Source organism: Triticum urartu, chromosome 7A (assembly GCF_056163025.1).
Source record: "Triticum urartu cultivar PI428250 chromosome 7A, HENAU_Tu73, whole genome shotgun sequence".
Lineage (NCBI taxonomy): Eukaryota > Viridiplantae > Streptophyta > Magnoliopsida > Poales > Poaceae > Triticum > Triticum urartu.
Window position 1 is genome coordinate 105,977,807 of NC_141879.1, and position 144,179 is coordinate 106,121,985.

The 144,179-nt window shown below is 46.7% G+C and overlaps 3 protein-coding genes and 4 non-coding genes across 9 annotated transcripts; 3 read left to right on the forward strand and 4 right to left on the reverse strand.

Moving 5' to 3' along the window:
• The first annotated feature begins 41,471 nt into the window (after positions 1-41,471).
• LOC125519862 (exocyst complex component EXO70B1-like) lies at positions 41,472-43,887 on the forward strand. Its single transcript, XM_048684639.2, has one exon. It carries the CDS (start codon positions 41,640-41,642, stop codon positions 43,662-43,664), a length of 2,025 nt encoding a protein of 674 aa, XP_048540596.1. The 5' UTR covers positions 41,472-41,639; the 3' UTR covers positions 43,665-43,887.
• A 1,628-nt stretch (positions 43,888-45,515) lies between these two features.
• Positions 45,516-45,711, reverse strand: LOC125526228 (U2 spliceosomal RNA). The gene has a single exon (XR_007291637.2). It is a non-coding gene; the product is annotated as a U2 spliceosomal RNA (small nuclear RNA).
• A 15,972-nt stretch (positions 45,712-61,683) lies between these two features.
• Positions 61,684-61,879, reverse strand: LOC147958322 (U2 spliceosomal RNA). The gene has a single exon (XR_015612454.1). It is a non-coding gene; the product is annotated as a U2 spliceosomal RNA (small nuclear RNA).
• Positions 61,880-63,138: 1,259 nt separating this feature from the next.
• On the reverse strand, positions 63,139-63,335 carry LOC147958323 (U2 spliceosomal RNA). Its single transcript, XR_015612452.1, has one exon. It is a non-coding gene; the product is annotated as a U2 spliceosomal RNA (small nuclear RNA).
• Positions 63,336-66,667: 3,332 nt separating this feature from the next.
• LOC125532146 (uncharacterized) lies at positions 66,668-99,293 on the forward strand. Of its 3 annotated transcripts, XM_087536972.1 has the most exons (22): positions 66,668-67,004; positions 85,688-85,756; positions 85,851-85,988; positions 86,252-86,369; positions 86,939-87,021; positions 92,533-92,628; positions 92,853-93,021; positions 93,104-93,243; positions 93,332-93,418; positions 93,516-93,701; positions 94,174-94,341; positions 94,820-94,940; positions 95,368-95,437; positions 95,680-95,767; positions 95,855-95,975; positions 96,272-96,465; positions 96,547-96,655; positions 96,759-96,914; positions 97,670-97,772; positions 97,906-98,082; positions 98,607-98,752; positions 98,894-99,293. In XM_087536972.1, the coding sequence occupies exons 1-22, from the start codon at positions 66,786-66,788 to the stop codon at positions 99,082-99,084; spliced, it is 2,949 nt and encodes a 982-aa protein (XP_087393098.1). In that variant the 5' UTR covers positions 66,668-66,785; the 3' UTR covers positions 99,085-99,293. The 3 variants fall into 3 exon arrangements, with proteins under 3 accessions (XP_087393098.1, XP_087393099.1, XP_087393100.1); XM_087536973.1 differs by lacking the exons at positions 86,252-86,369; positions 86,939-87,021; XM_087536974.1 differs by lacking the exons at positions 66,668-67,004; positions 85,688-85,756; positions 86,252-86,369 and having other exon boundaries at positions 85,853-85,988.
• Positions 99,294-99,457: 164 nt separating this feature from the next.
• On the reverse strand, positions 99,458-99,653 carry LOC125532147 (U2 spliceosomal RNA). Its single transcript, XR_007293784.2, has one exon. It is a non-coding gene; the product is annotated as a U2 spliceosomal RNA (small nuclear RNA).
• Positions 99,654-104,372: 4,719 nt separating this feature from the next.
• On the forward strand, positions 104,373-105,497 carry LOC147958324 (uncharacterized). Its single transcript, XM_087532051.1, has one exon. It carries the CDS (start codon positions 104,373-104,375, stop codon positions 105,495-105,497), a length of 1,125 nt encoding a protein of 374 aa, XP_087388177.1.
• Positions 105,498-144,179: the final 38,682 nt, after the last annotated feature.

Consider the following 144,179-nt stretch of genomic DNA (forward strand, 5'->3'; position numbering starts at 1 on the left):
ACTAGCGGCAGTATCGCTCTGCAGTGGTAGTACCGTCGGTGACTCCGCAGCTGTACTACCGCTGGCTTGTCAGGTTCCTACCGCCTCGACTCGAGGGCTCTTTTTCTCGTGTCGGGTTTTTCGGCACTAGTTGCGGCAGTAGTGGCGGTAGTACCGCTTCTCAGCGGTAGTACCGCCCCTACTACCGCGGTAGTACCGCTCTAGGTCTAGGTCCCTGCTTCTCTCCTTTGCGCGGCAGTACCGCTAGGTGGATCGGCAGTACCGCTGGCTCAGCGGTAGTACCGCCCACCCAAGCGGTACTACCGCCCTTTGCGGGGCTGTTTAGTGGGGCAACAGTTGGATTGTTGCCCCCACTATAAAAGGGGGTCCCCTTCTTCCCCATTGACCTAACTCTTCCTCCTCAAGCTCCATTAATGCTCCAAGCTCCATTTTCGCCCGATCTATCTCTCTAGCCAATCAAACTTGTTGATTTGCTCGGGAGTGGTTGAGAAGGCCCCGATCTACACTTCCACCAAGAGATTTTCGATTCCCCCACCTATCCCTAGCGGATCTTGTTACTCTTGGGTATTTGAGCACCCTAGACGGTTGAGGTCACCACGGAGCCATAGTCCATTGTGGTGAAGCTTCGTGGTATTGTTGGGAGCCTCCAATTAAGTTGTGGAGATTGCCCCAACCTTATTTGTAAAGGTCCGGTCACCGCCTTCAAGGGCACCAATAGTGGAATCACGACATCTCGCATTGTGTGAGGGCGTGAGGAGAATACGGTGGCCCTAGTGGCTTCTTGGGGAGCATTGTGCCTCCACACCGCTCTAATGGAGACGTACTTCCCCTCAAAAGGAAGGAACTTCAGTAACACATCCTCGTCTTCATCGGATCCACTCTTGGTTATTTCTTACCTTTACTTGTGCAAGCTCTTTAGTGTTACTTCTCTTGCTTGCTTGTTTGTTTGTTGTTATTGCATCATATAGGTTGCTCACCTAGTTGCACATCTAGACAACGTACTTTGATGCAAAGTTTAATTTGGTAAAGAAAAGTAAAAAATTGATAGTTGCCTATTCACCCCCCTCTAGTCAACCATATCGATATTTTAAATTGGTATCAGAGCCTCGTCTCTTTATTAAGGACTTTACCGTCCGAAGAGTATGGTTGATACCGTAGACGGTGTGGAGGAACACTCCGGTGTGAATCCGATCTCATCTACAGGCGATGGGGAAACCTCCGTCTCTCGTGAGGAGTTCAATGTGGCCTTGGAGACATTGAAAACCTCCATGACGACCGAGGTTGAAAGCATGTTTACTAAATTCCTTGAAGGGCTTAAACTATCCACCGCACCGTTGAAAGTGGGTAATCCCACCGACAAGGTGACGGATGCTACCTCCGATAAGGGGGAAGCTAGTAGTGAAAAGGCTCCTTCTTCTAGTGGTAAGAATGGCACCGGCATCTTTGCTCATGTGGAACCACCACTTGTTTATGGTGGACCGGTTCCTTCCACTCATTTGAATCATGTTGGTCCTCCCCCTAAGATTGTGAAAAATGAGGACTTTGATTCTTGGGTTTATCGCTTTAAGCGTCATTTAAATCATGTGAACACTAATCTTTGGAGAATCATTGAAGAAGGTTTTCATTCGCACGATCCAAGCAACTTCACTCCTCGAGAAGCCGCGGATAATCAATTCAATGAGAATGCTCTCTTCATCATTCAAGACGCAATTCCACCCAAAGATCTACCTCATCTTCGGCCCTTCGCCTTGGCCAAAGACGCATGGCTTTGTGTTGTCTCACTCTACTGGGGAAGCGCAAGCATTCAATGCTCCAACTATGAAGTGGTGCAAGATGAGGCCGATGAGTTTGCAATGAAAGAAGATGAAGAACCTCGTGAGCTTTATCGGAGAGTAACCAAACTCGCGGTCTCACTCTGAGATCACGGGAGCAAGGACATAGATGACAATTGGATCAAGCGCAAATTCCTCAAGGCAATGATGCCCTACCACAAGGCCATGTCCTCCGTCATTCGTCAAAGGCCGGACTTCCACACTTTGACCTCAAGCGAAGTGTTGGATGAGTTTGTGGCCATGAACATTTTGGACAAGACCGCCGACAATGCGGTGCTTCATTCTCAAAGGGCAAAGAAGCCCAACCTTGCATTGAAGGCCAAGGTCTGCGTTGAAGAAGAAGAACAGGAAGAAGAGGAGAGAAACCCCGAAGATACAAAGTATGCATATCATGAACACATGGCACTTGCTTCAAGGCAATTTTGGAGCAAGAAAAACTCAAGGCCAAACTTTAACAAAAACAACTCAAGTGGCACGAAGAGCAAGCAACGTGTAAGGACTTGCTACAATTGTGGCAATGTGAGTCATTTTGTTGCGGAGTGCCCGTATGAGAAGAGGGAAGACAATGGTGGCAAGCTCATCCGAAAGGACAAGGCCAAGTCGTTCCCCAACAAGAGCAACTTCACCAAGAAGACTCCTTCCAAGGCATTGGTGGTACAAGAAGAGTACAATGAGGATTATGACGATGATGAAGATGGTGAGTCTGTTGCCATGGCCTCAGTTGCCATTGCGACGACTCCACGGATGTCTCTCTTCGACTCACCCAATGAGAGCATCACCGCCAAGTGCCTCATGGCTAAAGCCACCAACAAGGTAACCTCCAACATCAAAACTACCATCATTAATCATCCTTCTTCGACGGATAGCATTGATGAACATGAGGGAGCTAATGTGGAGGTGAATGAGTTTGAGGCCTTTATGGTCAAACTTAAGGGTAAATCCAAGAAGCACTTTGTTGCTCTCTTGGAACAACTTGGTGAAGCCAATGACATGATCGAGGCTCACGAAGATACCATCTCTAAGATGGAAGGGCATAGTCGTGACTATGCCGATGAGGTCTCGGATCTTTCCAATGCTCTTGAGGAAGAGCGTGGTCTTCGTTTGACTCTTGAGGAGTCACACAACGTTGATCATGCTAAGTTAAAGAAAGATTTTGATCATGTTCTCATTGGTTCTCGTGTGCTAAACTCCGAGAAGGCCGAACTTGAGGTTGATCTTGCTAGACTCAAAGAGGAGTTTGATCTACTTGACAAGGATCACAAAGTCTTGAAGGGTGCTCATGCTAGCCTCAAAGAGTCTCATGATCAACTTCAAGTAAAGCTAACCAAGGAAAGAGCCACTTTTCCTCGTATGGTGTTAATTGAGAATGCAAATGCTACTAACCCGTGTTGTGAGCATGTGCATCTTGTTGAGGAGAACGCTAAGCTAAAGGTGCAACTTGAGAAAGGTCTTGCGTCTTGCATACAAGGCAAGAAGAACCTGAACGACCTCTTGACCAACCAAAAGGGAGTTGTGGCCAAGGAAGGGATTGGGTACGTGCCCTAGTCCAAGAACAAGAAGAAAAATGACAAGGCCAAACGACCTCCTCCTCTCATGCAAACCTTTGTGAAGGAGGGAGAGAGTGCTTCCAAGGAGAAGAAGAACAATGCGAAGGGTGGCGGTGTCAAAAAGGGCAATGCCACCCCTTCCATCAAAGCCGACTACTTTAATCCCTCTTATGTGTTATGTCGTGCTAGTGATGGGCATGTCTATGCCAAATTTGTTGGTTCTCCTCATGAGTACATTGAATGGTCTATTTGGGTTCCAAAGACCCTTGTTACTAACATTAAAGGACCCACTACAAAATGGGTACCTAAAACCAAGCATTGATCTCTTGTAGGTGTTTGCTTCCGGTGGGGGATCATGGTTGCTCGATAGCGGAGCTACAAATCATATGACCGGAAGCAAGAACTTGGTGGTGGGCGTGCACAAGATTCCATCTATGCCCACCAATGTCGAGTGGGCTGACGCCTCATATTCTAAGGTATTGGGACTTGGCAAGGTAGTCATCTCTCATGATCTCACGATCGAGAAGGTCATGCTTGTTGAGTCCCTTGCATACAATTTACTTTCCGTTCGTAAACTTGCAATCATGGGCTTTGCCACTTTCTTTGATATTGACACCGTGGCCCTCTTGTGGAGCAAGACTCTTAAAGTAGCCTTTGTTGGGCATGTCGAGAACGGTCTATATGTGATTAACTTCTCGGAGCGACCCACTAAGACCGCGACATGCCTAATGGCTAAAGTTGATGTGGGATGGCTTTGGCATCGCCGTTTAGCCCATGTCAATATGAGATATTTGCAAAGTCTTCTCAAGGGGGACCATGTCCATGGACTAACGAATGTTAGTTTTGCTAAAGATCGTGCTTGCAGTGCTTGTATCGAAGGAAAGCTACATGAGAAGGCGCACCCTCCCACGACTATCATTTACTCAAAGAGGCCTTTGGAGCTCCTTCACTTGGATCTCTTTGGGTCTCCATCCTTCGATAGTCTTGGGGGTAGGAAGTATTGCTTGGTGATTGTGGATGACTACTCAAGATACACTTGGGTGTATTTCTTCAAGAGGAAGAGCGAGACCCAACAAACCATCATTGACTTTGCAAATGAAGAACAACGTCAACACAATGCAAAGATCTTGACAATAAGAAGTGACAACGGCACCGAGTTCAAGAACTACACCTTGGATGAGTTTCTTAGTGATGAGGGGATCAAGCATCAATATTCCGCACCTTACACCCCTCAAGAAAATGGTGTTGCGGAGAGGAAGAACTGGACGTTGATGGATGCGGCAAGGACCATGATGGCGGAGTTCAAGTCTCCATACAACTTTTAGGCCGAAGCCATCAACACCGCGTGTCATGCATCCAATCGGCTGTTCCTCCACAAGGGCTTGAACAAGACTCCATATGAGATACTCACCGGCAACAAGCCCAACCTCAAGTACTTTTGGGTGTTCGGGTGTAAGTGTTTCATTCTCAAGAAAGGTGTCCGGTTGTCTAAATTTGAGGCTAGAGCTTATGAGGGCATATTTGTTGGTTATGCTACAAACTTTCATGCTTACCGTGTCCTCAATAAATCCACGGGACTTATTGAGGATACGTGTAACGTGGAGTTTGATGAGAATAACGGCTCCCAAGTGGAGCAAAGTGGCACTTGTGATGCAGGTGATGAAATTCGTCCTCAAGCCATAAGAAGAATGGGTGTTGGTTTTATCCTACCCATTGAGGAACCCCTTGTGGCCGAAGGAGAAGGACAATGCTCCACTCAAGTGGATCCATCACCAACCCAAGGCCCACACGCTTTCGAAGAACAATGTGAAGGCCCTCATCCTCAAGAACAAGACCAAGGGCAAGATCATGCTCAAGACGGTGTTGACACACCAAGTGATGCCCAAGGTCAAGTTCTCTCCTCCGAGCAAGTTCAAGAATAAGAACAAGCTCAAGACGACGCTCAAGATGATCAAGTGACCACTCCTCGTCTCACTCCCGAGGAGGAATTGGAGCATCGTGCCGCCAAGGTTGCTTCCAAGCTCTCCACCAAGGATGATCTCATGACGAATGTGCTTGGAAGCTTAAGAAAGGGGGTAAGAACTCGTAGACAATTAGCAAACTATTGTGAACATCACGCGTTTGTCTCCTGTGTCAAACCCCACAAGGTCTATGAGGCGCTCAAAGATCCGGATTGGCTCAATGCCATGCATGAAGAACTCAACAACTTCGAGCGCAACAAAGTGTGGAGATTGGTGCCAAGACCGACCAGGAACCACAATGTCATTGGAACCAAGTGGATATTTAAGAACAAGCAAGATGCCCATGGGATTATCATTCGCAACAAGGCTCGTTTGGTAGCACAAGGCTACTCCCAAGTCGAGGGTATCGACTACGTTGAAACCTTTGCTCCTGTTGCTCGTCTTGAATCCATTCGCATGTTGATTGCATATGCTTCTCATCATAACTTTAAGTTACAACAAATGGATGTGAAGAGTGCTTTTCTTAATGGTCCTATTAATGAATTGGTTTATGTCAAGCAGCCCCCCGGGTTCGAGGATCCCTACTTTCCCGATCATGTGTATCAACTCGATAAGTCACTCTATGGCCTTAAACAAGCCCCACGTGTGTGGTATGACCACCTTACCGAGTTGTTACAAGACCGTGGTTTTGAAGTTGGGCTAATCGACCCCACTCTTTTTACTAAGAAGGTCAAAGGGGAGTTGTTTGTGTGCCAATTATATGTTGATGATATTATCTTTGGTTCCCCTAACAAAGCTTTCAATGAGGAATTTGCCGCTCTCATGACCTCAAAGTTCGAGATGTCTTCCATGGGAGAGTTGAAGTTCTTTCTAGGGTTCGAAGTGAAGCAAAGAAGAGAAGGAACCTTCATCAACCAAGCCAAATACACTCAATACATGCTCAAGAGATTCAAGCTAAGTGATGTAAAGTCGGCTTCCACTCCAATGCCCACCAAGTGCCAACTTGACATTGATCCCAGTGGTAAAGCGGTGGATCAAAAGGTATATCGCTCCATAATTGGATCCTTGCTTTACCTTTGTGCATCTAGACCGGATATCATGTTGAGTGTGGGAATTTGTGCATGGTTTCAAGCCGCACCTAAGGAAAGTCACTATGTGGCGGTCAAACGAATCTTTCGATATTTGGCTCATACCCCAAACTTTGGCTTATGGTACCCAAGAGGAGCAAACTTCAAGCTTGTAGGGTATTCGGATTCCGATTGGGCGGGAGACAAAGTGGATAGGAAGTCCACTTCCGGAGGGTGCCAATTCCTTGGTTGCTCTTTGGTAAGTTGGTCTTCCAAAAAGCAAAGTTGTGTGTCTCTCTCGTCCACCGAAGCGGAGTATGTAGCGGCTGGTAGTTGTTGTGCACAACTCTTATGGATGAGGCAAACTTTAAAGGATTACGGTGTCATTTGTGACAAAGTGCCTCTTTGGTGTGACAATGAAAGTGCCATCAAGATCTCTCTCAACCCGGTGCAACACTTCAAGACAAAGCATATTGAGATTCGGTATCACTTCATCCGGGATCACATTAGGCGAGGAGAGATCGAGCTCAACTATGTCAACACTCATGATAACCTTGCAGATATTTTCACGAAGCCCTTGGATGAAGCAAGATTTCGCGAGTTAAGGCATGAGCTAAATATCATTGATTCGAGCAATGTGACTTGAACCCTTGCACACCCCACCACACTCAAATTTGTTGTCTAGTTTAGATGTAGGCATGGATATAGGGGGGTGTTGTTCCCCCAATAAACTCTCCCTCCCCCCCATTATGCATAAATTGATCAAGTCTTTCACATTAGCCATTGTTGATGGTACTTGTGCTTCAAAGACGAGTTTTGGTCATGGGCCCAAGGTTAAAATCTTCACGGCGCCATACCTCTTGACTCAAATATAGGTGGCCTCGGCCACTGCCCTCTCTTGAAGAGTTGTGTCTTGGCCTCTTGCTGGTGTGTTCTCTCTTCTTCTTGCCTTTTGTTCTCTCTTTTTCGAGCTAAGCCGTGTTGTTTAGTTGCCGTGGCGTGCTGAGCGATACTACCACTGGTGGTGCGCGGTACTACCGCTCATAAGCGGTACTACCGCCCCCAGCGCGGTACTACCGCTGCGGGACGGGACCAGGGGGTTATATCGGGGCAGGGGGAGGTTTCTTCTCCCCCATACCCATTCGCTTCGCCCCCTCATTCCTCTTCCTCTCTCCAACCACGCATCACCATGGGAGGGCTCCAGCGGATCTTCGTCTCCGGGGCGTCCCTCACCATTTCCTTCGGTGGAGTCGATCCCCACCTCGTTCTCTTGCCATGGATGCCGGTATTGCCCCCGTTCCTTCTCTCCTTTTGTCTCGTTTTCAGATCTTGCGTCTTAGGGACAATGGTGGTTGCATCTCTAGATTTTTTGGCTAAATCTAGGCTTGAGTAGGTTGGAGAAGGCAATTAGACTATCTAGATTAGAGTTTGGTAGGAATATTTTTGAATTTGGCAGGCCGGTGGTGCCGGATCTGACCACGGTAGTAGGGAATTGTTGTTTCCCCGCCTCGAGCGGTACTACCACTCTCTTTGGAGCGGTACTACCGCTTGGGTGGTACTACCGCGTGCATGTCGCGGTACTACCGCTGCCTGCCAAGTTCCATCATGTTCCTGCCATACCTTGATCCTTTTGTTGTGTTTGTTGGCTTATGCTCGTTCTTTCTGGTTGTTTTGCGTGTTCTTGTGTTTGGTTCCAGGTGATGAACATCCTGAGCCTCAAGCTCGCCGTGTCAACCCCGGGCGTGCAACGTCAAAGCGCTACCGCACCTCTGAGCCAGCAGGTGGTTCCTCTAGCACTCAACTGCCACCACCAGCAGGTGCTCCTCCACCACCTCAGCAGTCGAAGAGATCCGCCAACAAGCCAAAGGGAAAGACTGTGACTGAGATGACTGCCAAGGAGTTTTGGGAAAAGCGTCGCCGCAACCCCTATGAGGCGGACCAAGATCCCACTTTGGTCAACCGCCCGTTCTGGAACCGCTTTCAGTTTGCCATCTATTTTGATGTGATCAAGGCCAAGAAGAATCTCTATGTTGATGTTCGCTCCATCGACACTGATGCCATGGAGAAGGACCCTGAGTACTTTGGCGAAGCCCTTCAGATGTGTTCTCAGCTGAACATTCTCAGGATCATGCAGTTCAACAAGGATTTCGATGCAGATTTGGTGGCTCAATTCTTTGCTACCGTTCATCTTGGAACTGATGCCGACAGGACTCTGACTTGGATGACCAATGGCAATTTGCTTTTCGTCAAGTGGAAGGCCTTCATGGAGTTACTTGATGTGGAAGATAACGGGCTTGAGACTCCAGTAGGCTTCCGCCCTCACCGCAATGCTACATCCACTCACAAGCAAGCTCTTTGGCCCTACTGCACTGTGAAGGTTCACCCAGTGACCAAGAAGGAAACCTATGAGCTGTCTACGTATTTGGACATTCTTCATCGTGTATTCCGTGAGACTCTCTTCCCTCGCATCGGGAATCTGGATATGGTCCACTCCTATCTCGTGAACATGCTTCTTTTCTGCCAGCATGTGAAGGAAGCAAACACTGGAGAGAGCCTGGACATTTCTCATGTTATGTGGTCTGAACTTCTCTCTACCGTTTCTGAGCGCAAGTGCCAGATATATGGTCCATTCGTCATGAGGCTCATTGAGAAGGCCTGGGCACGTGTCTATCCCAGAGTGCTGTTGGAAACTGGAGACTTGGTTTCTCATGAGATCAAGCGTCTGAGGAAGAAGGACAATTGGGGCACCCCAGCGCCTAAACCCAGGGGTCCATCTACTGCTGCTGCTGCCATGGAGACTGAGGGTGAGGCTGCAACTGATGATCACGAGGAGGACTTTGGGCCCACTAGTGCAGAACCTTCTTGGGAAAAGAAGCTTAAACGCAAGATGAAGAAGCTTTTCTGCATGGAATCTCATGGTCAGTACATGACTCATGTGGCTGAGAAGCAGGCCAGGGTGCACCATAAGGAGCTCATGCGTCACCTGGGTGCGACCGTTGCCAGCGGTTCTGAGGGACAGATCATTGAAGAGGAGGAATTGATTCACCAGCATTGCCCTTGGACCAATTCAGACGCCGAGCAGTTTCCGACCAACGATGGAGATGCAGAGGATCACACTGAGATGTGATGTTCGAGATCCTCAGCTTGCCATCACCTGGAGTCGTAGCGTCTCTCTTTGCCCTTTTGGTGTCTCAATGCCAAAGGGGGAGAGAGTTTAGGGATTTGTGTTGTTGCCGAGTGTGTCTTTGTGTCTTGTGTTTTCTTGTGTGTTTTCTCTTTGTTTGGTTTGGTTTGGTGCCTGTGAGACCTAAGTTCTAGACATATGGTGTGAGACATATGCTCCCTATCGCTACCTTATTACTTATGTCTATTCAGTACTATAGTATCTTATGAGTTGCATGCTTATCCTATTTTATACCCTACTCTCATATATCCTGTATTAGAATTGTTGGACTATAAAATATAGGGGGAGTGTTGATCCGAATGTGTGTGTCTTGCATTCCAAAGGCTCCACTAACTAAGTGCACACATTCAGGGGGAGCCCGTCTATATTTTGTAGTTCGAAGTATCCTTACTTTTATATATTTTCTTTGTGCAAATCCCTAGTTGTCATCAATCCACCAAAAAGGGGGAGATTGTTGAGGCATATCTCTCTCGATGTAGTTTTGGTGATTGATGACAACGTGTTTGTGGACTAATCGCATGCTTTGAACATTTCAGAGATTCATCCTTGGCACGAGACGATTTCTTCCCCTCGAAGTGTCACTCAAGACGGTGTAGCTCTTTCGTTTCTCTTTCGGTGGACTAGTTGCGTAGAGGGCACCGTACTATCAAGAGGGGGTCCGCTGTGGTATTGCTTGGGTGGAATCAACACGTACACATTTGCTTCTCACCCTCCGAGCCCTTCCGCTTCGATAGAGAGATCTTTTCTCTACTTGTGTGTCTTGTCTGGGTCCCAGCGGTAGTACCGTGCTACCCAGCAGTAGTACCGCTAAGGGGTCACAAGTGGCAGTACCGCTCTGCAGCGGTAGTACCGCCGGTGACTCCGTAGTTGTACTACCGCTGGCTTGTCAGGTTCCTACCGCCTCGACTCAAGGGCTCTTTTTCTCGTGTTGGGTTTTGCGGCACTAGTTGCGGCACTAGTTGCGGCAGTAGTGGCGGTAGTACCGCTTCTCAGCGGTAGTACCTCCCCTACCACCGTGGTAGTACCGCTCTGGGTCCAGGTCCATGCTTCTCTCCTTTGCGCGGCAGTACCACTAGGTGGCTCAGCGGTAGTACCGCCCACCCAAGCGGTACTACCGCCCTTTGCGGGGTTGTTTAGTGGGGCAACGGTTGGATTGTTGCCCCCACTATAAAAGGGGGTCCCCTTCTTCCCCGTTGACCTAACTCTTCCCCCTCAAGCTCCATTAATGCTCCAAGCTCCATTTTCGCCTGATCTATCTCTCTAGCCAATCAAACTTGTTGATTTGCTCGGGAGTGGTTGAGAAGGCCCCAATCTACACTTCCACCAAGAGATTTTCGATTCCCCCACCTATCCCTAGCGGATCTTGTTACTCTTGGGTGTTTGAGCACCCTAGACGGTTGAGGTCACCACAGAGCCATAGTCCATTGTGGTGAAGCTTCGTGGTATTGTTGGGAGCCTCCGATTAAGTTGTGGAGATTGCCCCAACCTTGTTTGTAAAGGTCCGGTCGCCGCCTTCAAGGGCACAAATAGTGGAATCACAGCATCTCGCATTGTGTGAGGGCGTGAGGAGAATACGGTGGCCCTAGTGGCTTCTTGGGGAGCATTGTGCCTCCACACCGCTCTAACGGAGACGTACTTCCCCTCAAAAGGAAGGAACTTCGGTAACACATCCTCATCTTCACCAGATCCACTCTTGGTTATTTCTTACCTTTACTTGTGCAAGCCTTTAGTGTTACTTCTCTTGCTTGCTTGTTTGTTTGTTGTTATTGCATCATATAGGTTGCTCACCTAGTTGCACATCTAGACAACCTACTTTGATGCAAAGTTTAATTTGGTAAAGAAAATTTAAAAATTGTTAGTTGCCTATTCACCCCCCCTCTAGTCAACCATATCGATCCTTTCACATGGCCAAATAAAGTTATCCCTACAAAATCATATAGTCTGCCTATGCTCTATCTTCACCACACAAAATATTTAAATCATGCACAACCCCGATGACAAGCCAAGCAATTGTTTCATACTTTTGATGTTCTCAAACTTTTTCAATCTTCACGCAATATATGAGCGTGAGCCATGGATATAGCACTATGGTGGAATAGAATGGTGGTTGTGGAGAAGACAAGAAAGGAGAAGATAGTCTCACATCGACTAGGCGTATCAACGGGCTATGGAGATGCCCATCAATAGATATCAATGTGAGTGAGTAGGGATTGCCATGCAACGGATGCACTAGAGCTATAAGTATATGAAAGCTCAACAAAAGAAACTAAGTGGGTGTGCATCCAACTTGCTTGCTCACGAAGACCTAGGGCATTTTGAGGAAGCCCATCATTGGAATATACAAGCCAAGTTCTATAATGAAAAATTCCCACTAGTATATGAAAGTGATATCATAGGAGACTCTCTATATGAATAACATGGTGCTACTTTGAAGCACAAGTGTGGAAAAAGGATAGTAAATTGTCCCTTCTCTCTTTTTCTCTCATTTTTTTATTTGGGCCTTCTTTTTTTGGCCTCTTTTTTCGTCCGGAGTCTCATCCCGACTTGTGGGGGAATCATAGTCTCCATCATCCTTTCCTCACTGGGACTATGCTCTAATAATGATGATCATCACACTTTATTTACTTACAACTCAATGCTTAGAACAAAATATGACTCTATGTGAATGCCTCCGGCGGTGTACCGGGATGTGCAATGATGCATGAGTGACATGTATGAAAGAATTATGAATGGTGGCTTTGACACAAATACGATGTCAACTACATGATCATGCAAGCAATATGACAATGATGAAGCATGTCATAATAACGGAACGGTGGAAAGTTGCCTGGCAATATATATTGGAATGGCTATGGAAATACCATAATAGGTAGGTATGGTGGCTGTTTTGAGGAATGTATATGGTGGGTTTATGGTACCGGTGAAAGTTGCGCGATACTAGAGAGGCTAGCAATGGTGGAAGGGTGAGAGTGTGTATAATACATGGACTCAACATTAGTCATAAAGAACTCACATACTTATTGCAAAAATCTACAAGTTATCAAAGCAAAGTATTACGCGCATGCTCCTAGGGGGATAGATTGGTAGGAGAAGACCATCGCTCGTCCCCGACCGCCACTCGTAAGGAAGACAATCAATAAATAAATCATGCTCCGACTTCATCACATAACGGTTCACCGTACATGCATGCTACGGGAATCACAAACTTCAACACAAGTATTTCTCAAATTCACAACTACTCAACTAGCATGACTCTAATATCACCATCTCCATATCTCAAAACAATTATCAAGTATCAAACTTCTCATAGTATTCAATGCACTTATATGAAAGTTTTTATTATTGCCATGTTGTTCTAAAGGACTCTCAAAATAATATAAGTGAAGCATGAGAGAACAATAGTTTCTATAAAACAAATCCACCACCGTTCTCTAAAAGATATAAGTGAAGCACTAGAGCAAAAACTATATAGCTCAAAAGATATAGGTGAAGCACATAGAGTATTCTAATAAATTTCAAATCATGTGAGTCTCTCTCAAAAGGTATGTACAGCAAGGATGATTGTGGTAAACTAAAAAGAAAAGACTCAATTCATACAAGACACTCCAAGCAAAACACATATCATGTGGTGAATAAAAATATAGCTCCAAGTAAAGTTACCGATAGACGAAGACGAAAGAGGGGATGCCTTCCGGGGCATCCCCAAGCTTAGGCTTTTTGGTGTCATTGAATTTTACCTTGGGGTGCCATGGGCATCCCCAAGATTAGGCTCTTTCCACTCTTTGTTCCATAATCCATCAAATCTTTACCCAAAACATGAAAACTTCACAACACAAAACTCAAAATAGAAAATCTCGTGAACTTTGTTAGTGAAAGAAAAGAAAACACCACTTCAAGGTACTGTAATGAACTCATTATTTACTTATATTGGTGTTAAACCTACTCTATTCCAACTTCTATATGGTTTATAAACTCTTTTACTAGCCATAGATTCATCAAAATAAGCAAACAACACAAGAAAAATAGAATCTGTCAAAAACAGAACAGTCTGTAGTAATCTGTAGCTAACGCAAGTTCTGGAACCCAAAAAATTCTAAAATAAATTGCTGGACTTGAGTAATTTATCTATTAATCATCTTAAAAAATAATTAACTAAATAGAACCTTCCAAATAAAAATGAAAGTAATTCTCGTGAGCGCTAAAGTTTCTGTTTTCTACAGCAAGATCAAAAAGACTTTCCCCAAGTCTTCCCAACGGTTCTACTTGGCACAAACACTAATTAAACACAAAAAACACAACCAAAACAGAGGATAGATAAATTATTTATTACTAAACAGGATCAAAAAGCAAAGAATAAAAATAAAATTGGGTTGCCTCCCAACAAGCGCTATCGTTTCACGCCCCTAGCTAGGCATAAAAGCTAAGATAGATCTAGGTATTGCCATCTTTGGTAGGCAATCCATAAGTGGCTCTCATAATAGATTCTTAAGGTAATTTAATTTTCTTTCTATGGAAGTATTCCATGCCTTCCCTTAATGGAAATTGGAATCTAATATTCCCTTCCTTCATATCAATAATTGCACCAATCGTTCTAAGGAAAGGTCTACCAAGAATAATAGGACATGAAGGATTGCAATCTATATCAAGAACAATGAAATCTACGGGCACATAGTTCCTATTTTCAACAATAAGAACATCATTAATTCTTCCCATAGGTTTCTTAATAGTGGAATCCGCAAGGTGCAAGTTTAAAGAACGATCATCAAAATCACGGAAACCTAGCAAATCACATAAAGTTTTCGGTATCGTGGAAACACTAGCACCCAAATCACACAAAGCATAACACTCATGATATTTAATTTTAATTTTTATTATAGGTTCCCACTCATCATAAAGTTTTCTAGGGATAGAAACTTTCAACTCAAGTTTTTCTTCATAAGATTGCATCAAAGCATCAACGATATGTTTAGTAAAAGCTTTATTTTGACTATAAGCATGAGGAGAATTTAGTATGGATTGCAACAAGGAAATACAATCTATCAAAGAGAAATTATCATAATTAAATCCCTTGAAATCCAAGATATTGGGTTCATTACTATTTAAGGTCTTGACCTCTTCAATCCCACTTTTAACAATTTTAGCATCAAGATCTAAAGACTCCGAATTTTTGGAACGCCTTCTAGGTAAAGGTGGCTCATCTTCAGCCCCATCATTATCAAGATTAATATTGCAAAACAAAGATTTAATAGGGGACACATCAATAACTTTTATATCTTCATCCTTATTATCATGAAACTAGAAGAACACGCTTTTATAAAGCAATCTTTCTTAGCACGCATCCTAGCAGTTCTTTCTTTGCACTCATCAATGGAAATTCTCATAGCTTTGAGAGACTCATTGATATCATGCTTAGGTGGAATAGATCTAAGTTTCAAAGAATCAACATCAAGAGAAATTCTATCAGCGTTCCTAGCCAACTCATCAATCTTAAGCAATTTTTCTTCAATCAAAGCATTGAAACTCTTTTTTGCAAAGTGATGAATTATTTAATATTAGATTCAAATTCAGAGGGCATATTATTATAATTTCCATAGGAATTGTTGTAGGAATTACAATAATTATTAGAGGAATTACTAGGAAACGGCCTAGAATTCAAATTACCTCTATACGCGTTATTACCAAAATTGTTCCTACCAAAAAAATTCACATCCATAGATTCATTATTATTCTCAATCAAGGTAGACAAAGGCATATCATTAGGATCAGTAGGAGCACTCTTATTACCAAACAATTTCATAAGTTCATCCATCTTTCCACTCAAAACATTAATCTCTTCAATTGCATGCACTTTTTTATTAGTAGATCTTTCGGTGTGCCATTGAGAATAATTAACCATAATACTATCTAGGAGTTTGGTAGCTTCTCCTAAAGTGATTTCCATAAAAGTGCCTCCCACGGCCGAATCTAAAAGATTTCTAGAAGCAAAATTCAATCCGGCATAAAAGTTTTGTATAATCATCCAAAGATTCAAACCATGTGATGGGCAATTACGTATCATTGATTTCATACTCTCCCAAGATTGTTCAACATGTTCATGATCAAGTTGCTTAAAATTCGTAATATCGTTTCTAAGAGTGATGATCTTAGCGGGAGGAAAATACTTAGAGATAAAAGCATCTTTGCACTTATTCCATGAATCAGTACTATTTTTAGGCAAAGACGAAAACCAAGCTTTAGCACGATCTCTAAGCGAAAACGGAAATAGCTTCAATTTAACAATATCATTATCCACATCTTTCTTCTTTTGTATATCACACAAATCAACAAAGTTTTTAGATGGGCGGCGGCATCTTCACTAGGAAGGCTAGAAAACGGATCTTTCATGACAAGATTCAGCAAAGCAATATTAATTTCGCAAGATTCAGCATCGGTAAGAGGAGAAATCGGAGTGCTAATAAAATCGTTATTGTTGGTATTGGCAAAGTCACACAATTTAGTATTATCTTGAGCCATCGTGACAAGCAAGCAATCCAACACACAAGCTAATAAGAAACGGGCAAAAGAGGCTAATAGAAAAAAAGAGAAGGGGAACGAAAAGAGAGGGAGCGAATAAAATGGCAAGGGTGAAGTGGGGGAGAGGAAAACGAGAGGCAAATGGCAAATAATGTAATCCGAGGGATAAGAGTTTGTGATGGGTACTTGGTATATTTTGACTTCGTAATGGCGCCAGAAATGACTCGTTGTGGAAGTCAAATCTTGACTTGGCTTGGTGCGAATCTCCCTGGCAACGACGCCAGAAATCCTTCTTGCTACCTCTTGAGCACTGCGTTGGTTTTCCCTTGAAGAGGGAAGGGTGATGCAGTAAAGCAGCGTAAGTATTTCCCTCAGTTTTTGAGAACCAAGGTATCAATCCAGTAGGAGATCACGCTCAAGTCCCACGCACCTACACAAACAAATAAGAACCTCGCAACCAACGCGATAAAGGGGTTGTCAAGCCCTTCTCGGTCACTTACGAGAGTGAGATATGATAGATATGATAAGATAATATTTTTGGTATTTTTATGATAAAGAGAAATAAAGATGCAAAGTAAAATAAACGGCAAAGGAAATAACTAAGTATTGGAAGATTAATATGATGGAAGATAGACCCGGGGGCATAGGTTTCACTAGTGGCTTCTCTCAAGAGCATAAGTATTACGGTGGGTAAACGAATTACTGTCGAGCAATTGATAGAATTGAGCATAGTTATGAGAATATCTAGGTATGATCATGTATATAGGCATCACGTCCGAGAAAAGTAGACTGACTCCTGCCTGCATCTACTACTATTACTCCACACATCGACCGCTATCCAGCATGCATCTAGAGTATTAAGTTCAAGAGAACAGAGTAATGCTTTAAGGAAGATGACATGATGTAGAGGGATAAACTCATGCAATATGATATAAACCCCATCTTTTTATCCTCGATGGCAACAATACAATACGTATCGGTTCCCTTTCTGTCACTGGGATCGAACACCGCAAGATTGAACCCAAAGCTAAGCACTTCTCCCATTGCAAGAAAGATCAATCTAGTAGGCCAAACCAAACTGATAATTTGAAGAGACTTGCAAAGATAAACCAATCATACATAAAAGAATTCAGAGGAGAATCAAATATTGTTTATAGATAATCTGGATCATAAACCCACAATTCATCAGATCTCGACAAACACACCGCAAAAGAAGATTACACCGAATAGATCTCCAAGAAAACCGAGGAGAACTTGGTATTTAGATCCAAAGAGAGAGAAGAAGACATATAGCTAATAACTATGGACCCGAAGGTCTAAAGTAAACTACTCACACATCACCGGAGAGGCCATGGAGTTGATGTAGAGGCCCTCCATGATCAATGCCCCCTCAGGTGGAGCTCTGGAAAAGGCCCCGAGATGGGATCTCTCGAGTACAGAAGGTTGCGGCGGTGGAATTAGGTTTTCGTGGTGCTCCTGGATGTTTGGGGGTACGTGGATATATATAGGAGGAAGAAGTACATCGGCGGAGCAACGGAGGGGCCACGAGGGTGGAGGGCGCGCCCAGGGGGTAGGCGCGCCCACTGCCTCGTGTCTTCCTCCCTTGTTTCTTGACGGCCACTCCAAGTCTCCTGGATCACGTTTTTTGAGAAAATCATGTTCCCAAAGGTTTCATTCCGTTTGGACTCCGTTTGATATTCCTTTTCTTCGAAACCCTAAAATAGGCAAAAAAACAACAATTTGGGTTGGGTCTCCGGTTAGTAGGTTAGTCCCAAAAATGATATAAAAGTGTAAAATAAAGCCCATTAACATCCAAAATAGACAATATAATAGCATGGATCAATCAAAAATTATAGATACGTTGGAGGCGTATCACTACCGACGCAGGGCTTCGCCTAAGCACCGCTACGATATGATCTCGGTGGATTATGGTGGAGGGGGGCACCGCACACGGCTAAGAGATCAATGATAAATTGTTGTGTCTATGGGGTGCCCCCTGCCCCCGTATATAAAGGAGCAAGGGGAGGAGGCGGCCGGCCAGGGAGAGGCGCGCCAAGAGGGGGAGTCCTACTCCCACTAGGAGTAGGACTCCTCCTTTTTCTGGTAGGAGTAGGAGAGGGGGAAGGAAAGGGAGAGGAGGAGAAGGAAAGAGGGGGCCGGCCCCCCTTGCCCAAAACCAATTCGGTTTGGGCCTTGGGGGGGGCGCCCCACACTCACCTTGCTGCCCTCTATTTCCACTAAGGCCCATGTAGGCCCATTAAGCCCCTCGGGGGGTTCCGGTAACCCCCCGGTACTCCGGTATATGTCTGAAACCTTTCGGAACCTTTCCGGTGTCCGAACATAGTCGTCCAATATATCGATATTTACGTCTCGACCATTTCGAGACTCCTCGTCATGTCCATGATCATATCCGGGACTTCGAACTACGTTCGGTACATCAAAACACAAAAACTCATAATACCGATCGTCACCGAACTTTAAGCATGCGGACCCTACGGGTTCGAGAACTATGTAGACATGACCGACACACGTCTCCGGTAAATAACCAATAGAGGAACCTGGATGCTCACATTGGCTCCCACATATTCTACGAAGATCTTTATCGGTCAAACCGCATAACAACATACGTTGTTCCCTTTGTCATCGGTATGTTACTTGCCCGAGATTCGATCGTCGGTATCTCAATTCCTAGCTCAATCTCATTACCGGCAAGTCTCTTTACTCGTTCCGTAATGTATCATCCCGCAACTAACTCATTAGTTACAATGCTTGCAAGGCTTATAGTGATCTGCATTACCGAGTGGGCCCAGAGATACCTCTCCGACAACCGGAGTGACAAATCCTAATCTCGAAATACGCCAACTCAACAAGTAACTTTGGAGACACCTGCAGAGCACCTTTATAATCACCCAGTTACGTTGTGACGTTTGGTAGCACACAAAGTGTTCCTCCGGTAAACGGGAGTTGCATAATCTCATAGTCATAGGAACATGTATAAGTCATGAAGAAAGCAATAGCAGCATACTAAACGATCAAGTGCTTAAGCTAACGGAATGGGTCAAGTCAATCACATCATTCTTCTAATGATGTGATCCCGTTAATCAAATGACAACTCATGTCTATGGCTAGGAAACATAACCATCTTTGATTAATGAGCTAGTCAAGTAGAGGCATACTAGTGACACTCTGTTTGTCTATGTATTCGCACATGTATCATATTTAGGGTTAATACAATTCTAGCATGAATAATAAACATTTATCATGATATAAGGAAATAAATAATAACTTTATTATTGCCTCTAGGGCATATTTCCTTCAATTTTTACACTCATCTACCCTTTGTTTAAACTGAGATATTTGCTCCGATATTGCTACTAATGACTAGATTCCATGAATCCTCTCTTTATCATGTTTCCAGAGGAAACAGGCTAAATATGGACGATATCAAGTGAGAACATGGAAAGAAGTGAAGGAGGAGAAAGAAGAAATCAGGAGGAGGCACACTAGAAGAAACAATGCAAAAGACGACGTTCCATACGACCGTTACCGCTCACATGAGAAGTTGTATGGCATGAAAACCAAGGCCTCTCGTCCACTTGAACAACTTTTATAAAGGGGTCGAGGCCGAAATGTCAACAGAAGATCCGGGAGCTAAGCCAGAACAGAGTCATCCTCATCCATGTTTGATACATCTCCAACGTATCTATAATTTTTGATTGCTCCATGCTATATTATCTTCTGTTTTGGATGTTTATGGGCTTTATTATACACTTTTATATCATTTTTGGGACTAACCTATTAACCCAGAGCCCAGTGCCAGTTTCTATTTTTTCCTTGTTTTAGAGTATGCAGAAAAGGAAAATCAAATGGAGTCCAATTGACCTGAAACTTCACGGAACTTATTTTGGAAGGAAAGCAACCCGGGAGACTTGGAGTCCACGTAAGGGAAGCAACAAGGAAGCCACGAGGCAGGGGGCGCGCCCACCCCCCTAGGCGCGCCCTCCACCCTCGTGGGCCCCTCGTGGCTCGCCTGACGTACCTCTTCCTCCTATATATACCCATATACCCTAAAACGATCAAGGAGCACAATAGATCGGGAGTTCTGCCGCCAGAAGCCTCTGTAGCCACCAAAAGCCAATCTAGACCTGTTCCGGCACCCTGTCGGAGGGGGCAATCCCTCTCCGGTGGCCATCTTCATCATCCCGGTGCTCTCCATGACGAGGAGGGAGTAGTTCTCCCTCGGGGCTGAGGGTATGTACCAGTAGCTATGTGTTTGATCTCTCTCTCTCTCTCTGTCTCTCGTGTTCTTGATTTGGCACGATCTTGATGTATCGCGAGCTTTGCTATTATATTTGGATCCTATGATGTTTTCTCCCCCCTCTACTCTCTTGTAATGAATTGAGTTTCCCCTTTGAAGTTATCTTATCGGATTGAGTCTTTAAAGATTTGAGAACACTTGATGTATGTCTTGCCGTGCGTATCTGTGGTGACAATGGGATACCATGTGATTCACTTGATGTATGTTTTGGTGATCAACTTGCGGGTTCCGCCCATGAACCTATGCATAGGGGTTGGCACATGTTTTCATCGTGATTCTCCGGTAGAAACTTTGGGGCACTCTTTGAGGTTCTATGTGTTGGTTGAATAGATGAATCTGAGATTGTGTGATGCATATTGTATAATCATACCCACGGATACTTTAGGTGACATTGGAGTATCTAGGTGACATTAGGGTTTTGGTTGATTTGTGTCCTAAGGTGTTATTCTAGTACGAACTCTAGGGCTATTTGTGACACTTATAGGAATAGCCCAACGAATTGATTGGAAAGAATAACTTTGAGGTGGTTTCGTACCCTACCATAATCTCTTCGTTTGTTCTCCGCTATTAGTGACTTTGGAGTGACTCTTTGTTGCATGTTGAGGGATAGTTATATGATCCATTTATGTTATTATTGTTGAGAGAACTTGCACTGGTGAAAGTATGTACCCTAGGCCTTGTTTCAACACATTGCAATACCGTTTACGTTCACTTTTATCATTAGTTACCTTGCTGTTTTATATTTTCAGATTACAAAAACCTTTATCTACCATCCATATACCACTTGTATCACCATCTCTTCGCCGAACTAGTGGACCTATACAATTTACCATTGTATTGGGTGTGTTGGGGACACAAGAGACTCTTTGTTATTTTGTTGTAGGGTTGCTTGAGAGAGACCATCTTCATCCTACGCCTCCTACGGATTGATAAACCTTAGGTCATCCACTTGAGGGAAATTTGCTATTGTCCTACAAACCTATACACTTGGAGGCCCAACAACGTCTACAAGAAGAAGGTTGTGTAGTAGACATCAAGCTCTTTTCTGGCGCCGTTTCCGGGGAGGTGAGTGCTTGAAGGTATATATTTAGATCTTGCAATCGAGTCTTTTAGTTTCTTGTTTTATCAGTAGTTTAGTTTATAAAAAAAATTATTACAAAAAAATGGAATTAAGTTTGCCTCATACGCTTCATCTTTTTAATATCTTTCGTGAGTATGAGGGAAAGGATAATTGTGCTCAAGTGCTAGAATAAGAATGCATTAGAATATTTGGCACTAAATATTTGAATGATGAGCATGATTGCAATGTTGTTACTATAAATTCCTTGAATATCCATGATGCTAATGATATGCAAAGCCACAAGCTTGGGGAAGCTATGTTTGATGAAGATGATATTTTTTATCCCCCAAGTTGTGATGAGAAAATTTATTATGATGAAATCATGCCTCCTATTTATGATGATTATATTGATGAAAGTGGATTTGGAGAGGTCATGACTTTATTTAGTAATGATTCCACTATTTCGGAAGAGGTTCCAATTGATTATGAGAACAAAGCTGCTATCTATGATGATTATTCTGATGACTTGTATGCTGTTAAGAATAATGATAAGCATGAAACTTGTCATCATGATTTTAGTTTTCAATTGGATTATGCTTCATATGGTAATTATTTTGTTGATTTTGCTCCCACTATTATTCATGAGAAGAAATTTGCTTATGTGGAGAGTAGAAAATTTTCTATGCTTGTAGATCATGAAAAGAATGCTTTAGGTGCTGGTTATATTGTTGAATTCATTCATGATGCTACTGAAAATTATTATGAGGGAGTAATATATGCTTGTAGGAATTGCAATAATATCAAGTTTCCTCTCTATGTGCTTAAAATTTTGAAGTTATGCTTGTTTTACCATCCTATGCAAGTTGATTCTTGTTCCCACAAGTTGTTTTCTCACAAAACCCCTATGCATAGGAAGTGGGTTAGACTTAAATGTGCTAGTCATATTCTTCATGATTCTCTCTTTATGTTTCAATTCTTATCCTTTATGTGAGCATCATTGAAATCATCATGCCTAGCTAGGGGCGTTAAACGATAGCGCTTGTTGGGAGGAAACCCAACTTCATTTTTGTTCATTGCTTTTTGCTCATGTTTAGTAATAAATAATTTATCTATCCTCTGTTATTATTGAGTTTTTATGTTTTAATTAGTGTTTTTGCCAAGTAGAACTGTTGGGAAGACTTGGGGAAAGTCTTGTTGATCTTGCTGTAAAAAACAGAAACTTTAGCGCTCACGAGAATTGCTGCCATTTTTATTGGAGAGTGCTATTTAGTTAATTATTTTTGCAGATGATTAGTAGATAAATTCCTCAGGTCCAGATATTTATTTTAGAATTTTTGGGGTTCCAGAAGTATACGTTTGATCCAGATTACTACAGACTGTTCTGTTTTTGACAGATTCTGTTTTTCGTGTGTTGTTTTCTTATTTTGATGAATCTATGGCTAGTAAAATAGTTTATAAACCATAGATAAGTTTGAATACAGTAGGTTTAACACCAATATAAATAAAAAATGAGTTCATTACAGTACCTTGAAGTGGTGTTTTGTTTTCTTTCGCTAATGGAGCTTACGAGTTTTCTGTTAAGTTTTGTGTTGTGAAGTTTTCAAGTTTTGGGTGAAGACTCGGTGGACTATGGAATAAGGAGTGGCAAGAGCCTAAGCTTGGGGATTCTCAAAGCACCCCAAGTAAATATTCAAGGACAACCAAGAGCCTAAGCTTGGGGATGCCCCGGAAGGCATCCCCTCTTTCGTCTTCGTTCATCGGTAACTTTACTTGGAGCTATATTTTTATTCGCCACATGATATGTGTTTTGCTTGGAGCTTCATTTTATTTTCTTTTGTTTTGTTTTGCTTGATGTTTGAATAAAATACCAAGATCTGAAATTCTTAAATGTTAGAGAGTCTTCACATAGTTGCATAATCATTCGACTACTCATTGATCTTCACTTATATCTTTCGGAGTAGTTTGTCATTTGCTCTAGTGCTTCTCTTATATATTTTTAGAGCACGGTGGTGGTTTAATTTTGAAGAAATATATGAATTCTCGTGCTTCACTTATATTATTTTGAGAGTCTTAAATAGCATGGTAATTTTCTTAAATAATCCTAATATGCTAGGCATCCAAGAATAGTAAAAACTTTCATATAGAGTATTGAATACTAAGAGAAGTTTGATGCTTGATGATTGTTTTGAGATATGGAGGTAATAATATCAAAGTCGTGCTAGTTGAGTAGTTGTGAATTTGGTAAATGCTTGTGTTGAAGTTTGCAAGTCCCGTAGCATGCACGTATGGTAAACGTTGTGTAACAAATTTGATACATGAGGTGTTATTTGATTGTCCTCCTTATGAGTGGCGGTCGGGGACGAGCGATGGTCTTTTCCTACCAATCTATCCCCCTAGGAGCATGCGCGTAGTGCCGAGGTTTTTATGACTTGTAGATTTTTGCAATAAGTATGTGAGTTCTTTATGACTAATGTTGAGTCCATGGATTATACACACTCTCACCCTTCCATCATCGCTAGCCTCTTCGGTACCATGCATTGCCCTTTCTCACATTGAGAGTTGGTGCAAACTTCGCCGGTGCATCCAAACCCCGTGATATGATACGCTCTTTCACACATAAACCTCCTTATATCTTCCTCAAAACAGCCACCATACCTACCTATTATGGCATTTCCATAGCCATTCCGAGATATATTGCCATGCAACTTTCCACCGTTCCGTTTATTATGACACGCATCATCATTGTCATATTGCTTTGCATGATCATGTAGTTTACATCGTATTTGTGGCAAAGCCACCATTCATAATTTTTCATACATGTCGCTCTTGATTCATCGCAATCCCGGTACACCGCCGGAGGCATTCATATAGAGTCATACCTTGTTCTAGTATCGAGTTGTAATCTTTGAGTTGTAAATGAATAGAAGTGTGATGATCATCATTTTCTAGAGCATTGTCCCAAGTGAGGAATAATAAAAAAAGAGAAAGAGAAAGGCCATAAAAAAGGGAGAAGGCCCAATAATAATAATAATAATAATAATGAGAGAAAAAGAGAGAAGGGACAATTCTACTATCCTTTTCCACACTTGTGCTTCAAAGTAGCACCATAATCCTCATGATAGAGAGTCTCTTGTTTTGTCACTTTCATATACTAGTGGGAATTTTCATTATAGAACTTGGCTTATATATTCCAACAATGGGCCTCCTCAAGTGCCCTAGGTCTTCGTGAGCAAGCAAGTTGGATGCACACCCACTTAGTTTCTTTTGTTGAGATTTCATACATTTATAGCTCTAGTGCATCCGTTGCATGGCAATCCCTACTCCTTGCATTAACATCAATCGGTGGGAATCTCCATAGCCCATTGATTAGCCTCGTTGATGTGAGACTTTCTCATTTTTGTCTTCTCCACATAACCCCCCTCATTATATTCTATTCCACCCATAGTGCTATGTCCATGGCTCGCGCTCATGTATTGCGTGAAGGTTTATAAAGTTTGAGATTACTAAAGTATGAAACAAATGCTTGGCTTGTCATCAAGGTTGTGCATGATGAGAGCATTCTTGTGTGATGAAAATGGAGCATGACTAAACTATATGATTTTGTAGGGATGAACTTTCTTTGGCCATGTTATTTTGAGAGGACATAATTGCTTAGTTAGTATGCTTGAAGTATTATTATTTTTATGTCAATATGAACTTTTATCTTGAATCTTATGGATCTGAATATTCATGCCACAATTAAGAAGAATTACATTGAAATTATGCCAAGTAGCACTCCGCATCAAAAATTCTGTTTTTATCATTTACCTACTCGAGGACGAGCAGGAATTAAGCCTGGGGATGCTGATACGTCTCCAACGTATCTATCATTTTTGATTGCTCCATGCTATATTATCTTCTGTTTTGGATGTTTATGGGCTTTATTATACACTTTTATATCATTTTTGGGACTAACCTATTAACCCAGAGCCCAGTGCCAGTTTCTGTTTTTTCCTTGTTTTAGAGTATCACAGAAAAGGAAAATCAAACGGAGTCCAATTGACCTGAAACTTCACGGAACTTATTTTTGGAAGGAAAGCAACCCGGGAGACTTGGAGTCCACGTAAGGGAAGCAACGAGGAAGCCACGAGGCAGGGGGCGCGCCCACCCCCTGGGCGCGCCCTCCACCCTCGTGGGCCCATCGTGGCTCCCCTGACGTACCTCTTCCTCCTATATATACCCATATACCCTAAAACGATCAGAGAGCACAATAGATCGGGAGTTCCGCCGCCAGAAGCCTTCGTAGCCACCGAAAGCCAATCTAGACCCATTCCGGCACCCTGCTGGAGGGGGGAATCCCTCTCCGGTGGCCATCTTCATCATCCCGGTGCTCTCCATGACGAGGAGGGAGTAGTTCTCCGTCGGGGCTGAGGGTATGTACAAGTAGCTATGTGTTTGATCTCTCTCTCGTATTCTTGATTTGGCACGATCTTGATGTATCGCAAGCTTTGCTATTATATTTGGATCCTATGATGTTTTCTCCCCCCTCTACTCTCTTGTAATGAATTGAGTTTCCCCTTTGAAGTTATCTTATCGGATTGAGTCTTTAAAGATTTGAGAACACTTCATGTATGTCTTGTCGTGCGTATCTATGGTGACAATGGGATACCACGTGATTCACTTGATGTACGTTTTGGTGATCAACTTGCGGGTTTCGCCCATGAACCTATGCATAGGGGTTGGCACACGTTTTCGTCGTGATTCTCCGGTAGAAACTTTGGGGCACTCTTTGAGGTTCTATGTGTTGGTTGAATAGATGAATCTGAGATTGTGTGGTGCATATCATATAATCATACCCACGGATACTTGAGGTGACATTGGAGTATCTAGGTGACATTAGGGTTTTGGTTGATTTGTGTCTTAAGGTGTTATTCTAGTCCGAACTCTAGGGATGTTTGTGACACTTATAGGAATAGCCCAATGGATTGATTGGAAAGAATAACTTTGAGGTGGTTTCGTACCCTGCCATAATCTCTTCGTTTGTTCTCCGCTATTAGTGACTTTGGAGTGACTCTTTGTTGCATGTTGAGGGATAGTTATATGATCCATTTATGTTATTATTTTTGAGAGAACTTGCACTAATGAAAGTATGAACCCTAGGCTTTGTTTCAACGCATTGCAATACCGTTTACGTTCACTTTTATCATTAGTTACCTTGCTGTTTTTATATTTTCAGATTACAAAAACCTTTATCTACCATCCATATACCACTTGTATCACCATCTCTTCGCCGAACTAGTGCACCTATACAATTTACCATTGTATTGGGTGTGTTGGGGACACAAGAGACTCTTTGTTATTTGGTTGCAGGGTTGCTTGAGAGAGACCATCTTCATCCTATGCCTCCTATGGATTGATAAACCTTAGGTCATCCACTTGAGGGAAATTTGCTACTGTCCTACAAACCTCTGCACTTGGAGGCCCAACAACGTCTACAAGAAGAAGGTTGTGTAGTAGACATCAATGTTCATCAATCCTAGCCGCCGCCATTTCCATCTCCATAGACACCATCACCACCATAGTTCTTCTTCCACTAGATCATACTTGTAATCATGCATATCACACGACATTCATTGTAAGACATATTACCAATCAATCAATCTCCATTATGTGTTCTTCATGTGATCCGATCTCCATGTGTGAGTAGTTCAGTAAGGTATGGGTTGAGGCAAGAGCCTTGTAACCCTCTGTATTTGTTGTGCGGATCAATGGAAGTGCTTTTAATTAACATCCTATATCTGTGAAATAAAATTGTTGCGTAGATGTCTCTTGTCTTGTCTGCATTCTTCATCCCTGCAGGTACTCAGGATCATGGAGAGTGAGGCACAGAGAGGCTAAGGGAAGGGAAAACGGGAAGTGTTATTCTGAACATCAGTGATAGAAGGGTTTAGTGCGGTAACACAAATCCTATCTCTGGCGATTCAAGAGGTGTAGTCATTAAACGTCCAAAGCTCTTGTCTGATTATTAGAATCTTATTTATTGAGGCAACCCTATGAGGCGGATAGGGCCTTCGGTTGGACAATTGACTCTTCATGCAGGACGCGTGTCGGTCAAGATGTAATTTGGACACATCCCCCACTTTGGTTCATAACAAGCACATCTCGATGGGTGACTTCCAGCGCACAAATTAAGATCATGTTTGGTCCCAGCACAAATACATGGTTGTAAGCATTAAGGCCTCATACCCGTACCTATTTTTATTATAAGTGTTCAACTCAAGGTTGTTTGATTTTGATCTGTTCAAAAGCTGGAAGTGTTTCTTTAACAAAATCTTGGTAGAGACCTTATCTTAAAGGGTACCTTCCTCCCATGGGTTCGATAACTCAGCGTCACCTCTAGGGAAGTAGGTGTGAATACTTTCTGCTCCACTTCCGGATCACAAAAAGTAAGTACCAATATCGTAACACCAAGAGGGCCCTAAGAATATCCCTTCATCGTCGGAGGAGCAAATACCAATCATGAGCTATTTAGTTCATTGTCATACTTTTCCATGAACCAGTAAGCCGCCATAATAGTGACCCAGTTACAGATAACGTTTAACAAACCCCAAAGTTCATGAAGCAAGCATGAAGGAACTTGATACTCTCATGGCCCAAGGAATATGCAAACATTAACTTTCTTTGTGTTATATACCATTAACTTGTGATGAATTTATCTCATAGCATAGCATCAATTTGGTTTGATTCAACAAAAGTGTTCTTCTAACATTGTGTCATCAAAGTTGCTGGCATAGACATGCCCATGATCATGAAAACGTGATCATCGTGCAATGCTTGAGCTAGTCTTAGAGGAACGACTAGGAATACATTTTTATCATTTATTATTCCACACATGCATATGGGTTTTCCTCTCAGACTTTATGGATATAAGGACTCAAGGACCATTACAGTTATAGCATGGAATATAAACATAACTACAAACTTGGAGATTGATACGTCTCCAACGTATCTATAATTTATGAGGTATTCATGTCGTTATATTATCATTCTTGGGTGTATTACAATAATTTTATAGCAACTTTATATCATTGTTTGGGACTAACCTATTGACCCAGTGCCCAGTGCCACTTGCTGTTTTTTGCTTGTTTTTTTACATCACAGGAAATCAATATCAAACGGAGTCCAAACACCGTGAAACTTTATGGAGATATTTTTTGGACCAGAAGGAACCCAATGGGCCAATGCTACACCTGGGGGTGCCCTGGCTTGCCCCGGTGGGTTGTGCCCACCTCAGTGGCCTCCCGCATCCCTTCTTTACACTACAAATTCCCAAATATTCTGAAACCCCTCAGGGTTAACCTAGATCAGAAGTTCCGCCGCCGCAGGGCTCCGTAGCCACCGAAAACCAATCTAGACCCGTTCCGACACCCTGCCGGAGGGGGGAATCATCTCCGGTGGCCATCTTCATCATCCCGGCGGCCACCACTATGAGGAGGGAGTAGTCCACCCTCGGGGCTGAGGGTTTGTACCAGTAGCTATGTGTTTAACCTCTCTCTCTCTCGTGATCTATATCATGGGATTTTTTAATATAGATGGATCATATGATGTTTCTCCCCTCTATACTCTTGTTGTGATGAATTGAATCTTTACCCCTTGAAGTTTTGTCATGTCGGATTGAATGTTCAGATTTGAGAACACATGATGTATGTCGTGTGGTATGAATACTTGAGGTGACAATGGGGTATCATATTGATTCACTTGATATACGTTATGGCACTCAACTTGCGGATTCCCGCGGTGATATTGGGGTAATCTATGCATAGGGGTTGATGCACGTTCTTTTTATCTTTTCTCCGATAGAAACTTTGGGGTCACTTTGTATTTCTTGTGTGGATTGAGTATTATGAATATGAATATGCTTTGGTGTTATTCTAGTACGAACTCTAGGATAGATCGAACGGAAAAAATAGCTTTGCGTTATTTTAGTACGAACTCTTGAATAGATCAAGCGGAAAGAATAGCTTTGAGGTGGTCTCGTACCCTACAAACAATTTCTATCTTTTGTTCTCCGCTAATAGGAACCCGGGAGTGATTCTTTATTGCACTTTGAGGGATAATCATATGATTCAACCAAGTTAGCACTGTTGAGAGATTGCACTAGTGAAAGTACGGACCCTAGGCCTTGTTTTTAAGCATTGCAATACCGTTTTTGTGCTCGTTTACTATTTGCTACCTTGCTGTTTTTTATTTATTCAGATTATAAAAATTTATTTCTACCATCCATATTGCACTCTTATCAGCATCTCTTCGCCGAACTAGTGCACCTATACAATTTGCCATTGTATTGGGTGTGTTGGGGACACAAGAGATTTCTAACATATCTCACGAGTTCTTGTTGAGTTTTGTGTGGATGAAGCTTTTAAGATTTAGGGAAACTGTGATATAAACGGAATTAAGGAGAGACAAAAGCTCAAGCTTGGGGATGCCCAAGGCATCCCAAAATAATATTTCAAGAAGTCTCAAGCATCTAAGCTTGGGGATGCCCCGGTAGGCATCCCACCTTTCTTCATCAACAATTATCGGTTAGTATCGGTTGAGCCTAAGTTTTTGCTTCTTCACATGAGTTGTGTTATTCTTAGAATGTCATTTTATTTTCATTTTTCTTGTTGTTTTAATAAAATACTTAGATATTAAAGTTTTTAAATAAAATAGAGTCCTCAAATAGTTGCCAGGGAGGCTAAGTAAGCGGCATTCACATCCCGTCAACGAAGCTTGTTTCTATGTCATTTACTCTTGTGCTTCACTTATATCCTATGAGTAAATAGTTGAATAAATTGAATGCCATGAAGTTGAAATCATATCATGCCTAGTGGTAGCTTCACATTGGGTTTAGAAAGTGAAATCTTTTGAGGCTTGACAATCACAATATTGGTCATACAAACAATTCACGAATAATTAGTATAAGGAAGAGAACTTTCACATGCAAATACACTATCATGGAAATCTTTTGTGATTGTGAGCCCCAATCAAAATATTATATGCCAAATTTGTTGACGTTGCAAAAGGAAGACAACGTAATGATTTATGTTTGTTCATATTCACATAGAAGTTATATTGTCATAGATCCTTCAACATGTGGTGCTTGCCCCCCCCCATCTTTTCTAGCCAAAAATTCGGCACCAAGTAGAGATACTACTTGTGCATCCAAAAACCCTTAAACCCAAATATTATTTTCAAGAGTCCACCATACCTACCTAAGGATTGAGCAAGATCCTTCAAGTAAGTTTTCATCGGTGCAAAAAGGCAATAAAAATTGCTTCTAAAAGTGTGAGATCATTTGGTGTAAGAGAAAATTGAGTGTTGCACGAACTTGTGATGGTGAATAATAAAAGCGACAGACTGCATAATAAAGGTCGCTATCACAAGGGGCAATGTAACGTGACGTTCTTTTGCACTAAGGGATTGAGCATACAAACAAATAAGCGCATGGAAACCTCTGCTTCCCTCTGCGAAGGGCCTATCTTTTACTTTTATGTATTTACTTTTATGTAAAGAGTCAAAGCTCTTCTCTCTATTCCTTTTTATTTTTCTCTTTTGGCAAGCATCATGTGGTGAGGAAAGATCTAGGCACATATATCCAGTTGGATATGGGTAGCATGAGTTATTATTGTTGACATCACCCTTGAGGTGAATACGTTGGGAGGCGAAATTATAAGCCCCTATCTTTCTGTGTGTCCGGTTGAAACGTTTTGCTCATGTGTACAAGGTGAGTGTTAGCAATCATAGAAGACTATATGATGGTTGAGTATGTGGAGCTCTTACTTAAACTCTATTGAATAAGTTGAATTGCAATTGCTTGGTGACTAAGAACATATGGTGTTGAGTTTCAAGAGAATTCATTGTTTGAACCTTAACATGTGAATTGGTTGCTACTTTAAACATGAGAAATTTTATAAGAAAGAGTTGTTGTCATGATGCTAGGAAAAGTGATTGAAATTATCATTGATCAAACTTATGCACTTTGCTAGAATTCACACTTCATAAATTATTTCTTTTATCATTTACCTACTCAAGGACGAGTAGGAATTAAGCTTGGGGATGCTGATACGTCTCCAACGTATCTATAATTTATGAAGTATTCATGCTGTTATATTATCATTCTTGGGTGTTTTACAATCATTTTATATCAACTTTATATAATTTTTTGGGACTAACCTATTGACCCAGCGCCCAGTGCCAGTTGCTATTTTTTTGCTTGTTTTTTACATCGCAGGAAATAAATATCAAACGGAGTCCAAACACCGCGAAACTTTACGGAGATTTTTTTGGACCAGAAGGAACCCAATGGGCCAGAGCTGCACCTTGGGGTGCCCCGAGGGGGGCACAACTCACCAGGGCGCGCGAGGGCCCCCTGGCGCGCCCAAGTGGGTTGTGCCCACCTCGGTGGCCTCCCGCACCCCTTCTTTGCACTATAAATTCCCAAATATTCCAAAACCCCTCGGGGTTAACCTAGATCAGAAGTTCCACCGCCGCAGGGCTCCGTAGCCACCGAAAACCAATCTAGACCCGTTCTGGCACCCTGCCGAAGGGGGGAACCATATCCGGTGGCCATCTTCATCATCCCGGCGGCCACCACGATGAGGAGGGAGTAGTCCACTCTCGGGGATGAGGGTTTGTACCAGTAGCTATGTGTTTGATCTCTCTCTCTCTCTCGTGATCTATATCATGGGCTTTGTTAATATAGATGGATCATATGATGTTTCTCCCCTCTATACTCTTGTTGTGATGAATTAAATCTTTACCCTTTGAAGTTTTGTCATGTCGGATTGAATATTCAGATTTGAGAACACATGATGTATGTATTGCGGTATGAATACTTGAGGTGACAATGGGGTATCATATTGATTCACTTGATATACGTTATGGCACTCAACTTGCGGATTCCCGCGGTGATATTAGGGTAATCTATGCATAGGGGTTGATGCACGTTCTTATTATCTTTTCTCCGATAGAAACTTTGGGGTCTCTTTGTAGTTCTTTGTGTGGATTGAGTATTATGAATATGAATATGCTTTGGTGTTATTCTAGTACGAACTCTAGGATAGATTGGAAGGAAAAAAATAGCTTTGCGTTATTTTAGTACGAACTCTTGAATAGATCGAGCGGAAAGAATAGCTTTGAGGTGGTCTCGTACCCTACAAACAATTTCTATCTTTTGTTCTCCACTAATAGGAACTCGGGAGTGATTATTTATTGCACTTTGAGGGATAATCATATGATCCAACTATGTTAGCATTGTTGAGAGATTGCACTAGTGAAAGTACGGACCCTAGGCCTTGTTTTCAAGCATTGCAATACCGTTTTTGTGCTCGATCGTTTACTATTTGCTACCTTGCTGTTTTTTATTTATTCAGATTATAAAAATATATTTCTACCATCCATATTACACTCTTATCACCATCTCTTCGCCGAACTAGTGCACCTATACAATTTGCCATTGTATTGTGTGTGTTGGGGACACAAGAGATTTCTTGTATTTGGTTGCAGGGTCGTTTGAGATAGACCATCTTCATCCTACACCTCTCACGGATTGATAAACCTTAGGTCATCCACTTGAGGGAAAATTGCTACTATCCTACAAAACTCTGCGCTTGGAGGCCCAACACGTGTCTACAAGAATAAAGTTGCATAGTAGACATCAGAGATAAATAATACTCCCTCCGACCCAAAATAGGCAACTCAACTTTGTACTAAACTTAGTACAAAGTTGAGTAGCTTATTTTGGACGAAGGGAGTAGCTGTTATTATTGCCTCTAGGGCATATTTTCTACACCAATTTGCTAGTAAGTGTGATCTTAAGCTTTAGTTCCGGCTTTAGTTTGAACAATCTAAAAACGGGTACAAAAATCAGTATGATATCTCTTCGTTCAATTGGTAATTTCTTTTGTACTATTTGTTTAAAATCTGGTACCAGTTTTAGCCTGAAGAAAGTACATATGTGTAACGCCCCGGATGTAACTTTCCCTATTTGTACTCCAACTCTTGCCGTTTCCGGCGTTAAGTTATATTTATTTTCTCGGGTTCGGGTCTTTGTCTCCGTGTGTTGTTATCGTTGTCATGCATCTCATATCATGTCATCATGTGCATTGCATTTGCATACGTGTTCATCTCATGCATTCGAGCATTTTCCCCGTTGTCCGTTTTGCATTCCAGCGCTTCGTTCTCCTCCGGTGGTCATTTCTACCTTTCTTTCGTGTGTGGGGATTAAACATTTCCGGATTGGACCGAGACTTGCCAAGCGGCCTTGGTTTACTACCGGTAGACCGCCTATCAAGTTTCGTATCATTTGGACTTCGTTTGATACTCCAACGGTTAACCGAGGGACCGAAAAGGCCTCGTGTGTGTTGCAGCCCAACACCCCTCCAATTTGGCCCAAAACCCACCTAACTCTGCTCCATGTCCTAGAGCGTTCGATCACGATCGCGTGGCCGAAAACCGCACCTCATTTGGACTCTCCTAACTCCACTTATGCCTATAAATACACCCCCTCCGTTTTCGGATCTCCCCTCTCCCCGAAACCCTAAAAATCTCAGATCCGCCGCACCTCCCGCCGACGGACACGTCCGATTTGGGCCGGACGTGTCCGCCGCCGCCAATCAAGCCGCGCCACGTGGCAGCCGCCACCTCGCCGCCGTCGCGGGCCGGGGAGCCCGAAGCCGGCCCCCGCGGCCCGTCTTCTTTGCCCCGCCGCCCGGCTCCTCCCGCGAGCGCCCCGCCGCCTCCTTCCTCAACTCCGGCGGCCGGAGTGCCCCGCCGCCCCGTCCATCAACTCCGGTGGCCGGAGCGCCCCGCCGCCCCGCCACTCGACTCCGGTGGCCGGAGCTCCGCCGCCTCCCTCCACGGCGAGCGCCGCCCCCCGCGGCCACCCTCGCTGCCCCGGCCTTCTTCTCCCTCGCCGGCGATCTCCACCGGCTCCGGCGCCGGTCGTCCTCGGCTTCCGCGCCGACCAGTGAACAGTGCAGCGCCGCGCCTCGGTTTCCATGCGAACCCTAGATCCAGATCCAGAGGTTGTTTTTTTTGCTAAGTCCCTAGATTTTTTACTCCATATGCTCCTGTTCGAGGCCCCGTTACTTTGCATCCGTAGCTCCGATTTGGGCATATAGCATATCAAAATGTTCGTCTCGATGAGTACATCATTTCGTTCCATTGCATCATTTTCATTTGAGTTCATCTTGATGCCCGAAATGCTGCTAGAAGGAGGCTTTGTGAGTTAATTGTCAGATCTGCTAGTTCATCTTAGACTTTTGTCATTTTTGCCATGATTGTTGTGTGCATGATATGCCTGCGAGTCCTTCATATGTTTTGTTAAGGATTTTGTCTTCTTTCCAGAGGTGCAACCCATGCATTTTTGTGATGTGTGTGGTGACTTGTGCAAGCTTGCAAAGTGAGTCACCCGGTAATCTGTTTTCAGGAACTTGGTAGTTTTCACAAAGTCTGGGATTATTTAGTTCATGATGCCATATGTTCATGTTGTTTCCTAGTGATCCGTGCCTCTTTTGAGGATGATCAATAAAGGAGTTTTGTTAATCTTGTTATGCTCTATCCATCCATGTCTTTGTTTGCAATTATGGAGCACCCTAGCTTGAGTCAATCGAGCTCTACTTTTGCTTCGTGGTGAATCTGGGCAGATCGTCAACTTGTTTGCGATTTTGCCGATGTTATTGTAGTTGATCCGTGCATGCTATGCCATTGTTCTTGCCATGTCTAGCTAGAATTTTGTGCCTTCTTAATGGATGTATGCTTGCCTTGCCATGACTTGCAACGTAGTGAGTGCATCGAGCTCGTTTACATGCCTTCGTGAGTTATATTTCAGCATGTCTCAGTTTTCACTAAGTCTAAAAACTGATTGTGTTTTAGCCATGCTCGTGTGCCCGTTAGTATATTTTGTGAACCCTTTTGGCCCCAGGTCACTTTGAGTCTTTTGTTAAGCTTGTTGAGTAGCTCCATGCCATGTTCTTCCTTGTCATAATCAGGTCATGTATCATGTTGTTTTGCTGCTCCGAAGAGGGCTTCACGATCTGAGATTTCAGACAAGTGTTAATTTCACTAAGTCTGGAATCTGTTTTGCATTTGCGTTTTTGCCATGCTTGTTTGAACCTCATAATGGATGAATTAGCCGTGGCTCAGTGCTAGTATTTTGTTAAGCATCTTGTGTGCATACCTGCCATGTATTTTGTTGTCATGTTTGGTGGCTGTAGCATGTTCGTTTCGTTGCATTTAGATGCCTACTTGCTGTAAATCGCAGACCGGTGTCAATTTTGAATCGCTTGCCATTTCCAAACCGTAACTCCGATTCCGGCGTTCTTTATATCGTTTTCAAGAGATTTCATCTCATCTTTCCAGTGCCACCCTTGGAATTCCAAGTTGAGGCCAGGTTCATGCATTTCCTGTCATATCTTGCATTTTGCATCCCGCATCGCATCCCGCATAGCATGTCATCATTGCATCTTTTTGTTTGAGTTTGCACGTGGTTGATTGTATCCTTGTTGCTTGTTTGTCTTGTTTGGGTAGAGCCAGGAGACGAGTTCGCTACCGAGGAGCCCGTTGAGTTTGCTTGTGAGGATCCAGTCAACTCTGACAACTGTGCAGGCAAGATGATCATACCCTCGAAATCACTACTATCTTTGCTATGCTAGTTTGCTCGCTCTTTTGCTATGCCAATGCTACGATGCCTACCTTTTGCTTGTCAGCCTCCCAATTGCCATGTTGAACCTCTAACCCACCATGATCCTAGCAAACCGTTGATTAGCTATGTTACTGCTTTGCTAAGCCCCTCTTATAGCGTTGCTAGTTGCAGGTGAAGATTGGAGTCCGTTCCTTGTTGGAACATTTACTTACTTGTTGGGATATCACTATATTGCTATGTTATATTAATGCATCTATATACTTGGTAAAGGGTGGAAGGCTCGGCCTCTCGCCTAGTGTTTTGTTCCACTCTTGCCGCCCTAGTTTCCGTCATATCGGTGTTATGTTCCCGGATTGTTGCGTTCCTTACGCGGTTGGGTTATAATGGGAACCCCTTGATAGTTCGCCTTGATTAAAACTTTTCCAGCAATGCCCAACCTTGGTTTTACCATTTACCACCTAGCCTTTTCTTTCCCTTGGGTTCTGCAGACTCAAGGGTCATCTTATTTTAACCCCCCCGGGCCAGTGCTCCTCTGAGTGTTGGTCCAAACCGTCAGCCGCCGGTGGCTACCAGGGGTAACTCTGGGCTGGCCTACCAGAAGTTTAGACAATCTGAGTGTGCCCTGAGAAAGAGATATGTGCAGCTCCTATCGGGATTTGTCGGCACATTCGGGCGGTGTTGCTGGTCTTGTTTTAACCTGTCGAAGTGTCTTGAGTTACCGAGATACCGAGTCTGATCGGAATGTCTTGGGAGGAGGTCTATTCCTTCGTTGACCGTGAGAGCTTGTCATGGGCTAAGTTGGGACTCCCCTGCAGGGATTGAACTTTCGAAAGTCGTGCCCGCGGTTATGGGCAGATGGGAATTTGTTAATGTCCGGTTGTAGATAACTTGAACCTTAATTAATTAAAATGAATCAACTGAGTGTGTTACCGTGATGGCCTCTTCTCGGCGGAGTCCGGGAAGTGGACACGGTGTTGGAGTAATGCTTGCGCAGGTTGCTCTCTAGTTTCTCGCTCGTGCTTTGCCTCCTCTTCTCGCTCTCTTTTGCGAATAAGATAGCCACCATATATGCTAGTTGCTTGCTGCAGCTCCACATATTTTTGCCTTACCCTTCCTATAAGCTTAAATAGTCTTGATCGCGAGGGTGCGAGATTGCTGAGTCCCTGTGGCTCACAGATTACTATAACTCCAGATGCAGGTCCAGGTGATTCCGCTCCAGGTGACGAGTACGAGCTCAAGTGGGAGTTCGACGAAGACTCTCAGCGTTACTACGTGTCTTTTCCTGATGATCAGTAGTGGTGCCTAGTTGGGGTTTGATTCGGGGCCTTGTCGCATGTTGGGTTCTTTTCTATTTTGGCGCCATAGTCGGGCCATGAGTGTTTGAATGATGGATGTTATTTATGTACTTTGATGTGACGTGGCGAGTGTAAGCCAACTATGTATCTCCCCCTTTTATTATATATTACATGGGATGTTGTGATGATTGCCTAACTTGCGACATTGCTTTCAATGCGGTTATGTCTCTAAGTCATGCCCCGACACGTGGGAGCTATAGCCGCATCGAGGGCGTTACAATATGCTTCTAAACTGGACTAAAAATGCATTGTCTAAAACAAAAACTAAATGTCAATATGCTATCCCTTTGTTTGTCAATTGGTACTTGAAAGCACATTTATTTGAAAAACCTTATTCGTACTTCCAAATATCATTTCTGCCATGTTTAAATGCATGAAGTGGCCATGACATTTGCAAGAAAAAAATGTACCATTGATAATGTCAACATTGTGCAAATTTTCATTCATTCGTCATATGACAACCATAGTAATACAAAAATAGGATTGACCATCTCTTACAACATTGCTACTTCCAAACCGGCACTACCATTGATCATCCCTCATCACTATAGTAAAGCAAAGTACTAGTTCAGATGCATATAGCAAAATAAAGTGCTACTGCAAGTTGCATATACATTTCTTTAGAACTGACTAAGTAGCACCAGTTCATAGAACCACTACGCCATTTCATCAGAACCAACAACAGACACAACGCACTCAGTAGCATAACACCTCCCAACACCAGCTTCATCACAAACACCACTTCTCTCCCTAAACCTAACAACATAGCTACTTGCTACTTGTTCATGGCGGCCGCATTGCTATGAATATGGTTGCATACATTGCCTATGTCTGTACCTACACTCCTCCCTCTATCAACTCCTGCTTGATCAAGCTCTTCTATTATGTCATCTGGTCCACCAATTGCATCAACAGCAACATCACCAACAAGCACCCGTGTACTAATTCAATGCTCAACATACTCTAGATCCATCACCAGAAATCACAAATTATCTATCAAGCACACAAAAAAAATTAGAAATTTGGAGCTAGCAAAAAACAGCTCTAGACCTAAGACAACAACAAGATCATGGCTTGTGATGGAAATATGCCCTAGAGGCAATAATAAAATGGTTATTATTATATTTGTTTAATCATGATAAAGGTTTATTATTCATGCTAGAATTGTATTGACCGGAAACTTAAATACATGTGTGGATACCGTGTCCCTAGTGAGCCTCTACTCGACCAACTCGTTGATCAAAAGATGGTTAAGGTTTCCTAACCATAGACATGAGTTGTCATTTGATAACGGGATCACATCATTAGGAGAATGATGTGATGGACAAGACCCATCCGTTATCTTAGCATATTGATCGTTCAAAGTTTATTGCTATTGTTTTCTTCATGTTAAATACATATTCCTCCGACTATGAGATTATGCAACTCCCGGATACCGGGGGAATACCTTGTGTGCTATCAAACGTCACAAGTAACTGGGTGATCATAAAGATGCTCTACAGTTATCTCCAAAGGTGTTTGTTGAGTTGGCATAGATCAATATTAGGATTTGTCACTCCGAGTATCGGAGAGATATCTCCGGGCCCTCTCGGTAATACACATCACAAGAAGCTTGCAAGCAAAGTGACTAAGGAGTTAGTTGCAAGATGATGTATTACAGAACGAGTAAAGAGACTTGCTGGTAATGAGATTGAACTAGGTATGAAGATACCGATGATCGAATCTCGGGCAAGTAACATACCGACAGACAAAGGGAATAACGTATGTTGTCATAACGATTCGACCGATAAAGATCTTCGTAGAATATGTAGGAGCCAATATGAGCATCCATGTTATGCTATTGGTTATTGACCGGAGAGGTGTCTTGCTCATGTCTACATAGTTGTCGAACCCGTAGGGTCCGCACGCTTAACGTTCGATGACGATTTTGTGCCCCCCATATGGGCCGAACCAGGGGAGAAAGGAAAGAGGAGAAGAGAGAAGGAAGGTGAGGGATTCGGCCTCCCCATTCCTTCCCTCCTCCTTCCTTTCCCCTCCGGAAAATATGGTAACGGGGGGGGGACGAATTGGACTAGGCCCCCAAGTAGGATTCCTCCTACTTAGGGCGCCCCAAGGCTATTCCCCTCCCCCTCCCACCTATATATATGTGGGGAGGGGGCGCCTAGGACACATACCAACAATTGTTTGCCATGTGTGGCGCCCCCCTCCATAGTTTACGCCTTCGGTCATATCTTCATAGTGCTTAGGCAAAGCCTGCGCGGATCACTTCACAGTCACCGTTACCACGTCGTCATGCTGACGGAACTCATCTTCTTCCTTGACACTTTGCTGGATTAAGAGTTCGAGGGACGTCATCGAGTTGAATGTGTGCAGAGCTCGGAGGTGCCATACGTTCGGTACTTGATCGGTCGGAACAAGAAGAAGTTTGACTACATCAACGCGTTGTCAAACGCTTCCACTTTCGGTCTACGAGGGTACGTAGACACACTCTCCCCCTCTTGTTGCTATGCATCTCCTAGATAGATCTTGCGTGAGCGTATGATTTTTTTTTTGAAATTGCATGATACGTTTCCCAACAGCTTGTACTATGCTTCTTGCACTTGTAAAACACTCAACTATCGTGCTCCTCGGTGTTGGACATGTAGAACTTGCCCACCATGCCACAGTCAGGGCAAGGGATCAGTGGCACCACAACAGTGCGGTCGCGCAGAGCTGACCGGATCGAGCTGGGGAAGGACATGGCGAGGCGATGTCTGGAAGGCTCGATGAAGACGACAAAGGCGGTCGGCGAGGCGATTTCGGAACTAGGGTTCGAGCCGAGAGAGCGTACAGGAGGAGACTAGGGTGCGGGCCGGTCTGAACTAGTTTTTTCCAGAGAGGGAAAAACCAGACTCAGTCCAGCACAAAATAAAAACTGCCTACTGCCATGCCTAGTCAGAACTCGTTCCAGGAAAAAAAATCCAATGAGATAAAATGTGTCACAAACGTGTAAAATGGGGACTTTCTCAAAAATGGGTAAAACCTGCCAATTTGATGAATCTTGGGGGTAAACATGGAATTAATTCTTTTTTAAAAGATATTTAGAGGGCATCTCATTTCCAATAGTTATCAAGAAAAATATAAAACAAAGATATGTAAGCGCAATCAACAAACTTCGGCGCAAACTCAATTAAATAAGAATCAGAAGAAGAGCGGACCAACTTGTGGTTGAATGGTTAGAGGGACTGTGGTATCTCCAACCCATCAGGGTTTAAATCCTGGTGCTCACATTAATTTTGAATTTATTTCAGATTTCCGGCGATGCGCATTCAGTGGAAGGAGACGTTCCCGTCGACGACGAGGCGTCTACGGTGACTTCGTAAATCTTAAGATGATATGTCGGCTCAGTCTTTCGGAGGTGCTCATAGAGATAGAGTGTGCGTGTGTGCGTTTATAGGAATGAGTGTATGCATGTCTGTACTGATGTTAGAAAAATAAGAATCAGAAGAAAAAAAATCAGATCGAAAGTGCCTTTCTGCTCCCGAGCTCATTTGAGCTCGGTGAACAATAAAATCAAAAAAAATCAAAAAATTCCAAATTTTTTTGGGAGAAACATTGACAAAAGTTCTAAGTGCTTGCAAAAAATTCATCATGAAATCACATTCCTGTAAAGCGTGGCAAAAAAAAACAAATTCAGTGCTCCAAAATGCTTTTGAAAGTAGCTTTTTCAGAGTATTGATTTTGTTTTTTTTGCCACGCCTTCTAGAAATGTGATTTCATGGCGAATTTTTGCAAGCACTTAGAACTTTTGTCAATGTTTCTCTCAAAAAAAATGGATTTTTTTAAAAAAAATTGATTTAGTTTTGATTTTACTGTTCATCCGAGCTTATTTGAGCTCGGGTGCAGAAACTCCGCGTCCGAATCAGATGACTTACTCAAAAAAAGAAAAGAATCACATGAAAACAAACATTGCAATCAAGTGATTTCCCCATTTCCGCACTTCCAGAAGCCCCAGCGCGGCCATGACTGAACGAAGACTTTCTACTCCAATCCACTAGTCAGAGAGGCCGCCGCAGCAGCACTGCAGCAGCAGCAAGCGCCAAGACCCTACCTCAGCTCCACCAATCCCCAACCGGGCACCATCCGCACCGGCCGGCCATGTCGGCGGCGCCCCCGCCGCCCCCGGAATCGGCCGCTACCGGCGGCGGCGGCGGCGGCAGCGACAGCGACAAGGTCCTCGCCGCCGCGCAGCACATCGTCAAGTCCCTGGCCACCTCCAAGAACGCCGCCGACGACATGATCCGCATCCTCTCCGGCTTCGACAACCGCCTCTCCTCCATCACCGCCGACCTGTTCCCCTCCGCCGACCTCTCCTCCTCCGCGGAGCCGCCCGAGATCTCCATCTCCTCCGCGGCCGCCTTCGACGCCGCCGAGCAGCTCATCCTGCTCTGGGACGCCACCCCCGAGGCCCTCGTCTTCGAGGCCCACGAGCAGGACATCGCGCAGTACCTCACCGCCGTCGACGTCGCCGTCGAGCACCTCGCGCGCGGCGGCGCGGGCGCCGGCCGCGCCGGCGTCGCCGTGCAGCTCGCCATGGCCCGCCTCGAGGAGGAGCTCCGCCACCACATGGTCCGCCACGCCGTGCCGCTGGACCCCACGGGCCTCTGCTTCTCGCTCCGCCGCCTCTCCCTCGGATCCTTCGACGACCTCGACTTCGACGCCGCCACGCCGCACAGCGTGGACGCCACGCCGGAGACCGCGCGCGGCGGGCCCCTGGTGAGCCCGTTCGACGACCACGCGTTCGACCCCGTGCGCCCCGAGGCCGTGGACGACCTGCGGGCCATCGCCGACCGGATGGCGCGTGCGGGGTACGCGCGCGAGCTAGCCGACGCCTACTGCAACATCCGGCGCGACCTGCTCGACGAATACCTCTCCGTGCTGGGCGTGGAGCGCCTCAGCATCGACGAGGTGCAGCGCGTGGAGTGGAAGCAGCTCAACGACAAGATGAAGAAGTGGGTGCAGGGGGTGAAGACGGTCGTGCGCGTGCTGCTTGCTGGTGAGCGTCGCCTCTGCGACCAGGTGCTCGCTGTGTCCGACGAGCTCAGGGAGGAGTGCTTCGTCGAGTCCACCAAAGGATGCATCATGCAGATTCTGAATTTCGGGGACGCCGTGGCTGTGTGCCCCCGCTCGCCCGAGAAGCTCTCACGGATTCTTGATATGTATGAGGCACTTGCTGAGGTAATCCCTGAAATGAAGGATTTGTGCCTCGGAAGTTCCGGTGACGGTGTAATCAGTGATGTTCAAGCAATTCTTGATAGGCTTGGGGAGGCCGTGAGGGGTACCCTTTTTGAGTTTGGGAAAGTTCTGCAGCAGGAGTCGTCGCGGAGGGCAATGACGGCTGGTGAGATCCACCCAATGACGCGGTATGTCATGAACTATTTGAGGTTGTTGGTCGTTTATAGTGAGACACTTGATGGCCTCTTGGATGATGATGGCGATGAGAGCAATGCTTTGGAAAGACCTGAGGATAAGGATCAGGATACGGAACACTTAGAGGGTATGACCCCTCTTGGAAGGCGTCTTTTGAAGCTGATGTGTTATCTGGAGGCCAATTTGGAGGACAAGTCTAAGCTTTATGAAGATGCTGCCCTAGAGTGCATATTTTCCATGAACAATTTGCTCTACATTGTTCAGAAGGTGAAGGATTCCGAGCTTGGGAAGATTTTAGGCGATCACTGGGTAAGAAGGCGCAGCGGGAAGATTCGGCAGTACTCAAAGAGCTACCTAAGGATTTCTTGGATGAAGACTTTGTCTTATCTGAGGGACGATGTACATGGGAGTGGGGGTGGGAGCGGCAGTGGTAGTGGCAGTGGACATTCAGGTTCTAGGATGTCCATCAAGGAGAAGTTCAAGAACTTCAACTTGTCCTTTGAGGAAATTTACAGGAACCAGACACTCTGGAAGGTTCCAGATCCTCAGCTCCGAGAAGAGCTGAAGATATCTATATCTGAGAATGTGATTCCGGCATATCGTGCTTTTTTGGGAAGATATGGTAGTCAAGTGGATGGGGGAAGAAACTCGGGAAAGTATATAAAGTACACCCCAGAGGACCTGGAGGGTCAATTGTCTGATTTATTTGAGGGCTCACCAGGGTCTGCCAACCACTCTAGGCGAAGAACATAGTTCATAGTTGACAGGATCTGGCTTCAGGTATGTCTTGTTAAAGTGGTCTTACATTTGTTGAATTTCCATACACACGGTATCTGTTAAATGGGTATTTGTTCATTTAGCAGCCTTTACAATACTGTGATACAAACCAGAGTCTTCTGTATGTCTACTTTTGTATGGTGTGCACTAAGAAATATTGTACATGGATTGATTCTAAGTGTATGGTCTTCTTTCTGAATATTCCGTGTTAGCTGCAATTGACCATTGGTACTACATAAGACATTGAAAATCACCTGATCTTGTTCGATTGGGTTGGCCAGGGGGGTTCATTATTAGCTCAACCGTGCCCGTGCAGGCATAACCAATTACAATTGTTGGGTGGATATGATATTCAGTTGAATGAGAACGAACTTCATGGTCAAATTAGTTTGTTATCAGAAGTGGTGGCTTCTTAGTGATCAATTTTATTGACAAACATTAGATTTAGAAATGTGCTTTAAGAATGGCTGGTTCATTTAGAAAACTACTCCCTCTGTAAAGTAGCTGACATGTGATAAGTGTGAAAAGGCGGTATATTTGCCTATAACATGTTCTAGCATCATCTTATGAATAAGCATACATTGTTAGCAGTAATGAAATGGAAACGTTTCATTGTGAGCTATTGCTATTATGTGCCTATAAGCCTGCAGGATGACTTCAATTCTCTGACCTGGCTAGGCAAAATGACTGGGTTTCGCTAGATCGCCCATAAGGAAAAAGAGGCAGTAGGAATTTATGCGCTCCATTAGTAGAACTATTATCCAACTAGTAGAACTGTTAAGCATTTACTATTACATGACCAGAAGGGTTTGTTGAACCTGCAAATCTGGAAAATCGGTATTGGAGAACCAATTAGTAGAAGAAATTAGGGTGAATGATCGTGTGCGTCTCTCAGACCCACACCTCTTATTTACAGTGCTAAGATTACATACTTGATTAGGCTTGGACTCAAACTAGATTAGGAATTCAGACACCCCCTTTCAAGATGGGCCGAAGATATCGATTTGTCCCATCTTGTTATACTATAGTAGCACCCTTCGGGTTGTGTACTGGAACCAGATGTATTTAAAGAGTACCGTTATTGGCAAAGGACTTACAGTTCGAAAAGAGAAGATCGAGTGTACAAGGAAATTGGGCAAGTGGTGTGGTGACAAGGTAATCAACCTCAGGGTACTAACATCTTCGTGGAAAATATCTTGTGATATGGAGTTGTACCGACCAATTGTAGCTCGGTCTACTACACATGCGGAACATAGAGCAATTGAATTGAGGCTGTCTGAAAAATGGTCGCTCTACTGTCAGCTTTCAGTGCTGGGGAATGACTCCTTGGCAATGCATTGTGATTGCAAGCCTATAGGTTTTTCATCTAGGAGAAACTGACCAGTAGGGTGCTAAATTGGAATATGTCTCCCCTAAAATTGTTTTTTGGAATATGTCTCGAGTAGGTGAGCAGTTGCCTGACTATTAAACCAAAAGGGTAGGTTCCTTAGAGAACACTTGAGTTGTGACACTATATGTCTAAGATCGGCCGGTGATGTCGGCCTACTGCATCCTCTAGAATTTCTTCTGCAGTCACGCTGCTCCGGAAAATTAAACCGACCACTGTTTGGGTTATGCAACTGAACTTGCTTGCTAATCAAAAGCCAGGGTGGACTTGGTGCTGGAAGGGAAATCATTATAGGTTCAAATAAGGTTAGCGTGTCTGTATTCCTTGGATTGTTCCGAGTTCAGGGCTATGGGCGCACTTTCTTACCTTTGCATCGTACGTTGGTTTGGTACAGCAAGAAGACGTTTTTAGGGAAATTGGAACTTTCAAATTAGTTTTGGTTGGGATGCGCCTGCCTGGGCTGTAGTGCAACGCCCAGGCGACACCCAAGGGCCCCAATGGCAAGCCACTGTGGTGGACCCTCCCCCACAAAAAATAAATTTAATATCATTGTGGGCACATGGCCCACATATCAGATATTAAACTGATAAGAACAGATACTACACTTGATCTTAGCCAAAAGGCCGAGAAAGGTATGAGTTGTACTGTCCATCTCCCCCTCCTCTTATAGCTTTGTCCACCGTCTCTCCGCTCTCGACCAGCGAGGTGGTACTAAACCAAAGAACGAACGGAGAAAGTCCATGCTGCACTCGGGCAAACGGCCCTATGCGCCCCTCGTTCGTTTGGGCTTCATCTGGCCCGGTAAGAACACCACGGCAGCAATGCTTCTACGGCCCAGTATTAAACATCCCGTGGCAGATTGCCGTTGGGCCAGCCCATTTAGTGAATAAAGAACGTGCACTGGACGCCAGTTTTGGCGACCTTTTTCCTGTCCGGTTTTGGCAACCTTCCAGAAGGTTCCTGAACCCTTTTTTACTGGTTTTATTTTAGTTTTTAAATTAATTTCTTCCTTTTTTACCTTTACTCTTTTTCCTCTTTCTTTTTTCTTTTATTTTCATTTTCTCTTTACTTTGACGAATTTATGTTTCTTTTTTCTAAAAAATGTGTTTGGAATTTCTAAATTTCTTACAATTTTCAAATTTTGTTCAGAAATTCAAAAAATGTTTGTCGTATTCGAAAAATGTTTCCTTTTAAAAAACTGTTCACAATTTTAAAAAAATCGCAATTTCATAATTTGTTAGAAAATTTAAAAATTGATCCCGATTTTCAAAAATTGTTCATAAATTCAAAAAGAGTTTGAGAATTCAAAAAAAATGATCTACTTTCCAAAATTTGCTCAACAATTCAAAAAATGTTCAGCAATTAAAGAAATGTTCGGGATGCAACAATTTGTTCAGAATTTCCAAAAAAATTTGTTTTTTAAAAATTGTTTACAAATTTAAAAAATGTTCGGGAATTTGAAAAAATGTTCACGGTTTCAAAAATTGTGTCGTGTTCCAACACTGCATGCACGCACTCGACTAATTCACGGGGCACCTCAAGAACGAGCAGAACCCATAGCCGCCATGCTCCCGTGGTACGTCGGCGGCACCCTGGCGGCACCGAAGGGATCTGTGTGCTCCTCTAAGGCAGGCCCATGGCTATCACCGGGCCTAGATATGGCGGCGAGGGCATGGCAACGAGAAGACAAGAAAAATCACCATCATCATGTTTGAAGTAGGGGTTTCATTAAACTTATGAAGACCATAGGTGCCATAACTCAGTGATGACATAATCCTTGCAAACATTATATTTAGAAAATCTACAACTAAAAAAAGATTCATAAAATCTACTTTGAGAATGGCTTCTTATTTAGAGAACTACTTGACGTGTGATAAATGTGAAGAGGCAGTATATTTGTTCAGGTCATCTTTTAGCAAATCTCTATCCTAAAAGTCCAAAACCTTCTTCCTATCTCATTTCCCTAAAGCAGATCCCCTATTCCAATTTTTTTTTGCCATTTTTCAAAACATTTGCTAGAACAATTGAAACAAATTCACCATATTTAAAAACAAACATATACAATTCAAATGGACCACATCGTAATTCAACTACAAGCATAAAAAAAGTTCATCGAATCCATCAAAGAGAACCACATGAACATGTCTCCCTCGCACGGATCAAACCGTCTTGTCTTTCCCGCATGGTTCTTGGCGGATACCCTCCCGGATCCGTCCTGGTGGGCTGCTCCGGATCTGCAGCCTGTAGCGCGCCGGCTTACGAGACACGCAAGGATGCATGTTGCGCGTCTTCGCGGGGCTGTCCAGCCGTGGTGACTTCTTCGAGGCGCGTGTGGTGGTTGTAACACCCTCGATGCGACTATATCTCCCACGTGTCGAGGCACGACTTAGAGGCATAATTGCATTGAAAGCATATGTCGCAAGTTAGACAATCTTCACAACATCCCATGTAATATGAGAATAAAAGGGGAGATAATATAGTTGGCTTACACTCGCCATGTCAATCAAGTACATAAATAACATTACATCAACCAAACACTCATGGCCCGACTACGGCGCCAAAATAAAAGATAACCCAACATGTGGCACGGTCCCAATCACCCCCAACTGGGCACCACTACTTATCATCAGGAAAAGAAACATAGTAATGTTGAGAGTCTTCGTCGAACTCCCACTTGAGCTCAAGCGCGTCACCTGGAGCGGTATCATCGGGCTCTGCATCTGGTGTAATAGTAATCTGTGAGCCACAGGGACTCAGCAATCTCGCACCCTCGCGATCAAGACTATTTAAGCTTATAGGTAAGGCAAGGTAAATATAAGTGGAGCTGCAGCAATCGACTAGCAAAATATGGTGGCTAACTTATTCGCAAAAGAGAGCGAGAAGAGGAGGCAAAGTGCGAGCGAGAAACTAGAGAACAACCTGCGCAAACATTACTTCAACACCGTGTCCACTTCCCGGACTCCGCCGAGAAGAGGCCATCACGGTAACACACTCAGTTGATTCATTTTAATTAAGTTAAGGTTCAAGTTATCTACAACCGGACATTAACAAATTCCCATCTGCCCATAACCGCGGGCACGGCTTTCGAAAGTTCAAATCCCTGTAGGGGAGTCCCAACTTAGCCCATGACAAGCTCTCACGGTCAATGAAGGAATAGACCTCCTCCCAAGACGTTCCGATCAGACTCGGTATCTCGGTACTTCAAGACAACTCCGACAATGGTAAAACAAGTCCAGCAACACCCCCGCTGTGCCGACAAATCCCGATAGGAGCTGCACATATCTCGTTCTCAAGGCACACCGGATAAGCTAAGCATACGGGAGCCAACGTAACCCAAGTTGCCAAGGGACGGCCCCGCACGGTGCTCTAGGTTGGACCAACACTCAGAGGAGCACTGGCCCCGGGGGGGGTTAAAATAAGATGACCCTTGAGTCCGCGAAACCCAAAGGAAAAGGCTAGGTGGCAAATGGTAAAACCAAGGTTGGGCATTGCTGGAGGAGTTTTATTCAAAACGGACTGTCAAGGGGTTCCCATTATAACCCAACAGCGCAAGGAACGCAAACTCCGGGAACATAACACCCATATGACGGAAACTAGGGCGGCAAGAGTGGAACAAAACACTAGGCGAGAGGCCGAGCCTTCCACCCTTTACCAAGTATATAAATGCATTAAGATAACATGGCAATATAATGATATCCCAACAAGTAAATAAAAGTTCCAACAAGGAACGGCCTCCAATCTTCACCTGCAACTAGCAACGCTATAAGAGGGGCTGAGCAAAGCGGTAACATGGCCAATCAATGGTTTGCTAGGACATGGTGGATTAGAGGTTTGACATGGCAATTGGGAGGCTTGAAAGCAAGTGGTAGGCATCGAAGCATTGGCATAGCAAAAGAGCGAGGAATCTAGCATAGCAAAGATAGTAGTGATTTCGAGGGTATGATCATCTTGCCTGCAAAGTTGCCAGAGTTGACTGGATCCTCGAAAGCAAACTCAACGGGCTCCTCGTTAGCGAACTCGTCTCCCAGCTCTACCCAAACAAGACAAACAAGCAACAAGGACACAATCAACCACGTGCAAGATCTCAAACAATATGATGCAATGATGATATGCTATGCGGGATGCGATGCGGGATGCATATGCAAGATGTGACAGGAAATGCAAGAACCTGGCCTCAACTTGGAAATCCAAGTGTGCCACTGGAAATATGAGATGAAATCGCTTGAAAACGATATAAAGATCATCGGAATCGGAGTTACGGTTTGAAAATGGCAAGCGATTTAAATATGACACCGGTCTGCGATTTACAGCAAGTAGCCATCTAAATGCAAAGAGATGAACATGCTATAGCACCCAAACATGACAACAAAAAACATGGCAGGGATGAATTCAATATGCTTAACAAAAATCTAGCACTGAACTACGGCCAATTCATCCATTAACAGGTTCAAACAAGCATGGAAAAATGCATATGGCAAACAGATTTCAGACTTAGTGAAATTAACACTTGTCTGGAATTTCAGATCAGGTAGCACTCTTCGGAGAAACAAAACTACATGCTACAGGACCTGAACATGGCAAGGTAAAGCATGGCATGGAGCTACTCAAAGAGCTTAACAAAAGTCCCTTAGTGACCTTGAGCCAAAAGGGATCAGAAAATACAATTACAAGCATTTGAACATAGCAAAAAATATAATCAGTTTTCAGACTTAGAGAAAACTGGAACATGCTGAAAACAGTATCAAGTAGGCATGTTTACGAGCTCGATGCACTCACTACGGTGCAAGTCATGACAAACTAAACATACACCCACCAAGAAGGCACAAAATGCAAGCTAGACATGGCAAAAACAATAGCATAGCATGCACAGATCAACTATAACATCATCGGCAAAATTGCAAACAAGTTGACAATCTGCCCAGATTCACAAAGTAGCAAAAGTAGAGCTCGATTGACTCAAGCTAGGGTGCTCCATAATTTCAAACAAAGACATGGATGGATAAAGCACTACAATATTAACAAAACATCCTTACTGATCATCCTCAAAAGAGGCACGGATCACTAGGAAACAACATGAACATATGGCCATACGAGATAAACAGCTCAAGGACTTAGTGGAATTGCTAAGTCCCTGAAAACAGAATTAACAAGTGCACCACTTTGCAAGCTTGTGCTAGTCACCACAAACATCACAAAAATACATGGGTTGCACCTCTGGAAAGATGGCAAAACCCTTAACAAAACATATGTAGAACTCATGGGCATAGCATGCACACAATAATCATGGCAAAAATGAAAAAAACCTAAACGGAGCAACAGATCTGACAATTATCTCAAGTAGCCCTCTTCTAACAGCATTTCGGGCATCAAGATGAACTCAAATAAAAATGATGCAATGGAATGAAATGATGTACTCTCTGAGATGAACATTTTCATGTGCTATATGCATGAATCGGAGCTACAGGTGCAAAGTTACGAGGCTATGAACATGGGCACATGGATCTGAAAATTCCGAGGACTTGGTAGAAAAATCAACCTCCGGGAAAAATGGATCTCGCGGATCGGGACGGAGCGGTGCGGGGACGAGCGAGGGCGTTTGGATCGGGGGCCGATGGATCTGGTCCCGATCCGGATCCGGTCGGAATCTCGCCGGAGTTCGCCGGGGAGGTGACCGGAGATGGTGGTGGAGACGGACGGCGAGCGAGGCGAGCGGGGCGGCGGCCGGAGCCACGCAGGGCGGCGGCGCGGCGAGCACCGGGCGGCGAGGCGGGCTGCGGCGGCCGGCGCGGAGGCGGCGGGGCGACGATGACCGGGCGGCGGGGCGGCTCGGTCCGGCGATGGCGGCGACGGTGGCTTGGCGGCGGCGGCCGGCGAGGCGCGGGCGGCGGGGAGCGAAGGAGGCGGCGGCGGCTGCTATGGGCCGCGGGGGCCGGTGCTGGGCCTGGCGGGCCCGCGCGGGTGGCGGCGCGGCGAAGTGGGGCGCTGCCACGTGGCGGCTCCCGGTTGGGGCGGCGGCGACGTCCGGCGCGGGGCGGACAATGTCCGGCCGCGCAGAGACGATTTTTTTAGGGTTTCGGGGTGGGGATCCGAGATTTTCGAGGAGGATCTATTTATAGGCATAGAGGGAGTTAGGAGAGTCCAAATGAGGTGCGGTTTTCGGCCACACGACGTGATCGAACGCTCTAGATGATGGAGAAGGCTTAGGTGGGTTTTGGCCAAAATGGAGGGGTGTTGGGCTGCAACACACACGAGGCCTTTTCGGTTCCTCGGTTAACCGTTGGAGTATCAAACGAAGTCCAAATGATACGGAACTTGACAGGCGGTCTACCGGTAGTAAACCAAGGCCGCTTGGCAAGTCTCGGTCCAATCCGGAAATGTTTAATCCCCACACACGAAAAAAAGGTAGAAATAATCACCGGAGGAGAACGAAGCGCCGGAATGCAAAACGGACAACGGGGAAAATGCTCGAATGCATGAGATGAACACGTATGCAAATGCAATGCACATGATGACATCATATGAGATGCATGACAACGATAACAACACACGGAGACAAAGACCCGAACCCGAGAAAATAAAATAACTTAACGCCGAAACGGCAAGAGTTGGAGTACAAATTGGGAAAGTTACATCCGGGGTGTTACAACACTCCACCACTACGAAAGGATCTCGTCCCGAGATCTAGGACTGAAAGAACATCGGGTACTTAGAACGGAGGTGATCCTCGCGTTCCTAGGTAGCTTCACGGTCGGAATGGTGTGACCACTTGACTTTGAGAAATTTGATTGACTTATTGCGAGACTTGCGTTCAGTCTCTTCAAGAATAGCAACTGGGTGCTCACGATAAGAGAGATCTTCTTGGAGCTCAATGTCCTCGAAGTTGACGGTGTGGTCAGGAGTCTTGAAGCACTTTCGGAGCTGAGAGACATGGAACACGTCATGAACATTTGCAAAGTTTGAAGGAAGCTCGAGTTGATAGGCGAGGTCGCCTCTCTTGATGACAATCTAGAAAGGTCCCAAGTATCTAGGGGCAAGCTTCCCTTTGATACCGAAGCGACGAGTACCTTTCATAGGAGAGACGCGGAGGTAAACATGATCTTCGATCTCGAAAGCCAAATCACGGTGCTTACTATCATAGTAGCTCTTCTGACGGGATTGGGCTGCTTTGAGGTTATCACGAATGACTTTGCACATTTCCTCTGCCTCTGTGATTAAGTCATTACCCAAAAGCTGACGTTCACCGGTTTCAGACCAGTTCAGAGGGGTACAGCACTTCCTGCCATACAGAACTTCAAAAGGGGCCTTGCCCGAACTTGCTTGAAAACTGTTGTTGTAGGAGAATTCAGCATAAGGAAGACAATCCTCCCACTTCATGCCGAAGGAGATCACACAAGCCCTGAGCATATCTTCAAGAATCTGGTTGACACCCTCGACTTGACCGCTAGTTTGAGGATGGAAAGCTGTGCTGAAGCGGATGTTGGTGCCCATGGCCTTCTGAGAAGAATCCCAAAACTTTGAGGTAAAGATGTTTCCACGGTCTGAAGAGATCACTTGTGGAATACCGTGTAGAGAGACAATACAAGAGGTATAGAGTTCCGCCAATTGAGCTGCAGTGATCGACTCTTTGATAGGCAGAAAGTGAGCCACTTTGGTGAGTTTGTCGATGACAACGAATATAGCATCATTGCCACGCTTGGACTTTGGAAACCCAGTCACGAAGTCCATTTCAATGTGGTCAAACTTCCATTCTGGAATGGAAAGAGGTTGGAGGAGACCTGCTGGCCTTTTGTGTTCTGCCTTCACTCTTCTGCAAACATCACATTCATTCACGAATTGAGCAATCTCGCGCTTCATTCGAGTCCACCAGTAAGCCTGCTTAAGGTCCTGATACATCTTCGTGCTGCCAGGGTGGATGGAGAGGAGAGAATTGTGAGCCTCGTTCATGATCACTTTACGGAGGTCACCTTTGGGTACAACAATATGATCCTCGAAGAAGAGAGTATCCTTGTCATCAAGGCAGTAGCACTTGTACTTGGGTTAACTCTTGGCAATCCCAATCTTCACCTTTTTCACCATAGCATCAAGAAGCTGGGCTTGGCGAATCTGGTCTTCCAAGGTAGGGGAGACTTGAAGGTTGGCGAGGAAACCTTGAGGAACAACTTGCAGGTTAAGTTTGCGGAAAGCTTCACAAAGCTCGGGTTGATAAGGCTTGAGAATAAGACTGTTGCAGTAAGCCTTTCTGCTCAATGTGTCAGCAATCACATTGGCCTTGCCTGGAGTATACTCGATACTCGGATTATACTCTTGAATCATTTCGACCCATCGAGTTTGCCTGAGGTTGAGATTAGGCTGAGTGAAGATGTACTTGAGACTCTTGTGATCAGTGAAAATGTCCACTTTTCTTCCCAATAGAAGATGTCTCCAAGTCAAAAGAGCATGCACAACTGCCGCCAACTCGAGATCATGAGTGGGGTAGTTCTTCTCATTAGGCTTCAACTGGCGAGAGGTATAAGCAACAACTTTCTTCTCCTGCATCAATACTGCGCCAAGACCTTGGAGAGAGGCATCACAAAAGACCTCATACGGTTTGGATTCATCAGGCGGAGTCAGAACTGGAGCAGTGATCAATTTCTCTTTCAAAGTGTTGAAAGCAATGTCACACTCCGGAGACCAAACGTACTTGACGTGCTTCTGGAGAAGATTTGAGAGAGGCTTCGCGATCTTAGAAAAGTTTTCAACGAATCTTCGGCAATAGCTTGCGAGACCGAGGAAGCTACGGAGTTGCTTCACGTTCTGAGGAGGTTCCCAATTCACAATTGCAGACACCTTCTCAGGATTCACGGCAATGCCCTTGGCAGAGATAATATGACCAAGGTAAAGAACCTCATCGAGCCAAAATTCACACTTGGAGAACTTGGCGTAGAACTGATGTTCTCTGAGCTTATCAAGAACCAAACGCAAGTGCTTGGCATGATCTTCCTTGTTCTTCGAGAAAACCAGAATGTCGTCGAGATAGACCAAAACGAAGTCATTGGTATAGGCGTTGAAGATGAAGTTCATCATGCGAGAGAACGTCGGAGGTGCGTTGACGAGACCAAAAGACATGACAGTGTATTCATATGAACCATAGCTTGTCCTGAAAGCCGTCTTGGGAATATCTTGCTCACGGATTCGAATCTGATGATAGCCCATACGGAGATCAAGCTTGGAGAATACTTGGGCACCTTTGAGTTGTTCGAACAGCTCATTGATGTTGGGAAGTGGGTATTTGTTCTTGATGGTCTTCTTGTTCAATGGACGGTAATCAACACAAAGTCGGTCCGTTCCATCCTTCTTCTTCACAAAAAGAACACCACAACCCCACGGAGAAGAACTAGGCCGGATGAGACCCATTTTCTCTTGAATATCGAGTTGCTTCTTCAGCTCCTTCAACTCTTCAGGTCCGAGCTTGTAAGGACGTTTGCACACAGGTTTCGTGCCAGGCTCAAGATCAATAACGAATTCAACTGGCCGGTGCGGAGGCGTTCCTGGAAGCTCTTCTAGAAAGACGTCTTGATATACGTAAACGACTGGAATTTGAGAGATGGCATCGAGTTCACCCTTCTCATTGAGAGAAAACAGACGGATAGTATCGTCATTCGCGGCAAAGACAATTACATCCTCAGACGAATGAGTCAATTGAATCTGTCTGGCTGCACAATCAAGCTGAGCCTTGTGCTTAGAAAGCCAATCCATTCCGAGAATAAGATCAATATCCGAGTTACCAAGAACCATTGGAGAAGCCAGAAACTTGAAATCACCCATCATGATAGAAACATCTGGGACTATTGAAGTAGCCCTCATAGACTTAGCCGGAGAAACCACTCCCATAGGTTTACCCAACATTTGTGAAACGAAGTCATGCTTGGAAACAAATGATCTTGACATGAAACAATGCGATGCACCCGTGTCAAAAAGAACTTTTGCGGGAATAGAGTTAACTGGAAAGTTACCCATGATGACATCTGATGAGTCCTCTGCCTGAGCTGCATTCAGCAAATTGACCTTGGCGTGCTTGGGGTTATGCTTGACCACAGCTGTACTTGCCGATCTGACGGGAGGAGGAGGAGGAAGACGCCTCTGGTTGAAACACTTGTTGGCATAGTGACCCTTCTGTTGGCACTTGTTGCACGTGACCTCTGAAAGCGGACGGTGATACGGAGCACTCGATCTTGGAGGTTGAGACGAAGTCTTTTTCTGAAAGCCAGGGTTGGGTGGGTGGGAAGAACCACTGCCACCTTTGCTCTTCTGCTGATACGGCTAACGGAATAGAGGAGGAGGAAGCCAATACTTCTGCTGCTTGGCCACTTGAGTAGAGGAAGAAGGAGTAACATCTCTGACTCGCTTCTTGGAAGAATCACACCTCAACTGAGCAGCCTCTTGCTTCAATGCCATGTTGTAGAACTCATCGTATCTCAAGGGCTCAAAGAGAACAAGAGCGAGCTGAATTTCTTCTCTGAGACCACCCCTGAACTGGTATATCATGCTCTTCTCATCAGGGACGTCCTGCTTGGCAAAGCGGGCGAGCTTCTGGAACAACTTGTTGTAGTCATAGACAGACAAAGAGCCTTGCTTCAGGTTGCGGAATTCCTCACGCTTGCTTTCAACCACGCTCTGAGGGATATGATGAGCTCGGAAATCTTGACGGAATTCATTCCAAGTGATAACACGTCCACATCTGGAATCCTTGTACTGCTGGAACCATTCTGCAGCTTGATCTTTGAGTTGGAAGGAAGCGAACTTAACAAAGTCCTCAGGCCTGACGTTACTGCACTCGAAATGCTTGCACAGATCCACTAGCCAATCGTCAGCATCGGTTGCCTCAACACAATTGCTGAAAGTCTTTGGCCCGTTAGCAAGGAACTGGTTGAGTGTAGCAAAGTGATTCTGATTGTTGCCTTGATTCCCTTGGTTGCCTTGATTGCGCTCTTGAACAATTTGCATGATCAACTGTGTGTTTGCATTGGTTGCGGCCATCACAGCTTGCCATGCCTCCGGAGGAGGTGGTGGTGGTGGAGGATTAGGATTCGGAGTCGTGCGCGTTGGAGGAGCCATCCTGAAGAGGTTGACATCCATTAGCACATTGACAGACAAATATTGAAGCTGAATCCAACGGAATGAAAATTGCAACATATAGTCTTCACATCCGAACAAAATGAACGAATGCATTCCTCTTGAAATGGTCACATATCCATAAATTGAGAAGCCACGTAGAATTAAGGTAGAGAAATAAATCAACAAGGTACGGATCAGGAACGAATAATCGGTAAGAAATCCCAATCTCAAACCAATATCCGTGGAAGAAGAACAAGAGCTACAAGAATTCCCACCTATGAAACTCCCAAACCTTTCCAGTTATGCAATCAGGTGTTGGGGATACAGGGGAAGCATAATATCTCACCCAAACTAGCAAATCCTACATCCAGCTGTATCCATCCTTCAACACATAACCAAGAAACCTTCGGAAACCATCTACCTCAACCTTCGAAAAGCATCTGTTATACAAGTTATGGCGGTACTCCCGAACTCCTGCCCCAGTACTGGGTGGCGTCGAGGTTATCTCACCAACGAACTGCATAAAAGAGATTTTCGATGTCGGCGTACTAAACTCAGGTATTCCAGAACTGCAACGATAAAATTATGACGACAACACCTCAGAGCTCAACTCCCCGGGGCACTTCCATAAAACCCCTGACAGGAGGCACCAAGACAATGTTCTCATCATAAAACCATCGGAACGATTTCAAGATACCCGCGTGATCCTAAAAAAAAAATTAGTGAAATTTGAGAAGAGAAGAGTCAAAACTCTATGTCAGGATGTCTTACCAGAGCGATGAGGAGACTGGGAAGTAAAAACAATTCCTAAACTCTCCGATATATAATTCCTAAATGACTCAAAACATTTTTCTAGACACAACTCGGCCGCTAATAACGATCAAGCAATGGGGCTCCTAAGGTCGGGGAAGGCTCTGATTACCAACTTGTAACACCCTCGATGCGACTATATCTCCCACGTGTCGAGGCACGACTTAGAGGCATAATCGCTTTGAAAGCATATGTCGCAAGTTAGACAATCTTCACAACATCCCATGTAATATGAGAATAAAAGGGGAGATAATATAGTTGGCTTACACTCGCCACGTCAATCAAGTACATAAATAACATTACATCAACCAAACACTCATGGCCCGGCGCCAAAATAAAAGATAACCCAACATGCGACACGGTCCCAATCACCCCCAACTGGGCACCACTACTGATCATCAGGAAAATAAATATAGTAACGTTGAGAGTCTTCGTCGAACTCCCACTTGAGCTCAAGCGCGTCACCTGGAGCGGTATCATCGGGCCCTGCATCTGGTGTAATAGTAATCTGTGAGCCACAGGGACTCAGCAATCTCGCACCCTCGCGATCAAGACTATTTAAGCTTATAGGTAAGGCAAGGTAAATATAAGTGGAGCTGCAGCAATCGACTAGCAAAATATGGTGGCTAACTTATTCGCAAAAGAGAGCGAGAAGAGGAGGCAAAACGCGAGCGAGAAACTAGAGAACAACCTGCGCAAACATTACTCCAACACCGTGTCCACTTCCCGGACTCCACCGAGAAGAGGCCATCACGGTAACACACTCAGTTGATTCATTTTAATTAAGTTAAGGTTCAAGTTATCTACAACCGGACATTAACAAATTCCCATCTGCCCATAACCGCGGGCACGGCTTTCGAAAGTTCAAATCCCTGCAGGGGAGTCCCAACTTAGCCCATGACAAGCTCTCACGGTCAACGAAGGAATAGACCTCCTCCCAAGACGTTCCGATCAGACTCGGTATCTCGGTACTTCAAGACAACTCCGACAATGGTAAAACAAGTCCAGCAACACCCCCCGCTGTGCCGACAAATCCCGATAGGAGCTGCACATATCTCGTTCTCAAGGCACACCGGATAAGCTAAGCGTACGGGAGCCAACGTAACCCAAGTTGCCAAGGGATGGCCCCGCACGGTGCTCTAGGTTGGACCAACACTCAGAGGAGCACTGGCCCAGGGGGGGTTAAAATAAGATGACCCTTGAGTCCCGAAACCCAAGGGAAAAGGCTAGGTGGCAAATGGTAAAACCAAGGTTGGGCATTGCTGGAGGAGTTTTATTCAAAACGGACTGTCAAGGGGTTCCCATTATAACCCAACAACGCAAGGAACGCAAAATCCGGGAACATAACACCGATATGACGGAAACTAGGGCGGCAAGAGTGGAACAAAACACTAGGCGAGAGGCCGAGCCTTCCACCCTTTACCAAGTATATAGATGCATTAAGATAACATGGCAATATAATGATATCCCAACAAGTAAATAAAAGTTCCAACAAGGAACAGCCTCCAATCTTCACCTGCAACTAGCAACGCTATAAGAGGGGCTGAGCAAAGCGGTAACATGGCCAATCAACGGTTTGCTAGGACGTGGTGGGTTAGAGGTTTGACATGGCAATTGGGAGGCTTGAAAGCAAGTGGTAGGCATCGAAGCATTGGCATAGCAAAAGAGTGAGCAATCTAGCATAGCAAAGATAGTAGTGATTTCGAGGGTATGATCATCTTGCCTGCAAAGTTGCCAGAGTTGACTGGATCCTCGAAAGCAAACTCAACGGGCTCCTCGTTAGCGAACTCGTCTCCCGGCTCTACCCAAACAAGACAAACAAGCAACAAGGACACAATCAACCACGTGCAAGATCTCAAACAATATGATGCAATGATGATATGCTATGCGGGATGCGATGCGGGATGCATATGCAAGATGTGACAGGAAATGCAAGAACCTGGCCTCAACTTGGAAATCCAAGTGTGCCACTGAAAAGATGAGATGAAATCGCTTGAAAACGATATAAAGATCATAGGAATCGGAGTTACGGTTTGAAAATGGCAAGCGATTCAAATATGACACCGGTCTGCGATTTACAGCAAGTAGCCATCTAAATGCAAAGAGATGAATATGCTACAGCACCCAAACATGACAACAAAAAATATGGCAGTGATGAATTCAATATGCTTAACAAAAATCTAGCACTGAACTACGGCCAATTCATCCATTAACAGGTTCAAACAAGCATGGCAAAAATGCATATGGCAAACAGATTTCGGACTTGGTGAAATTAACACTTGTCTGGAATTTCAGATCAGGTAGCACTCTTCGGAGCAGCAAAACTACATGCTACAGGACCTGAACATGGCAAGGTAAAGCATGGCATGGAGCTACTCAAAGAGCTTAACAAAAGTCCCTTAGTGACCTTGAGCCAAAAGGGATCAGAAAATACAATTACAAGCATTTGAACATAGCAAAAAACATAATCAGTTTTCAGACTTAGAGAAAACTGGAACATGCTGAAAACAGATATCAAGTAGGCATGTTTACGAGCTCGATGCACTCACTACGGTGCAAGTCATGACAAACTAAGCATACACCCACCAAGAAGGCACAAAATGCAAGCTAAACATGGCAAGAACAATAGCATAGCATGCACAGATCAACTATAACATCATCGGCAAAATTGCAAACAAGTTGACAATCTGCCCAGATTCACAAAGTAGAAAAAGTAGAGCTCGATTGACTCAAGCTAGGGTGCTCCATAATTTCAAACAAAGACATTGATGGATAGAGCACTACAAGATTAACAAAACATCCTTACTGATCATCCTCAAAAGAGGCACGGTTCACTAGGAAACAACATGAACATATGGCCATACGAGATAAACAGCTCAAGGACTTGGTGGAATTGCTAAGTCCCTGAAAATAGAATTAACAAGTGCACCACTTTGCAAGCTTGTGCTAGTCACCACAAACATCACAAAAATACATGGGTTGCACCTCTGGAAAGATGGCAAAACCCTTAACAAAACATATGTAGAACTCATGGGCATAGCATGCACACAATAATCATGGCAAAAATGACAAAAACCTAAACGGAGCAGCAGATCTGACAATTATCTCAAGTAGCCCTCTTCTAACAGCATTTCGGGCATCAAGATGAACTCAAATGAAAATTATGCAATGGAATGAAATGATGTACTCTCTGAGATGAACATTTTGATATGCTATATGCATGAATCGGAGCTACGGGTGCAAAGTTACGAGGCTATGAACATGGGCACATGGATCTGAAAATTCCGAGGACTTGGTAGAAAAATCAACCTCCGGAAAAAGTGGATCTCGCGGATCGGGACGGAGCGGTGCGGGGACGGGGACGGGCGAGGGCGTTTGGATCGGGGGCCGATGGATCTGGTCCCGATCCGGATCCGGCCGGAATCTCGCCGGAGTTCGCCAGGGAGGTGATCGGAGGTGGTGGTGGAGACGGCCGGCGAGCGAGGCGAGCGGGGCGGCGGCCGGAGCCACGCAGGGCGGTGGCGCGCGAGCACCGGGCGGCGAGGCGGGCCGCGGCGGCCGGCGCGGAGGCGGCGGGGCGGCGATGACCAGGTGGCTGGGCGGCTCGGTCCGGCGACGGCGGCGGCCGGCGAGGCGCCGGCGGCGGGGAGCGAAGGAGGCGGCGGCGGCTGCTACGGGCCGCGGGGGCCGGCGCTGGGCCTGGCGGGCCCGCGCGGGTGGTGGCGCGGCGAAGTGGGGCGCTGCCACGTGGCGGCTCCCGGTTGGGGCGGCGGCGACGTCCGGCGCGGGGCGGACAATGTCCGGCCGCGCGGAGACGATTTTTTTAGGGTTTCGGGGAGGGGGATCCGAGATTTTCGAGGAGGACCTATTTATAGGCATAGAGGAAGTTAGGAGAGTCCAAATGAGGTGCGGTTTTCGGCCACACGATCGTGATCGAACGCTCTAGATGATGGAGAAGGCTTAGGTGGGTTTTGGCCAAAATGGAGGGGTGTTGGGCTGCAACACACACGAGGCCTTTTCGGTTCCTCGGTTAACCGTTGGAGTATCAAACGAAGTCCAAATGATACGAAACTTGACAGGCGGTCTACCGGTAGTAAGCCAAGGCCGCTTGGCAAGTCTCGGTCCAATCCGGAAATGTTTAATCCCCACACACGAAAGAAAGGTAGAAATGATCACCGGAGGAGAACGAAGCGCCGGAATGCAAAATGGACAACGGGGAAAATGCTCGAATGCATGAGATGAACACGTATGCAAATGCAATGCACATGATGACATCATATGAGATGCATGACAACGATAACAACACACGGAGACAAAGACCCGAACCCGAGAAAATAAAATAACTTAACGCCGAAACGGCAAGAGTTGGAGTACAAATTGGGAAAGTTACATCCAGGGTGTTACAGTGATGCATCGCCCTCCTTTCGCTGCGTGGTCGTCCTCTTCGGAGCTCGCGGTTGTCTACTGCCGGCTCGGGCTAGGCCCGGTTCAAATGAGGTGTTGTGTGGGTAGGATGGATGTAGTCGAATTTGGACTGTGGTGCCATAGATCTGGAGAGGGGCGGCAGTGGGGTGCCATGGCCCTTTATGTGGTTCCGTCTTGATCAGCGTGCCATAAGATGGATTGTTCGGCTACAGCGAGATGGACGGCGAAATTGCTCGGATTTTTGTCAGGCTGATGATGACGACACCCGAGGGCCCCAATGTGGGGTGCACCTGCCTAGGCTGTAGTGCAACACCCAAGCAACACCCAAGGGCCCCAATGGCAAGCCACTGTGGTGGACCCTCCCCCACAAAAAATAAAGTTAATATCGTTTTGGGCACATGGCCCACATATTAAATATTAAACTGATAAGAACAGATATTACACTTAATTTTAGTCAAAAGACCGAGAAAGGTATGATTTGCAATGATGTGTTGCCCCTCTTCTTATAGCTTCCTCGACCACCTCCCTGCTCTCCACCAGCGAGGTGGTACTAAAGGAAAGAACGAAGAGAGTCCCTGCTGCACTCGGGCAAACAGTCTTTGCGCCTCCCGTTCGTTTGGACATCAGGCCCGGTAAGAATACACCACGGCAGCAATGCTTCCACGGCCCACTATTACGTTGTTTCCAACAGAGCCTAGCGACCGATTGGATTTCATTGGGCCGGCTCATTTAGTGAATAAATAACTTGCAATGGACGACAGTTTTGGGAAAAAAATTCCTGGCCGGTATTGGGAACCTTCTGAAAAAAAAGAAGCTTCCTGAACCCTTTTTTATTGATTTTTCTTTCAGTTTTAAATTTAATTTTTAATTTTTCTTCTTTTTCCTTTTTTATTTTTCTTCTTTTCTTTTCATTTTCATTTTTGTTTTTTCCTTTCTTAAATTTATTTCCCTTTTTCTAAAAAAATGTTTGTAGAAATTTCAACATTCTTCTTTGAAATTTGGCAATTTCTTCCTGTTTTAAAATTTTGTTCAAAAAGTAAAAAAATGTTTGTTGTTTTAACAAATTTGCTTGGAGTTTAAAAAAATGTTTCCTTTTTCAAAATTGACCACAGTTTCAAATCAAAATGCAATTTCAAAATTTGTTCAAAAGTTCAAAAAATGATCCTGATTCTCAAAACTGACAGGTGAGCCTTTTGACAGACCATTTTTCACACAACCTCAATGACATTGCTCTATACTCTGCGTAGTAGTAGACCGAGCTGCAACCTACAAAACTCCGTGTCACAAGATATTTTCCACAGAGATGTTAGTATCCTGAGGAAGATCTTTTGTCACCACACTTCTTGCCCAATCTGCATTGCAGCATCCTTTGTGCTCTCAGTGTTGTCTTTTTGAACCCAAGTCCTTTGCCAAGCCCATTGTGATACAGAGGGAGTACCTCTGGTTCCAGTAGACAGCCCTAAAGATCACTTCAGTTGTGAGAGAGTGTCAGGCTTGGCTGGTGATGCCGACCGACCCACGGCATCCTCTGGAATTATCTACACTCTACAGTTATTAACAATTTTGCACGTCACAAAATACAAAATTGCCTAAGTTTGCTGTGTGCTAATCGCCCGGGTGCAAGAGGCCTATCTTTAGCTCATTAGTTTCACCACATTTTGCTTTTCATCAGGTATTCAATATAATTTCAGAAGTCTTTTTAAAAGGATTCAAAAAGTTTTCAAATAGTATTGGTTGGGGTGCGCCTGCTTGGGCTGTAGTGCAACGCCCATGCGACACCCGAGAGCCCCAATGGTAAGCCATTGTGGTGAACCTTCCTCCATAAAAAATAAATTTAATATTATTATAGGCACATGGCCCACATAGCAGATATTAAACTGATAAGAAAAGATTACTACACTTGATCTTAGCCAAAAGGCCAAGAAAGGTATGATTTGCAACGATGCCCTCCCCTCCTCTTATAGCTCTGTCCACCATGTCTCCGCTCTCCGCCAGCGAGGTGGTACTAAACCAGAACCAAAGAACAGAGAGTCTCTGTGGCGCTCGAGCAACCAGCCAAGCCAGCCTATGCGCCTCTCGTTCGTTTGGGCTTCAGCAGGCCCGGTAAGAACACCACGGCAGTCGGCAGCCTATAGTTCCACGGCCCAGTATTACGACTCCTTTTTTTCGCTGTTCGTTTCCCTAGCTGAGTGTGTGTGACCTGATCGTGCCGACCATGAATGAAGCCACCACACCACACGCCCCCCACCCCCCAAAAAGAAAAACAGACGAGTCTGTTGCGTTCAGTTCAACCTGTAGGGATCGATCGATGTCGACAAAGATGTACGTCACCATGAAGGATCGGGCGAGTCGCGCAAGTGCAGGACGACAACGCCGCCAACGACTACGTGAACGTGTTCCAATACTACGTGCAGCTCGACTACTTCGCAGCGCAGCTCAAGTGCGAGCATAACCCATAGTCGTCAGGCTCCCGCGGTACATCGTCAAAGCTGAAGAGATCCGGACGCTCCTCTAAGGACTAAGGCAAGCCCAGTTAGTTTGTTGTCTTAAGTGGTGGCTTATTGGTGTTGAGCATTTGCCTCTTTGGTGTGGTTTCAAAGTTTTTCTTGTCCACTTCTCATGTCCATCAAACTCCGAGTAGCAATGATGCAAAGTAAGCGGGTTGGAGCCATTTCTCTTGTTCCTTTCTTTGTAGAGAGGAGAGCTTGCATGACGGGCTCGTACTCCTTGATGGCCAGTCCATTTGATGGCGCAAGGTTTGACTTGCAAAACACATCCGGTCCACTGTTTGCATTGGTCTGGTTGCATTGGTCTTGGATTAAAGTGCAACGATGACCGAGAGATCTGGTTCTGCGGTTGGAGGGACTGGTTACATTGCTATTGCAGTGCTTCTCGGTGCTTTGCTAAAATTTCTCCTTTGTTTTGTTTGCACCGATGATGGCATCGAGGTCGACCCAAGCTTCACACAAACATTTGTCTTCCTTATGGTTTAAAAAAATTTGTTTTCCTTGGCCTTGTAGTTGCATGACCTACTCCTCTTCTTGTTTCCTTGATTCTCCTCGACCTCATCCACCACCTCGGCATTTCTTGTTTGCATATCTGGCATTGACATGGCAATATCGCCGAGACCGAGTGTGTGGCTTACATCCAATTTTTCCATGAAAGCGACGGCATTCTCATGCAATTGCTCACTACAAAAGTAAAAGAACCAATCAATCAATAACAAATCATGCATCATATGTACATCTATATATATACATCTATTCTCTATACATACAAATGTAAAAATAATAGATGGTTGCGGGAGTTGATTGAAGCCCCCTCCCCCCGCGTCCACCTTGAGAAACCACACCAGCTAGGACTAGGATCTTCTGCTTGTTGTCGTCGTCGTTGATGCCGTCTTGCTTTTGTTACTACTTGTTTGCAGTGATTTGTACAACCACCGAAGGCTGCTCGCTAGGCTAGCATCGCTGGAAGACGCATACCAAGTGTTCAACAAAATGCATAAGCCAACTATAACTTTTATTCCTTTAAGTTTAGGGGGTTGGTTAGGTCCTGCCAAAATTTAGTACAGTAAAAATACTCCGCTAAGCTTTACTCGGCCGGATACTCCTCTATTTTTCAGGGGATCGGCTAGAGTTGCTCTCAGTCATCTCTTGATATTTTTTCTTCAAACGTTTTTGTTTGTTTGCTTCTATATCTTAGTCTCATCAACTTATCCGTGTAGTTTATCAATCTATGTGATTAGACTGGTTCAAGCAATTTTTTATGACTTATAGTAGTATTTCTTACTGTGCATATTTCTTCTTACAACTAATGGCTAATCCGGGCTAAAAAAACTCCAATTTAGTTGTTTTATCTATTACTACTTCTTAGTTCATAGCACATTTCATCTTCATGTACGATGTATGGTAATTCGAGAAATCATTTAACTTTGAGTTTTTGGCACTTAAAGTTTCAGGAAGACCTATGGAGATTTTTCTTTTAAAAAAAATCAACAACTTCTAAGATGCCCGAACTAGTTGATTTGAACAAGCTTTCCAAGGACCAATCTAAAAGGAAGAGGATTGTAGATTACAATCCCAAACAGCATGAAACCAAAGGTAATGGCATAGCTAAGCTCCTTTTGTTTTTTAATACCGGCCTTCGTTAATGTTTTCATTCATCCTCAATTTAATCATGCTCTTTTGGTTGATGTTGCTGGTTGTAGGTTAGATTGCTATAAAAATGATCAGACCTCCTTTGGTTTGTAGGAACTCTAAAGGATAGGATCTTTGTGGAGAATTATTTTTTTGAAGCCCTTTGGTTTGTAGGAATAGAATCTTATTCATGTATGGGATAGGAACCAATCCATTGTATTTCAATTTTCAAAAGAAAAAAAACCATTAGCCTTGATCCAAAGGAAAAATTCTATCCTATGAACCAAATGGCACCTCTTTCTCTAAGGGATTTGAGATAGATGTCATATCACTTCCTATATTTTTTCTATTCCTATGGTATTATATCTTTCGAACCAAAAGAGGCCTGAATATTCTGTTTTGCAACCTCGGATGAAGTAGTTCATTTTATCTCAAATGGTTATTTTTTGTTACGTTTCAACGAATTTGGTCACCATGTGAAGAATGAAGTGATTATGCCCACATTTTAGTTTACATCGATATTGTTGCCTTATTGATTCATAAATAACTCCATGCATTTTTTAGCCCCCTCTAAAAAAATTGGTCTGCCCTGGAGGGCGAGCTCCTTGTTCGACTCCGCTATGGGGGCGTCCCAATCAATGGGTCGGCTTCAAAGGAGGAGCCGCTACCGAAGCCGGACATGGTGGCGACGGAAGGCGGCGAGGGGAGAGGATGGGGAGTAGAGCAGTTGGGTTGCGATTTTTCGGGCTGTCCGCTCAGACGTTTGGTAGAAGGGTAAGAGGGGTTCGGTTGTAGAAGATCTGCCTCATATATATCTCCGGCTGTCCATGCCTACGTGCTCCAACCGAGGCACTGACGGTGGAGCTCGCCGTCGGACGTGACTGATTGTATGATCGATGGTGGCCGAGATAATCCTTTATTTACAGAAGATGGCGGACGAGATAATATTTCCCAGCAGTTTATCGCTGCCTGGGGCGTCTGCTCAGTCGTCAGCAACGATGTCTGCGGCTGACGTCGTACCGTTGCCGCTACCTGCTCCACTCGAACTCGAGTCGACGCGAATCCACGCAAGCGAGCGGGGCAAGTCCACCGAGTCCCATTAAACAAACCCGAATCCACGCAAGCAAAGCGAAGCGGCTCTCTGTACTACAAGGGGCGCGCGCCCCAGCTGAGAGCTCCTCGCCTCGCCGGCTCGCCCGATCCTTGTCTTGCTGGCGCTAGCTAGCTCCAGCGCGGGTCGATATGGCGGCGGCGATGGTGTGGGTGCCGATACTGGAGGAGGGGGTGTTCCGGTTCGACGCGTCGGAGGCCGCGCGCGCGGCGGCCGGGCCCAGCCTGTCGTTCGCCGAGCCGCGCCGCCGGGAGGTGGTACTGCGTGAGGGGGTGGACGACGCCGGCCGCCCCGCGGTCGTGCCGGAGTGCGAGGTGGTGGGTGACGACGTCCACAGGATTCTCATCAAGGTACGGGTTTTGGTCGTCAGGGAAATGATGTTTACGTGTATACAGTGCACTGTGCCCGTTAACTCTCACTGGGGTACACTTGTTTTTTTTAGGGTAAAGCAAAGCTTTATAAATTAACGGTGTACGGGCAAGTCGCCCGAAACACAAACAGTCACTGAGGGCGGTACAATAGAGTCCCAGCTAGCGCTGTCATTTGGCAAACAACTACGACCAACTTTAGCTAATTCGTGTGCTACAGAGTTCGCACTACGACGACAAACACTGATGGAGTGTTGAGAAAACCACATCTTGAGTTGGAATTTAGTGTCCTCAATGATGGCCGCATAAGGAGATGAATCCACCTTGGTGAAGTCAAGAGCTTCGGACAGGAGCTTTGAGTCTGTTTCGAAGATCACCCGGAGTGCACCAACCTCAGCCGCCATTAAGACGGCCTCAGACATGGCAGTAGTTTCCGCAGCAAAAGGGTTGGCAACATGTTCCTTCCGTCCCGCACGGGCCAGCATGACCTCCCCAGCATCATCCTGTATCACTACGCCCCATGTTACAAAGGACTCGCCCGGGGTGAAGGCTCCATCCAAATTGATTTTGACCCTGTCCTTCTCCGGGGGTTGCCATCTGCAGTCTGGTTTGTGTTTGGCCTTTGCACCAAAAAGCTGCATATACTCCTGTGTGTTACTGAACACACGCCGAACCACCTCAGACACAGGGACTGGTAGCTCGCCCTCTCTAACCTTGTTCCTGTGGTTCCACCAATGCCACCAGAATGTGAGAATCTGTACTCTTTTCTTTTCATCTAACGTCCACAGGAAGTCCTGCATTACATGCACTGATGTGAATTGTTCAAACTCCACTCGTCGCTTCCAAACTCATGGCTCGCCAGGCTATCTTAACCTCTTTGCATTTGACGAAGAGATGTGCGCCATCCTCATCTGCAAGGCCACACAAGAGGCACTTCGTGGATTCAAGTTTAACTCCCCTCCAGGCAAGATTTGTCCGCAGCGCAAGAGACTCATGTTTGATCCTCCATGTGAACATTTGAATTTTGCGCGGAGTTGGAAGTTTCCAAATCCTCTTCCAGGATATATCATCACATCGGTCCAGGTTGCCAGCCGTCGTGGCGCTGTTGCCTGCGCCATCGCCGTGATCTTGTTTCTCGAGTTGGACCTGCAGCTTATAGGCATTCCGGACTGAATGTTGGCCCTTGCTGTCAAAGTGCCAAGCCATGAAATCGTCAACACCTTCTCGAAGCGGGATCTGTAGGATATGGCGAGCGTCGTCCGGCCAGAACGATGCATTGACAAGTTCCTCATCCCAGGTACCCGTGACCGGGCTGATGAGCTCGCTGACCTGTGTGAGCAGGCTCTGTCCACGTGGGGTGATGACTTGCCTCGACCAAGCTCTAGAAATCCATGGATCAGTCCATATCTTCATCGTTGAGCCATCCTCGATCCTCCAGATGTAACCCTGTTTAACTAGATCGAGGCCCTTCAATATGCTTCTCCAGGTGTAAGATATCCCGTCTCTCGGCACCGCCTCCAGGATACTACAGTGCGGGAAGTAGCGAGCTTTCAAAATTCTACAACAGAGGCTGTTGGGGTTTTGAAGCAGGCGCCACCCTTGTCAGGACAACATGGTGATGTTAAAATTGTGCATGTCCCGAAATCCCAATCCTCCCATTGCTTTTGGCTTCGTCAGAGTCTCCCAGCTTAACCAGTGTGTTGGAATAAGCCACGGTGTGTGCGATCGGGCTCGTCGGGCGCGACGGATACGCGCGGGACGGGCGGGACGCACTGGTGCCGTCGGACTCGTCGGGCGCGTCGGCGCGGGACGGGCGGAACGTGCGGGATGCAGCAGCGTGGCAAGCTAACTAACTCCAACACACACGCACACGGACTCGTGCACACACACGCACCTACGAACCTGATGCGGCCACACACCGCCCACACACACGCACCACGCTGCTGCATCCCGCACGTTCCGCCCGTCCCGCGCGTCACCGACGCGGCCGACGAGCCCGACGGCACCAGTGCGTCGCGCCCGTCCCGCGCGTATCCGTCGCGCCCGACGAGCCCAACCGCACACACCGTGGCTTATTCCAACACACACACACCCTAAGCCACGGCCTACAGCAGGTGAGTCCATCGTCGTCGATGTCGCAATGGCCGCTCCTACGGCCTCCTCGACGCTTGACGCTGCCTCCATGACGCCATGTCCTGCACACCCCAGCTCGCGCACACGATCACGCACTGACGTGATCGACGCGGCCGCCCTGCGCTCTGCTGGACGCGTTCTCCCCCGGTGATCCGCATGCCCGTATGCGCGCCCGCAGTCCCGACGCGCCCGACGCGTCCAGTGCGCACCCATAACACGCACCGGTCGCGCCCGGCTCGCCACCACGGCTTATTGCCCTGCACCGCTGCGGCCTCAACCGCAGCGCAGCGCCTCCACAGTCGTCGCGCCGAGCCGCCGCGGCCTCTGCGACACCACGCAGGTCCTCCGCGACCTCCTCGTCTCTGCGACCGCCGCTGCTCGTCGCGCGCACGGCATCACGCCACACCGCCGTGGACTCGCCGCGCGTTGCCGACGCCACGCGCTCGCCGCGTGCCCGGCATCACGCCCCACTGCCGTGGACTCGCCGCGCGTTGCCGACGCCACGCGCTCGCCACGCGCCGTTGCCAAGACCTTCATGTCCGCCGCGCACCGCGCGCGCCACGGCCGCCCCTCGAACCCGGTCACTCTGATGCCAATTGTTGTTGCAGCTCTTTCTCTCTCTCTCTCGTAGCTGGAGGTAGAAGAAGGAGGAGCACACATTATACTGAAGTTTCACCCGGCTTCACAGCCCCGTTACTATTTCCAGAGCACCAACTCTACTCAACAAATACATGGTCGCGTCCACGGCTTTGTAGCCCTACAGCTACGCAGCGCCCACGTCTCCCTGTGCATACATGCAAGTAGCGGAGCGAGCGATCCGCCCGGCCAACGACGCGCACACAACGCACTCGATCCATCTGATCGTAACAGCCTTTCTACTGCATGGTGCATGCACAGCTCCTCCACGCTACATGCATGTCAAGCTAACTAACTCCAACACACACGCACACAGACTCATGCACACACATGCACCTACGAACCTGATGCGGCCACACACCGCCCACACACACGCGCCACGCTGCTGCATCCCGCACGTTCCACCCGTCCCGCGCGTCACCGACGCGCCCGACGAGCTCGCCGCCACGGCTTATTGCCCTGCACCGCTGCGGCCTCAACCGCAGCGCAGCGCCTTCACAGTCGTCGCGCCGAGCCACCGCGGCCTCTGCGACACCACGCAGGTCCTCTGCGACCTCCTCGTCTCTGCGACCGCCGCTGCTCGTCGCGCGCACGGCATCACGCCACACCGCCGTGGACTCGCCGCGCGTTGCCGACGCCACGCGCTCGCCGCGTGCCCGGCATCACGCGCCCACTGCCGTGGACTCGCTGCGCGTTGCTGACGCCACGCGCCGTTGCCAAGTCCTTCATGTCCGCCGCGCACCGCGCGCACCGCGAACGCCGCCGCACGCCACGGCCGCCCCTCGAACCCGGTCGCTCTGATACCAATTGTTGTTGCAGCTCTTTCTCTCTCTCTCTCTCTCTCTCTCTCTCTCTCGTAGCTGGAGGTAGAAGAAGGAGGAGCACACAGTATACTGGAGTTTAACCCGGCTTCACAGCCCCGTTACTATTCCCAGAGCACCAACTCTACTCAACAAATACATGGTCGCGTCCACGGCTTTGTAGCCCTACAGCTACGCAGCGCCCACGTCTCCTGCGCATACATGCAAGTAGCGGAGTGAGCGATCCGCCCGGCCAACGACGCGACCATGTATTTGTTGAGTAGAGTTGGTGCTCTGGGAATAGTAACGGGGCTGTGAAGCCGGGTGAAACTCCAGTATACTGTGTGCTCCTCCTTCTTCTACCTCCAGCTACGAGAGAGAGAGAGAGAAAGAGCTGCAACAACACAGTGCATTGTATTCTCCTTGTCCTGGTGGCTCCACCAAAACTTCCCTAATAACGAGTTTAGCTCCTGGCAGAAGGTTTTCGTGAGATCGAAGCAAGACATGGCAAAGGTCGGGATGGCCTGCCCCACGGCCTTAACCAGAGTTTCCTTCCCACTCTTTGCCAAGAGTCTTTCCTGCCAGCCATGGACTCGCCCACACAAGCACCTTTTGATATATGCAAACGTGCGACGCCGGGATCGACCAACATGTACATGCAGTCCCAAGTAGCGATCATTCCAATCCTCACTCATGATTTGCACTTCCGCCTTCACCCGTTGTTTAGTGTGCTCATCCGTGTTGGGGGAGAACATGATAGCAGACTTCTCCGTATTGATGCATTGTCCAGAGCAGTTCTCATAGAGCTGAAGAATGTCATGGAGAGCAGCGGCTTCCTCCTGCTTGGCCTTTAGCAAAATCACCGAATCATCGACGAACAATAGGTGTGACACGCTAGGCGCAGTTTGGCAGATTTTGACTCCACTGATGCGTCCATGTTCCTCAACATCATGCAGCAATGCAGACAAGCCCTCGGCACAAATCACAAAGAGGTAAGGGGAAAGGGGGTCCCCCTGTCTCAATCCCCGGGTGGGCACAAATTGTTCCGTAAGAACTCCATTCACCTTGATCTGATAACGCACAGTTGTGACACACTTCATGATGAGATTTACCCATCTCCTGCGAAAACCAAGTTTTGTGAGCATTGCCTCCAAAAAACTCCACTCGACGCGGTCATATGCCTTGCTCATGTCCGCTTTTATCGCAGCAATACCATCTAGGCCCCCTCTTTTATTCCTCAAGTAATGTGTGACCTCATAAGCAATCAAGACATTATCTGTGATGAGACGTCCCGGAATGAACGCACTTTGGTTCTCGGAGATAATGTCTGGTAGTACAACTTTCAGTCGGTTTGCTAACACCTTGGAGACGAGTTTGTATAGGACGTTGCATAAACTTATAGGACGCAAATCCTTAATCCTGCTCGGGTCCTTGACTTTAGGTATAAGTACCACGAGAGTATCATTCTAGCCTTCCGGAATATCACCTCCATTGAGTACTCCCTGTTGGGTTTCGTAGTAATTTCAAAAAATCTCCTACGCACACGCAAGATCATGGTGATGCATAGCAACGAGAGGGGGAGAGTGTGATCTACGTACCCTTGTAGATCGACAACGGAAGCGTTAACTTGGTTGATGTAGTCGTACGTCTCCATGGCTCGACCGATCAAGCACCGAAACTACGGCATCTCCGAGTTCTAGCACACGTTCAGCTCGATGACGATCCCCGGACTCCGATCCAGCAAAGTGTCGGGGAAGAGTTCCGTCAGCACGACGGCGTGGTGACGATCTTGATGCACTACCATCGCAGGGCTTCGCCTGAGCACTGCTACAATATTATCGAGGACTATGGTGGAAGGGGGCACCGCACACGGCTAAGAATATGATCACGTGGATCAACTTGTGTCTCTAGGGGTGCCCCGTGCCTCCGTATATAAAGGCTCAAAGGGGGGGGGCTGGCCGGCCAAGAGGTGGCGCGCCAGGAGGAGTCCTACTTCTTCCGGGAGTAGGACTCCCCCCCTTTCCTAGTTGGAATAGGATTCGCGGAGGGGGGAAAAGAGGAGAGAGAGGAGGAAGGGGGGCCGGCCCCCTCTCCTTGTCCTATTCGGACCAAGGGGGGGGAGGGGCGCGCGGCCCATCTCTGGCCACCTCTCCTCTCTTCCACTAAGGCCCACTAAGGCCCATATACTTCCCGGGGGGTTCCGGTAACCTCCCGGTACTCCGGTAAAATCCCGATTTCACCCGGAACACTTCCGATATCCAAACATAGGCTTCCAATATATCAATCTTTATGTCTCGACCATTTCGAGACTCCTCGTCATGTCCGTGATCACATCCGGGACTCCGAACAACCTTCGGTACATCAAAATGCATAAACTCATAATATAACTGTCATCGTAACCTTAAGCGTGCGGACCCTACGGGTTCGAGAACAATGTAGACATGACCGAGACACGTCTCCGATCAATAACCAATAGCGGAACCTGGATGCTCATATTGGCTCCTACATATTCTACGAAGATCTTTTTATCGGTCAGACCGCATAACAACATACATTGTTCCCTTTGTCATCGGTATGTTACTTGCCCGAGATTCGATCGTCGGTATCCCATACCTAGTTCAATCTCGTTACCGGCAAGTCTCTTTACTCGTTCCGTAATACATCATCCCGCAACTAACTTCATTAGTTGCAATGCTTTCAAGGCTTAAGTGATGTGCATTACCGAGAGGGCCCAGAGATACCTCTCCGACAATCGGAGTGACAAATCCTAATCTCGAAATACGCCAACCCAACATGTACCTTTGGAGACACCTGCAGAGCTCCTTTATAATCACCCAGTTACGTTGTGACGTTTGGTAGCACACAAAGTGTTCCTCCAGCAAACGGGAGTTGCATAATCTCATAGTCATAGGAACATGTATAAGTCATGAAGAAAGCAATAGCAACATACTAAACGATCCAGGTGCTAAGCTAATGGAATGGGTCATGTCAATCAGATCATTCAACTAATGATGTGATCCCGTTAATCAAATGACAACTCTTTGTCCATGGTTAGGAAACATAACCATCTTTGATTAACGAGCTAGTCAAGTAGAGGCATACTAGTGACACTCTGTTTGTCTATGTATTCACACATGTATTATGTTTCCGGTTAATACAATTCTAGCATGAATAATAAACTTTTATCATGATATAAGGAAATAAATAATAAATTTATTATTGCCTCTAGGGCATATTTCCTTCAGTCTCCCACTTGCACTAGAGTCAATAATCTAGATCACATCACCATGTGATTAACATCGATAGTTCACATCATCATGTGATTAACACCCATAGTTCACATCGCCATGTGACCAACACCCAAAGGGTTTACTAGATTCAGTAATCTAGTTCACATCGCTATGTGATTAACACCCAAAGAGTACTAAGGTGTGATCATGTTTTGCTTGTGAGAGAATTTTAGTCAACGGGTCTGCCATATTCAGATCCGTATGTATTTTGCAAATATCTATGTCAACAATGCTCTACACGGAGCTACTCTAGCTAATTGCTCCCACTTTCAATATGTATCCAGATTGAGACTTAAAGTTATCTAGATCAGTGTCAAAACCTGCATCGATGTAACTCTTTACGACGAACCTTTTGTCACCTCCATAATCGAGAAACATATCCTTATTCAACTAAGGATAATTTTGACCGCTGTCCAGTGATCTACTCCTAGATCACTATTGTACTCCCTTGCCAAAATCAGTGTAGGGTATACAATAGATCTGGTACACAGCATGGCATACTTTATAGAACCTATGGCTGAGGCATAGGGAATGACTTTCATTCTCTTTCTATCTTCTGCCGTGGTCGGGCTTTGAGTCTTACTCAATTTCATACCTTGTAACACAGGTAAGAACCCTTTCTATGACTGTTCCATTTTGAACTACTTCAAAATCTTGTCAAGGTATGTACTCATTGAAAAAAACTTATCAAGCGTCTTGATCTATCTCTATAGATCTTGATGCTCAATATGTAAGCAGCTTCACCGAGGTCTTTCTTTGAAAAACTCCTTTCAAACACTCCTTTATGCTTTGCAGAATAATTCTACATTATTTCCGATCAACAATATGTCATTCACATATACTTATCAGAAATGTTGTAATGCTCCCACTCACTTTCTTGTAAATACAGGCTTCACCACAAGTCTGTATAAATCTATATGCTTTGATCATACTATCAAAGCATTTATTCCAACTCCGAGATGCTTGCACCAGTCCATAGATGGATCGCTGGAGCTTGCTTATTTTGTTAGCACCTTTAGGATTGACAAAACCTTCTGGTTGCATCATATACAACTCTTTCTTTAAGAAATCCATTAAGGATTGCAGTTTTGTATCCATTTGCCAGATTTCATAAAATGCGGCAATTGTTAACATGATTTGGACAGACTTTTAAGCATCGATACGAGTGAGAAAATCTCATCGTAGTCAACACCTTGAACTTTTTCGAAAACCTTTTGCGACAATTCTAGCTTTGTAGATAGTAACACTACTATCAGCGTCCGTCTTCCTCTTGAAGATCCATTTATTTTCTATGGCTTGCCGATCATCGGGTAAGTCAACCAAAGTCCATACTTTGTGCTCATACATGGATCCCATCTTAGATTTCATGGCCTCAAGCCATTTTGCGGAATCTGGGCTCACCATCGCTTCTTCATAGTTCGCAAGTTCGTCATGGTCTAGTAACATGACTTCCAGAACAGGGTTACCGTACCACTCTGGTGTGGATCTCACTCTGGTTTACCTACGAGATTCGGTAGTAACTTGATCTGAAGTTACATGATCATCATCATTAGCTTCCTCACTAATTGGTGTAGTAGTCACAAGAACAGATTTCTGTGATGAACTACTTTCCAATAAGGGAGATGGTACAATTACCTTATCAAGTTTTCTACTTTCCTTCCACTCACTTCTTTCGATAGAAACTCCTTCTCTGGAAAGGATCCATTCTTAGCAACGAATGTCTTGCCTTCGGATCTGTGATAGAAGGTGCACCCAATAGTCTCCTTTGGGTATCCTATGAAGACACATTTCTCCGATTTGGGTTTGAGTTTATCAGGATGAAATTTTTTCATATAAGCATCACAATCCCAAACTTTAAGAAACGACAACTTTGGTTTCTTGCCAAACCACAGTTCAGATTGTGTCGTCTCAACGGACTTAGATGGTGCCCTTTTAAACGTGAATGCAGCTGTCTTTAATGCATAACCCAAAATGATAGTGGTAGATCGGTAAGAGACATCATAGGTCGCACCATATCTAATAAAGTACGGTTATGACGTTCGGACACACCATTATGCTGTGGTGTTCCAGGTGGCGTGAGTAGTGAAACTATTTCACATTGTTTTAACTGAAGACCAAACTCATAACTCAAATACTCTTCTCCACGATCAGATCGTAGAAACTTTATTTTCTTGTTACGATGATTTTCCACTTCACTCTGAAATTCTTTGAACTTTTCAAATGTTTCAGACTTATGTTTCATCAAGTAGATATACTCATATCTGCTCAAATCATCTGTGAAGATCAGAAAATAATGATACCTGTCGCGAGTCTCAATATTCATCGGACCACATACATCAGTATGTATGATTTCCAACAAATTTGTTGCTCGCTCCATTGTTTCGAAGAACGGAGTCTTAGTCATCTTGCCCATGAGGCATGGTTCGCAAGCATCAACTGATTCATAATCAAGTGATTCCAGAAGCCCATCAGCATGGAGTTTCTTCATGCGCTTTACACCAATATGACCTAAACAGCAGTGCTACAAATAAGTTGCACTATCATTATTAACTTTGTATCTTTTGGTTTCAATATTATGATTATGTGTATTACTACGATCGAGATCCAACGAACTATTTTCATTGGGTGTGTAACCATATAAGGTTTTATTCATGTAAACAGAACAACAATTTATTCTCTTACTTAAATGAATAACCGTATTACAATAAACATGATCAAATCATATTCATGCTCAACGCAAACACCAAATAACACTTATTTAGGTTCAACACTAATCCCAAAAGTACAGGGAGTGTGCGATGATGATCATATCAATCTTGGAACCACTTCCAACACACATCGTCACTTCACCCTTAACTAGTCTCTGTTTATTCTGCAACTCTCGTTTCGAGTTACTAATCTTAGCAACTGAACTAGTATCTATTACTGAGGGGTTGCTATAAACACTAGTAAAATACACATCAATAACATGTATATCAAATATACTTATGTTCACTTTGCCATCCTTCTTATCCGCGAATCACTTGGGGTAGTTCTGCTTCCAGTGACCAGTCCCTTTGCAGTAGAAGCACTTAGTCTCAGGCTTAGGATCAGACTTGGGCTTCTTTACTTGAGCAGCAACTTGCTTGCCATTCTTCTTGAAGTTCCCCTTCTTCCCTTTGCCCTTTTCTTGAAACTAGTGGTCTTGTCAACCATCAAGACTTGATGTTTTTCTTGATTTCTACCTTCGTTGATTTCAGCATCACGAAGAGCTTGGGAGTTGTTTCCGTTATCCCTTGCATATTATAGTTCATCACGAAGTTCTACTAACTTGGTGATGGTGACTAGAGAATTCTGTCAATCACTATCTTATCTGTAATATTAACTCCCACTTGATTCAAGCGATTGTAGTACCCAGACAATCTGAGCACATGCTCACTAGTTGAGCGATTCTCCTCTATCTTTTAGCTATAGAACTTGTTGGAGACTTCATATCTCACAACTCGGGTATTTGCTAGAAAATATTAACTTCAACTCCTGGAACATCTCATATGGTCCATGATGTTCAAAACGTCTTTGAAGTCCCGATTCTAAGCCATTTAAGTATGGTGCACTAAACTATCAAGTAGTCATCATATTGAGCTAGCCAAACGTTCATAACGTCTGCATCTGCTCCTGCAATAGGTCTGTCACCTAGCGGTGCATCAAGGACATAATTCTTCTGTGCAGCAATGAGGATAAACCTCAGATCACGGATCCAATCCGCATCATTGCTACTAACATCTTTCAACACAATTTTCTCTAGGAACATATCAAAATAAACACAGGGAAGCAACAATGCGAGCTATTGATCTATAACATAATTTGCAAAATACTACCAGGACTAAGTTCATGATAAATTTAAGTTCAATTTAATCATATTACTTAAGAACTCCCACTTAGATAGACATCCCTCTAATCCTCTAAGTGATTACGTGATCCAAATCAACTAAACCATGTCCGATCATCACGTGAGATGGAGTAGTTTCATTGGTGAACATCGCTATGTTGATCATATCTACTATATGATTCATGCTCGACCTTTCGGTCTCCGTGTTCCGAGGCCATATCTGTATATGCTTGGCTCGTCAAGTATAACCTGAGTATTCCGCGTGTGCAACTGTTTTGCACCCGTTGTATTTGAACGTAGAGCCTATCACACCCGATCATCACGTGGTGTCTCAGCACGAAGAACTTTCGCAATGGTGCATACTCAGGGAGAACACTTCTTGATAATTAGTGAGAGATCATCTTATAATGCTACCGTCAATCAAAGCAAGATAAGATGCATAAAAGATAAACATCACATGCAATCAATATAAGTGATATGATATGTCCATCATCATCTTGTGCTTGTGATCTCCATCTCCGAAGCACCGTTGTGATCACCATCGTCACCGGCGCGACACCTTGATTTCCATCGTAGCATCGTTGTCGTCTTGCCAATCTTATGCTTCCACGACTATCGCTACCGCTTAGTGATAAAGTAAAGCATTACAGCGCGATTGCATTGCATACAATAAAGCGACAACCATATGGCTCCTGCCAGTTGCCGATAACTCGGTTACAAAACATGATCATCTCATACAATAAAATTTAGCATCATGTCTTGACCATATCACATCACAACATGCCCTGCAAAAACAAGTTAGACGTCCTCTACTTTGTTGTTGCAAGTTTTACGTGGCTGCTACGGGCTTAAGCAAGAACCAATCTTACCTACGCATCAAAACCACAATGATAGTTTGTCAAGTTGGTGCTGTTTTAACCTTCGCAAGGACCGGGCGTAGCCACACTCGGATCAACTAAAGTTGGAGAAACTGTCACCCGCTAGCCACCTTTGTGCGAAGCACGTTGGGAGAACCGGTCTCGCGTAAGCATACGCGTAATGTCGGTCCGGGCCGCTTCGTCCAACAATACCGCCGAACCAAAGTATGACATGCTGGTAAGCAGTATGACTTATATCGCCCACAACTCACTTGTGTTCTACTCGTGCATATAACATCAACACATAAAACCTAGGCTCGGATGCCACTGTTGGGTTTCGTAGTAATTTCAAAAAATTTCCTACGCACATGCAAGATCATGGTGATGCATAGCAACGAGAGGGGGAGAGTGTGATCTACGTACCCTTTTAGATCGACAACGGAAGCGTTAACTTGGTTGATGTAGTCGTACGTCTCCACGGCTCGACCGATCAAGCACCGAAACTACGGCACCTCCGAGTTCTAGCACACGTTCAGCTCGATGACGATCCCCGGACTCCGATCCAGCAAAGTGTCGGGGAAGAGTTCCGTCAGCACGACGGCATGGTGACGATCTTGATGTACTACCGTCGCAGGGCTTCGCCTGAGCACTGCTACAATATTATCGAGGACTATGGTGGAAGGGGGCACCGCACACGGCTAAGAATATGATCACGTGGATCAACTTGTGTCTCTAGGGGTGCCCCATGCCTCCGTATATAAAGGCTCAAAGGGGGGGGGGCTGGCCGGCCAAGAGGTGGCGCGCCAGGAGGAGTCCTACTCCTTCCGGGAGTAGGACTCCCCCCCTTTCCTAGTTGGAATAGGATTCGCGGAGGGGGGAAAAGAGGAGAGAGAGGAGGAAGGGGGGCCGGCCCCCTCTCCTTGTCCTATTCGGACCAAGGGGGGGGGAGGGGCGCGTGGCCCATCTCTGGCCACCTCTCCTCTCTTCCACTAAGGCCCACTAAGGCCCATATACTTCCCGGGGGGTTCCGGTAACCTCCCGGTACTCCGGTAAAATCCCGATTTCACCCGGAACACTTCCGATATCCAAACATAGGCTTCCAATATATCAATCTTTATGTCTCGACCATTTCGAGACTCCTCGTCATGTCCGTGATCACATCCGGGACTCTGAACAACCTTTGGTACATCAAAATGCATAAACTCATAATATAACTGTCATCGTAACCTTAAGCGTGCGGACCCTACGGGTTCGAGAACAATGTAGACATGACCGAGACACGTCTCCGGTCAATAACCAATAGCGGAACCTGGATGCTCATATTGGCTCCTACATATTCTATGAAGATCTTTTTATCGGTCAGACCGCATAACAACATACGTTGTTCCCTTTGTCATCGGTATGTTACTTGCCCGAGATTCGATCGTCGGTATCCCATACCTAGTTCAATCTAGTTACCGGCAAGTCTCTTTACTCGTTTTGTAATACATCATCTCGCAACTAACTTCATTAGTTGCAATGCTTGCAAGGCTTAAGTGATGTGCATTACCGAGAGGGCCCAGAGATACCTCTCCGACAATCGGAGTGACAAATCCTAATCTCGAAATACGCCAACCCAACATGTACCTTTGGAGACACCTGTAGAGCTCCTTTATAATCACCCAGTTACGTTGTGACGTTTGGTAGCACACAAAGTGTTCCTCCGGCAAACGGGAGTTGCATAATCTCATAGTCATAGGAACATGTATAAGTCATGAAGAAAGCAATAGCAACATACTAAACGATCGGGTGCTAAGCTAATGGAATGGGTCATGTCAATCAGATCATTCAACTAATGATGTGATCCCATTAATCAAATGACAACTCTTTGTCCATGGTTAGGAAACATAACCATCTTTGATTAATGAGCTAGTCAAGTAGAGGCATACTAGTGACACTCTGTTTGTCTATGTATTCACACATGTATTATGTTTCCGGTTAATACAATTCTAGCATGAATAATAAACTTTTATCATGATATAAGGAAATAAATAATAAATTTATTATTGCCTCTAGGGCATATTTCCTTCACTCCCAACACTTCTTCAACAATATAGTACCCCATGAAGTGCCAATTTCGCTTGAACACTATAGCCGGCATCCCATCCGGACCCAGAGCTTTTAGGTCCCCAATGTGATCTAATGCCGCTTTCACCTCTTCGCGGGTAAATACGGCGTCCAAAGCATTGAGCATTGCAGCAGTGACACGCGGCTGCACCTTGTCAATAAGTTCATCGACCCGGTTGCCCGCAGTGGACGTGAAAAGATCCTGAAAGTAAGAGCAAACATAGTTAGTTAAATCTTCCTCCGCCACCACCGAACCATCCTCCCACCTGAGCTCCTTGATCTTATTAGCTTTCTTTCTCACAGACGCCATCATATGAAAGAAGCGAGTATTCCTATCCCCTTCCAGAAGCCACCACACATGAGCCCTTTGTTTCCACATTGTATTCTTCTTCTCCTCTAGATCATCCACCAAACACCGTAGGTTGGCTTCCTCCTCAATCTTCTCCTAGGACACCAAATCCTTCATGCACCGCTCCAAATCAGCCTTGGCCTTTCTTAGTCTACCTTCCAGTTCGCCAACTACCTCCTTGTCCCACTTCCTCATCTTCCCGGCTATTTCCTTCAGGGCATGCGCTACTCCACCTTCCCTGCTTGCCCAACTCCTCTCCCACGCCTCCCTGATCACCTCCTCGCACCCATCTTCCTGCAACCATCTGGCCTTAAACCGAAAGCCTCGGTCCCCTCCTCTCCAACTCCTATCACTCCCCTTCGTATTGAAAATTATGGGCCGATGGTCAGAATGTCTCGGCATCCCATTGACGACCACGTGCTCCGGGAACTTCTCTCGCCAAGGTTTACTAGCAGTCGCCCGGTCCAGCCTTTCACAGATGTATGTACTCAGCTCCTTGCTATGGTTCCTCCACGTAAAGATGTCACCCTCGAAACCCAAATCATCAAGTTCACAAAACTCCAACGCCTCCCGGAACCCATCCATCATGCCCTGAGAACGATCTGCTCCACCCACCTTCTCTATACCAGACAGGATTTCGTTAAAATCTCCAAGGCATAGCCACGGTCGATCCTGCTGATGTTGCTGCTTGAGAAGTCGTAGGGTTCTCCACGTTTCTTTTTTCCTTTCTGTAGCCGACTCCCCATAAACACCTGTCAACCGCCATATTGAGCCATCCTCTTCCTTCACGTCTACGTCAACATGTCTCCTCCCATACGAACGAAGTGAAATATTGAGTCCCCGCCGCCAGTACATTGCAACTCCCCGGCTACGACCCACCGGGTTCCAGGCGGATAAGTTAGCGAGCCCTAACTTCCACCGGAATCGATCCAACTCCTTCTTTGTGAGCCTCGTTTCCGCCAAAAACAGCACATCGGGATCCTCCGCCCTCCCCAACTCGAGGAGAGATCGAACTGCCGGGCCGTTCCCGAGCCCCCGGCAGTTCCAACTGATGATTTTCATTGTGCCCGGCGGGGCTGCTCGGACAGCCCGGCCGATATCTTGTCAACATTAATATTGTTGTTTGTTGTTCCCTCCTTGCATTCGCTCACAACCACTCCCCCTTCCATCAGCTTCCCTCTCTTCGCTTCCTCCTCCACCCCTACCTCGTCCGTCTCATGACATCTCTTCTGTCCCAGTACAAGCTCGCTGCTATGCCCTTCGCCCCTGTTACTTTCATTCTTCCTGGGAAGCCGGTGGAACGTTCCCCGCTTTTTATGGTTTTGTTTTCCGCCCGCCTCCATCCTGCCCTCAGTGGCCACCCGTGGCTGTGTTACTGGACCCTTCTCCTTTGCCTCCACTTTCTCCTTAGGAAGTGACACCTGTGATTTCTCCCTCAGATTGGCATGCTGCTCAAGCAAGGCCACCTCTTTCCCCTGGGGCATGTTATCACATGTGACCGGAACCTGTGCAGCAGCCTCATTCATATTCAACCTCCTCGATTTTCCACCATGTGCAGGGTTGTTGGTCAACAACTTTGCAGGACTCGTGACTTCCTCTTCCCCCTTAGCTTTTCCTCCTTTCCCATCTCCCTCCCGAGTGCCCTCCTTCCTCCAAGATAAGCTGTCGCTGCCACTCCCACTCCCCGATCTTCCTCCCGCACGGCTATACCCATACTGCCGAAAACCTCCTGCACTACCTCCCCTTCCCTTCCAACTGCGGTCTTCCTCATGTGCAAACCTCCTCTTCCTCGTATCTGCTCTAAGCCAAGGGCCAAATTAAGGGTCCTCACCTTTCTTCATCTTGATAGAGCACTCCTTGGCCATGTGTCCGATGAAGCCGCATGTGTAACAAAAGTCAGGCAAGAACTCATATTCAAAGCGGCACCAGAGACCTTCTTCCTCCTCTCCCTCCTTCCCATAAATACTCATATCCTTCTTTCTCTTCTGTGGTTCCTTCTCATCCTCATCATCTAGGGTAAACCCTCTCATGATTGGCTTCTCTATGTTCATCCTGATTTTCACCCGTAAGAATTTGCCAATTGCTCTCCCATCCGCACCAGCATCCACTTCAACAAATCTCCCAATGATGTTGCCTATTTCCTCCGCTGTGGCTTCATTCATCATACCGAGAGGGAGATTGAAGATTCTCACCCATTGGATCATAGTCCTCCACCAGAACAAGATCCTTATCAAACATCCACGGCCCGTCCTCAAGTGCCTTCCGCTTACCAGACTCCTGTTTGAATGTAAACACAAACCTGTTATCCCCCGCCTCCTTGCAGTCAATTCCTTTTATCGGGCACCAGATCCGCCCCAAGGAGAGGCAGATCGCATCTGGATGAGCCGGCTTCTCGGACACCACTCTCCCCACCGCCTAAAACTCCGATCCCTTCCCTTTCTCCTTTCCCCCCAGCCGGATCTTGACCCCTTTCCTCTCTTCCTCTGACAGCTTGAGACTCCTCAACATCCCTGCTACTCCCTCCATCTACCTCCTGTCGGCCAATGGCCGCCGCCGGGCACCTCCTAGGGTTTTGGTGTCTTACGACCGTGCGCCCTAGGGAGCACACAGAAGGTTTTGGTGGAGGGGTTACGACGAGGCTCGCTTGGATGCGAGAGACGAACGAAATCGATCAAGGTCAGGAAGATGGCGATCGATCACAAACGAGAGCTATGGGTGAGGAAGTACGTCCGAAACCCTAATCGCCTCCGCAATCGACGGAGCGATACGCGAACCGCCACCAGGTGGGATGGACCATCGCGAAGGCAAAGCTTTGATTGCTAGCTGCTGGGCGGAAATCATTTTTTTGTGCGGTACACTTGTTTTTGCTTTCTTGGATTGCATTAGGGGTCACACGGGGTAGATCTTGGCACGAAGTAGGTGATCTTCTTGACTTCGCAAACTGCTGGGTTTTTCAAGTGATCCTAACCATATAGAAGGCACACATCCTCTAAAGTAACCAGAACCTTTACAAGTCACTTGGTTTGAGCCATCATTAGAGAGAAGAACCATAGATCTCTCTCTCTCTCTCTCTCGCGCGCGCGCGCGTGCTCAAGGAATCCACGCAAGGATGGAGTGGAGCAAAGAGAGTGAGCACAGTGAATTGAATGGGTTCCCTGTCTGCCAAGGGTCTCAAAAGCCTCACCCTCTCAAGCGGTGGGGTTTGGTTATATAGGCAGGCCTCAATCTGACCGTTGGACGAAAAAAGCAACGTCCCCAAAAGTTTCATACATGTTCAAACCTTGAATGGTCCGGCAGGAAAATGGCTCCCGAAAGAATAGCAGTAACACCCTGAGATACTAAGCGGTCTAGAGACCTCTAGAACCACGGTTAGCATGATGGTACCGAACATGAACACTCAAGGTTTCATACAACAACTGCATGTCTCTTTCTATGACAAAGATACATCACTCGGTAGTACAAGACTAGTTTCTCTTAGAAGTTCCAGATCTAAAAGGGCACCACGTGAAATGGACGGACTGGAAACATCTAAGCCCATGTTCTACACCAATACCACTCGGATGTTTTGGACCGATACTGGAACTGCTCTGCAACAACCCTTTCAGAATCAGAGATATTGGACACTATCCATCCGGAGTTATCACCCTTAATACAACACTGTCTGAACCAAACAAGAGTCCAGTAGTTATAGGAACCAAACTCGATAGTTCCAGATATACACTTAGGATTTCTCACCAGCTCTGTTCTCACTAGGATTAGAGGTATGTGCCAATTGGTTCTTAGGATTTCTCACTAGCTCTATTCTTACTAGGATCATAGGTATGTGCCGATTGGTATGATAGTTTCAGAGATGTATGCAATATGGAGAACCGGGAATTTTTCATTGGAAAGTTTGAGGGATATATTGCATGTTTGGCAATGTGATCATCCTTAATTTAAGTGCAAGTGCCCCTCTTTATAGTACGATTGTTCAAAAGACTCGATGTGGAAATTGTTCCACTACAAGCCTATAATAATTTGTAACTACAACTTGTCTTCATGTTTCTCGTTTTTAGGGGTCACCATTGATTCTTTTTAACTAACACATGGACTAAATCTGAAATATCTCAATAAAAACATTAGTCTTGTATTTATCTCATCATTAATCAATCAGAACCCATTAGAAATTCTAGGTGCACTTTCACATATCAGTAGGTTGACCTTAACATGTGACCGAACCTGAACTTTGTCGGTGTACGACAACCTTACAAGGCCCCCGCACACACTCCACACTTATATTTCATCACAATCCCTAACCATCAACACCCTTTAATATCTAGGTGTCTCAATTACGACAACAAAGTTGGGCCTATGTGGTAATCACTGAAAGAATGTTACATCATAAATGTTTTATCATTCTCCGACCACATTGTGAACATTCAATGTAATGTAGTCCCGTTACTTTGTTTTGCATTATAATGATTTTTAAAGATGATAAAGTCAATAAACACTAGTAGTGTTGCCTTAACCTTGATCGGTCTACTGCCCTAAAATTGTTATTTGGGTTTTTGTCTCTACATCTTTAACAAATAATGTGGCTCAAAAACTAAGTTTACATAGGCTTACATCAATATATATCCTTAGCAGCTTCCTTATGGGACATCTTTCTACGGCACAGGAGAAGCAAGTGGCCCACTTGAACGAACCGGGAAACGAGTAAGCATGATATATGTTGTTATGTTTTATGTTGCTAATTTCTTAGCTAATATTTGATTGGCCTCTCATTGTATCTCTCTTTGATCTCCATTAGGTTTTCACCTGGAACACAGATGCATGGGGATACGGGTCAGGAACCACTTCACTATATCAATCACACCCTTGGGTGTTGTCCATCCTCCCAGATGGAAAGAGCCTCGGTGTCCTAGCTGATACCACACGCCGTTGTGAGGTAGTAACTTTATTTCACTTTTCCAACACACATGTCTAGAAGATCAATTGTTTAAGTAATTCTCGATCACGAAACATATGAAATTTGTTGTTTGTGATAATATTTTTCTATATAATAGTAGCTAACACGGTCCAATTCCATTGGCTATTTCTTCAGTATTGCACCTTATAGTCATAGCTAGGTACATCCTACATATATAGGAGATGTATGTTTTCATTGAGCCGATGGGCGTTTCTTTAACCAACAACCGTATTCTATTACAGATTGACTTGAGACAAGAATCTACTATAAAGTTTGCTGCCCTATCTGCTTATCCCATCATTACTTTTGGGCCATTTGATACACCGGCCCAAGTGGTGGCATCCTTGTCTCATGCGATTGGTATTTTTTTCTCATAACATCTCTTCCAGTATTGATATCTAGTGTTCACACTCTTGAAATTCTAAAACGTAAAATATGTTTGTCAAATTTTAATCTTGTACATACTATATACAGTGAAGTTGCATATACCTGCCTTGTATGAGAACATGTTTCTCTCATTTGGAATATCTAATTCTATTATGATTAATTTGCAATCTAGTTAATGTTATTGTACATGTTTAACAAAATATTTTTCTCTCAATTCATCTATGGTTCGAGATTCAAGGCATTTAAAGAGAGCTTTGTATCTTGAGCAATGATGTTGTGCAAAATTTTAGTGTCACAATAGGGTGTTCATGTCTGGATATTTGCTATGTTTGGATATTTGCTATGTTATCGTGCCTGGAGTTTTTTTTATTCTACGAACAATCATGACCTGTATAAGAGTGACTAAGACAACATCTTGCTTCTTCTTCGTGACTACATCCATGTCCAATTGGCCATGAGAAGAACACAAAATTGCAACTTAGATGCTAATATATGTTATGTAACCTGTTGTCCACTTAATGCGCACACTTTTTCTATTATAGGAACTGTGTCCATGCCTTCAAAATGGGCTCTCGGCTATCATCAATGTCGCTTTAGCTACAAGTCTTCTGAGAGAGTCCTTGAGGTATCTTGTAAAGGAAGTATATGCTGCATCAATTCGTTCACTTTACTTATGATGAATAGAGCGGCAGTTTGTTAGAGCAATTTTAGTTCAGTATGTTATTGTGTAAGCTAGTGTGTAATTTGTTCAAGAAATTCAAGTTTACTATGTTACACGTAATCTAAAAAAGGGCTAATATGAACTAAGATCATCACCAACAGTTGCCCTACCCCGTATTTTTTTTCTAATTTAAGGGGAGTTGGGCCGAAAAACATGCTCTAGCAGTTCTCATAAATCATCAATCTGAAAAAAAAATATGAAACACCCTATAATCAGCCCAACTCCCCAAGGGAGAATGAGCTTCCTGTATAATTTTCCCTAAACGTGGCGGGAGTCGAAGAGTCACGGCGGGGTGGTTTTACCTCTTTTCCCCTCTCGCGGCGCTCCCGCGAGCGCCCCGAGGGGAATCCTAAATCGCCGCCCCTCCTCCCCATCCTTTGCCCGCCTCCCTCGCCGCCGCCTAGCGGGGCCGCCGGGCGAAGCCCGGCCGGCTGGGGCGGCGGCGGGGCCTTCTTCTCCCCTCCGCCTGTGGTCCATGGCCGGCGCGGGACGGCTTCGCGTGCGGGGGCGCTGGCCTATGGCGGGGGCGAGCGGCGCGGCAGCGATCCGTCGGGATGGTGTCGGAGGTCCCTGGTGGCGGCTCGGCGACGTCTTGGTGGGTGCTTGCGCCGTGGCGGCTGCGGCAGGGCCAGACCGAGCGGTGGTGGGCCGGCGCGCTCCTGGCCAGATCCTTGCGGATTTGGTCCCCGGTGGCGGCGGGCGTCGCGGGGTGGCGGCGGAGGTCCTCCTGGGACCTGCGTGCAGGTGGCTTGCAGCGGCGTGGCTGCATCCCGTGGTTGGCCGGTCTACTCGCGGCACCGGCGGGTCTTGCTCCGGCGTGTGGTTGTCTGCGGCTTTCTCGGGTGAGCTTCCTTCCTCCCCTATGGACTCAGGGACGGGCGCGACAGGCAGGGGTGGTTCCATGGTGAGGTGTTGGTGTGCCGGTGGGCTTGCCGGTGGGCTTGCCGGAGGTGGCTGTGGACTTCGGGTAGGGGGCAGGGGTTCCCCTCCGTTGCATCTGGCGGCTGCTCCGTGGCCGCCGGAGTTCCTCTGGCCCAGATCTGGCCGCCGAGGCCACCAACCCTGCCAAGGTTTCCGCTTTGGGGTGCAAAGTCTGTTCCTCTCTGGTCGGTCGTGTCGGTACTGTGTGTCCGTGGTCGAGGATGGGGCTCGGATGCTTGGGCGGCGGCCCTGCTGGTGGGAGCCGGGGTGCTTGTGGGCGTAGCACGCAGCTCGGGCGCTGTCCGGTCACCATGGCCGTGTGGGTGGCATGGTGGCCGGGGTGTGTCGTTCAATGGTGGTGGCGCGGCTGTCCGTACCCCAATTTGGTGAAGGTGAGTGTTGGCCAGGGTGAAAACCCGCTCTGTCTTGTCAGGCCGGCGATGGCGGCGTTCCAGCGTCGTTCCCTTCTTGAGGGCGTCGTCGCGGTATCTCGCTTGTAACTGAGGTGCTCCGGGGGAAACCCTAATCCTTGGATTGGGTGGTGGCGGCGATCCGGCGTCGTTCCTTTCTTCAAGGCACCGCCTTGGAGCCCATTGTTCATCATGCACGGCTTCTCCTCATCGTGGTGCTTCTTCCACGGTTGAGGGCTCCGACAACTTCATAGTAGTGCTTAGGGTGTTATCCGTTGTTTGCTTGGAGTAGTTTGGGGTGATGTTGCTGTTTTCAGCGTCCTTGTATCCGCCTTGGGTGTGTGTGTTGTGTTGGTGTGGGGTGTGTGTTTGTATCGACTTGCTCGGTGATTGGTGCTTTATTTATAAAGCGGGGGAAACCCTTTTTCTCAAACGTGGCGGGAGTCAACTGCTGAAAAATCAGCTCCCGCGCACGCCCGTCTCCTCACGCCGTCGGCCATCTACGTCGTGCCGCCGCCCGGGGCTGTCCCCCCACCGAGTGTCGCTGATCAGCGCGTCCCTGCGGTGGCCCGACTCCTGCCTCTCAACGGCCGACGACCAACAGCCGATGCTTGTGCCACCCCATGCCAGTCGGCTTCTTCTCATCGTCGGCAGCCGCCCGTCCCCCTCCCCGCTTCAGCCAACCTCCTCCCGTGTGTGATCATTGTTGCTTCACCGGACCTTCCTCTCATTGTCGGTCGACCACTGTTTTCTTTTGTTCCCAAGGTGTTTAATGATTTTCTCATCCAATTTTTTTACGTATCAAAGAATTCCCCCTTTTTTAAACACGGTACAGACGCAAGCGCTCATACATATGCGCATACCCTCACCCCTATGAACGCACATATGCACACCCTACCTCTATGAGCACCTTCGACTGAGCCGACATACCATTTTGAGATTTACGACGTCACCGTAGGCGCCTCGTCATCGACGGAAACGTCTCCTCCCACTGAAAGCGTATCATCGGAAAACCTGAAATTAATTCAGGAATAATGCGAGCACCAGGATTTCAATCCTGATGGGCTGGGGATACCACTGTCCCTCTAATCATCCAACCACAGGAATTGTGTGATTTTGCCTTGTAGATGAATTACTATTTGATAGAATTGACATGCATATGCCATTTATACATTAATTTGAAGATAAATGGGAAAACCAGATTATATGGAAGTATTTTTATGGGACTGCAAAAGCAGCTCATCGTGTCAACCACCCCTAAATTATATGGACATCCCGTAAAATCATATTTAAGAAGAGTTCTTTTATGAAACTGACAACCAACAACTCACCCTATCTATATCTATACCTAATAATAAAGTCATTAGCGCTTCTCGCGGTACGTCACATAAATTGCTCCTAAAGTTGCAAAATATTACCCATCGATGGCACCTATAAGTGACAAAAAACGTTCCACACAAGGAATCCCTCGCCTAGGCCGGCCCAAGGAGTAGGGACCCCTATACTGCGCTCTGCATGCTAGGAGAAGACGCAGCGTACCCATTTGGGCTGGTCATGTGCGGGCAGCCTGTTTTTAAATTTATTTTTTTATTTTTTATTTTCCATTTTCGTTTTTTCTCCTATAAATAATTTGATACTTCAAAAAAGTTTCAAAAATTTTAAGAAAGAGATTTTCAAGTAAAATGTTCAATAAATCATAAAATATTTGTGGATTAAGAAAATATTTGTATTTTTTCTTAAAATGTTCACATATTACAAAAATGTTTGCAATTTTGAAAAACAATGTTAGGAAATAAAAAAATGTTCATGATTTTTATAAAAGTTCGTGTATTAAAAAATGTTAATTAAATTGAACAAAATGTTCATCAAAATTTTATCAGTGATGCGAAAGAGTGTTGTCATGGCCTTTGAAATTATGATTTTTGTTTCTTTGGTTACAACGCACGAACCCTTTTGCCAGTGGACTCTAGAAGAAGTGTCTCGTTACAGCCGCTTGGGTAAGACGAATCGCACACAGCCGCTGTCTAGCATTTAGTAAATTTTAGTTCAAAAGAAGCATCGAAAAGTGAGGTCTACTTTATGTTTATTTTAAATCTAACGGACAAACAAATCACAAATGGAGTTAAGCATTTTTAACTTAGTCATATTCAAGTGACAAGTTTTTTTTAGCATCACTATAGACACAAGCGCTCATATACACGCGCATACACTCACCTCTATGAACGCACACACGCACACCCTATCCCTATGAGCACCTTCGAGAGACTGAGCCGGCATATCATCTTAAGATTTACGAAGTCACCGTAGACGCCTCGTCGTCGACGGGAACGTCTCCTCCCACTGAAAGCGCATCGCCGGAAATCCTGAAATAAATCAACCCTGGTGGGTTGGAGATACCACTATCCACCTAACAACTCAACCACAGGTTGATTCGCTGTTCAAGTGACAAGTGAATACTAGACAGAAAGAATACCAGTAGTAGACAGAAAAAAAGAATACTAGACAGAAAGGAAGTAATAAATGAAAAAAAATCGGCAGTGTAGTTCGGTCCATCATCCTCGACTGAATTTCTATGTTTGCCCCTGCCTAATTTTGATTTAATCAAACCACGCCCGGCGAGAGCGAGACGCTGTTCCGCCACTGGCTTCGCCCTCGCGGCCGACGCGCCGCCGCTCGAGCTCAACGCAGAGGCCAGCGCTTAGCCTAGATCCAAGCAAGGCCGCCTCCCATCCCGCCGTCTCTCCCTGCTACCACCGCCACAACTACACACGAGTTCCAGAATCCACAGGAAATCCACGGCAAGCACAAGAATAGATGCTCAATCTTCAGGTCCAAAGTAGCATCTGCGCCTCCGTCTTCCCGATGGAGCAGATAACAGAGCACTTCCATGGCGATTAAGCCAATGCTGAGGCTCACATTGCCACCTAAGTACCTAACTTATGCCGTCGCCCAGATGCGACGCCCGCTTTGACAAGCCGTGGTCGCGGAGCGCTCTGCTCAGGCTTCCCTGTTTGGTTCGGTGACTTCAGTCGATTTGGATTTGCCCAAGATTGATGTGGCTTGGTACTTCGATTCTGTCCAAGCAAGGCAAGGGCAAAGTGGGAAACGCAGTTGGGGGGAAATGGGAAGAGAAGATGAAAGAATCCGAATTGGGGGAAATAGGTGAGGTGACACTTTTGTTGTGGCACAATCCTGATTTCAAGAAACTAGGTGGCATTCTTGTGATTGCTGCTATGTTTTGAAGTGGCATAGGTTGAAATCTTGCCTATTTTTTTTATCATAGCATGACGTACTCAAACTGACGAAGGAATTCCTCTGGTATGTGAATCTTTTCTGATTGGTGTTCGTACTGTTAGAGAGTGATATGAGTGAAGTTTGATGTGAAACAAGAGTAATGAACTTATTAAAAGGGATTGCAAAGGGATAATTTGGTATGTAAAAAACAGGATTTAATCCCTCCTACAAATACTAATTAGTAAAATAATAAGGGCCAACACATAGAGTGAGGAGTAAATCCAGAAGACAGAAACCATAGACTAAAGCACATTACTAATAATGCCCTTAACAGAGAGTAGACCATAATGTTGGAAACCTTTTTTCACGTCTTAGGCATGTTGATGTTTTGTAACTCTTTTGTTTCAAGAGTTATATTCATAAGTATTCTATCTGAATGCAACCTGAGGATTAAGATTATGTAGTGTTACCATTCAAAAAAATGTAGTGTTGATATTTTTCATGCTGATACTTGTTACTTATTACTATGATAATTGATTAATTTTCCATTAGCTTTTCATAAAGGTCTCCTGATTCATAAGTGCTCTCTCAACTCTGAGGCTGAAGACTATGTAGTGTTGATATTTTCCTGTTGATACTTAGTTACTTATTACTATGATAATTGATTAATTTTCCATTAGCTTTTCATAAAGGTCTCCTGATTCATAAGTGCTCTCTCAACTCTGATGCTGAAGACTATGTAGTGTTGATATTTTCCTGTTGATACTTTGTTACTTATTACTTCCAGAGGAGGCTTAAAAATATGCTAGTGATGATATTTCACTGTTGTACTTACCTAGTCCTTTCACAGGTTATTAGAACATTTAGAGAGAAAGGCATTCCTTGTGATGTGGTTTGGATGGATATTGACTACATGGATGGTTTTAGATGCTTCACATTTGACAATGTAAGTACTTTTCTACGATAGTTGCTACATGGAAGTAGCATGCTTAAAATGTATATTGCTTCATAATGTCATATAGAGCCTCCCTTTTTTCCAGACTATTATTGTCTACTAAAAAAATCCGTCTATTTTAGACAAATTCTATAGTCTATATAAGTGTCATTCTAAGTGCATCGAGACAAGTTTCCTCCATGACAATGATTTTGTCTGAACTTGATATGTTCCAGAACCATTTCCCTGATCCAAAATCTATGGTTGATGATCTACATTCCATCGGTTGTAAATCAATCTGGATGCTTGACCCGGGAATAAAGGAAGAGAAGGGTTACTTTGTGTATGAAAGTGGTTCAGAAAATGATGTGTGGATTAAAAAGGCAGATGGTAGCCCATTCATTGGTATGTTTCACTGACTTAAATGAGCCCCTTGTCATCTTACTGATTTTACCAGTGGAACATGCCTAATGTCCTATAATTCCAGGGGAAGTATGGCCTGGTGACTGTGTTTTCCCGGATTTCACCAGTGAAAGAATCCGCACATGGTGGGCTAGATTAGTAAGGGATTTCATCTCCAACGGCGTTGATGGAATATGGAATGATATGAATGAGCCTGCTATGACAGTATATGCTCTTATCACAATTCATTTGTTCTGTGCCATCTTATTTTATATTTCCGTATGCAAATGGAAGTGATGGTGTCAACGTGCAGACTACTACTAAAACAATGCCTGAGAGCAATATACATAGAGGAGATGCTGATATTGGTGGTGTCCAGAATCATTCTTACTATCATAATGTAATGTCTCTATCGCTTTGGCAATAAAAAGAAACTGGCAATGGAACAGAAACAAGTTTTTCATATGTGATCATGCTTTAATGCTTATGATTTTCAGGTTTATGGAATGCTGATGGCAAGATCTACTTATGAAGGAATGGTGATGTCCAATACAGAAAAGCGACCATTCGTTCTTACACGAGCTGGTTTTATAGGAAGCCAAAGATATGCTGCAACATGGACTGGTGATAATCTCTCGAATTGGGAGCATTTGCACATGAGTCTATCAATGGTTCTTCAGTTGGTATGTAAATTATTTCTTCAAGTCCAAGATAGCCAACCCCCCTCCCTCTCCTCCCTGAAATGTATCAAGCACCAAGTCATTTACTTTGTACTAAATCAGTGACAGTTAGTATGGATCAGAGGGAGTACCATTTTTTACCCAATTCATCTTAAAACATAAGTGTATTCAATTGTTTGAATCCATTAATCCTGTGATTTGATTGTACCGTGATCACAACCTTGTGATCTTAAAGCAACGTTCTTGATCGCATTACTCCTGTGGACCATTGGTACCTGTATTAGTTACAAGTTTATGTTGTTCTTTAAATTTTACTTCCATTGCAACTCTGCAAGCTTGTTTCTTGTTTCTGATTACTTCAAGCAAATCATTCTCAATATGTTGACATCAAAAAATTAAAACCATCATATTGTCCATTACTGGGTATGATAATCATACATTTCTAGGAATCAATAATGTGGTTATATCCAATCAGGGTTTGAGTGGTCAGCCACTGTCGGGTCCTGATATTGGTGGGTTTGCTGGAAATGCTACTCCAAGACTTTTTGGAAGATGGATGGGAGTGGGTGCGTTGTTTCCTTTCTCACGTGGCCATTCTGAAGCTGGAACCGTCGATCATGAGCCATGGTCCTTTGGTGAAGAGGTACTGTTTGTGTGTTTCATGTCCCTCATCCACACTGTGTACGCACACAAACAAAACCTAGTTGCAGTCCTAGAAGCTTCATTGTCTTTGCTTGTTTCTTATATGCTACATTTTGATACATAAGGTGTTAGTATATCCATTTTTTCTTAGTTTACAAGTCAAATCTACAGGAGAGCTTTCTTGTTCATGAGATAAGCATACATTTCATACAACATTTCCTCCATTTCATTATGCAAATCATGTAGCCAGACAAATGATTTATTGTTTATGCACTCTGAGGACAACTCTTTTCCCTTCCTAAAATTTGTTACTACTGTGCATATATTACGAAGAACCCTTTTCATTTAGTATTATATTGTGTTGACGTTTTGCGTAATCTAATTTATTTATACATTAGGATCCTCCAATGCTTTTTAGCGTTGTCAATTTCTTAATAGAGATACCACTGGCTATTTCTAACAGCTAATGCATATTTCAGTGTGAGGAAGTTTGTCGTCTCGCGCTACTAAGACGGTATCGGCTACTGCCACACATCTACACTCTGTTTTATGTTTCACATAAGAAGGGTACTCCAGTTGCTGCGCCACTTTTCTTTGCTGGTAATAATGTCTGTCTTACTATTCACTAAAATATATTGTAGTGGCAGAGACACATAGTCTAAGTTGGCTGTAGATTTTAGGAATAAATGGGATGTAGCAAAACATGTCCGCATCTTTTGTCTTTTCTTGGTGCACATCTATAAAACGAAGATCGGTGGTTGCACTACTATGACAAGGGCATGTTTGGAAGTTGGAACACAGTAATTTCACATAAAGTTTGCCGGAAATAGTGTTGTTCCTATATGAAACCTGCAAAATTCCCATCTAAACAGGCTCTAAGAAATAACAATCATTGAATGTTATGATTCAGGACTAGACAAGGAAAAAGTATTTATGTTCTTCCTTGCTGGTGTGCCAGATAGTAGATAGTCTTCTTTGGATGAATTTTGTTCTGTAATACAAAATCTTGTTCATTACTTTGTTGTAGACCCACAAGACACAGAACTGAGGAAAATCGAGACTTCGTTTCTCCTGGGGCCACTTTTAGTTTGTGTAAGGTAATGGTATCACATCAATGAGGCCACAACGTACCTCCTGCTTTGTTATCTTGGAAATGAAGATTTTCTTGTGTGTTAGTAGAATTTTGTGCATAATGCCATTATGTTCTTCACCCTTGACTGAAAAATGTAAATTTTCTGTCATCCCTTTAAACGTAGAGAAATCAATGGCCATAATGATGCACCATCCGTATATTTTTCTACGCTTCTATGTGACATCAAAACTTCCGGTCTTTTGGCAGCACTTTACCTGATAAAGGAGCTCATGAATGTGCACATAAATTACCAAATGGCATTTGGTTACCTTTTGATTTTGGAGATTCCCACCCCGTAAGTTGGTTGGTAAACTTCTATTGTGCTGCCTACAAAGCTATTCTGGAACTAATTTTTATTTATTTATGACTGATGATAATATAGGATCTCCCGGTGTTGTATTTAAGAGGTGGAGCAATACTTCCTGTAGGCCTTCCTATTCAGCATGTTGGCGAAGCAAGTTTAGAGGACAATTTATCACTACTTGTTGCACTGGATGAAAATGGTACGTTTCTGTAACTTTGCCTGAGGTAACTTGGGTTTGTGATCTGTGGTTTATCGCGAGGTGTTTATGTTTAATGTCATTCATAATTATACATCTCCTATACCTTTGTGAAGATCTGACTGTGTTACTATTAGTAATGTGTGATTTAGCAAGTACTCGCATGTGCTCGAACAAATAGAATAACAGAATTCTGCACTGCATTTTTAGCCAGTTTTCTGTGTTGAAGATACTGATTTAAGCATTGTCATATGGTGTGCATACTTTCTGTTCTTCACCATGTATGACTTTTTTTACAGGTAAAGCTGAAGGTGTCTTGTTCGAGGATGCCGGGGATGGATACGGGTTCACACAGGGAGACTATCTGCTGACATATTATGTCGCCGAAGTCCACTCATCTGTGGTTTCTGTGAAAGTTCTGAAAACCGAAGGATCCTGGAAGAGACCAAACCGTAACTTAAACATAAGTATTTTGCTTGGTGGAGGTGCTATGGTATGTATATTTGTTGCATTTTGTTTTTGTCACATTATTTTTTTGCAGTAAGGACTTGATTTATTATTTCTGTGAACTCAGATAAGTTCACGTGGTGTGGATGGCGAAGAGGTACATTGTACGATGCCTTCTGAGTTTGAAGTGTCCAGTTTGGTTGCAACAAGTGAACTTGATCTCAAGGAACGCTTAAGTATGTATCTATGACTATACTAGTTTATATTTGAAGTGCTTACTATAACTATAGTTCAATTTGACTGAACTTGGCCTGCTTTGGTATCTTGGGATGGTTACAGAGATAATTCGTCCTATACCTGATATGGGTGAGCCATCGGGGCAGGAAGGTGCTGATCTCTCAAAAACACTTATTATTTTGAAGAGTGGGGACTGGTTTCTTAAGATTGTACCATGGATTGGCGGCCGCATTATTTCGATGACTCATCTTCCTTCTGGTATGCTTCTTTGGTGCTATATGATCAATGGACTTCTATTATTTTGAGATGTCTGTGTATCAACAGTAGTAAGATATGTTGTTTGCTAAATAGAGAATTTCAAGGCAGTCTCTATTCTTGGAACTGTTGTTAACATGCCAGTACATGAGGTGCAACATGGTTTTGAAATTTCTTAGTTGCTTTATAATTTGAGTAATGTGGATGCAGTTCGTCTATTTGCTTCATTGGTTGTATATATATATATATATATATATATATATATATCCAACAATTATTCCGAAATCCCTTTTGGTGACCGAGCTCCAATGAGGCCTCCAAATTCAAAATTCAAATTTCATCAAAATTCATATCTTTACGTTTCAAAAGATTCTGAAAAAAACACAGATATACATGAAGGCATAACACACATGTGTGCAAAATTTCAGGGCAAAATAAGTTGAAATGAGAGCTGTGCAAAAAAGACAAATCTGGGGCTGTTTAACACATGATACTATTCATTCTCTCAGGCCATGAATTTGTCTTTTTTGTACAGGTCGCAATTCAAGGTATTTCATCATGAATTTTTACACACTTGTGGATTACATCCTTACATATACGCATATTTTTTTCAGAATTTCTTGAAACATAAAAATTTGAATTTGAATTTTTCAAAAATAAAAGGCTCCATGGAGCTCGGCCTCCAAAACGCCATTCTCATAATTATTTTCTTATTAACTTAAATATCACATGTACTTGATCTCTGGCTCTCTCTCTAGATTCCCAGTGGTTGCATAGCAGGATTGAAATCCATGGTTATGAGGAGTACAGTGGGACTGAATATAGGTCTGCTGGCTGCACAGAAGAGTACAAGATGGTCAGGTAACATAAATCATCATCGTATACCGATTTCTATTTTTCGTTTTTTTATTGATATGTTTCGGCCTGTCAAGTGAGTAGTTTGTCTGGAGTTCTAGTTTTAGCCACAACAGTAACTGTTGATAGAAATGTGCAGGGGGCATCTGGAGCAATCATGCGTGGAGGAATCCAAAGTTTGCCTGGAAGGAGATATTGGGGGTGGACTGGTTCTTCAGCGCCACATATCTATTCTGACGGACAATCCCAAGATTGTCCAGATTGACTCTAGCATTGAAGCAAGAAGTGTTGGGCCTGGCTCTGGTGGATTCTCAAGGTGAGTGCTAGCAATTCAGATTTTGGTCAGGGGACAGAGTGATATCCTGCGCATCCACCTGTGAAAGTAACCTGAACCAAACCATCGTAGCAAAATGGCAGCTTGTCAAAAGATATGAGATTGTCTCATCGTCTTGATCACATAAGAGGCAAGCATGGTTGGATGGACACTTAGCCCAGTGGCTGGAGCGCAGCTATGCCTCCTGGCCGGCCTGGGTTTCGAACCCTGATTCCTCGCATCTTCTATCTTCCACTTTTGAACCTAACAGTATTTGAGAAAAAAAAACTTTTGAACCTGAACAGTTTCTAGATCGATCATGATTTATGATTTGAAGCACAGTAACATGCCATTAAAATAAAACGGTAACATCTCGAGTCGGGGCTAATGTCTTTCTTTTTTTTTGCGGGTGAGTCGGGGCTAATGTCAACATGCTTTGTCCGATAGTAAGGCTCACTGAAATGCTTAAGACTTCTTCTGCCAGCCCTAATCATGACTCATCGATGTATATGTTTTCTCCTCTGAAGGTTGATCTGTTTGCGAGTCCGTCCCACCTTTACGCTTCTACACCCAACTGAGGTAGTTGTTGCTTTCACGGCCATCAATGGTTCAAAACAAGAGATCTCTTTAGATTCCGGAGAAGTGACACTGGAGGGAGGCCTCCGACCGAACGGTAAATATGTGGCACTCTGCACAATGTTTCGAGTTTCTTGTTGCCTGACCAGCATCTTTTGGCTTGCCATCCTGGACATTTGTAACGTTTATGCTGATTCTTTAATCCACTCTCCGATCTTCTGGCAAACTCATTGATCAGGGGAGTGGACGCTGGTGGACAAGTGTTCAGGGCTGAGCATGGTAAACCGTTTCGATCACCGTCAGGTTAGCAAATGTTTGGTGCATTGGGGAACTAGTGATCTGAACATGGAGCTCTGGTCTGATGAGAGGCCAGTTTCGAAAGACACGCCGTTGAGGATCTGCCACCGGTATGAGGTGACACAAACATGAAACTCATTCCTAGGTACTCCCTCCAAAGTAGTGATCTAAACGCTCTTATATTTCTTTAGAGAGGGAGTATAATGTAACAAGTGCTTTTAAAACTTGTGTCCGCTTATCGTGTTTAGTTCCCGATGACTTGTATGTAAATAATGTCATGACTGCTACTGCACATCTCTGGGATTGTTGGCCTCATTATTAGTTAAGCCATGGTCAGAATCTCTCCGAGATCTACGTTTTACAAAGTACAAACTCTGCTTTTCCTATATTACAGAGTAAGCTAAGCAGCGTCCAGGCCTACAGCTAGTTGAGAGAAAAGGTGATTCTGCATTAGCTGCAACAAGTGAATTTTGGGATGACATTTAAACTTTCAAATTAGTTTTGGTTGGGGTGCGCCAGCCTGGGCTGTAGTGCAACGCCCAGGCGACACCTGAGGGCCCTAGTGGCAAGCCACTATGCTGGACCCTCCCCCACAAAAAATAAATTTAATATCATTGTGGGCACATGACCCACATATCAGATATTAAACTGATAAGAACAGATACTACACTTGATCTTAGCCAAAAGGCCGAGAAAGGTATGATTTGCAACGTCCCCTTCTCCCTCCTCTTATAGCTTCCTCTACCTCTTCTCCGCCCTCGGCCAGCGAGGTGGTACTAAACAAACGAAAGAACGGAGAGAGTCCCTGCTGCGCTCGGGCGACCAGCCAAGCCAGCGCGCGTCGCGTCTCTCGTTCGATTGGGCTTCAGAAGAGGCCCGGTAAGAGCACCACGGCAGCATATGCTTGCGCGGCCCAGTATTACCGGTACGGTTTTTTTTTCCGCTGTTCGTTTACTCGCTGCGTGGGTGGGACGACGCGTTGGGGATGGCCGACCTCAAAAGTGAACGGACCGAGCCGACGCCCGACAGCACACGAGCCCGTCGCGTTCTCGTTCCTCCTCCGGCTGCTTTCTCTTCTCCGAGTTGCAGCTCGTGGTGATCGATCGAGGTTGACGACAATGTACGGCGTCATGAAGGATCATGCGGTCGCGCTGGTGCAGGAAGACATCGCCGGCGACTACGCGGCCAAGCTCCAGCACTACGTGCACGTGCTCGACTGCTTTGCATTTTGCAAGCGCGCCTCATCTGGCACGTGACCTTCCAGGAACTCTCCAACTAAACATTTACTCGAATATGGAAATCATAAGATGATAAATTGAGAAGCTTTCTTAAGAAAATGCTTAAAGTAAATGCACTGCCAAACCCAGTCACGTTGCTGAGTAGGCTGGGGAGGGAGTGAAGTCTGTTTTAAACCTTCAGCTTGTAGAGCTCGTCGAAAATAAATCCTCATCTTAAAATCCTTGAAATTTGTACCCTGTACTCATGATCCTGGTCTAATCCTGACCCTCTCAATCAGTTTAAACCAATTTGGCACACCAGGAAAAAGACAATCCCAGTGAGATAACTTTCTACTCTCACTGATTAAGTGGACCCACGCGTCATAATCATCTTCGCGGTGGGAATGGATCAGAAGTGCTCCTGCGCTAGGAATGGATCGAAAGCGCTCCTGTATGTGCATGCGTACATGTACGCGTCTAGCCGGCGGCCAGAATCGGAGCAACTTGCTGCGTTGAGCATGTGTGTTCTGTTGTGTACTTGTGCATGGATTACCTCGGAAGGTGCTTGGCTCTAGTATTATTTGTGTCTCGTCGTATTGGACGGCGCGACAACAGATGCCGTTCGCTGCACTGACAAGACCAGCATGCGCACGCTGCGGTGAATTCCATTCCTCGCACTGGCAAGCCTTGCATCGTTCGCCTGCACTCCATGCCCATGCAAGCGCACTCCCAATTGGATGCTGTTGCGCGCGATGCCACGGTGCTCTAAGGAGGGCTCTAGATGAAGCCACTCATCATCGTGCACAGCCCAAGGTGTTAGTGTCGCCGGCGGCGTATCGGTTTGGGATGCAACTCACATTCAGTATTCATATCGACAGGTTACATATACATGGGTGTAGACAAAGCACAGCTCAACTAACCCCTACAATCTAGCTAATGAGCCGAGAGAGATTATGAGGAACGATCTGGGGGGTCTCAACTCCATGGAAGACAGTTGAACACGGCTCCGCTCCGCTCCGCGCCGGAAGCCACCCGGCTCCGGCGGCCACCTCTCTCCGCCGTCCTCCACCCCGGAGGCGGCGCCCCCCCCCCCTCTCCTGCCGCGCGGATGGCGTCCCGCGTCTCCCTCTCAGCCTCCTCCTCGTCGGAGGCCCCCTCCCCCGCCCGCATGCCGCGGCCCCAGATCCGCTCCATCATCGTCCCGCAGGTGGTCGGCTCGGCCTTTGGTCCCATCGTCCAGGGAGGCGCCGGGGCTGCTGCTGTTCCTCGTCCTCCGGCGAGGGCGGCGGATCCCCATCGGTGGCAGGCCCAGCGGGAGCATGGCCGTGGAGGCCAGAGGCAGCGCTCGCCTCCGGCGCGTCGTGCGCGTGCGGGTCGGCCGCTCAACATCCCGGCGCCCAGGCCGCGCCCAGACTCCAGGCTCCCCGCCTCTCTCTACGGGTGTTGCTATAATTGCGGCCGCGACGACGGCCACATCTCGGCGGAATGCAAGAACCCGACGCGCTGTGTTCGTTGTGGTGGCGACAACCACACCTCGCGGGGCTGCACGCGGCCGCGCAGCTCGTCTCCGGAGTCGCAGCCCCCATGCCCGCCGCCGGCACTGCGTCCGGCCCCGGTATCGTCCTCCGCTCGCGGAAGCCCCCCGCGCCTCCCCCGCCACCGCCTGGCCCGCCGCCGCCGGGGACCGTGCGCTTCCCGCCGCAACCCGTGGTGCTGCCGCCTCCGCCGCCTGGGCCCCCCCGGCCGGTGCGGTCCGCGTTGGGCGGTCTTGGTGCCAGGTTGCCGGCGCGGAGTCCGGTGCGAGCACCAATGCGAGTGCGGTGGGCCCCCAGTTCTCCGTTCCGGTGGAGCCGCGCGCTCTGGTGGGCGGGGCTGGGCCGGAGCCGGTGGATTGCGTCTTCTTGGAGGCTGGCGAGGATATTCGGGAGCTGGAGGCTGAGCTTGCCCGGGCGGTGCTGGTTTCCATTGGCGGCAGCCGGCCGGTAGTTGACCCCACGTCGGCGGCCACCGCGATCATCGAGGAGTACAGGCTCAGCCCCCTGGACATCTCCATCAGGGCCTACCACCCCGAGGATTTCCTGGCCCTCTGCAGGGACATGGCTACGCGCAACAGGCTGGTGGCAAGTGGCCGGGCGTCCACGGCGCATTTCTCCCTCATCCTGCGGCCATGGCTCCGACAAGCCCAGGCCACGGGCGTCTCGATGCCGTTTCTGGTGCCGCTGGCGCTCAAGGGTGTGCCGGCGAATGCATGGACTAGGCGCACGGCGGAGGCGGTTCTGTGGGGCTTGGGTCTCGTCGTCAAGGTGGCGGAGCGCACGGCGAGCCGACAGGACATGGCTCGTTTCCGCGTCTGGTTGCGAACGGACGATCCGGCTAGGATTCCTGCCCGGCGGATTCTGGTGGTGGAGGGGCCGGGCCGACGGTCTTTGCGTCAGGAGGATGGCGCCCCGGATGCTCTCTGGTACCCAATGGACATCTTCCAGGAGGCGCCGCCGGTGACCCCGCGGCTCGCGCCTCTCAATTCGCCGCCGTCGCCGCCGCCATCAGAGGGCGCGGACTCTAAGGAGGACTCTGGTCGTCCTAGTCGCCGCGGCCGCTCGCAGTCCAGAGGTGGGCGGCGCGCTGGCTCGAGGAGTGGGCGGAATACCGGGGGCGCGTCCCCGCCGGCGCGCTCATCGGACGGCTCTACTCCGCCGGCGCGGCAACAAGAGGTTTGGATTAGTCCGTTGGAAGGTACGGTGGATCAGAGGGAACAGGTGGGGCCGCGGCCTACGTCCGGTCCGGCTGCCACTGCAGAAAGCGTCTGCGGGCCACTTGCGCAGCGCCACGTGACAGGCGCGCTGGGCAGGTTGGGAGACCGGTCGTCTTCGGGATTGGGCACGGTCCAATCGCCCACGTCGTCTCTTGCCTCCAGAACTGAGGTGGGCCAACCGACAGCTGGGGATAGGACTCCTGTGTGCACCGGTTCCTATGTTCCTTTCCGTCAGAGGTTAGAAGACGTGGCCGCGGCCCATTCGGAGGGCGAAGTGGAGCGGGACTGCCTGGCGCCGGATCCCGTGTCGGGCAGCAATACCAAGGAGGATTCGCCGGGGTCTGTCCGGATTGGGTCCTGGGACCTGCTGCTACAGGACACCCCTGTACTCGTCCCCACGTTTGTCCATGACCCCACGCGTCTCCCGCCCGAGGACCAATACAAGGATGGGGAGGATTCGTCCGGCCTGCCTGGCCTATCCAGGGCCACCTCCGCCTTGGGGATTGAGGAGCTTTCTCCTATGGGCAACAACATGGTAGGGCCCGCGGTGGATGCATGCATGGATGTGACTACGTGCATGGTCAGTCTATCGCCAATCTCGCCGCTGGACGTACCTGGCGAGGGCGTTGTGGGGTCTCGCGGGTTGGATGTGTCGCACCAGAAGCAGCTGAACCAGTTTTGCGAGGAGATTCGTCGCACGCTGACGCCCCTTCTCGCGCGACCGGCAAGCCGCGCGCCAGCGGGGAACTTGAAGAGGCCACGAAGGAGGAGGACACCAGTTTCTAACCCGAGGAGGAGTGCACGTCTGGCCAGGGGCGTGGGAAAAGGGTCTGCGGCGTCCAAGCAACAGAGAGTGTTGATGAGAAGACTTTGCTTGGCGAACGAATGCGAGGAGATCACGGATGAGTCTCTACTCATGTATGCGGAACTCTTCTCCAAGCAGATCACTAGCGAGAAGATCGCCGCGATCCTCGCCCTGTTTGGGTGGGACGCGTCCATCTTGCCGATGCAAGAGGAGGAGGAGCCGGTGGAGGCAGGGCATTGACTGCCAACCTTGGTGGTACGTGGGCCTTTGTGATGGCTATACAACCATACGAAATGCTCGTGTGGAATGTGCGGGGCTTGAACTCCCCGGCACGGCGGAACGCTATTCTCCAAGTAGTGGCTATGGCCAACCCGGCTGTCGTTTGCTTCCAGGAAACCAAATTGGAGGTTGTAGCCCCGGAACTAGTTAGGCATTGCCTCGGTAATAGAATGGAGAACTTCTTCTACCTTCCAGCGGTGGGCACACGGGGTGGCATCTTGATTGCATGGGACGCCACCGTGGTGGCGGTGTCAAACCCGCACCGGACGAACAACACACTCACGGCACTAGTTAAGCCGATCGAGGGGGCGAATGGTGGCTAACCGGTGTGTATGGGCCTCAGGGAAGCGAGGCCAAGGTTGAATTCATGCGGGAGCTGGTGGAGATACGTGACTTGCATGCTGGCCCATGGACGGTGGCAGGGGATTTTAACCTCTTGGTTAACCCCGAGGACAAGAGCAATGATGTGGTAAACCACAGGATGATGGCAAGGTTTCGAACTAAGCTCAACCAACTGGAGCTGCGTGAGATGTACTTGAATGGGAGAAGGTACACATGGTCGAACGAGAGGCAGCGACCCATGCTCGAGAAGATTGACCACGTCTTTACATCTAGCTGCTGGGAGGATTTGCACCCCGCATGCTTGCTTACGGTGATGGGATCGGCTGTGTCCGATCAGTGCCCCCTGCTGGTGGATTTACACGCGGACTTCACGATGGGCGGGAGGTTCCGCTTTGAGGCCTTCTGGCCAAAGGCGGAGGGATTCTTTAACGTAGTGGACACGGCTTGGCATTCGGTGCCCGGGACGGGGAACCCTTTTGTCGCGTTGGATAATAAACTGTGGGCCACCGCCAAGGCCCTTCAACGATGGAGCGATAAGTGGATTGGTAACGCTAAGCTGCAAACCTTGATCACCCTCGAGGTCATTGCGAGGTTGGATCAAGCCATGGATAACAGAATGCTCTCGGCTCAGGAGCACGGCTTACGCAGAGTGTTGAAGAGGAAGCTGCTCGGTCTGGCTTCATTGCAACGTATGATTGCGAGGCAGCGATCCCGGATGCTGCAACTAAGGGAGGGAGAAGCAAACACGGCATATTTTCACCGGCAGGCGTGCCATAGACAGCGGAAGAACGCCATTTTGTCGTTGCATGCGAACGGCCGCATGCTATCCGGTCAGGACGAGATTGCGGAGGAAGTGGATGCATATTATTCCAGCCTCTTTGCGTCGGCACCGGATAGGGATTTTGCGCTGAACATGGATACTTTGGGATTGCCGGTGCGTGACCTCTCGCACCTTGAGGCCCCGTTCACACACGAGGAGGTGGAGAAAGTGGTGAAAGGGATGCCACTCGATAAGGCGCCAGGACCGGACGGATTTACGGGGCGCTTTTATGCCTCGTGCTGGCATATTATACGGGACGACATCATGCGGGCAATGGACCATTTTTTCCGTGGAGACATGCGGGGCTGCCTTCAATCAATAAGGCGATAGTCACACTTCTGCCCAAGAAGATGGGAGCGATGGAGCTTAAGGACTACAGACCGGTGAGCCTCATCCATGGGGCAATCAAGATTTTCGAGAAGGTCCTGGCAACAAGGCTGGCGGTGGAACTACCGCATCTCGTGGGCAACCATCAAAGTGCGTTTGTGAGCGGGAGGTCTCTCCATGACAACTTCATGTTGGTTCAGTGCACGGCTAGGCGCCTGCACGCTCTGCGGGAGTCCACGGTGCTCCTGAAGTTGGACATCACTAAGGCCTTCGACACCATTCAATGGCCGTTCCTACTGGAAGTGCTGGAGCACATGGGCTTTGGAGGAAGATAGCGAGCTTGGATTTGTGGCATTCTTTCCACGTCGTCCACGCGGATTGCGGTGAATGGGGTGCCTGGTGACACGATCTTCAACTGCTGCGGGCTCCGCCAGGGAGACCCGGTATCCCCAATGCTATTCATCTTGTGCATGGAACCGCTGCATCGGCTGTTCCTCAAGGCCACGACAGTTGGCATCCTCACCCTCCTGGCACATCATGGACTGCGGCAGCGGATTTCCATGTTTGCGGATGATGTGACCATCTTCATCAGGCCGGAGCAGAGGGACTTGGTAGCCTGTGATTTGATCCTGCGCGCCTTCGGTCAGGCTGCCGGTCTGCTAGTCAACATGGCAAAAAGCGCAGCACTTCCCATCCGATGCTCTGAGGAGCAGCTGACTCTTGTGTGTGACACGCTTGGGTGCCCTGCCGCTGCCTTTCCATGCAAATACTTGGGCCTCCCGCTCTCCCTCGGGAAGCTCACGGCGGCGCAACTGCAAGGGCTTGTGGATCAGTTGGCCATGCGCCTACCGCACTGGAAGGCGGCGACCCTACCCAAGAGCAGCCGTGCATTACTGGTACAATCGGTGCTATCTGCCATACCGATCCATTCCATGCTGGCTCTTGGCTTGCCACCGAGGACCATCGCCGCGATGGTTAAGATTTGCCGAGGATTTTTGTGGGCCGGCAAGCCGGATGCAGGCGGAGGCGCCTGTGCGGTGGCCTGGAACCGGGTTTGCACGCCTAAGTGGTCTGGTGGGCTTGGCATCCCCGACCTGGCCTGGACGAATGTGGCGCTTCAAACCAGGTGGTTATGGTTAAAGAGAGCGGATCGCGACAGACCCTGGGCGGAGTTCTCCTTTTCAGTGCCAAAGGAGGCCAAGCAACTTTTTCAGGCAGCAGCCAGAGTGACTGTTGGGAACGGGCGCGACACGCTGTTTTGGGAGGATCGTTGGCTCGACGGCTATCGGATTCAAGAGCTCGCACCGCGCGCATACGACTCAGTCACGACAAGGATCAGAGGGACACGGACAGTTTTTGAGGCTGTCGCGCACGACCGGTGGGCCACGGACATAGGGCCTATTGGCGACATGGCCGGGATCGAGGAGTATATGAGCTTCTGGCTCAGGATTGGGGAGGTGCAGCTCCAGGAGGAAATTGTGGACTCCTTCTCCTGGTCTTGGGAGAGGAGTGGCGAGTTCTCGGCCCGATCGGCCTACGCGGCTCGATTTGCCGGACGACAGGTGTCCCCCACGGCGGCTTTCACTTGGCGTTCGAAGGCTCCACTCTGATGCCGTTTCTTTGCATGGTTAGCAATCATGAACAGGTGCTGGACGTCGGACAGATTGGCGAGGCGAGGGCTACCACACCAAGACGCCTGCCCATTTTGCGATCAGCACGACGAAACGATCGGCCACCTACTTGTGGAGTGTGTGCTGGCACGGGAGGTTTGGGCCCGCATCTTCTCGGCCTTCAACATGCCAGCGGGTGCGCCGCAGGCAGGAGAGACACTGCAGGACTGGTGCACTAGGCACGGCTCGCCCGGGCGTAACGCGAAAACAATCCGCACCGTATGTCTGCTCACCCTGTGGGAGCTATGGAAGCACAGGAACGCCATAGTGTTCGACGGGGCGAATGTAAGCGTTACACGCCTTATGGACCGAATAGGAAGAGTGAGTAGAGCTTGGATGCAGGCGGGCATTTTGAGAGGAGACCGGCAGCGGCCTTCATAGGGGCACTGGAGTGGGCACACGGCGAGTAGTCGGTTTAATGTGTAGGCGGATGGCAATGAAACGCCGGTAAGGATGTAATATAACTATGGAGGGCTCTTCCCCTTTCTTCTTTAATATATGATACGCACACTCGTGCGTATTCGAGAGGTTATGAGGAACAATACCTAAGGAACCGGTCCTGAATGTTCCATGCAGAATAAAATCTCTCAACAGATGCGAAGAAGTCGTGGTCGCACACACCAAGTCGAGCTGCTCGATGCGATGCTACCACACGAACTTCACGGCGGGGGGCGCACCGATGTGCGGGCACCACATCATCATCATCTTGCTCTCCTCCACTCACGACCAGAGCACGAATCCTGGGCATGAGGCGTCCTACCGGTGCGCGGCCTGGGTTCTGCATGGACTGCAACACACGGCGTTGTGGGCAACGGGCGGCACGGGCCGCACAGCGCCGGCAACGCGGTACGAGCACAGGCTGCTGATTTCAGGAGAGAGAGGCACTAGGGATAGATGATGGATATGACACGTGGGGTAGGGATGTAAGTGAGAGTAGACTCTTATCCCTAGCGAGATTGAACTGTTCCTGATGCGCCAAACAGGTTCAAGGTCGGAATCAGACCAGGATCATGAATACAGGGTACAAACTTCAGGGATTTTAAGGTGAGGATTTATTTCCGACGAGCTCTACAACCTCAAGGTTTAAAACAGGAACTGTGCTGACTGGATGTTAGCAACAGATCCGCACGCATCATCCCACCACTTCTCCCGCTTTTTCCTTTTTTTTGGTGTCATAAAAAAACATGGTAAAGGGATGTAAGTGAGAGTAGACTCTTATCCCTAGCGAGATTGAACTGTTCCTGATGCGCCAAACAGGTTCAAGGTCGGAATCAGTCCAGGATCATGAATACAGGGTACAAACTTCGGGGATTTTAAGGTGAGGATTTATTTCCGACGAGCTCTACAACCTCAAGGTTTAAAACAGGAACTGTGCTGACTGGATGTTAGCAACAGATCCGCACGCATCATCCCACCACTTCTCCCGCTTTTTCCTTTTTTTTGGTGTCATAAAAAAACATGGTAAAGGGATGTAAGTGAGAGTAGACTCTTATCCCTAGCGAGATTGAACTGTTCCTGATGCACCAAACAGGTTCAAGGTCGAAATCAGTCCAGGATCATGAATACAGGGTACAAACTTCAGGGATTTTAAGGTGAGGATTTATTTCCGACGAGCTCTACAACCTCAAGGTTTAAAACAGGAACTGTGCTGACTGGATGTTAGCAACAGATCCGCACGCATCATCCCACCACTTCTCCCGCTTTTTCCTTTTTTTTGGTGTCATAAAAAAACATGGTAAAAAGGCTGCTGGAACCAGGAGTCGAACTCACTTGCTCCTGGCCTAGGATCAATTGTCGCACCACTCGGTCTAGATTCAAATTATGATTACAAAGAAGTTTGACATGTATTTATATATCTACACACGCGATCATAAATATTCATTTTTACCATTTTCTTCTTTTTTGTACACGGTAATTTGTCTATCACAGACCTGATAACTCACAAACACGATTGTAACTTTCGACCCGAGGAAAAAATATTGCTGTAACACATACCCATAACTTATTTGTAAAAAGAGCATGGTAATTATATGTCATGAAACTCATACCTCACACACAAACATTGTGATAACTTTCGATCGGAACAAAAAAATATTGTTGTAACACATCCCGATAACTTATTTGTAGAAAAAGCATGGTAATTTATATGCCATGAATCTGAAAACTCACGCATAAAAATTGTGATAACTTTTTGACCACATGAAAAAAAATTGTAACACACCCCAAATAACATCTCTATAAAGAGCATGGTAATATATACGCCACAAACCTGGTAACCTACTCATAAACACTGCGGTAACTTATGGTCCAGAGAAGAAAAGTTGTTGTAACACACACCAATAACTTCCTTCAAAAGGGCAACATAATTTATATGCCACAAACCTGATAACTCGCACACAAACACGATGGTAACTCACGCACAACAACATTTCTCTCAAAGTAAAAAAGTTACCGTGGTGTTTGTACCTAAGTTATTAGAAATGTGGTGCGTATACTACCCTGATATTTACACGAAAGTTACATCATTATGTCTTCGGGACACAAAAAATGTCATGTTATTTGCACAAAAATTATCATGGTATGTTCAACAACTCCCACCATCCCCACACCCGTCGCCAAAGAACCGTGGTGCGTAAGTTATCAGGTCTGCGGCGTGTGAGTTACTGTGCTATTAGCATAAAAGTTATTGTGGGTATATTTCATCACTCCCTTCTCCAAAGTAATCAGGACCGGGGCACATAAGTTACTAGGTCTGCAATGTGTGAGTTACCATGCTATTCACAAAAAATTTACCAGAGGATATTTCATCAACCCCTACCCCTCCCCCCTGCCAAAGTTCATATAAAAGTTACTAGGGGGTATTCCATCAACCACACCCCCCCCCCCCGGCGTCAAAGTTTTCAGGTCGGGGGACATAAGTTATCAGGTCTACGATGTGTGAGTTACCATGCTATTCAGTATTCACACAAAAGTTACCTGGGATACATAGGTTGTATATTTTTCATCATACGTGAGTTATCAGGTCTGATATAAGTATACAACCATGCTATTTACACCAAAGTTATCAGGGTATATTTTTGAACAACTTTTATCTTGGGGGGGAGGTGAAAAAGTACTCATGGTTTTGTACATGAGTTATCATCCCTGACGTGTATATATTATCATGCTTTTTACAATGAAGTTATCGGGGGTATATTTTTCAACAACTTTTATCTCGGAGTCGAACTTTACCGTGGTGTTTGTACGCGAGTATCAACTTTTATCCCTGACCGTTTTTCAAAAAAAGTAAAATTAATCATGGGTCAAAGTTATCGTGCTATTTGTACCTAAGTTATCAGGTAAAGAAGCCTATATTATCATACTATTTACATATAAATTATCGATGGTACATTTTTTCCTTTTATCAGAGTTATCATGGTGTTTGGTATTCGAATGTCAGTCATTAGGCCACGATGCATGGGCTAGTTAGTCTTTTAATAGAGCAAATGTTCGTCAATGCCTAGGTATTAAAACAAGTTTTGACTTCACCTCACAACAAGAAATAATAGTATCTGGATTGGTTAGCTCGCTGAACTCACTAGTAGATGGTTAGAGTTCGATTCTTGGCACAAGCAATTTTTGACGCTATTTTCTATTTAAAAAGTCAAGCTGAAGTCGCACTAGAAAAACTTATTAAAATTGCTCATGTGATCACGATCCGGAAATCACGCCATCTATTTCCTTTCTCACTAATAAAACACTCTAAAATCGAACCCAAAAAAACTTTCTAAAATAGCTGCCGTGATAAGATCCGATAATTACGTAGAAAAAATCGCGCCAGAGATCTGGATCGAGAAAAATGCGCCCGCGCGATCACTCCGATCCAAAAAAACCGCCCTGAAATCACGGCCGCAAGATCTGAAACGAACGACATAAGATGCGTGTGGATATGTTGCAAAATTCCTGCCGTCCGGAAAATAGCTTTTCCGTTAAAACAGACTTTACTCCTGAAGAGGTTCTGCAGACGCCGCCTGATCCTTGCTCTTGACCAAACTAAAGAATATTACCCGGTAACTTCGAAGTGTGCTCGGGCTCGCCTAATCTCGTTTTCGCTTCATTCAATTTCAATTGATTCATATCTCCATGTTTTACGGACTGGGACTCTGCGAGGCATGGCCCATACCGTAGACATTGCTGACAATAAATTTTGACCCAATTGAATGAATAGCTTGCAGTCAAAATTAGGTGAACAGAACAATTATCATTAACATGTCCATGATTAGAGTTACTGCTGGCACATCACGCAACCTTGCACAAACACTCTCCAGGAAGGTTCGACAAGTATTTTTTCTTAGGCTAGTCATAGTGGGGAGTAACTTAGACTAGTAACATACATATGTTACTAGTTCATGTTACTACTTTCATAGTGAAAAGTGTCATAGATGTAGTAACATACACATCTTTATTTATTGCTTTGTAGACTCATCTTTTTTGCTTATGTGACATCTATGTTACTACTTATATTACTCTCACTATGACTAGCCTTAAACTATGTTTCCGACACTAATTACCCGAGCGCTTCTTTCCACTAATTAGTGAACACGAGCGTCAAAACCAGGCAAACAAGCACCGCTAAACTAAATAACATCCAACACCAAATCTCGAGCACCTTCAAAGACACCAAACTAGAGCATGTCGGCGGCTCATGCATGCCGGAAACTGCAGCCGCTCGGTCGTGCTCATGCATCTATGGATTTTCTACAAATGGGAGGCTGGCAAGGATCACGTACAAGTCATTCTGTGCGACTAGCTTATCTAAAGTGAGCAGGCGAGGTGGGATTAAAAAGCAGCAGCATCACAAGCGCAGCGCTGAATGCAAGCCAGCAGCAACACAAGTGTCATTATATGTGCGACTTGTCTAAAGTGAGCAGGCGAGCCCGAGCGCTAAAAATCCTCGTCCGAATATTACCTCCCTTTATAAACGAACCATAATAACAATGCAAGCCTGATATAACTAGTCTGAATATTAAAAAAACACTAGCAAATATGCCTGTGCCTTGCAACGGAAGAAAAACAATTAGATTATACAGATGTGGTAAAGATAAAGAAAGTCTGAATCAAATGTCAGGATGAGATGAGGACTTTTAAAACGTCATTTCACAAACTATGTCTAAATGATGTCATGATGAGATAAGGGACTTTTAAAAGATAATTTAAAAAACTGAAAATGTGATGGTCGCATAACGACTTGATTTTGTAAGGCGCCACAACGAAATATTTTTTTGACTGGGCAAACTGCATTGATGGACCATGCCTGAGCTAGACTGATAAATGATGTGTCTCGCCTTGACCTAGCGTAGCGGTGTTTTCCATAACCAGTAAAAACGGTGGCACCAGAATAAACACAGTTGTGTATGGAGGCAAAATAAACATTTAGTCATTTTCATATAGCTTACAAAAATGAACCAATAGAAGTTGTGTCAATTTTTGAGGGCTCAGCGTTGTACATAACACGAAAACCTTTTTCTTACCCGATGCGCAAGGGACTAAATAAAATCATAAAACGACCTCTATAGATCCCCTAATAAAATCTCCACATAAGCGACAGTTTGTTTTGTTCGTTATTTACGGATCAACATTAATTTTTATGAACATTTAAAAAAAATTCATGGACATTTTTTTCAAATTACTGAATATTTTTTGAATACACGACCATTTTTTAAAAATCATGAACATTTCTACTTCTCTAAAAAAATAAAAATTGATTTTTTATAATATGCGAACATTTTTTTGAAATCACGAACATTTTATGATTTCTCAATATATTTTTTCAAAACTCGCAACTTTTTGAAATTTGGAAATTTTGGAAAACCTGAATTAATTTTAAAAAGGAAATACAATCACAGAAATGATAAAGGAAAAAAAATCAAAAACAAATAATAAAAAGCAGGGTTGTCACGACAGGCACATGGGCCGGCCCATTACTGCTAGCGGGAAGTAGGTGGCGCGCAGAAAAGGAGAGAAAAAAATAGCGGAACCGCGGTCTCATGGGTAGAAGACTGTGGCCGCATATAATGAAGGCGGGTGATAGGCGCCGGCGGACCGGCCGAAATTTGGGCCGGTCCGCCCGTAGCCATCTGATTGGTGCATGTATAACCATTCGATGCAACTGCTGTTTGGTCAACGCACGCCCCTACGATGGATTCTGCATCTAGTCGCTCGATTCCGCATCTCGCTGGCTGCACGCGCTTGCTGGTCGCCATGGTCACCGGCCGTCCTCGTCGCCGGTTATCGCCCTCGCCGGCCATCCTCGTCGCCGGTCGCCGCACTCGTCACCTGCATTTGTGGCTGACTCCACGCATGCAACAGCCGGCCTGCAGTTGCAGCTCCGGTGGCGACGACTGCACCTCGCCGGCGTGCTCGCCGCCGTCGGCTTGGCCCGATCCAGACCGTTCAGGCCTTATCTTCTCCCCCCATCGAAAATGATTCTCCCAGTGAAGCTTCCCTTCCCACGCGCATGGAAGCACAACAAAAAAAAGTGAAGGTCGTGGCCGTACATGACCCATCGCGATCGCTGTTGTAGGAAGTACCGTCCAGCAGCTCCACCTTCCAAAAAAATGTTTGCATCTCCACCTCCAATGACGAGCCAACGTCAATGCAGGTGATAGCACAAAACGACGATGGATGCAGCAAAAATGACGTCGCCATCGCAGCTCAGGGCGTCTTCATCACTCATGAATGGTTGCAGCAAAACGTCACGTCGGTCATAGCAAAAAGGACGACGGATGCAGCAAAACTTCATCCCCTCGCCGGGGTCGCAGCTAAGTCATAAAAAATGGATGTAGCAAATTTGCTTGCCGGTTGTAGCACTATTGGTCGCCGTCGTAGCACATTTGGGCATCACCGGGCCATGGCCGGGGAGTGGTCGCTGGTTCTAGCAAAACTCAAAAGGCCGATTGTAGCAAAACTAAGCGCTGGTTCCAGCAAAACTCAAATACGGTGATAGCAAAAATGTGTTTCGACCGTAGCGCTTCAACACAAATCCGTTTCGTCCATTTTGCGGTACGCCACACCCCTCCCGATTAACAGGACCCCCGTTTCGACCGTAGGAGATCCGTTTCTCCGTTTTGCGGTACGCCAGACTCCTCCCGATCAACAGGACCCCGTTCCAAACGTAGGAGGTCCGTTTCCTCCATTGTGCGGTACGCCAGGCCTCATTTCCATCGCCTATTCCGTCCAAGCCCTCCCGATGAACACGACCACGCATTTCGTTCCGACTCAGCCAGTTGGCTCCCACGCGTTCCGTTGCCTCCCGATGAACACGACGCATTCCGTTGCCTCCCCATGAACACGACGCATTCCGTTGCCTCCCCATGAACACGAGGACGACGCTGTTTCTCCGTTCCGACCCAGCCATGTACACGAGCCCTGGCCGTACGTATGCGCGAGTAGGCGTTCGAGACCCCGCCCGTATGTACACATACGTGGCCGTATTTTCTCTCTTGCACCCTGGCCGTTGTATGTACGTGTACATGCTACGTGCGCGCCTCTACTACGACACGTACGCGCCTCTACTACGACACGTGCGCGCCTCTACATTGACCAGTATATATGTACGTACACGTCCGCGACCAGAATGACAACGCTACGTACGCTTCGACCAGGTGGGTCCCGACTTTCAGGCACTTCCTTGCCTGCGAAGATGTAGCTGGTGGGTCCCAGCAGTCAGGGGGCGAATCATTTTTTTGTCCGGACGCACTTTCTTGCGTGCAAAGATGTAGCTGGTGGGTCCCAGCAGTCAGGGGGAAATGTTTTTTTCATGAAATACAATGGCCCGTCCGGTGGGTCCCAGCTGTCAGGTGGAGGAATCATTATTTTCCGCATAATAAGGAGGCACTTCCTTGCTGCGGCCGTGGACCCAGCTGTCAGCCTCTCCACGTACAGTCCACGTCCAATGGAAGTCGTTCCTTAACCACGTTGACCACGCCAAGCCGAGAGCACCAGGGCGGTGGACGACTGCGAGGCCTAGGAAGGGGACGGCGGGGAGCCAAGAAAGACGCGACTGTGGAAGCCCGCGTGGAGAGTATGAGGGTTCACTGGTTCGGCTGCGGTGTGAGGCTGCTGTCGCCGCAGGGCCTGGCTAGCGATGGGAATAGTAGGGGCGGTGAGGCCTCCACGGCAGCACAGCCGGCCACGGGAGGCAGGAGCATGCGGCACGACCGACGCTGCTTTGGGCAGCTGGAGCAAGAAGACCAGAGGTTGAAGAAGCACTACGGCCGTTGGATGGACATCGTACGGTCACTGGAGTTAGAATCATTTATATTGACTAAGTTGATAAAGCCCTCCGTCCTCGTCAACTTAGTAGGCCCACAAGTCAGCCTCCCACCAAGGTGGGTCCCAGGTAGCAGGGGGGTATTCATTTTTGTGTGCGTAACAAGGAGGCACTTCCGGTGGGTCTGAGCTGACAGCAGGGGAACGTTTTTTAGCGAAATACGGTGGCCCTCGGGTCGGTCCCAGCAGTCAGGGGCAAACGTTTTTTTCGCGAAATACTGGTGGGCGTCCGGTGGGTCCCTGCTGTCAGGTGGAGGAATAATTATTTTCCGTGTAATAAGGAGGCACTTCCTTGCGGCTGCCATGGACTCAGCTGTCAGCCTCTCCACGTACAGTATTCTTCCGATGGAATTCGGTCGTTGACCACATTGACCACACTGCGCCGAGAGCACCACGGCGGTGGACGACGGCGAGGCCTAGGAAGGGGACGACGCGGAGCCGGGGAAGATGCGGCAGTGGATGCCCACGCGGAGAGGAGTACGAGGGTTCACTGGTTCGGCTGCGCTGCCGTCGCCGCAGAATAACTGGGATGGCCTGGCCAGCGGTGGGAGTAGGCAGGAGCAGGCGGCACGACCGGCGCTGCTTTGGGCGGCTGGAGCAAGAAGACTAGAGGTTGAAGAGCCATTGGATGGACATCGTACGGTCAGTCGAGCTAGAATCGTGCATATTGACTAAGTTGACAAAGCCCTTCGTCCCCGTAAACTTAGTAGGCCCACTATACTGGGTCCCAGCTAGGAGGGGGAGTATTCATTTTTTTGTGCGTAATAAGGAGGCACTTCCTTGCGTGCGAAGATATAGCTGGTGGGTCCGAGATGCCAGCGGCGGTAATGTTTTTTTCGCGAAATACAGAGGCCCTTTCGGTGGGTCCCAGATGTCAGGTGGAGGAATCATTATTTTGCGCGTAATAAGGAGGCATTTTCTGGCGTGCGACCGTGGACCCAGCTGTCACCCTCTCCACGTACAGTCCACTTCAGATGCATATCGGTCGTTGACCACGTTGACCATGCCACGCCGAGAGCACCAGGGCGGTGGAAAACGGTGAGGCCTAGGAAGGAAACGACACGGAGGCAGGGAAGACTCGGCAATTGTTTTTGTTTCCCACGCGGAGGGGAGTACGACTGTATGAGGGTTTACTGGTTTGTCTGCCGTCGCCGGAGAATAACAGTAGGTGTGGGTGAGTAGAGGGATGGCTAGGCCAGCGATGGGAGTACGGAGGGGTGGTGAGGCCTGCGCGGCAGCACAGCCGACCGCGGGGAGTAGGGAGCAGGCACTCCCGCCGGCGCTTGTTTGAGCGGCTGAAGCAGGAAGAGCAGAGATTGAAGAAGCACGACGGCCGTTGGATGGACATCCAACAGTATACATGCCATCTGTGGAAAGCCTCAAATCTGTGGAAAACAGCATACTGCCCATCTGCCATTATTTCAAATAATTTACAGCCCATTTGCTAATTCTTACGGAGGTTTTGGAGCCCATATTCTTTTTATTAGCATTACAGTCCATATTGTGGCCACGGTTAAAAAATTATACTTAATTTTGCATATGTCGGTGCAGTCTGAACTGTTTTTAATCTCGAAATTTCGAGTCACATTCAGACTGATTTTAAAAATAAATGTATATCAATATAAAATCCAATAAATTGTCCACGCATAAAAATCAATGCAATTTAAAATCTCGAAATGAAAAAAAGATATTTGAAACTAATTGCCGGTTTGATGTGTTTTAAAATGTACATCCCATTTCTCATTACTGATAGACCATTTTCTCGACCAGCCGAATGAAGCTCTCCTCTTCTTGAAAGATTTGCAGCCCAACAGTCCTGATAAAGCGACTTACTTGACAAATCACAAAAAACTGGGCTAGCCATTTTCAGAAAGAAAAAAAAACTACTGGGCTGGTCTATGGTAAGCATAAAAGAAAAGGCTGTCTAGACATGTCAGAGTGTCCCGCACAACCCAGTTGACACCCTGCTTCCGTCTCAAAAACAAATTAGATAAATGCCACTCCAATTATGGCGATTCATAAAAATGCCACTATAATTTCCAAACTTTGAAAAATGCCATTGCAATTTTTGCAAACTGTGAAAAACGCCACTGCAGTTTGCAAACTTTGAAAAACGCCACTCCAGACTTCGAAAAATGCCACTAGAAATGGCGTGAAATGACATTTTTCAAAATTTGGAAATTGCAGTGGCATTTCTCGGATACACCAGATTTGGAGTGGCATTTATCAAATTAACCCAAAATAAAAATAACTAGGTGAGCTGCTGGGTCCCTGGTGTCAGCCGCTCGTTGTGCAATTCTCTCATTTATTGACTACGTTGACAATGACATGGGACCCAGATGTCAGAAATCCACTAGAAGGAGCCATTTTTTATTGGCTTGAAATAAGGAGGCACTTGCTTGCGTACTGCCATGACCTTGGCGGGTCCCTGATGTCATCCTCTCCACGTACAATCATCTCTTGATTGTGTACGGGTCAACTTGCTAGGCCCACAAGTCAGCCTCTAAACCCGTGGAGGACAAATATAACCCATTTAAAAAAATAACAGCCCATTCCATACGTTCAAACGGAAAGTTCAACATTCAGAGCAAAGTAACAGGTCTGATCCACATATAGAGTACTGAACTTCCACGTTGACAACCATCATAGCCAATTTAACTCTCTACTCCCACTAATACTCTAGTAGCGTACAAGTACTAACTTACTCTTAGCTAACTAGATGATGCCGGCCGCCATCTGTGGTACACGCTAAACGCCGGCACCGGCGTCGTGCGCCTCGCCTCGGACTTGCAAGAGGTGCGATAGGGCGCGTTGCTCGCGCGCGTTGGCCCTTTCCATGCCGGCGTGGTCCACCGAAGTTTCATCTTCCAAGCGGGAAACCCACTTGACGAGCTGGTAGTAAAAATCAGCGTCGCGAACGTGTGCGTGCCCGACAGCCTCCAGGGCTATTTGCCGGGCGCCGGCCTCCACGTAGTCGGCCCAGTTGCGGGCGCTCTGCTCGCGACTTAGAGCGTCGGTGCGCTGCTGCTCCATGTCCCGTTGGCGACGCAAATCGGCGATACACTGCTCCTCCGCCAGGCGGTCGCGCTCCAAAAACTCCTGCTCCTCCACCATGTGCTCGCGCTCCAACAACTCCTCGATCTCCACATGGCCATCTAAAGACAGATAGAATGCCTCCTCCCTCCGTCTGCCTTCCGGTGAAAACCCGAACACTAGTTCCGGTGGTGACCGCCTCCGGCGTCGCCTACCGCAGACGGGCGGGGGCATGGCGGACGTGGCGAGCGACGTCGGGCCGGTGGGGGCTTATGAGGATATGGCGAGTTGGGTCACGGTGGCACCGGAGAAGGCCGGGAAGTAGTACTTATAGGCGGAAGGTAGCGCGACGGTCATCCGAATTCAATGCATAATAGCTTAGCGCGCCAGCTTGCCGTGGAAAACTAGAGAAACTGAAATTATGACTGTGTCGTCCCGTCCCGTCTGGGTCGCACGCTGGCATGGCAGTCAAACAAGTGCACTCGAATCATCTCCCTCCTTGTCAATAATGATTCCACGGATTTAAAAAGCCCGCAACAATTAAAGCATATCTTTTTTCACATCAGTTAGTTGCCTTAATTATGGCTGGCTGCATGCAGGCACTCAGAATCGCTCGTAGGCAGTACGCAAAGCAGCATGCAAGGAGTCACAGCCGAGGGCACGCATGCAGCCACTTAAATCGCTGGAATTAATTAGGCTTAAACTTATGCATGCCGTTAATTATTGCCATGCCTTGGTCTTGATGCTTTGCTCACGGAATTAATTAGGCTTAAACTTCTTCAGAGGTAGGCATTTTTATCCGTGTAGGATTGATAGTGTAGCTTGTCAGTTTCTTCAGAGGTAGGCATTTTTATTCAAAAAACTGCCACTCCGCATCTTGCGTCGCAAATAAAACTGCTAGGAGCGCATTTGTAGGCTAGCTAGTGATCGGTCAGTAACTTGTAAACACTGAGCGAACATAAATAAGTAACTGTTAATGCATCTCAATGATTCACAGATCATATACAAATATGTAGCTTCAAAAGCAAAGATCAGCCACTTCGGATCTTGCGTTGCAACTAAAACTAACTTGTACGATTCCCATACATAAGATCAACATGTTAATGCATCTCAATGGTTCACAGATCATATACAAATATGTAGCTCCAAAAGCAGAGATCTAGAAAAAACATCTGTTCTTCCTACTAACATGGATGCTTCTCTTGGCCAACATTCAGTACAGACTGAAAGACAAATTTGTTTGTGAAGTCTACAATTCCTCTTGCAAACGTAAGTGGTTTCACCAACAGCTGGAACCATGAGAATGAACCACACATGATGGAGGAACATCCACTGCAATATGATTTGGTCTTCTCTCGATCACACCGCGAGACTATTTTCGGAATACAAACTTTAGCTTAGGGAAAATGATGCTCATTGTATAATCAGACCAAAGCAATGAAGCACCTAGTGTTGGCCAATAAATAGTACAATACTACTTTTCTGCAGTCCATGAAGTGATCCAATCTTTCTGTGTCTATTTTCAAATGGCTCTGCATGCAGTGACTATACTATTCTCTTGTGCAGTTTAACCAAAATTGCGGACACTTTGTTTGTTTGCCAAATAGCAACGGACAGACATCTCTGTCTGCACAACTATCAAGCAGCTAGTAAACATATACCACACCTTGTATTTTCGGTTTAAACATGTCTCTTCCGCTTAGCATCTGTCATGTTCTGCACTGGACAATCTGATACAGTTATGTTTTGCCTTGGACAATTTCATACTGAATTGATTTGCTGGTTCAGAGCAGAAATATAGCGCCTATTCTTCATCAGACCAAGGATATCCATGTTCGCAGTGATGGAAGAGGTGAAATCGATACAACCGAAATTGAGCATCCAATCATTGAATCATGTCCTGCACCTCCAATGTAGGTCCACCCTGCCAATAAATTCACATGCAAACCACTAGTATTACTATCTAATGACAGTATAAAAAGAGTATCAAGATAGTAGCAAATCATGTACCTTCGTAATGAACAGCTCATAGTGCCACCAATTGGATATAAAGGTTTGGAAAAAAAACATGCTCCTAATGTTGAACCAGTTGGACTTTTTGTGCAGTTCCACTAAAATCGAGCATCCCTGTTTGCATAGATATTGAAAGTGTGATTACTCTAAAAGTGGCACTAGTTGAAGCATAGACTCACAAATATAAGCATTCCAATTTCTTAATGGGAAAAGGTAGCAAGACTGTTTCTAACCACCTGTTTGAAGGAATAAATAAAGCAACATCGGCTGATGTCAGGAAGGCATACATAGTTTTTTCCTGAAAAACTGAGCCATTCCTGACCTTTCCTCTTCTTTTAAGCAAATTTTGTGCAGTTCTACTAAAATAAAATGCCATCACCGCCTTGACAATTCAGTGACACTGTACAAAAGGAAATGACTTAACATTACACCATGATGTCAGGTATGTAGTCAACAGGCATTAGAGACAAACATACAGACCTCCTCCGATAACATAATGAACATTAATTTTAACAAAGGTGTGACTAGCTTTACCGGGATAATTTGAGTGAACTCTACACCCTTTGTTCCTTAATATAAGATGTTTTCGCGGTTCAATTTAAAGTACCCAAATGTCTAGTATTTAGAAAAATAGGTAGTAGTTTTCTTGAGCACATATCTAGGAAAGCTTGCCACACTTTATTTATGTCCATACGCTAATGCAACACCGTTCGAATACTACAAATATACACTAATCCAGTGGCTAGTGCAACAGTAGAGTAGTTAGTTTATTACAGGGTACAATACAATGGTTTTACTGAATAGATTTCAATAAACTCTAGCACTGGAAGGTTTCTATGAGAATTAACAATACAAAATGTAAAGGTAACAAGTTTCAGCATTGGTATACTAGCTGTGCATGAGCATTAAACCAAATACAAAAGTCTGAAGGTAACTAGCATTATTAACTAATGACAGTATAAAAAATTGCAAACCATGTACCTCCAAGGTAAATATCATTTCGAACTTGGGGGACCTTAAAAATTGCTATCCCAATCTTGATAATCGATCAAACATAAAAACTTGATCGAACGAATCAAGAGAACAGCCGAAGGAGGAGGTGCCCACTCTTGACCTTTCCTCTTGTCTTCATAATTGTCTGTGCAGTTTAACCAAAATAAAATGACATCAGCGCCTTGGCATTTTGGTGACACTGTACAAAAAAATTAACTTATCTCATGAAAGTGAGGTATGTAATCTATAAGCATTAACATTGCAAAAATCCGAAGGTAGTAACAATTTTCATCGTTAGTATACTGGCCGTGCAACAACATTAGAATGCCTTAGCTGAAAAATCTTTAATACATCCACAATCAACAGCTAACCCTAAAATAATCCAGTGACATTAAATGGCATTGCTTAAATTTATCGGTGGCATTATACTGAGAGTGGCATTAGTTAAATGTGGCATCACTTTAGCAGTAGCATTGCTTGACTTGACTGCTGGCGTTGTACTAACAGCAAAAAAAGTGGCAATAAGAGCATGGGAGGCCCATTCAGACAGTGGGCGCACTAGTACAATGTACCTCCACGGACGCAGAGTGGTGAGGGAGGTATGGTTGCTCAGAGCAACAAATATCCAGGCAGCATATGTGGATTATGTCCCATTTTTGCTCTCTTTAGCCACCATTTTCCTATGCGAGGACAACAAACCGATTGACCCGGTCATTCTCTATTGCGTTGTCATGCCTTTCTACCCTTCTTCAACCAAGAGACACGAGACTCGTTCCTTAGCTACTGATTTCCCCCCTTTCAACCTAGATGCGGGTTTGATGCCCACTCTCTTGGACAGTACAGTCTCCCTTCCTTTCATTATTCAACCCAGACATGGATTAGTCTGCATGAATTAGGGTTTCCTTTAATAGTGCAAATTATGGTTTTTGTTTGCGTGGCCAGCAGAGCATAGGATAGAAAATTGGGAAGATGGCGGAGTGGAAAAAGATCCACATGCAACGACGTGGTAGATGGGGCAATAGAACAAGGTTATGGTTCGAAAAGAGGTAGCATACCTGAGGGTCGGCGGGAAGTGGCTTCGCTCGTGGTCGTCGTCCTCCGCACACACTACGGCAGCGAGCTTGGGGACGGAGGCCATCCTGCGAGGGCGCTAGGTCTGAGAGGACGGCCTTGTCATCAGTGCGTGACCTCGCCCGTCGACAACGAGTGCGTCAACGCTGCACGTCCTTTTCTTCCCCGGCGGATCTGTGACCACCGGTGAGGAGGGAGAGAGGGGCCGTCTTTTTTAGATCTGGAGAGAGGGTGGTAGTGTGAGAAGCAAGTGGGTAGCCCTTAGCAAGAAAGCGCTCAAGCTCCAGCCTATATATCTTTTTTATACTACTAGTACTGGAGGTGGAGTAGTGGTAGAGTAGTTTATATTTTCTCTGCGTACAGTACCAGTTAGTCGTGCTTCAAAACTGATCGGCACACCATTAGAAAAATAAAGGTCGATAACTAATGCGGCACCTCGGGCCAACGTGGCCAGATCGCATTTTGCACGAGAAATTACACACCATGTTTCATTGACATGTGGTCCCATTCCAACATATCAGTGAGACGACGGCGAGTAGTAGGAGTATTTCCGAACGGACGTGTAGGCCGGGGCGCCTCTTCGTGAACCGTGGCAAACTCGCAACCGTCCACCGACTCTTCGCCTTTCCCTCTCAATTTGGAACTGCTGTCGCATGCTCTTCCTCTCCCTCCTCCATTTTCCTTCAGCCCTTCACCCTTTCTTCTGCCATTGTTCGATCATCTTCTCCATGGAGGGAACAGGCCGGAAACGACCCTGTTATTCTTGCCCCAATCTGAAAGATGACGTGGTGGAGGAACTCATTGATCGGTGCGACGTCATCACCTCGGCTAGCATGGCAGGTTCGTTCAAGCCCATTCTCGACTCAACTAATAACATCATTACAAAGAACCCAAGATTCAAGGAGCGGTTTGATCTCCCCTATCTTCTTCGCCGTGACCCTGATGACTGGCGCCGGCACAACGGAGGCCTCGCCCTGTGCCAGTTGATGCCGCTTGATAATGATACGTATGAAGTTAAGATGCCATCGCTTGAGGGCAAGGCTTGGGTGGGCGCAAATGGAGATTGGGTTGTTTACATTGGGTCCAACTGCGAGTGGGAACTTGTGAATGTCTACACTTGTGACCGGGTTCCACTTCCAAAAATCACAGCACATTGCCCAGAGGTTGAGCACACCGGTATTGTACGCACGTTCAAATACGATCATGGTGACTGTCTTCTACGGAAGATAGCAATTTGTCGAGTTCCCAACCACTCTTGGAATTACAACAACTATCAAGTTGTTGCTATCTTCGACAAGCTTGTTGTCGTCCTTTGTGGTTCGACTCGATGGACATTGCTCAAAAATCAGTTTCTATACACGGATGAGTACTGTGATGCAATTCAATACGAGGGCCTTGTGTTTGCTGCCACCACTAGTGGCACTGTTTTTGCATGGGATCCTCATAGTTTCGGTACGTTTGTCTTCCACCGTAATTATAATTGTTTCATCCACATGCATGCGGGTTAGCAAGTTTCCCTTTACTAATTAACCTTCTTCTTGTGTTTCCAAGGTCCTGTGAACATCCCACCACCTATACTTGAAATTTTTTATAACCAAGGGGGAGATGACGATGGTGATGATCACGAGCATGAGGACGAGCAGCGCCCATATACTCTGTGGCGCTTGGCAACTAATTCCAATGGATCACCTCTTCTTGTGTGTATACAACCCACTGATGATGTTACTGCTAAGGAAGCAGGTGTAGTCTCCCATGGTCGCACTCTCCGGACCTATTCCAACACCTGTTGCATGGTATTCGGGATGGATACTAGTGTGCTAGTGCCAACTCCTTCTCCCTGGTACAGAATTGATAGTCTTGGAGAAAACTCGCTCTTCCTTGGACAAAACTATCCGATGATGGTGAAAGGTGATCCAACTGCTGTTGACACAACGTTAATAGTACCATTTATGAGAAGCAACTGTGTCTATACCTCGGACATTTGGGTGGTTCCCTACCCTGGTACTGATATAGTAGGCCGCTTCAGCCTGGATGATCAGTCCTGCGTTGGTTTCTAGATCCACAATCGATGGCCCGTCCCAGAGAATCACTTGTGGTTCAAAGCAAGCGTTTCCAACGCCGAGGAATGGTTGAGTTGAAGTTCATTTCATTGCTTGTTATTTGTTCTGTGGTGAAAATTTTAGTATTTATAATGTATCCTCGTTGTCGATGTGGGTTGATGACCTATTGTATGTAATAAAATGATATGCCTATGATAAACTTACTAAATTTATGAATGGCTTTCGAGTCGCTTCTCTAAATTTGTACTAGCTTCACATGCTTTGCGCGTCGGGCGGGTGTTTTTACTCTAGCCATATGTTAATGTGTTCGCTGTACGTAACCAACACCTCTTCCTCGATACTAGTACTATATAGTAGGAGTAAGTAGTAGGAGTAGTAGGGTGGCATGGGCCAGAACAAGCATTCACGTCCAGGAGTACGACACACGCCACCACCACGACATCCATCCGACACCATATTATTTCTTGGAGTCCGTGCTAGAGCAATCTCTTCAACCTCGTCGTTTCTCTAATTTCAGCCATCGCGCGACGGGCGAGGTGGGGGTTTGCCGATAGTTGGTTTCCTTAACTGCGGTCCCACTTGTAAGGCCAACTCCAACGCACGACCCCAAATGGACCTCCGTTTTGCATGAACTCCAACGATAATTTTGACTACAAAAGCAAGACCAAAGAAAAGAAGAACCACAAGAATACATTTTACTACTCCTGTAAGTTGGATTAGTGCCTTCTCGATGCATTCATTGTTGATCTGCGGAGGCTCGATCTTGCGTGCTTCTTTCTTATTCGAGTGTAAAGAAGTAGACATTGCTTCCTCGCATCTAGTCTCATGTCTAGCCTCTATTCTAGTAGGAGTATCAACAAGTGCACTAATCTCATCTCTAGCCTCTGTGCTAGCTAAAAGTGATAGAACATCTACTAAATTGCGCTCTATCAATATATGGATGTACTCTTCTTCCCAATACAAAAAATTGCATCCATTCTACTCCCTCCATTGCACAATACATGCCTTCTATTTGTCAAAATATATATGTATCTAGACATGTTTTAGTATATAGGTACATCCATTTTTGGACAAATGGAAGTCAAGTATTTTGGAACGGAGGGAGTACACAATAAAAATTCTAAGTTAGCACAACTAGTCTAATCCGAGAGCACAACCGAAGATTTGGTCCGGTTCTTCCTCCTTTTGCCGACATGTGGGACATCCAGCATCCAGGTCGTGTCATGAAAGAAAATAGAGTGGTAGTTGAAGCCACGAGATGTGCATCTTGGGTTAAACTGTAAATAGAATCTTACTACTCTTGAGTAACTCCAAAAGCGGCCACCGAAGATCTTTATTGGATTTTTTTCATCACCAGCACGTTGAGGTGAAAGATGTGTGTCGGTGTAAAAAAAGAGGGGTACACTTTTTGTACCCCTATAACTGTGCACGGGCAGTCTGAGCCACGGGCACCACCACACCAAGCAAGGCAAGGGAGGTGAGCCAGGGTAAGACCGAAGCTCAAGAGAACTACGACGCCAAGGCCAAGACCACGAAGAGCAAAGGGGACGAAGTGGACTCCCCCGGCAAGATCCTTGCCAGGAGACAGTTCTAGCAGCCCCGGCAAGACCCTTGCCGCGGCGACTCGTCCCGCGCCTACGGAGCGAATCACCCTTGAGTCTGTTGGGTTTCGTAGTAATTTCAAAATTTTCCTACGCACACGCAAGATCATGTGATGCATAGCAACGAGAGGGGAGAGTGATGTCTACGTACCCACGCAGACCGACTGCGGAAGCGTTGACACAACGTAGAGGAAGTAGTCGTACGTCTTCACGATCCAACCGATCAAGCACCGAAACTACGGCACCTCTGAGTTCGAGCACACGTTCAGCTCGATAACGATCCCCGGACTCCGATCCAGCAAAGTGTCGGGGAAGAGTTCCGTCAGCACGACGGCGTGGTGACGATCTTGATGCACTACAGCAGCAGGGCTTCGCCTAAACTCCGCTACAGTATTATCGAGGAATATGGTGGCTGGGGGCACCGCACACGGCTAAGGAATAGATCACGTGGATCAACTTGTGTGTTTCTAGGGTGCCTCTGCCTCAGTATATAAAGGACTAGAGGGGGGAGGCTGGCCGACCATAGGAGGCGCGCCAGGAGAGTCCTACTCCCTCTGGGAGTAGGATTCCCCCCCCCCAATCCTAGTTGGAATAGGATTCCTTGAGGGGGGAAAGAGAGAGAGGGGGGCCGGCCACCTCTCCTAGTCCTAATAGGACTAGGGGAAGGGGGGAGGCACGCGGCCACCTTGGGCTGCCCCTTTCTCCTTTCCACTAAGGCCCATCAAGGCCCATATGGTTCCCGGGGGGTTCCGGTAACCTCCCGGTACTCCGGTAAAATCCCGATTTCACCCGGAACACTTCCGATATCCAAACATAGGCTTCCAATATATCAATCTTTATGTCTCGACCATTTCGAGACTCCTCGTCATGTCCATGATCACATCCGGGACTCCGAACAACCTTCGGTACATCAAAATGCATAAACTCATAATATAACTGTCATCGTAACCTTAAGCGTGCGGACCCTACGGGTTCGAGAACAATGTAGACATGACCGAGACACGTCTCCGGTCAATAACCAATAGCGGGACCTGGATGCCCATATTGGCTCCTACATATTCTACGAAGATCTTTATCGGTCAGACCGCACAACAACATACGTTGTTCCCTTTGTCATCGGTATGTTACTTGCCCGAGATTCGATCGTCGGTATTCCAATACCTAGTTCAATCTCGTTACCGGCAAGTCTCTTTAGTCGTTCTGTAATACATCATCCCGCAACTAACTCATTTAGTTGCAATGCTTGCAAGGCTTAAGTGATGTGCATTACCGAGAGGGCCCAGAGATACCTCTCCGACAATCGGAGTGACAAAACCTAATCTCGAAATACGCCAACCCAACATGTACCTTTGGAGACACCTGTAGTACTCCTTTATAATCACCCAGTTACGTTGTGACGTTTGGTAGTACCCAAAGTGTTCCTCCGGTAAACGGGAGTTGCATAATCTCATAGTTATAGGAACATGTATAAGTCATGAAGAAAGCAACAGCAACATACTAAACGATCGGGTGCTAAGCTAATGGAATGGGTCATGTCAATCAGATCATTCAACTAATGATGTGACCTCGTTAATCAAATAACAACTCATTGCTCATGGTTAGGAAACATAACCATCTTTGATTAACGAGCTAGTCAAGTAGAGGCATACTAGTGACACTTTGTTTGTCTATGTATTCACACATGTATTATGTTTCCGGTTAATACAATTCTAGCATGAATAATAAACATTTATCATGATTATAAGGAAATAAATAATAACTTTATTATTGCCTCTAGGGCATATTTCCTTCAGTCTCCCACTTACACTAGAGTCAATAATCTAGATTACACCGTAATGATTCTAACACCCATGGAGCCTTGGTGCTGATCATGTTTTGCTCGTGGAAGAGGCTTAGTCAATGGGTCTGCAACATTCAGATCCATATGTATCTTGCAAATCTCTATGTCTCCCACCTGGACTAGATCCCAGATGGAATTGAAGTGTCTCTTGATGTGCTTGGTTCTCTTGTGAAATCTGGATTCCTTTGCCAAGGCAATTGCACCAGTATTGTCACAAAAGATTTTCATTGGACCCGATGCACTAGGTATGACACCTAGATCGTATATGAACTCCTTCATCCAGACTCCTTCGTTCGCTGCTTCCGAAGCAGCTATGTACTCCGCTTCACATGTAGATCCCTCTACGACGCTTTGTTTAGAACTGCACCAACTGACAACTCCACCGTTTAATGTAAACACGTATCCGGTTTGCGATTTAGAATCGTTCGGATCAGTGTCAAAGCTTGCATCAACGTAACCTTTTATGATGAGCTCTTTGTCACCTCCATATACGAGAAACATATCCTTAGTCCTTTTCAGGTATTTCAGGATGTTCTTGACCGCTGTCCAGTGATCCACTCCTGGATTACTTTGGTACCTCCCTGCTAGACTTATAGCAAGGCACACATCGGGTCTGGTACACAGCATTGCATACATGATAGATCCTATGGCTGATGCATAGGGAACATCTTTCATATTCTCTCTATCTTCTGCAGTGGTCGGGCATTGAGTCTTACTCAATTTCACACCTTGTAACACAGGCAAGAATCCTTTCTTTGCTTGATCCATTTTGAACTTCTTCAAAATTTTGTCAAGGTATGTTGTTTGTGAAAGTCCAATTAAGCGTTTTGATCTATCTCTATAGATCTTTATGCCTAATATGTAAGCAGCTTCACCGAGGTCTTTCATTAAAAAACTCTTATTCAAGTATCCCTTTATGCTATCCAGAAATTATATATCATTTCCAATTAGTAATATGTCATCCACATATAATATCAGAAATGCTACAGAGCTCCCACTCACTTTCTTGTAAATACAGGCTTCTCCGAAAGTCTGTATAAAACCAAATGCTTTGATCACACTATCAAAGCATTTATTCCAACTCCGACAGGCTTGCACCAGTCCATAAATGGATCGCTGGAGCTTGCACACTTTGTTAGCTCCTTTTGGATCGACAAAACCTTCTGGTTGCATCATATACAACTCTTCTTCCAGAAATCCATTCAGGAATGCAGTTTTGACATCAATTTGCCAAATTTCATAATCATAAAATGCGGCAATTGCTAACATGATTCGGACGGACTTAAGCATCGCTACGGGTGAGAAGGTCTCATCGTAGTCAATCCCTTGAACTTGCCGAAAACCTTTCGCGACAAGTCGAGCTTTGTAGACAGTAACATTACCATCAGCGTCAGTCTTCTTCTTGAAGATCCATTTATTCTCAATTGCTTGCCGATCATTGGGCAAGTCAACCAAAGTCCATACTTTGTTCTCATACATGGATCCCATCTCAGATTTCATGGCTTCAAGCCACTTTGCGGAATCTGGGCTCACCATCGCTTCTTCATAGTTCGTAGGTTCATCATGATCTAGTAGCATGATTTCCAGAACAGGATTACCGTACCACTTTGGCGCGGATCTTACTCTGGTTGATCTACGAGGTTCAGTAGTATCTTGATCTGAAGTTTCATGACCATCATCATTAGCTTCCTCACTTATTGGTGTAGGTGTCGCAGAAACAATTTTCTGTGATGTACTACTTTCCAATAAAGGAGCAGGTACAGTTACCTCGTCAAGTTCTACTTTCCTCCCACTCACTTCTTTCGAGAGAAACTCCTTCTCTAGAAAGGATCCATTCTTAGCAACGAATTATTTTCCTTCGGATCTGTGATAGAAGGTGTACCCAACAGTCTCCTTTGGGTATCCTATGAAGACACATTTCTCCGATTTGGGTTCGAGCTTATCAGGTTGAAGCTTTTTCACATAAGCATCGCAGCCCCAAACTTTAAGAAACGACAACTTTGGTTTCTTGCCAAACCACAGTTCATAAGGCATCGTCTCAGCGGATTTTGATGGTGCCCTATTTAACGTGAATGCGGCCGTCTCTAGAGTGTATCCCCAAAACGATAGCGGTAAATCAGTAAGAGACATCATAGATCGCACCATATCTAGTAAAGTACGATTACGACGTTCGGACACACCATTACGCTGTGGTGTTCCGGGTGGCGTGAGTTGTGAAACTATTCCACAATTTTTCAAATGTACACCAAACTCGTAACTCAAATATTCTCCTCCACGATCAGATCGTAGAAACTTTATTTTCTTGTTACGATGATTTTCAACTTCACTCTGAAATTCTTTGAACTTTTCAAATGTTTCAGACTTATGTTTCATTAAGTAGATATACCCATATCTGCTTAAGTCATCTGTGAAGGTGAGAAAATAACGATATCCGCCACGAGCCTCAATATTCATCGGACCACATACATCGGTATGTATGATTTCCAACAAATCTGTTGCTCTCTCCATAGTACCGGAGAACGGTGTTTTAGTCATCTTGCCCATGAGGCACGGTTCGCAAGTACCAAGTGATTCATAATCAAGTGGTTCCAAAAGTCCATCAGTATGGAGTTTCTTCATGCGCTTTACACCGATATGACCTAAACGACAGTGCCACAAATAAGTTGCACTTTCATTATCAACTCTGCATCTTTTGGTTTCTACATTATGAATATGTGTATCACTACTATCGAGATTCATCAAAAATAGACCACTTTTCAAAGGTGCATGACCATAAAAGATATTACTCATATAAATAGAACAACCATTATTCTCTGATTTAAATGAATAACCGTCTCGCATCAAACAAGATCCAGATATAATGTTCATGCTCAACGCTGGCACCAAATAACAATTATTTAGGTCTAATATTAATCCCGAAGGTAGATGTAGAGGTAGCGTGCCGACCGTGATCACATCGACTTTGGAACCGTTTCCCACGCGCATCGTCACCTCGTCCTTTGCCAGTGCCCGCTTATTCCGTAGTCCCTGTTTCGAGTTGCAAATATTAGCAACAAAACCAGTATCAAATACCCAGGTGCTACTGCGAGCTCTAGTAAGGTACACATCAATAACATGTATATCACATATACCTTTGTTCACCTTGCCATCCTTCTTATCCGCCAAATACTTGGGGCAGTTCCGCTTCCAGTGACCAGTCTGCTTGCAGTAGAAGCACTCAGTTTCAGGCTTAGGTCCAGACTTGGGTTTCTTCTCCTGAGCAGCAACTTGTTTGCTGTTCTTCTTGAAGTTCCCCTTCTTCTTCCCTTTGCCCTTTTTCTTGAAACTAGTGGTCTTGTTAACCATCAACACTTGATGCTCCTTCTTGATTTCTACCTCCGCAGCTTTCAGCATTGTGAAGAGCTCGGGAATAGTCTTGTTCATCCCTTGCATATTATAGTTCATCACGAAGCTCTTGTAGCTTGGTGGCAGTGATTGGAGAATTCTGTCAATGACGCAATCATCTAGAAGATTAACTCCCAATTGAATCAAGTGATTATTATACCCAGACATTTTGAGTATATGCTCACTGACAGAACTATTCTCCTCCATCTTGCAGCTATAGAACTTATTGGAGACTTCATATCTCTCAATCCGGGCATTTGCTTGAAATATTAACTTCAACTCCTGAAACATCTCATATGCTCCATGACATTCAAAACATCGTTGAAGTCCCGATTCTAAGCCGTAAAGCATGGCACACTGAACTATCGAGTAGTCATCAGCTTTGCTCTGCCAGACGTTCATAACATCCGGCGTTGCTCCTGCAACAGGCCTGGCACCCAGCGGTGCTTCCAGGACGTAATTCTTCTGTGCAGCAATGAGGATAATCCTCAAGTTACGGACCCAGTTCGTGTAATTGCTACCATCATCTTTCAACTTTGCTTTCTCAAGGAACGCATTAAAATTCAACGGAACAACAGCACGAGCCATCTATCTACAATCAACATAAACAAGCAAGATACTATCAGGGACTAAGTTCATGATAAATTTAAGTTCAATTAATCATATTACTTAAGAACTCCCACTTAGATAGACATCCCTCTAATCTTCTAAGTGATCACGTGATCCAAATCAACTAAACCATAACCGATCATCACGTGAGATGGAGTAGTTTTCAATGGTGAACATCGTTATGTTGATCATATCTACTATATGATTCACGCTCGACCTTTCGGTCTCCGTGTTCCGAGGCCATATCTGCATATGCTAGGCTCGTCAAGTTTAACCTGAGTATTCTGCGTGTGCAAACACTGGCCTGCACCCGTTGTAGATGGACGTAGAGCTTATCACACCCGATCATCACGTGGTGTCTGGGCACGACGAACTTTGGCAACGGTGCATACTCAGGGAGAACACTTCTTGATAATTTAGTGAGAGATCATCTTATAATGCTACCGTCAATCAAAGCAAGATAAGATGAATAAAAGATAAACATCACATGCAATCAATATAAGTGATATGATATGGCCATCATCATCTTGTGCTTGTGATCTCCATCTTCGAAGCACCGTCGTGATCACCATCGTCACCGGCGTGACACCTTGATCTCCATCGTAGCATCGTTGTCGTCTCGCCAATCTTATGCTTCCACGACTATCACTACCGCTTAGTAATAAAGTAAAGCATTACATCGCGATTGCATTGCATACAATAAAACGACAACCATAAGGCTCCTGCTAGTTGCCGATAACTCGGTTACAAAACATGATCATCTCATACAATAAAATTCAGCATCATGTCTTGACCATATCACATCATAACATGCCCTGCAAAAACAAGTTAGACGTCCTCTACTTTGTTGTTGCAAGTTTTACGTGGCTGCTACGGGCTTAAGCAAGAACCAATCTTACCTACGCATCAAAACCACAACGATAGTTTGTCAAATAGACTCCGTTTTAACCTTCGCAAGGACCGGGTGTAGCCACACTTGGTTCAACTAAAGTTGGAGAGACAGTCGCCCGCAAGCCATCTGTGTGCAAAGCACGTCGGGGGAACCGGTCTCGCGTAAGCGTACGCGTAATGTTGGTCCGGGTCGTCTCGTCCAACAATACCGCCGAACCAAAGTATGACATGCTGGTAGGCAGTATGACTTATATCGCCCACAACTCACTTGTGTTCTACTCGTGCATATAACATCAACATAAATAACCTAGGCTCGGATGCCACTATTGGGTTTCGTAGTAATTTCAAAATTTTCCTACGCACACGCAAGATCATGTGATGCATAGAAACGAGAGGGGAGAGTGATGTCTACGTACCCACGCAGACCGACTGCGGAAGCGTTGACACAACGTAGAGGAAGTAGTCGTACGTCTTCACAATCCAACCGATCAAGCACCGAAACTACGGCACCTCCGAGTTTGAGCACACGTTCACCTCGATGACGATCCCTGGACTCCGATCCAGCAAAGTGTCAGGGAAGAGTTCTGTCAGCAGGACGGCGTGGTGACGATCTTGATGCACTACAGCAGCAGGGCTTCGCCTAAACTCCGCTACAGTATTATCGAGGAATATGGTGGCTGGGGGCACCGCACACGGCTAAGGAATAGATCACGTGGATCAACTTGTGTGTTTCTGGGGTGCCTCTGCCTCAGTATATAAAGGACTAGAGGGGGGAGGCTGGCCGGCCATAGGAGGCGCGCCAGGAGAGTCCTACTCCCTCTGGGAGTAGGATCCCCCCCAATCCTAGTTGGAATAGGATTCCTTGAGGGGGGAAAGAGAGAGAGGGGGGCCGGCCACCTCTCCTAGTCCTAATAGGACTAGGGGAAGGGGGGAGGCGCGCGGCCACCTTGGGCTGCCCCTTTCTCCTTTCCACTAAGGCCCATCAAGGCCCATATGGTTCCCGGGGGGTTCCGGTAACCTCCCGGTACTCCGGTAAAATCCCGATTTCACCCGGAACACTTCCGATATCCAAACATAGGCTTCCAATATATCAATCTTTATGTCTCAACCATTTCGAGACTCCTCGTCATGTCCGTGATCACATCCGGGACTCCGAACAACCTTCGGTACATCAAAATGCATAAACTCATAATATAACTGTCATCGTAACCTTAAGCGTGCGGACCCTATGGGTTCGAGAACAATGTAGACATGACCGAGACACGTCTCCGGTCAATAACCAATAGCGGGACCTGGATGCCCACATTGGCTCCTACATATTCTACGAAGATCTTTATCGGTCAGACCGCACAACAACATACGTTGTTCCCTTTGTCATCGGTATGTTACTTGCCCGAGATTCGATCGTCGGTATTCCAATACCTAGTTCAATCTCGTTACCGGCAAGTCTCTTTACTCGTTCTGTAATACATCATCCCGCAACTAACTCATTTAGTTGCAATGCTTGCAAGGCTTAAGTGATGTGCATTACCGAGAGGGCCCAGAGATACCTCTCCGACAATCGGAGTGACAAAACCTAATCTCGAAATACGCCAACCCAACATGTACCTTTGGAGACACCTGTAGTACTCCTTTATAATCACCCAGTTACGTTGTGACGTTTGGTAGTACCCAAAGTGTTCCTCCGGTAAACGGGAGTTGCATAATCTCATAGTTATAGGAACATGTATAAGTCATGAAGAAAGCAACAGCAACATACTAAACGATCGGGTGCTAAGCTAATGGAATGGGTCATGTCAATCAGATCATTCAACTAATGATGTGACCTCGTTAATCAAATAACAACTCATTGCTCATGGTTAGGAAACATAACCATCTTTGATTAACGAGCTAGTCAAGTAGAGGCATACTAGTGACACTTTGTTTGTCTATGTATTCACACATGTATTATGTTTCCGGTTAATACAATTCTAGCATGAATAATAAACATTTATCATGATTATAAGGAAATAAATAATAACTTTATTATTGCCTCTAGGGCATATTTCCTTCAGAGTCCACTGCCCCCAAAGGGCAAGGATTCAGGAGACATCCCCGTGGCGGCATGCAGATCTTTGTGAAGACATCCAAGATCAGATACGCACTAAGGAGACGACAACCCTTGGCGGGATCCAAGCCGAAGAAGACCACAAGGCCCCCGGCAAGCGCCTTGCCGGGGATAACAACAGGCGCCTCGGCAAGACCCTTGCCGGGGCCCAGGCAAGGCCCTTGCCGAGGACACCCATAGGGCCACCATCAGGCCCACGCCAACTGAGCCTCCACCACCGCATGCATGCAGCTGCCGACCCAACCAGCTGGGCAGGTACCTGCGTGGCGGCATGCAGATCTTCGTGAAGACCCACCACTGCGCCACCTCAGCTGCCTGCCTACCTACGTGGCATCTCAGGCATCGCTGGCCAAGGCGCGTGTCGACACAAGAAGGAGCGGCGACGGACGAGACAGATCTCTTCCCCGTCCCCGATAAAGCAAGGACACCTAAGCAAGAAACATTAAATGCGCCTTGTCATGTAATGCGAGGGATAACCTCGCATCACTGTTCCCTTTCCACCTCCTGTGTGCCACTATGGCAACCCCTTTTCCTATAAAAGGAGGCCCGAGGCGACCAGGAGAGGGATTCGGCTTTTTGGAGCTCCTCACGCCCCATAGCTAGCTCAAGAACACAGATATCCAATCCACCAAAGCAGGAGTAGGGTTTTACGCATCCTTGCGGCCCGAACCTGGATAAACGAACCGTGTGCTACCTGCTTGATCCGCTCTTCTCACGACCCCGCGCCCCGCTAACCGTAGTAGGGATTCTCGTGATCCCATAGGTGTCGTTCCCACCGGCATCTCTGGCGCGCCAGGTAGGGGGCGCAGTTGTGAGAATCGGTTCTAGTAATCAGCCCAACACTCCTTCGTCTTCGTGGCTCTTGGAGAGGGAAGGAGGCCGGAAGATCAGCGCTCAAGTGACTACAAACAGAAGCTAAGTTGCACTGAACCCTTATTTGTTCTATCCTGCTTATATGAGGTTATTCCCCCCGGAGATGTCACGCCTTTGTATGAGAAACCTGCATGCCAGGGGGCTCTCCCACGATCGGCAGCGCCCTTGCCCTGTTTCGAGTCCGATCAACAGCTCAAGCGGCTGCGTCGAGAATGGCAGAGTAGCCTTCCGGATCAACAACGCTCTCGATTCTGACTCGAGTCAAGCTCGATAGTTTGAGCGGCCGCGTTCAGAATGGAAAGGTGGCTCGTCCGGCAGCACGCGTACCCAGTAGGCCCATGGGGATCCGTCCCCAAAACACCGCTAGGGGCTTCCGCGCCGGCGAGCCTACCCAATCGGCGTAGGGCGCGCATACAAAGAGGAATTGAATGGGGAAATAACGTGCATGAAATTAAAAGTACTGCAAAGTTATATTACATCACATCATTGCTGCGGTTCTAACTAAAGATGAAATTTGTCTTGGTCGTGAACCTGCAGCGGCGGTGAAGAACGGGATGCCTAATCCCGGCGCTGGCCTTCCACCCTCTTGATTTCGTCGATGCTGCTGATGACGGGCTTGATGCGCTCCTTGAGCACCGTGAGGTCAATACCATCCGGCAAGCTATCCATCACGACACCGAAGTCGAGGTCGGGATTCCAGTACGCCATCTTGGTGAGGACCTTGGTCAAGACCCCCCGGCAAAGTCGCCGGGCTTCCCCGGCCAACGTGGCCGCTCGGTTGGAGTGAAGATAAGCCAAGGCTCTGAGGACGCTCTCGAAGAACAGGGTCAGCTTGGTGTTGATGGTCCTGCTGCGCTCAGGGGCGTACCTCACGTTTGGCATCCCCATGGTGGCCAACTACGAGGTGACCCTGCCGCAACCTCCTCCAGACGGCTGATCCATCTGTTCTCGCCCGCCACATAATCCTGGTGGGAGGCGGCCTCGTTCGCCTGCAGCTGCTTCTCCTCCTCCAGACTCTTGGTCAAGGTCTCCTCCCGAGCCCTGCTCTCCGACAACATCTTCTCGAGATCCTCTAGCTTCAGCTTGAGATCTCTGACGGAGTTTTGCGCTTCGGAGAGCTCCCCAGCCCTGCTGATGACCGCTCCTTGTGCCTCCACCAAGGCGCTGTTGAGCGTGCTCTTCTCATTGGACAGCTTGAGGGCCTGCTCCTTCAGCTCGTCCTGCGCCACCTCCAACTCCCTTACTTTGCCGGCATGGGCCAGAGCCTGGGCATCGAGTGCCTCCTTGTGCCTCTGCTCCAGCTCGCGAGTCCGCCGCGCGACAAGGGCCTCGAGCTCCTCATCCTTGCCACGGAGTGCTGCGGCAAGCTTCGCCTCACGCACGGTGAGGTCCTCTTCCTGGGAATCCAGTGCAGCTTGATGCTGGTTCCGGACGGCCTCGGCCGCGGCAGCCAAGTTCGCCGCCTCTTCCTGGGCCTTCTCGATGTCAGCCATCTTCATGGTGAGCTCGACATTGTGCTTGGCCAATTCCTCCTGAAGGGCCCTCTACTCCTCGCGAGTCTGGTGGAACCAGGTCTGCATCTCAGCAAGGCGCGCCTTGAAATCCGCCAACGCCCGGCTCACCGACAACCTCGAGCCTGGTGGCGGCAAGCACCTTGCCGTCAAAGACTTCCCCTTCGGTGGGCGCCCGGGAACTTGACGCCCCTGGGAGATGGACGAAAAGATCGTCGCCCACCTTCAGATACCTGTCGGGGCCCGAGGTTGAGGAGGAGGGAGGCTGATCATCAGCCACCTCTTCCTCGGCAGTGGCCTTGCCGGCTTCCCCGGCAGGCCCACCGTTGGCGCCCTCGGCAGAAGCCTCACCGGTCGCCTTGGCGGCCCCCGAACGGTGTCCTCAGCAGCATCCTTGGCGGCCTCATCAGCGGCGACCTTGTCAGCATCCCTGGCGGCCTCCTCAGCAACGTTCCCAACAACAGTATCCACGTCCTCCATACCTATTGAAGGAGGGCCTGGGTAGTAATGGGAGCATGGAAGCCAAGAAAAAGAATAAGGGAAAAACAGAGACGGAGGACAGGCGACTCACCAGTGCCAGGCTGTGAAGTAGAAGTCCCCTCCCCGCCAGCATCCGGTGCCATGGCAGAGTCACCAGCGGCCAAGTTCCCCTCTTCCTCCATGGGTGTGGGCTTCGTGCTTGATGCCCTTGCCGGGGACGCCCCTTGCGGTGGCGTAGTCAATGGGGGTGGTGTGTTGGGGGTAGCCCTCTGCGGCTCCTCCTGCTGCCGCTCCCCTCCTGCAAACCCGGCAAGGTCAACACCATAGCATCGAACGCCTACCACATGTCGAGTAAGAGGAGGGTGACGAACTTATGCTGGGGGCTGCGCCGGGGGATGCTGTCCGGGCTGCTCAACACCACCAGTGGCGTCTTTGAAGCCCCAGCCGGGGGCTGACTGCTCGCCGAGGCCTTCGCCCTCTTCACCCTCTGGGCCAACGTCTCTGCATCCCTGCACAAGCAAAAACGGATCAAGATAAGTGACTTGATTCAGGGGAATGGAAATGGCAGTAAGGGACGGAGTACTTACTCGTCATCTATCTCCTCTTCCTCCGCCACTTTCCTTTTCCTCTTCGGGCTGAGAGGCCCGAGATCAAAAGTGACCTCCGCCTCAACATCCGAGTCGACATCTGCCGGAGGAGGCGAAGACGGTGGGGTTAGTGCGCACCCAGATGAAGAAGGGGCTGATGTCTTCTTCTTCTCAGCGGCCTTCGTCAGCCTCTTGGCTGCCGTGGCCCTCGTGTGACGCCCAGACCCCTCCAGGGTCAATTGAGGCCGCGTAGCCCTGCTGGGCCGGACCGGCTCGCCGGAGCCAGCCCGCCGTGGGACTCGCCCTCTTCCCCTGGTTGGCGTCGAGCCCGCCGCCACGTCCTCCTCCTCCGACGACTCGTCGGCCGCGTCTTCGACGAGCGGAGCTCCAGTGTCGGCGCTGCTGACCTCCCCGGAGGCCGCCGCCCACCGGGTGAGCTCCTCTTCCTCCGTAGCCGTTGCGGCCTTGTCCTCCACACCCCCGGCACTGCCGGCCTCCATGGCAAGCTGTGCCTCCCTCGCCCTAGTGGCGATGTAGTCCAGCTCTGCCTGGGTGGTGTCCATGATAAGCCACCGCTCGGCATCAGCATTGACATACACCTCGATCAGGGTGTCAAAGAACTATTGCACATCCGCGTCCCTCGGCTCCTTCCAGCTCGGGACAGGGCCATGCGCATTACAGTCCGACATCATGGCGATGATCTCGGACCGACGTGAATTGTTGCACAACGGGACCACCCCCGCTGGCAGCTTGAAAAATGGCCCCTTGAGGGCCTTGCCAACCTTTGCGGCAGCCCTCGCGGCCTTCCCGGTCCGTTCGACCTCGCCATCGCGACCCACATCAAGCTGGAAAAGCCGCTGGCAGAAGTGGGCATGCGCCAGTACTGTGAAGTTGTGATCGAGGCCGGGGCGGAGTCGCATAATGTCAGCCGGATTCATAAAGAGCCAAGCTGGCCTCCCCTTGTTGTGCAACGGGGCAATCCGGCGACGAATGAAGTCCGCCCGATCATCTCAAGGGTGAGTCCAGCCCGGGTGAGCCGGAGAATCCTGGTGGTGGCGATAGTGAGCCTCCCGTTGGCGGCATTGACATCGCTCCAATCGCTGCCACGGACCAGCGGCACTCGGCGGACCTTGCAGAATTCCGGCGGGTTTTCATCCTCAATCCAGCACCACCGGCCACGCCATTCCTCCCACCTCTCCTTCACGGCACCGTTCGGGTACGCCCCCTTGGATCTTGGGATCCAGGTGACGCAACCAGAGATGGCACCTCCCGGCTGGATCCGAGGGAAGAAGTAATGGCGGAAGAGCGCCGTGTTGGGCTGCACCCCGGCAAAGCCTTCACAAAGATGCGCGAAGAAAGCCATTCATGCCACCGCATTCGGAGTAAAATCCAAGAGGCGAAAGCCGAAGGTGTGCATAATGTCGCAGAAGAAATCGGAGAAAGGGGGGCATAACCCGCAAGAAAGATAATCGACGAAAAAGGGATACCGATTTGGAGCAGGATCGGCGCAAGCAGCAGGAATGACGCGCGTCGCCGGGTGTCCCGAATTATCTCCCCCCGTGTTCGCTCCCCATAGGGGCCTGAAGGAGTCCCGGAGCTCTTGAACATCAACCGTCGAGGGGAAGAAAAAGGCGGACTTCGTCCGGTCCCCCGACAGCGGGCTCTCCGGCGGCTCCATAGTCCCGGCGCCCTTAGCCACCCCCTTGCCCTTGACGAATTTGGGCGCCATGGCGACCAAGAAGTTTAGAGGGCTGAGGAAGGGGGATGGCGAAGCAACGACGACGGGCGATGGCGGAAGCTTAGGAAGGAAGGAAGAGAGGAAACAGCGGCTCTGAGATTGGAAAAGGCACGAGGAAAGAGGAGAAAGTGAGCAGCGCGCCCGCGGTTATTCCTTTCTCATGGGGGAAAACACGGGCCGCCTCCTTTCAGATTAACTGTGGTGTGACGCATGCCCGCGGGAACCAACCCCACGCATGCTGCCCACGTCACACCCACCTCCCCACGCCGCGCCACGCGCGGGAGTCGTGGGAAGTGCAGCGCGTGTAGAATCTTACCGCGGTAAAAACCGCCACGCCTGCCCGCGCACCATTTTTGGGCCTAGCCCAACAACACGTTGCGCTTATGTGTGGCCCAGGCCCAGGGGCTCCTATCGGTGTACAAAAAGAGGGGTACACTTTTTGTACTCCTATAACTGTGCACGGGCAGTCTGAGCCACGGGCACCACCACACCAAGCAAGGCAAGGGAGGTGAGCCAGGGTAAGACCGAAGCTCAAGAGAACTACGACGCCAAGGCCAAGACCACGAAGAGCAAAGGGGATGAAGCGGACTCCCCCGGCAAGATCCTTGCCAGGAGACAGTTCTAGCAGCCCCGGCAAGACCCTTGCCGCGGCGACTCGTCCCGCGCCTACGGAGCGAATCACCCTTGAGTCCACTGCCCCCAAAGGGCAAGGATTCGGGAGACATCCCCGTGGCGGCATGCAGATCTTTGTGAAGACATCCAAGATCAGATACGCACTAAGGAGACGATAACCCTTTGTGGGATCCCAGCCGAGGAAGACCACAAGGCCCCCGACAAGCGCCTTGCCGGGGATAACAGCAGGCGCCTCGGCAAGACCCTTGCCGGGGCCCCGGAAGGCCCTTGCCGAGGACACCCGCAGGGCCACCATCAAGCCCATGCCGACTGAGCCTCCACCACCACATGCATGCAGCTGCCGACCGAACCAGCTGGGCAGGCACCTGCGTGGCGGCATGCAGATCTTCGTGAAGACCCACCACTGCGCCACCTCAGCTGCCTGCCTACCTACGTGGCATCTTAGGCATCGCTGGCCAGGGCGCGTGTCGACACAAGAAGGAGCGGCGACGGACGAGACAGATCTCTCCCCCGTCCCCGATAAAGCAAGGACACCTAAGCAAGACACATTAAATGCGCCTTGTCATGTAATGCGAGGGATAACCTTGCATCACTGTTCCCTTTCCACCTCCTGTGTGCCACTATGGCAACCCCTTTTCCTATAAAAGGAGGCCCGAGGCGACCAGGAGAGGGATTCGGCTTTTTGGAGCTCCTCACGCCCCATAGCTAGCTCAAGAACACAGATATCCAATCCACCAAAGCAGGAGTAGGGTTTTACTCATCCTTGCGGCCCGAACCTGGATAAACGAACCGTGTGTTACCTGCTTGATCCGCTCTTCTCACGACCCCGCGCCCCGCTAACCGTAGTAGGGATTCTCGTGATCCCATAGGTGTCGTTCCCACCGACAATGTGCAGGTTCAGTGGGTCCTCTTGTGTTTTCACTGACATGTGGGGCCGCATGTGAGAAAACAGACAATGGGCTCCGCGCGTCCGCTGGCTGGCTGAGAAGAGAGATACAGGAGGGCTGAGCACGGACTACAGATTTTTTTGAGGGAGCAGGAAATTTGTTCTACGTACCTCGATATAGGCTCGATATAGTGGGGTGGCATGGGCAGCATTCACGTCTAGCAGTACGGCACACGCCACCCACACGAGTCCCATCCGACACGAATTTTCTTGGAGTCCGTGCTACAACCATCTCTTCTCCCTCCTGTTTTCTCAGCCATCGCGCAGTGGGCGGGGTGGGGGTTTGCCGATAGTCGGTTTGCTCAACTGCGGTCCCACTTGTAAGTGAAAATGCAACACCGCATGCATTCCCGCTTGAGCGGCGTGCCGGACCAACCGTGTGGGGGTGCGACGCGAACACGGCAGGCTTTTCCTTTTGAACTCGTAACTTGTAAAATTTGGTTCTGCTCCATGGCGCGACTGATAGATAGAAAATAACGATTTTGCCTAGAGTAATGAGAAGTTTGGTTCTGGCGCCGTTCATGCATGGAGTACATACGAAAATTATGAATTTGATGTGAAAGGTAAGATAATTACTGTAGTATCATATACTACTACTACATGGATTTGACGGAAAGATAAAAATACATACATATCCATGAACGACATCCTCACGCCCTAGTGCGCCGAGTCACCAACCGACATGTGAGGAGCAGCGGCGTTGGCGGCGAGCTCAACGTGCTTCTTAACAGTGCCGTCCAAGGTTGCCCTGCAGTCCAAGAAGGCCAGCGTCCTATCGTCCTCCTCTTGCATGTAGTAGTCCTTCTGGACGATTTGCGCATAGACGTGGGTGATTATGTCGACCTCGAGATGGACATTCTCCGACGCGACGGTGGGCAGTTGCAGGGCCACCAGTGCGTCGAAGAGGTTGTCACCATATATAGTGGCCGTTGAGGGTGGCGGGCATCGCAGAGCCTGGGCGCGTCGGCTGGAGGCTTATGTCAAAGTCGTCCGCAAGCTTCTTGATGACGGTGAACTTGTCGAGGAAACCGATGAGGACCTCGTCGAACAAGGAGACGAAGCTGTCGTCCAAGCGGCCCCTTGCCCTGGCGGCCTCAAGCGATACTACCTGGAGACGTTCCTCGGTACCGGGCCGCAGGCCGGCGTCGTGGACCATCTGGCACAACCGGCTGATGCTCGCGCTCATCGCCTCCATGGGTCTAGCTTAGCTTCTAGTCAACTGATCTTGCGATTCGAGTGATCACTCTTGCCCTTGGTTAGCGTGCGTAGGTGCGTAGGATTTCATACTACTCCTCGGCCCTCTACTGCACCTGCCTTTGGCTATATGATAGGTGGGCCAACCACCCCCTGGGCCCATGTGTCATTCACCCAAAGGCAGTTGCCGTAAGTCAATGAAGCTGTGTCCCCCTCCGTGCCGGTGCACCATAGTCATCTCACCGGACCTCTAGTTGGGGCCAAACGAGAGAAGTTTGATGTTTACTGGTTTATTGGTCCCCTTTGCATTTTGCGCCAAGTTTTGACCTTTGATTTAACTAATAAAATGTTAATGCATGTCAAAAATGTTGTGTAAGTCACCTTACGAAAACCAAATAATCCCAAAATACTTAGGCACAGTGCATTAACTCCCTCCTTGTTTCTTATTTCATGACATATCAACCAATGAGAGATGTGGGCTGTGCATACTTTCAATGACTTGAGACTACCAAACATGACATGCAGTGTTCAGTTCATTGCATGTAATCCTATTAGTACTCTAGTTAGCAAAAAAACATTAAGTTCTCTCGCCGATAGGAATAAAACACCATGTATTTATTTACAGAGGGAGTAGTACATTTTTTGTGACATGCATTACTAGATATTGCTAGTCAAATACTAAAATCCAGATGGACATGGTAGTACTCCTAAATCCAGACGGTGGTGCTACTAGTACTAGTAGTAGTACTACCAATGTAGTAGTAGGAGTACTAGCACTGTACTACCCGCTGGTCAAATTATTACGTGCTACTCCTCACAGTGAAGTGACAAGACCCTGCGCCGGAGATGACACCTGAGTATAGGCGCCGTGTTCGGCATACCATAGTCAGCCTCACCGTCTGCAGTCACTATCATCATGGCTGTAGAGCTAGCCTGCTTACAACTAGCCCTGTTCGACATAATTTCCCGTGCGTAGATGCCCGTGCATTGCACGGAACACCAAGATTGGGGGTGGACGGCTTCGGCAGCGGCCATCGTGCCAGATTTTTCCACGGCCTTCTAGATGTGGTGGGGAGGAGATAAGGCTGATTGTGAGAGACAAGGAGTTGTTTGTAAATAGGGAAAAAGTGCGGGCATCTTT

Bases quoted from the DNA above. Each gene is read 5' to 3' on its own strand.
- LOC125532146 (XM_087536972.1), top strand. From the start codon at position 66,786: ATGGCGGCGGCGATGGTGTGGGTGCCGATACTGGAGGAGGGGGTGTTC. The intron at 85,989-86,251 runs GTAGTAACTTTA...ATTCTATTACAG, and splicing joins ATACCACACGCCGTTGTGAG to ATTGACTTGAGACAAGAATC. The intron at 96,656-96,758 runs GTATGTATCTAT...GGATGGTTACAG, and splicing joins TGATCTCAAGGAACGCTTAA to AGATAATTCGTCCTATACCT.
- LOC147958324 (XM_087532051.1), top strand. From the start codon at position 104,373: ATGCGGGAGCTGGTGGAGATACGTGACTTGCATGCTGGCCCATGGACG.
- LOC125519862 (XM_048684639.2), top strand. From the start codon at position 41,640: ATGTCGGCGGCGCCCCCGCCGCCCCCGGAATCGGCCGCTACCGGCGGC.